A 144179-nucleotide genomic window follows, 5' to 3' on the forward strand; every position below is an offset into this window, starting at 1 on the left:
TGGGATTTTCCAGGCAAGAATACTGGAGTAGGGTGCCATTGCCTTCTCCCAGGCTTCCCTTTAAATCTTTGCAAATATGATGCCCAAAGGCCCTCCTAAAATACACTATATTTCATGTCCTTAGCAGTGTATGAGAAAGTTCATTTCATTATATGCATGCAAATGCTTAGTATTCCCTCATTGTTACAGAGCATATTTTTCTTACATTAAACACTATGAAAGTAAGGGATGTTGTATATTTTTTGAAAGATCAGTCTACACAAGTGGGCAAAAGAGCATTCACTGAGCCAAGAGGCTAACTTGAACTTTCTCACTGCTTCTCCAGCAAGAGTGGGAAGAGCTTCAATCTGTCCTGTCTAGAAATTCAGACACACACTGCTGTGTATGTCCAGCCTGCTCTATGGCGATAGCCTGGAACTGGCTTTAGACACTTAAGAGGGCATTTGTAACATACAGAGGTTTACGCTTTACGGTGTCATCAGTAGATTTACTGTGAGTCAAATACTTATCGAAAGAGGGTAGCAGAGCCATCAGGAAAACAGGTTTTGGGGTCTGACAATTATAGTTCAGGAGCAAGACCCATCATTTTACTATTAATAGCTATTTGACCTTGAGCAAAATGTTCACCCTCCCCTCTCAAGATCTCATGAACTACTACTTTATTAGGTGATGGTGAAAATAAATGAAATAACATATATAAAGCTCTCATCTTGCATGGCACACAGCAAGTGCCTCGAAATGACAGTCTCTATTCTTTTTAGATGTTTTTAGTATTTAAACTACAACCAATATAATGTGTGTAGTGCCCTTACAAAACAAGTGATCTAATGTTTCATGCCTTTTCACTTGCAAGAGTCAAGAATTCCCTCACCTCCAAATCACATTACAAACAATGAAGATAAGAAATGTTTATTTGTCTCAATGGTGTTCAGTTATTTCTTGATTGCTTTTCTTATGTAAGGGATCTTGTCGGAGTCATGACAGGAGTCTAATCAAGGCTCTTTTAGGGATTATTTTTGTTCCTGTTCTAGAACAGGACTAATAGAGACAGGCAAAATAATATTCCTAATTAAGTTAATTATGCTTAGTCAGTTAATCACAAGGAACATAAATTTATCTTCACATTGCATGAGCCTAGAAGCTGCTTACTGGAAACAACATATTTCTCATTTGAAATTAAGAAACTTGAAGGCAAAAAACATTTGAGGTTTTGTCTGGACACATTTTGCTCTGATGTGATTTTAATAGAACAAGTCTGTCAAGAATAAGGCCATAGCACTCTGTCTGTTAATGCAACAGTTTCTAACAGTGAAGAGGATCAGTTGGATATATTTCATTATCCTTACAAATTAGAAGGAACTGTTTGGGCCTGCATGGAAATGCTGATGGCATTAGGAGCCATCCATGAGGCTGATCAATTGAACTTCATACTTATAGACGTTAGGAAACTTACTCTGCCAGCAGTCCTGGCATCTTTATGCCAGATTTTCAAATTGGCACACTTGATTACAGAGACATACAGCACGCTTTCTTTAAAACTTGATGTTTATCCTTTTTGTATTCTGTTTCCATAGTACAGATGGGAGGGCAAGCTACATCACCGAATAACGCAGCAATGTTAAAGATAAATGTTTGTAGCAGTTTTCAAGAGGGTGAAAATACAGTGAAATTATATAAATAACAGTCTTCTAGTGGATGGCATACTGGAAGTGCCCCCAAATGACACCTGCTATTATTTTGAGATGTTTTGAATATTTAAATGGCACACTACATAATATATTTGTTATTTTTATAAAACAAGCAATTTAACATTTGGTTGCCAGTCACAAACAATTCAGATATAATCAATCTCAAAAATGCAGAAAGGGGGAAATTATAGGGAATTGAATTGACTATTGCCTTCTCCTTAGGTGTCTGTGATTGAGGAATATGGGTTTCTTTTATTTGTTTTGCTTCTTTTCTTCATTTCATTCAGTTCAGTTCAGTTCAGTTGCTCAGTCGTGTCCGACTTTTTGCAACCCCATGAATCCCAGCATGCCGGGCCTCCCTGTCCATCACCAACTCCCGGAGTTCACTCAAACTCATGTCCATCAAGTCAGTGATGCCATCCAGCCATCTCATCCTCTGTCATCCCCTTCTCCTCCTGCCCCCAATCCCTCCCAGCATCAGGGTTTTTTCAAATGAGTCAACTCTTCGCACGAGATGGCCAAAATACTGGAGTTTCAGCTTTAGCATCAGTCCTTCCAAAGAAATCCCAGGGCTGATCTCCTTTAGGATGGACTGGTTGGATCTCCTTGCAGTATAAGGGACTCTCAAGAGTCTTCTCCAACACCACAGTTCAGAAGCATCGATTCTTTGGTGCTCAGCTTTCTTCACAGCCCAACTCTCACATCCATACATGACCACTGGAAAAACCATAGCCTTGACTAGACGGACCTTTCTTGGCAAAGTAATGTTTCTGCTTTTTAATATGCTGTCTAGGTTGGTCATAACTTTCCTTCCAAGGAGTAAGTGTCTTTTAATTTCATGGCTGCAGTCACCATCTGCAGTGATTTTGGATCCCCCCAAAACAAAGTCTGATACTATTTCCACTGTTTCCCCATCTATTTCCCATGAAGTGATGGGACCGGATGCCATGATCTTCATTTTCTGAATGTTGAGCATTAAGCCAACTTTTTCACTCTCCTGTTTCACTTTCATCAAGAGGCTTTTTAGTTCCTCTTCACTTTCTGCCATAAGGGTGGTGTCATCTGCATATCTAAGGTTATTTGTTTCATTAGCTATAACCATATTAAGGAATTTTGTTTTTAGTGAGTCTCTCCTCCATAAAATGAGATCAATTTGGAAAGAAAAGTTTATGAACAGATGTATTATTTCCTGACTGAACTTAAAAGCTATTTTTCTGTGTAATAAAGTTTGTGAATAAATTCAATGTTTATTGAATATAAAGCACGTTTATCTGTACCTCTGGCAATATATTTAACACCAACTCAGCTATATGCTGCTGAAATTTTATGAAGCAAAAAGAAAGTGAAGTGGCTCATTTGTGTCTGACTCTTTGCGACCCCATAGACTGTAGCCTACCAGGTTCCACAGTCCATGGGATTTCCCAGGCAAGAATACTGGAGTGGGTTGCCATTTCCTTCTCCAGGAGATCTTCCCGACCCAGGGATTGAAGCCGAGTCTCCCACGTTACAGGCAGACACTTTGCTGTCTGAGCCACCAAGGAAATCCCAAAGGAAAATATAAATTTGGGCTGGAAGACACATTTTGATCTTTTTTTCCAGGATCCTTTAGACTTTTGTGGAGTGAACTGGGCAGGGCATATTTTCCGTAAGACAAATGTATTGGCTCAATTGTGGCTCAGGTTAAGGTATCATTATCTTCCTTCAGGCCACTATGTTAGACATTTCCAAAAGGAATATGTATTCCATGTGTGACTAATTCATTTCTAATTAAGATTATTAAATTACTAACATTTCAAAGAGAGTTTAATAAGTGCTTGAGCTGGCATTTTAAAATTCATTATTGTTTGATTTTAAGTTAACAGACTATACTAAGAAGCATATTGCTACTGATTTAATTTAAATTGATACTAGTAATACTCAGATTCACCTAACATTTCTCACTTGTGTGACCTTGAGCATTTTGTTTAACCACTTAAGCCTTGTATTTTTTCAACGGCAAACTGGTAAAAATAATAGTATTCCTAGAATGGCAATTTTGAGTAGTAAATAAAATCAAATAATATAACATGCTTTACATAGTGCCAGATTATGTACTCACCATGATATGTGGTGATGGGGAAAAGTATCTTTACCTTTGTGCATTTAAAACATTTTTCAAGCAATTCTCTGAGATAAAGCTTACAATATTGTGAAAATAAGAAAGAGAAGCAAAGACAAAAAGGAGCATTATAGAAACATGGCCGCTGGTTCTCTTCAAGCAACTCTGTGATCTTTATTACCACTAGGCTAAAGGATAGGACCCTGATGCTGGGAAAGATTGAGGGCAGGAGAAGAAGGGGTAACAGAGGATGAGATGGTTAATACATCACTGACACAATGGACCTGAGTTTAAGCAAACTCTGGGAGACAGTGAAGGAGAGGGAATCCTGGCATGCTGCAGTCCATGGGGTTGCAAGGAGTCGGACACGACTTAGTGACTTAATCACAACAAATGGATAAGAGGCAGGGGAGGTGGAGATAAAGTTCTGTCAGGTACCCAATCATGTTTGGAGTGAGTTCCTTCTGTACATTCTTTTTTTGTTTTTCTCCCAAAGTTCTAGGACTTTTAATTTGTCCCCAAATTGCTGAAGCAAAAATCAATAAAACATTCTGCTTTCCTTTACAATCCCCTAATGGAAAAAACAAAAAACTCCATAGGAAAAAAATGGTTTTGTACACGGGAAGAAACAATATAAGTTCAAAATTTACAGATAAGGGTTAGCTCTATCACTCACCTCTAAAAAGTTTATACGAATATCCAGTCAACACCAACAGGGTTATCTCCCTTGAAATGTTATCTATATGGATTTCCAAGTAGCCCACAGGGCTGTATACTGTCTTGGAATGTCCTCAGAAGGCTCTGTCATTGATCAGGTAATAGAGTAAAAACCCGAGTCTTTTGTTTCAAATGGAAGAGGGAGAGAGAAGAAATTATTCAAACTTCGTTTTCTTTCCTTGTGGTTTGTGGTCGCCTCCTCCTCCTCTGCCTCCTTGGAAGCCTCCTCGGACTTCAAAGCCTCCCTGGCCTCTGCCACCACCTCGGCCTCCAAAGCCACCTCTGCCTCCTCCTCGGCCACCAAAGCCATCTTCACCCTTAGGTTTGGCCCAGTCCAAAGTGACTTTGCTTCCATCAATTTCACCATCTTTCATGGTCTCCTTGGCAGCTTTGTCTATCGTCCTCACTGTTGAAGTCTACAAAACCAAACCCTTTGGAGGATCTAGTCTCCCAGTCAGTGACTATCCTTGCTCAAATAGAGCCATCAAATGACTAACGTCTCTTCTGTGGTATCCTCAGAGAGACCTTTGACAAACAGTTTTTGATGGCTGGCTTTTTACATTCGGTGATCCCCTGGGTCCTTGCAACTCCAGTCTTATGGCTCTGCCCTCAATTTCCCTTTTATTACATGAATGTAGAGCTTCTTTTACATCTTTAAGTGAACCAAATTCTATAAATGCATACCTTTTAGATTTGCTATTTTGGTTCTGTGGCATCTTGATACGAGTTGCCCTCTCAAATACTTCCTGAAGAGTTTCTTCTGTTGCACTATAGGAGAGGTTGCTTAAAACCAGGGTTTTTGATTCACCACTCCAAGTGTGATTCTTTCACCTCTATGGTCTTGACTTTGACCTTTCTCTCCGGTGTAGGACAGAGAAAATGGATCGCCCGTCCATTTCTGTTCCCTGCTTTTCTTCCAAGGTTTTTTTCTTCATCAGCTTCTGTCTTGAATTCCATATAAGCAATCCCTTTACTCTTTCCATCCTTGTTGACTAATCTGATCTCCACAGCATCTTCAAACACTTCTTTTAAATCATTCTGAGTAACTTTGCAGGGCAGATTTTCAGCCAAAAGTGTTCTCGCATCGCAATCTTTCTTACTGTCTTTTCCCTTTGGTTTTCCTAGTTTAATTTTGTTGCCAAAGACTTTTAAACTAGTGAGTTCCAAGGTTTTTTCCAGGTCTTCAGCAGATTCAAAATCCACATAGCCAAATTTCCTAGACATACCAATTCTGACATCGACAATAGCAAGATCATTTTTAGCAAAAAGGTCACTGATACCCGTTTTCAAGAGCAGATTTATTGAAGTTCAGGTTTCCAACAAAGAGATTGAAAGATGTAGTTGGTTCTGTGCCTTCTACTTTTTGTTTCTTGGCTTCAGGAGCTGCTTTTTTTTTGGCCATTTCCTTCTTTCCTTTTCAGGTGCTTCTTTGACAGGCTCTTCCTCATCTTCCTCCTCCTCATCATCATTGTCATCCTCTTCCTCCTCCTCCTCATCATCATTGTCATCCTCTTCCTCCTCCTCCTCCTCATCATCCTCTTCATCTTCAGCAGTGCTCTTGGCCTTCACAGGAACACCTTTTGCTGGAGCTTTCTTTCCTTTGGCTGATACAATCTCCATAGGTTCTTTTTCAGAGTCACCCTCCTCCTCCTCCTCATCCTCATCATCTGTGGCAAGAGCAGCACCAAAAGCAGCTGCTTTCCTCAGTGCTGGCTCATCCTCTTCTTCATCATCTTTGTCTTCCTCTTCACTGTCATCTTCATCTTCCTCATCTCTGTCTTCTTTCTTGGCATTCTTGCCATTCTTTGCTCCCTTGGCTGGAGCAGCTGCTCCCTTCTTACCAGCGGTTGCTACCAATGCTTTGCTTGGGGTGGCTTCCTCTTTTGGCAGGCATCACTACTGCTTTGGCAGGTGTAACTGTCTTCTTGGCTGGCGTAGCCACTGCCTTTTTTTTTGCCAGGGGTGACAACTGCTTTCTTTGCCGGTGAGGCAACTGCAAACTTTTTTTGTTGGGGAAGCCATCATCTTCTTTGCTGGAGTTGTGGTAGCCTTCTTGCCTTTTTTTTTTTTTTTTCTTTTTTTGAGGGATAACAACCTCTTCTCCACTTCTCTCATCCTCTTGATCTTCTGACGTTTGCTCATCTTCACTATCTTCTTAGTGAAGGAGGAGGAGGAGCCATTTTCTTGGAGTCACCTTGATTTTTACCAGCCTTTGCAAGCTTAAAGCTCAGCATTCAGAAAACTAAGATCATGGCATCCGGTCCCATCACTTCATGGCAAATACATAAGGAAACAGTGGAAACAGTGGCTGACTTTATTTTTCTGGGCTCCAAAATCACTGCAGATGGTGACTGCAGCCATGAAATTAAAAGACACTTGCTTCTTGGAAGGAAAGTTATGACCCACCTAGACAGCATATTAAAAAGCAGAGACATTACTTTGCCAACAAAGGTCCATCTAGTCAAGACTATGGTTTTTCCAGTAGTCAAGTATGGATGTGAGAGTTGGACTGTGAAGAAGGCTGAGTGCCAAAGAATTGATGCTTTTGAACTGTGGTGTTGGAGAAGACTCTTGAGAGTCCCTTGAACTGCAAGGAGATCCAACCAGTCCATCCTAAAGGAGATCGGTCCTGGGTGTTCATTGGAAGGACTGATGTTGAAGCTGAAACTCCAATGCTTTGGCCACCTGATGCGGAGAGCTGACTCATTTGAAAAGACCCTGATGCTGGGAAAGATTGAGGGCAGGAGGAGAAGGGGATGACAGAGGATGAGATGGTTGGATGGCATCACTGACACAATGGACGTGGGTTTGGGTGGACTCCAGGAGTTAATGAGGGACAGGGAGGTCTGGTGTGCTGTGGTTCAAGGGGTTGCAAAAAGTCGGACATGACTGAGTGGCTGAACTGAACTGAACTGAATTGTGAGCTTTACCATGATGGCGGCTTATGATGGCAGAGTGTGTGGTGAGAGAGTGGCGCAAACGAGCCCGGAGGACCCTAAGCACCATTGATGGCAGCCAATGATCCCTAAGTGCTTAAGCTTGGCTGCCAGCTAGCACTAGAGACTGAAGCAAAAGACAGCCTGCCCAGTAATCACCTCTGGAAAGGTGACGATGGCCCTTCTGTACATTCTTTAAACATTGAAAACAAAAGCCAGACAGAAATGGTAAAAATAGATCACAATCCAGATTCTAGCTATTATATTAAAAAAAAAAATTGCTATCACTGGCTCACAAATGAGAACTTCCATTAGTAAATCATCCTACTTTTTGCTTTTGCAAGGATTAATTTTGCAGTTTTAACTTATGCTGCCTCATTTTCTTTCTCCAATACTTCTGGGTAGAATTAAACTTTCAAGGTCCAGTGAAAGTGGCTGAAATTTCATTATCTTTTATGTCTCATCAAATTATTTACCTTGCCAGGCATTTGCCACCCACTTTTCTTCTGGAATTTCAATTCAAATTTACTTTAAAGAACAAGTGTGCTGCCTTCACTGATGAGAAACCCATGTTTGCAGTGAACAGAAGAGAGAAACATGAAAAACTCATTAGAAAAATAGAATTTGTTTTTGTAATGCCATTTAGGGTGTGATAGATTTGATGGAGAGGCGCTATGAGAATATACAAGCATGTAAATCCAATTTGTAGATGGAGTAATCACCATCTCCTCAAAGATTCTTCCTCTCATTATGAATTATGAATTCATAATGAATTATGGCTGAATTATGGCACCACATCTGTCTTGTCTCTGGTGTGAAAAGTGAAAGTGAAAGTAGCTCAGTCGTGTCCAACTCTTTGCGACCCCATAGACTGTATAGTCCATGGAATTCTCCAGGCCAGAATACTAGAGTGGGTAGCCTTTCCCTTATCCAGGGGACAACCCAGTGATCGAACCCAGGTCTCCTGCTTTGCAGGCATGAAAATCACTTGCAAATGTTTCAAGTACTTACATTGGTTTTAAGGTAGTCTACTTCTTTTGAGGATGGGAATTGTCTTCTATTATTTTATATTTATTTTCAGTCTCTCAGCCGGAAGTGAACTGAGGATGTTGTCTTGGGATATGATGAATAGGCATAAAATAAGCATGTGGTCCATATTCTCATGTTCTTTCCTTACTCTGTCCATTCCTATCACCACTACCAAGTGTGTAAAGCACACCTCAGGAAACAGTTCACAAATCGCTAACCTGGGGCTCGTTAGGATAGTGGTGCCTAGGAGGTTTAAAAATCATTAGTGTGATTTCCCACAACACTTTAATATAAACCCTCTATCAGTTGTGTATGACTCAGACCCCGTGGACTATAGCCCCTCAGGCTCCTCTGTCCATGGGATTCTCCAGGCAAGAGTACTGGAGTGGGTTGTCATTCCCTTCTCCAGGGGATCTTCCCTTCCAGGGATTGAGCCCTTGTCTTCTGCATTGCAGGCGGACTCTACCATCCAAGCCTCCTATACTTTAATATTATATGGTATTTAATATGAATATTGAATAATTTTTATACTATTTTATAAGACTGCTGCTGCTGCTAAGTCACTTCAATCGTGTCTGAGTCTGTGTGACCCCATAGACGGCAGCCCACCAGGCTCCTCCATTCCTGGGATTCTCCAGGCAAGAATACTGGAGTGGGCTACCATTTCCTTCTCCAATGCATGCATGCATGCTAAGTTGCTTCAGTCATGTCCAACTGTGTGCGACCCTATGAACAGCAGCCCACCAGGCTCCTCCATCCACAGGATTCTCCAGGCAAGAATACTGGAGTGGGTTGCCATGTCCTTCTCCAACTTTATAAGACTGTTTTATGCTAAACAAAGTGCAGGAAACTCAGGACTCAAAATTATAGTAATTATAACTTCAGGCAAATTCACTCAATTATAATGTATTTCAGACAATTTCTCCTAAGTAGGTAATGAAGGGTAGTTTGAGGTTGTCAAGGAGGATATATCGTGTGAAGAAGATGGTCTCTGGGTTTAAAGAGACCTGGGACAAATGTGTGTTTCTCCATTAGCAACCTTGTTAAATTATCCTATGTGAGGTTCAGCTGGCAATGCTGTAAAATGTCGATAATGATAATGACATTTATACACAGGATTCAGTAGGACAGGGCTATCAATCACCTTTCCTTGGAGAGAACTGCAAAATCCACAGAATTATCTTCTTGGTTTTATCTGTGGTCTCCAGAGCAGTGGCAAATGCATCATCACAGTGATATGGCCAAATGAACATTACCTCCAGGGCTCACTCACTGCCACAGGAGCCCTAAGAAGGGTATTCATATTACAATCCAGATTCTACTTGTTACCGGGCAAAGGGAATATGAAAAAAAAGGCAATGTAAACACATGCACAGATCGTTGCCTTATTCAAATATCCCATTAAAAACAATAGTACAGTTATAAAAATAAATGCACCACAAATCAAAAAGCACAGGAGAAGAGAGCATGTAAAAAAGAACAGTACGTTTTTCGAGGTTGGGAATACAGACTAGAGAGCCGACATGTGAACACGGGAGTGCAGGGTGGGGGTGTAGCGGGGAGGAGAGGGGTGGGCTGCACTGGGAGATTTGATTTGACATAAATACACTACTGATGTAAAATAGCTAGCCAGTGAGAATCTGTGGTGTAGCACAGGGAGCTCAGCTCGGTGCTCTGTGATGACTTAGAGGGGTGGGATGGTGGGTGGTGAGAGGGAGGAGATATATGTATGCGTAGAGCTGATTGACTTCGTTGTACAGCAGAAACTAACACAACCTTGTAAAGCAATTATACTCCAAGCATTTTTCTTTTAAATAAATAAAATAGAAAATAAAAATTGGGGAAGCAGATGTATTAGCAGTAAAAGGCTTCACAGAACTGAGAAAGCTGGAATCCACAGCCAGGAAAAGGCAATGTAATTTAGCAGCAAGATAATTTACAGGGCAGAGCTCATAAGGGCTAAGGAGTTAGAAACTCCATAAACCTCAGGATGTGGTAGAGGATGGGGCAAAACTAGGATGCTTATTACACATTTCCTTAAGAAATGCATAGATTTCTTCGATGAAGTTTCTTTTTTTTTTTTCCCACCTGTTCTAATAGACAATTATCACCTCTCTCATAAAGGCGGAAAGTTTCTTCTCTGCATAAATAGAACTAGAGAGAAAAAGACACAATAAAGGATAGGGACTAACCTTTCTTATTAAAAACAGGAATTACATTGAAGTGCATATACTTTAGATCTCTTTCACTATTTCTCTTCCTAAGGACCCTGAAATATACTTTCCTTTGGAAAAATCAAATGCCTAAAGAAAATATCTATATGGATTAATTTTTTGACAGAAGTCCAGCAAAACATTTGGGTCCTTACTCAGTCTCCTTTGGTTAGGTCCATCAATTGACAAGCTCTTTCTCCAGAACACAGAGATAATAATTTGTATCTTAGTACCTAAAGAAAAAAGAGAAAGATTTGAAAAAGAGAGAGAGAGAGAGCTAATTTGTGGAAAAGAAAGCATGGAAGAAATGATAATATTCTCTGGGAGAAAAAAATAAAATCTTGCACTAATAATACAACTACTAGCTGCTCTTTCTTTTTAAGCAAAAAAGTTTTTAAATATCACTCTTGTTATCCATACAAATGTAAAAAAATATAAACATGAGGAATCTTTCAGAAAGAACAGGTAGAACTGGCCAGAAAAGAAAATGTAGGAAAAAAGGCAAGAAAATTAGGAGATCATTCCAGGAGGACCCAACATCCAAATAATAAGAATTCCGAAAGGAAAACAAACAGGACTTTTCTGAGGAGGACCTCATCGAGGACCACTATACGCATCTTCACATTTGAGCAGACCCTGCCATGCAGACAGTGACATGTGGCTTCCTGAAACACTTCAATTCCATTGTCAGACCTCAAGACAGCACTGGTGTTTCAGTTTAATCTTCTAACAGGTGTCAAGAACAAACCCCAGTATAAGGGAGCTGACTTCTAATCCCATCAGCATGGATCAGTGGGGTTACATAGAGTGGGACCAGACCCATCTTCTATAGATCTCATTGCTTCTATCAATGAGTTAACAAGAACCCCAGAACTTAACTCTTCCCATTTGCTCCCAAATCCAGGGTCTCCTGCTATTATATGCCTTGAAGTCATAACGATTTATAAATATATTTATATTCTATTCCATAGTCCATACTATTGACTATACTATAGAAAGTGAAAATCACTCAGTCGTGTCTGACTCTTTTTGATCCCTTGGACTGTAGCCCACCAGGCTCCTCTGTCCGTGGGATTCTTCAGGCAAGAACACTGGAATGGGTTGCCATTCCCTTCTCCAGGGGAATCTTCCTGACCCAAGCATAGAACCTGTGTCCAGTGGGTGGGATTTGATCCTCTTTCTGTCCACATAATTCCATTATGTGTTCTCTACCCCCTGCTATTTAGTCAAGTTTTAGAATTAGCAAAAGCCCTTTTCAGCTTTTTTCCACCTGACTGCAGGGAGAAGAATTAAATAGAGTGTAATTATTCAAATCAGAAAGTATCAAGTTCATCTTGTAATCATAAAGAAACAAAGTATGACAGTGTTGATTGCCGCCCTTGATTAAGATTGCTGACAGAGAGAAGTGTCCCTCTTGAGGGCTGGTTGGGCTCATGATAATGGCATAGCGCCACCTGCTGGATGCCAGTTCTGGCTGAAGATGTCATCTATTCAAGAAGTTCCAAGCTGCCTGACTGTATTGACAATTTGGCCTCCTTAAATCATTCCTGTTTTCAAAACTACTCAAAGGTTTGCTGTGCTGTGCTTAGTCACTCAGTCTTGTTTGATCCTTTTGTAGCCTGCCAGGCTCCTCTGTCCATAGGGATTCTCCAGGCAAAAATACTGGAGTGAGTGGCCATGCCCTCCTCCAGGGGATCTTCCTAACCCAGGGATCGAACCCAGGTCTCACTCATTGCAGGTGGATTCTTTACCATCTGACCCAGCCGAGAAGCCCAAGAATACTGGAGTTGGTAGCCTATCCCTTCTCCAGGGGATCTTCCCAACCCAGGAATCAAACTGAGGCCTCCTGCATTGCAGGCAGATTCTTTACCAGCTGAAGTTACCAGGGAAGCCCCACTCAAAGGCTTAACTTTGTCCAAGTTAACAAGGAGATTCAATCTGAGACAAGAAACTCAGTATATCAAAATGAATTAGATGAATGTGAGACCATCTGAATGAAACTATTCAGCCATCTTGCAGATGACAAAACTGAAGTTCAGATACCTATAACTTTCAAAGGTATTATTATTATTATGGACATGGGATAATAATAATGTTATCAATATGGATGAGTTGAATCAGTTCAGTTAAGTTAAGTCTCTCAGTCATGTTCAACTCTTTGTGACCCCATGAACCGCAGCATGCCAGGCCTCCCTGTGCATCACCAACTCCCGGAGTTTACCCAAACTCGTGTCCATTGAGTCAGTGATGCCATCCAACCATCTCATCCTCTGACATCCCCTTCTCCTCCTACCCTCAATCTTTCCCAGCATCATAGTCTTTTCCAATGAGTCAACTCTTTGCATCAGGTGGCCAAAGTATTGGAGTTTCAGCTTCAACATCAGTCCTTCCAATGAACACCCAGGGCTGATATCCTTTAGGATGGACTGGTTGGATCTCCTTGCAGTTCAAGGGACTCTCAAGAGTCTTCTCCAACACCACAGTTCAAAAGCATCAATTCTTTGGCACTCAGCTTTCTTTATAGTCCAACTCTCACATCCATACTTGACTACTGGAAAAACCATAGCCTTGACTAGACGGACCTTTGTTGACAAAGTAATGTCTCTGCTTTTGAATATACTATTTGGGTTGGTCATAACTTTCCTTCCAAGGAGTAAGTGTCTTTTAATTTCATGGCTGCAGTCACCATCTGCAGTGATTTTGGAGCCCCCCAAGTCAGCCACTATTTCCCCTGTTTCCCCATCTATTTGCCATGAAGCAATGGGACCAGATGCCATGATCTTCGTTTTCTGAATGTTGAGCTTTAAGCCAACTTTTTCACTCTCCTCTTTCACTTTCATCAAGAGGCTCTTTAGTTCCTCTTCACTTTCTGCCGTAAGGGTGGTGTCATCTGCATATCTGAGGTTATTGATATTTCTCCCGGCAATCTTGATTCCAGCTTGTGTTTCTTCCAGCCCAGCGTTTCTCATGATGTACCCTGCATATAAGTTAAATAAGCAGGGTGACAATATACAGCCTTGACGGACTCCTTTCCCTATTTGGAACCAATCTGTTGTTCCATGTTCAGTTTTAACTGCTGTTCCTGACCTGCATACAGGTTTCTCAAGAGGCAGGTCAGGTGGTCTGGTATGCCCATCTCTTTAAGAATTTTCCAGAGTTTATTGTGATCCACACAATAAGATCCACACAAAAGGCTTTGTCATAGTCCATAAAGCAGAAATAGATATTTTTCTGGAACTCTCTTGCTTTTTTGATGATCCAGTGGATGTTGGCAATTTGATCTCTGGTTCCTCTGCCTTTTCTAAAACATGCTTGAACATCTGGAGGTTCACGGTTCATGTATTGCTGAAGCCTGGCTTGAAGAATTTTGAGCATTACTTTGCTAGCGTGTGAGATGAGTGCAATTGTGTGGTAGGTTGATTATTCTTTGGCATTGCCTTTCTTTGGTATGGGAATGAAAACTGACCTTTTCCAGTTCTGTGGCCAGTGCTGAGTCTTCCATATTTGCTGGCATATTGGGTGCAGCACTTTCACAGCATCATCTTTTAGGATTTGAAATAGCTCAGCTAGATATGCAGATGACACCACCCTTATGGCAGAAAGTGAAGAGGAACTAAAAAGCCTCTTGATTAAAGTGAAAGAGGAGAGTGAAAAAGTTGGCTTAAAGCTCAACATTCAGAAAACGAAGATCATGGCATCTGGTCCCATTGCTTCATGGCAAATAGATGGGGAAACAGGGGAAATAGTGGCTGACTTTTTTTGGGGGGGCTCCAAAATCACTGCAGATGGTGACTGCAACCATGAAATTAAAAGACACTTACTCCTTGGAAGGAAAGTTATGACCCACCTAGATAGCATATTAAAAAGCAGAGACATTACTTCGCCAACAAAGGTCCATCTAGTCAATGCTATGGTTTTTCCAGTAGTCATGTATGGATGTGAGAGTTGGACTGTGAAAAAAGCTGAGCGCTGAAGAATTGATGCTTTTGAACTGTGGTGTTGGAGAAGACTCTTGAGAGTCCCTTGGACTGCAAGGAGATCCAACCAGTCCATCCTAAAGGAGATCAGCCCTGGGTGTTCATTGGAAGGATTGATGTTGAAGCTGAAACTCCAATACTTTGGGCACCTGATGCAAAGAGTTGACTCATTGGAAAAGACCCTGATGCTGGGATGGATTAGGAGTAGAAGAAGGGGACGACAGAGGATGAGATGGCTGGATGGCATCACTGACTCGATGGACGTGAGTTTGAGTGAACTCTGGGAGTTGGTGATGGACAGAGAGGCCTGGTGTGCTGTGATTCATGGGGTCGCAAAGAGTTGGACACGACTAAGTGACTGAACTAACTAGAATTCCACTAGCTTTGTTCATAGTGATGCTTCCTAAGTCCCACTTGACTTCACATTCCAGGATGTCTGGCTCTATTTGAGTGACCACACCATTGTGATTATCTGGGTGATGAAGATCTTTTTTGTACAGTTCTTCTGTGTATTCTTGCCACCTCTTCCTAGTATCTTCTGCTTCTGTTAGGTCCATACCATTTCTGCATTATTGACTACACCAAAGACTTTGCCTGTGTGGATCATAACAAACTGTGGAAAATTCTTCAAGACATGCAATACCAGGCCACCTGACCTGCCTCTTGATAAATCTGTATGCAGGTCAAGAAGCAACAATTGTAACTGGACATGGAACAATGGACTGGTTCCAAATTGGAAAAGGAGTATGTCAAGGGTTGTCACCCTGCTTATTTAACTTATATACAGAGTACATCATGAGAAATGCTGGGCTGGATGAAGCATAAGCTAGAATCAAGATTGCTAGGAGAAATATCAATAACCTCAGATATGCAGATGACACCATCCTTATGGCAGAAAGCAAAGAACTAAAGAGCCTCTTGAAAGTGAAAGAGGAGAGTGAAAAAGTTGGCTTAAATCACAACATTCAAAAAGCAAAGTTCATGGCATCTGGTCCTATCACTTCAAGGCAAATAGATGGGGAAACAATGGAAACAGTGAGAGACTTTATTTTCTCGGGCTCCAAAATCACTGCAGATGATGACTGCAGCCATGAAATTAAAAGATGCTTGCTCTTTGGAAGAAAAGCCATGACCAACTTAGACAGCATATTAAAAGGCAGAGACATTACTTTGCCATCAAAAGTCCATACAGTCAAAGCTGTGGTTTTTCCAGTAGTCATGTATGGATGTGAGAGTTGGACTATAAAGAAAGCTAAGCGCCACATAATTGATGCCTTTGTATTGTTGTGTTGGGAAAGATTCTTGAGAGTCCCTTGGACTGCAAGAAGATGAAGCCAATGAATACTAAAGAAATCAGTCCTGAATTTTCATTGGAAGGACTGATGCTAAAGCTGAAGCTCCAATACTTTGGCCATCTGATGTGAAGAACTGACTCATTGGAAAAGACTGTGATGCTGGGAAGTGTTGAAGGGAGAAGGAAAAGGGGATGACAGAGGATGAGATGGTTGGATGGCATCACCAGCTGAATGGACATGAGTTTGAGCAAGCTCTGGGAATTGGTGATGGACAGGGAAACCTGGCGTGCTGCAGTCCATGGGATTGCAAAGAGTCAGACACGACGGAGTGACTGAACTGACTGAGTGATACAAATCTGTGTATTCCAGAATTGTTTTTTAATTCCTGCCACATGTTGGGCACCTGCCAATAATGTTAGAAGCTACCAATATAAATAAAATGCCCAAGAAACTACATAGGGAAAGGTTAATACAGTAAGCTGACCACAGGAAATCTTTTGACATTTTGAAATCACTCCCAATCCTGGGTAAGAATCGTCTTCTGGCTTTTATTTTTTATATATCTGTATTGTGTATATGTATATGTATCTGTGTTGTGTATCTGTATTATGTATATGTATTGAATGGCCAAGTCTAGACCTCCAGGCCATATTTGATATACAAAAACATATAAGGAAATGTTTCATTCCTCATTTATTTTCCTTCACATTTGCTTAACTCTAGTTATTGTTTATTTTACTATATCAATAATTTATAATGGTTGCTTTCTCTTGGTAAATCTGGATATAGGTAATCATACTAATATGCATGAATACGTTTTCTTCTCTGTCTTTCAGAGTCAGTGTGGTGCAGTAAGTTATGGTACTCATTTTCTAAATTGGAATATAATTGCTTTACAATGTTGTGTTAGTTTCCACTGTACAACAAAATAAATAGGCTAGATGCATACATATACCCCCTCTTTCCTGAGCCCCCTCACACCTCCCTATCCTACTCATCACAGAGGACAAAGCTGAGCTCCCTGTGCTATGCAGCAGGTTCCCATTAGCTATTTCACACATGGTATTGTATATATGTGAAATTCACCAACCAGAGGCTTCACAAATACTTTGTTGTGTCAATTCTGCAAATCCGTCCAACACTAGATGTGTTCCTAATCAATCTTTTGGTTAAAGTCTCTTATTAAAATTAAATAATTTTTAGAAATTGGTATTATAATGTCACCTAATTTGTCAACCACTTCACTACATACATTGTAGGCAGAAAGGAGAACTTGTTTAAAAAGATGGAATCAAAATCAAGGAGTAAGGTAAATAATCATACCTAAATACAAACAAGACCAGTTTTGAAACACCATGAAATACTGCAATATTAATTTTCTAGATAGACTTCTGTTTTTGTTTTTATTGCTAAGTCAATTTAAGATTCTAACAAACTGCTTCTTGACAGGTAGTGGAAATTAGTAGTTAACATAATACTTAAATCTCAAGCGACAAGCATCAGTGAAAAGGACAGTCATAAGTTTTGTGGGATTGTTATTTTTAAGAAGCAGACTGTTTAAAATGTCCTCTGATAGTGTTGATAATATTCAAGTGGTCTTCTGAGTTGGAAAAAATTTGTTTAAATTAAATATAAAGGATTCTTCAACATAAGAGCCATTGGAGAATAGTAGTTAAAAGAACAAAATTTAAAAGAAACTTCCTAGATTTGAGACTGAGCTCTTACAACTTCTAACTATGCAAAAGCATTCCTCGGTTTCTCAATCAGTAAAAATCTTAATAGTAATTGCGTTCATGGTGTTCTTGTGAAGATTTAATAATGAGTTAACATATGGAAATCACTTACACCAAAGGCTAACATATAGCAATCACCATTGAAGAACAAACTATTAATAGAATGGATAAAAATACCCAACACAATGATTGAATTCTACTCATCCTCAAAATTTTGCAGCCACATGAATTAAGTAACAGGAAATGATTCTATAATAAATATTATTTAAAGAAAACAGTCAAGAAAGTAAGTCAAAACAATACTGCATTCCAAAGGATATCAGATATTAGTACCATACTCAAGACTTAAAGGGGGCTTCCCAGGTGGCTCACTGGTAAAGAATCTGCCTGCCAGTGCAGGAGATGCAGGAGACACAGGTCTGATCCTTGGGTCAGGAAGATCCCCTGGAGGAGGAAATGGCAACCTACTCCAGTATTCTTACCTGGGAAATTCCATGGGCAGAGAAGCCTGGCAGGCTACAGTCCATGGGGGTCACAAAGAGTAGGACATGACTGAGAGACTGAGCAGGCATGCATACAAGACTTAAAGAATGAAGAGGTAGTGGTGCATCTTTCATCATTATTTAATTAAGGAGGGACCTTATACAAACTGTATGGATCATGGTGTTTGGAAGAAGACACTGACAACTTAACTGACCCCCATTTGTGGTGTCTTTACTAGAACAGATAAACCAGACCCCAACAGTCAGCTCTTGATCTAGGAACTCAGTCAAGGGAAAAGGGATGACAATACTATTGATAAGGAGGATCAGAAGCAGTCCATTCATGTGAGATAAACAGTGGTACATATTTATTGCTTTTCCCAGGTTTTCTGTCCTCTATCATAATATAATATCAATGGATCTGAATCATAAAAGCTCATCGACTTGTCATAACAGATGAGAAAGAAAAGACAAGTGAGTTGGTAAAACATGTGTGACCTACATATATTCAGGGGTTTACCATATCAGTAAGTTCAAAGTTATGGAAAATTTATTGACTGTTACTCCTCCCACCTAACAGAAGCAGAACATACTAAGAAGAGATGGCAAGAATACACAGAAGAACTGTACAAAAAAAGATCTTCACAACCCAGATAATCATGATGGTGTGATCACTGACCTAGAGCCAGACATCCTGGAATGTGAAGTCAAGTGGGCCTTAGAAAGCATCACTACAAACAAAGCTAGTGGAGGTGATGGAATTCCAGTGGGACTATTCCAAATCCTGAAAGATGATGCTATGAAAGTGTTGCACTCAATATGCCAGCAAATTTGGAAAACTCAGCAGTGGCCACAGGACTGGAAAAGGTCGGTTTTCATTCCCATACCAAAGAAAGGCAATGCCAAAGAATGCTCAAACTACCACACAATTGCACTCATCTCACACGCTAGTAAAGTAATGCTCAAAATTCTCCAAGCCAGGCTTCAGCAATATGTGAACCGTGAACTTCCTGATGTTCAAGCTGGTTTTAGAAAAGGCAGAGGAACCAGAGATCAAATTGCAAACATCTGCTGGATCATGGAAAAAGCAAGAGAGTTCCAGAAAAGCATCTATTTCTGCTTTATTGACTATGCCAAAGCCTTTGACTGTGTGGATCACAATAAACTGGAAAATTCTGAAAGAGATGTGAATACCAGACCATCTGATCTGCCTCTTGATAAAATTGTATGCAGGTCAGGAAGCAACAGTTAGAACTGGACATGGAACAACAGACTGGTTCCAAATAGGAAAAGGAGTTCGTCAAGGCTGTATATTGTCACCCTGTTTATTTAACTTATATGCAGAGTACATCATGAGAAACGCTGGACTGGAAGAAACACAAGCTGGAATCAAGATTGCCGGGAGAAATATTAATAACCTCAGATATGCAGATGACATCACCCTTATGGCAGAAAGTGAAGAGGAACTCAAAAGCCTTTTGATGAAAGTGAAAGTGGAGAGTGAAAAAGTTGGCTTAAAGCTCAACATTCAGAAAACGAAGATCATGGCATCCGGTCCCACCACTTCATGGGAAATAGATGGGGAAACAGTGTCAGACTTTATTTTTCTGGGCTCCAAAATCACTGCAGATGGTGACTGCAGCCATGAAATTAAAAGATGCTTACTCCTTGGAAGGAAAGTTATGACCAACCTAGATAGCATGACTTTGCCAACAAAGGTCCGTCTAGTCAAGGCTATGGTTTTTCCTGTGGTCATGTATGGATGTGAGAGTTGGACTGTGAAGAAGGCTGAGTGCCAAAGAATTGATGCTTTTGAACTGTGGTGATGGAGAAGACTCTTGAGAGTCCCTTGGACTGCAAGGAGATCCAACCAGTCCATTCTGAAGGAGATCAGCCCTGGGATTTCTTTGGAAGGAATGATGCTGAAGCTGAAACTCCAGTACTTTGGCCACCTTATGCGAAGAGTTGACTCATTGGAAAAGACTCTGATGCTGGGAGGGATTGGGGGCAAGAGGAAAAGGGGACAACAAAGGATGAGATGGCTGGATGGCATCACTGACTCGATGGACGTGAGTCTCAGTGAACTCTGGGTGTTGGTGATAGACAGGGTGGCCTGGCGTGATGTGATCATGGGGTCACAAAGAGTTAGACATGACTGAACAACTGATCTGATCTGACTCTTTCTACCATTAAGAGATATGGCACTAGGAGGGCTTCTTCAGGAGCTGGAGGCAGCATATTCCACATCTCCAAATACTGCTCCAATCCATTTGCCAAAAAAATCAGTTGAGTTTAAGCTCAGATGGTCTCTGAGTAGGTCCAGGCTACTGTGCAAGATGTCTTTCTGAATGGTCAATGAAGTAAGCCTTATGGTATTAGATGTAACAGGCAAGTTCCAATAGGAGCATCACTGTGTAGCAATGTAGATTCCTTAGTTCTCGAGGAAGAGAGGTTGCAAGGCATAGAGCTTCTGTATTAGTCATCAGTCGTGTCTGACTCTTTGCGACCCTTTAAACTGTAGCCCACAAGGCTCCTCTGTCCATGGGATTTTCCAGGCGAGGATACTGGAGTGGGTTCCCATTTCCTTCTCCAGGGAATATTCCCAAGCCAGGAATTGAACCCGTGTCCCCTGTGTCTCCTGCATTGTAGATGGATTCTGCTGAGCTATCAGGAATGCCCACAGGTATTATTAAAAAATAAGCTCATGTGGTACTGGGCTCTGGTAGAGTTTGAACTCTACCATAGAATGGCAAATTGCTGTGAGTTCAGAGGTGTTCATCATGTCCAGTCCTCTAAATCATAAGGTATGGGGCTTCCAGCAGCAATTTGTTTCAGAATAGACATGGTATGTCTGAGATTGGACACAAACACCGGATTAAATTATACAAACAGGTGGCTCAGATTCTCCTGCCATTCAATAGCCTCTCCCTCAATTCACCTAGAAGGCAGCAAAGACGACCTTTGAGAGGAGGAAAAGGGATGGATGGATCATCTCAGTTGCTTCTATGAAGATAATCTGTAAATGTCCTACCAATGTTTTTTTCTTCCAGTTTTATTGAGATATAATTGATAGACAGCACTATATAAGTTTAAGGTACACAGCATAATGATTTGACTTCACAATAATTCATCATCTCCTCTAGATGCAAAATAAAAGAAAAAATATTTTTTCCTTGTGATAAGAACTCTTAGGATTTGCTCTCTTAACACATTTCGTGTATAGCATAGAGCAGTGTTAATTAATTGTACAATATATCCTCAGAACTTCTATATCTTGTAACTAAAAATTTGTACTTTTTTTTTAAATTTGTACTTTTAAACCAATTGCATAAATCTGATCTCTTTTTCTTTGAGTTTGCTTATTTATTTATTTGTTTTTGAAGTATAATTGACCTGCAACACTACGTTAGTTCCTGATATATAACATAATGATGCTATATTTCTATAGATTTTAAAATATTCACCATGATGATTCTAGTTATCATCCGTCACCAAACAAAAATATTGCATTATTATTGAATATTTTCCCAACATTGTACATTTCATTCCTGTGACTCATTTACTTTGTAAATGGAAATTTGTACCTCTTAATCTTTCTCCTAATTCTCCCATTCCCCCACCATTCCCCTCCCCTCTGGCAACCACCTGTTTGTTCTCTGTGTCTACGAGGAGTCCCATTAATCTTTAAGCTATGGCTATTGCCTAGTAACTTCAACTTAAAGATCATCACACAGGGAAAAGAGTCACTATACTCAAGAAATAATTCACACTTACTGTCAGAAGAGAGTAGGACTTTCATTTCACAAAGAAGCAGTCAAGAATACTATTGATGCCCAGATGATGCATTGTGCTATCTTTTTGTTCTCTTATACTACATTTTAATAGAAAATAGACAAGTACAGCTTCCTGAGACAAGAATAGTGAATAGACTCAGATGTCATATAACAACAGAGATGCCAGCAAAGAGTAAGGGAAGTATAAAATGGGTAGTGAAAGAAGACGGTAATTATCACTATGACCTTAAGATTAAATGCAGTATAAGGGCTACACTTGTCCCACTAAGACATCTCTTTTAAATTCCGCAGAATACAACTCACCAGCACCCTAAAGAATCTATTCTCCAGTGCAATCACTTACCAAGAAGAGCAAATATAGTTGAGAGACACAACTTTATCCTCTCCCTTTGCCTCAGTTTGGGACAACTCTTAGCTCTATAATTCCCTATAGACTCAGCCACGGTTCCACACAGCCATTTGTCAAAGCAGTGTGAATCAGCTTCTGTCTCTACTGTTTGGCCACACTTCCTTCCTTCCAGCTGTCTCCCAAGATCATTTCCCATTAAGTCATCTGCAAGTGATTTTTCCTTTAAAGTTAAGCTGCCCTTTCCCACATGCATAGAGTTAACCATCAGCCTTCCAGTTGAGGAAGCCTAGGCGGCGATGGTGATAAAGAACCTGCCTGCCAATGCAGGAGACGTAAGAGATGTGGGTTCGATCCCTGGCTCGGAAAGATATCCTGGAGGAGGGTGTGGCAACCCAGGAGTATTCTTGCCTGGAGAATCCCATGGACAGAAGAGTCTGGTGGGGTACAGTCCATAGGGTCGCACAGAGTCGAACACGACTGAAGCAACTTAGTACAAAGGCACTGGGGAAATAGAAAGCAAGCTTATATAACAGGAACAAAACTGGCCTTACCCACCTATGCAGCAACCAAGGACTTCATTTATAAACATGATTAATAGGCATTGACTATCAGACTTTTAAAGGAGAGCCCAAGACTATCAGACTTTGACTATCAGACTTTTAAAAGAAAGGCCAAGATAAATGAACAGAGTAATTATTACTTGAGGAAAGAAAGCAAGAGAAGAGGTAGCTAAAGTTTCTAATTGGTATTATTGTTCTAACTGTGAACTGTGCTTTAATCAGTCTTTGCTGTGATTACCACTGGGACTGAGTGACTTTTTATATTCTTACAGGCCATTTGTATATTCCCTTAAGTGACTCCCTTGCACATATTGTTTGGTAATGTCTTGGCTGTGCTACACATGTTTTATTACTCCAGAGAATAAGGGTTTATGTGTTTGTTTTTCTTGTTTTTCCTTTTTTTTTTTTGCTTATTTAACTTTAGAGCTCCCTTGATTTTCCTCTCTCTCCTTCTGCTGGGTCTTGAACTAATGCTCTTTTTCTAATGGCAGTGTTCTTCTTCAGCGGTCTCTGCTCTTTATATTACATATTGGAGTCATTTTTGACTGCTTTTGATGGGAAAGGAGGCTTCCTTATTGGAGTTCCAATTAAAAACAGCTTCCCAATGGACAGAGACCATAATATAGGACTCGATGTGTTTCTGGTAAACACTCTCCCCTGGTTGTTCTATTTGAGGTTTTGTACATAATCAGTTTATAAGCAATATCAGTGCATATGCTAGGCATGCCCTAAGACATTCTTCACTAGATACCCTTGAGTCCATCAGCGGTGTTTAAAAAAGAGAATGGGAGGCTGGAGGGAAGAAAGGAAGGGGAAAGAGAGAGAGAGAAATACATTTGTGTAGAGTTTTCAGGCTCTGGATTGTTAGACAATTTAGAAGTAGTCATTTGGGTACAAAGAATGCTCAAAATAGTGGTGACTATTAGATATTGTATATCCAGCCCCAAACTAAGCAACAAAAGAAAATTTTGTGTCTCTAGAAATGACGGTCCCCTACAACTCACCTAATCTTTGTGTTTCATTCAACATCACTGGGGAAGGTCTTCACTTAATGAGATGATTAGGATGGCAGTCTCTGTAGCACACTGGTCTGCATTTGAATCTCAGGTATGTACTGTTAGGTAAATCACTTACCTTCCTTGTCTGTGAAAGGAGGAAAACATTAGTATTTTCTGGGCTGTTGCTGTTGTTTAATCACTCAGTTGTGTCTGACTCTTTGTGACTCCATAGATTGTAGCCCCCTAGGCTCCTTTGTCCAATTTCCTGGGGAAAAATACAGGAGTGGGTTATCATTTCCTTCTCCAGGGGATCTTTCTAACCCAGGAACTGAACCTGAGTCTCCTTCTTGACAGGTGGATTCTTTATTGCTTTGTGGGATACCTGTTGATTAAATTTATGAGAACAATGCTTCAGTTCAGTTCAGTCCCTCAGTCGTGTACAGCTTTTTGAGACCCCATGGACTGGAGCATGCCAGGCTTTCCTGTACCTCAGTAACACCCGGAGCTTGCTCAAACTAATGTCCATTGAGTGGGTGATGCCATCCAACCATCTCATCCTCTGTTGTCCCCTTCTCCTCCCACCTTCAATCTTTCTCAGCACTAGGATCTTTTCTAGTGAGTCAGTTCTTCAAATCAGGTGGCCAAAGTATTGGAGTTTCAGCTTCAGCATCAGTCCTTCCAATAAATATTCAGGACTGATTTCCTTCAGGATTGACTGTTTGGATCTCCTTGCAGTCCAAGGGACTCTCAAGAGTCTTCTCCAAACCACAGTGAAAAAGCATCAGTTCTACAGCACTCAGCCTTCTTTATGGTCCAACTCTCACATCCATGCTTGACTACTGAAAAAACCTTAGCTTTGACATGCGTCTTGTATGAGTATGAGAGTTAGACTTTGAATGTAATGTATATTATATATCTATTATTATATTTTATTAAATATCTATTATGATATTTGGTTTCTAAATCTCTGAAGGTGTCATATAGGAGAATGTAGTTGAACTGGTAATTTTTATTTTAATTTCATAAGGAAAACACTGCCTTTGGGGACAGCCCTTTGATTTAAGGCTGACATTCTTTTTTGCAGTATTTTATGTCAGTTGAAGCTCTGATTTCCTGTTTATTTTCAGCTTATCTGAAGCTTTTGTTTTGTGGCAGACCACCTGACCTGCCTACTGATAAATCTGTATGCAGGTCCAGTTAGAACTGGATATGGAACAACAGACTGGTTCCAAATCAGGAAAGGAGTACATCAAGGCTGTATATTGTCACCCTGCTCATTTAATTTATATGCATAGTACACCATGAGAGATGCTGGGCTGGAGGAAGCACAAGCTGGAATCAAGACTGCTGGGAGAAATATCAATAACTTCATATGTGATGTGACACCACCCTTATGGCAGAAAGTGAAGAAGAACTAAAGAGCCTCTTGATGAAAGTGAAAGAGGAGAGTGAAAAAAAGCTGGCTGAAAACTCAACATTCAGAAAACTAAGATCACGGCATCTGGTCCCATCACTTCATGGCAAGTAGATGGGGAAACAAGGAAAACAATGACAGACTTTATTTTCCTGGGCTCCAAAATCACTGCAGATAGTGACTGCAGCCATGAAATTAAAAGACGCTTATTCCTTGAAGAAAAGCTATGACCAACTTAGACAGCATAGTATGAAGCAGAGACATTACTTTGCCAACAAAGGTCTGTCTAGTCAAAGCTATGGCTTTTCCAGTGGTCATGTATGGATGTGAGAGTTGGGCTATAAAGAAAGCTGAGCACTAAAGAATTGATGCTTTTTCACTGTGGTGTTGGAGAAGACTCTTGACAGTCCCTTGAACTGCAAGGAGATCCAAGTAGTCTATCTTAAAGGAAATCAGTCCTGAATATTCATTGGAAGGGCTAATGCTGAAACTGAAACTCCAATACTTTGGCCACCTGATGCGAAGAACTGACTCACTGGAAAAGATCCTGTTTCTGGGAAAGATTGAAGGTGGGAGGAGAAGGGGAGAACAGAGGATGAGATGATTGGATGGCATCACCCACTCAATGGACATAAGTTTGAGCAAGTTCCAGAAGTTAGTGATGGACAGGGAGGCCTGGCGTGCTGCTGTCCATGGGGTTGCAAAGAGTTGGACATGACTGAGCGACTGAACTGAACTGAAGCTTTTGTTTAGGGCTTCTGGTTTTCTGTATACTATATTGGTTATTTTGTTGCTTTTTTGCTTTCTCAAATATGCTTTCTATTTGGATTTCATTTCACTTAGTTTTCTTTAGCTCTTCATATAATTTCAACACACTATAAAGTATCTGCTTGGGACATCCATCTCCACTCCCTTTTTATGAGGTTTTTCAAGCAAAATTCAGGGGTGATAAACCAACTGTTCCAGACATCTACTTTCACAAACATTTGAAAATGATCAGAGGAAAAACAATTAAAAAAAAAATCTGCCCTTATTCTCCTATTTTTCTCTCCTTTCTACTTTTCAACAAGCTCTTCCTTTTAGCTTTTGGAAATAAGACCTCCTGAACTGTTACTTACTGAATTCTTCTCCACATATCCCTGTCTCAAAGATCAGTTTGGCCACGTTTCCCTTTCCTATTCATTATTCTGTCTGAATCTGAGAGTCAGCTCACTGTTAGCTGATTAACGGAGGAGAAAACAAAACATGTTTGTTGACCTTTAGTGGGAGAAAGAGGCAAGGAATGAAAGAAATCTCTGAACACAAGTCAGAAACTTTTAATGATAAATATTTACACTCAAGAGAAAAAATAAGAAAAAAGAAAAGGTAGCAATATCAATACAAGCTTAATTACATAGATAAAGCCTTGGTTAAGAGTATCAACTGAGGAATCTTTGCAGAGATATTAGACTGAGCCTAAGGGTTAATGGAGTGGAAGAAATGGGACAAAAGGAAATAGCAGTCATTGTTTTCCTGGACAATTCTGTATTATTCAATTTTTCTATGGGATAATAGTATCTCTGCCTGCCACCAGCACCTCCTATTTTATTGCTGACCCTCCTGTTCTCTCAGTAAAAGGAATTCTAGTCTTTGACACAGAACATCAAAGGTTGCCTGTGTTCAGTTCAGTTCAGTAGCTCAGTTGTGTCCGACTATTTGTGGTCCTATGGACTGCAGCACACCAGACTTCCTTGTCCATCACCAGCTCCTGGAGCTTGTTCAAACTCATGTCCATCGAGTCAGTGATGCCATCCGACCATCTCATCCTCTGTCATCCCCTTCTCCTCCTGCCTTTAATCTTTCTCAGTATCAGGGTCTTTTCAAATGAGTAAGTTCTTCACATCAGATGGCCAAAGTATTGGAGTTTCAGCTTCAGCATCATTCCTTCCAATGAATATTCAGGACTGATTTTCTTTTGGATTGACTGGTTTGATCTCCTTGCAATCCAAGGGACTCTCAAGAGTCTTCTCCAGCACCACATCAATTCTTTGGCACATATCCTAATTCTTCAGTGCATATCCTGTGTTGCATATCCTAATGTTTAGGCTCCCTGTACATTGAAAAGCCAGTATAGAGTGTCAGTATACTAGTTCATTGGTTATCACATCTAGCTAGCATATTAGCTGAGGTGGCCTGGCTTTGTGATACCCTGGGCAATGGATCTTCTTTCTTTCCTTCTGCCTTGATTTCTTTATTTTGTGTGACCAAGCAGAGACTGCTGTAGCGCAGCAGTCAAGAATCTGCCTGCCAATATAGGAGACTCAGGTTCAATCCCTGGGTTGGGAAGATCCACTGATGAAGGAAATGGCAACCCATTCCACTATTCTTGCCTGGGAAATCCTATGGGACAGAGGAGCCTGGCAGGCTACAGTCCACAGGTTCCCAAAAATTTAGTGACTAAACAACAACAGTAAGAATTATATGTGGGTTTCAGTGGAAAACAAAGGCTCCATTTACGCTTCTGTTTGAAAATGTCCATCAAAATTGTCCTTCTGGACATTATCCCAGCTAATTTATATGTTTCTGATTTAAATTCTATTTATGTTAGTTGAATATAAATTTCTCAGAAAACTGTTAGTGATATTGAGCAGGACCATGCAGGGTTTCTGGGCACAAAAGCCTTTCTGTGTTCCCCATTTCTTGATTACAGGAAATAGACTTCATTCAACCTCCATGATTTTTCCCTGAGTTCCAATAGACAGATTCAAGCAGTTGCTAATTAGGGAAGGGAGAGGATGTAGAGAGGGTCTTCCCTGTAGCTCAAATGCTAAAGAATCTGCCTGTAATGCAGGAGACCTGGGTTTGATCCCTGGGTTGGGAAGATCCTCTGGAGAAGGGAATGGCAATCCACTCCAGTATTCTTGCCTGGGAAATCCCATGGACTGAGGAGCCTTCTGGGCTATAGTCTATGGGATCACAAAGAGTTGGACTGAACAACTAACACTCAGATCAGATCAGATCAGTTGCTCAGTAGTGTCTGGCTCTTTGCGACCCCATGAATTGCAGCACGCCAGGCCTCCCTGTCCATCACCAACATCCCGGAGTTCACTGAGACTCACGTCCATCGAGTCAGTGATGCCATCCAGCCATCTCATCCTCTGTCATCCCCTTCTCCTCCTGCCCGCAATCCCTCCCAGCATCAGAGTCTTTTCCAATGAGTCAACTCTTCGCATCAGGTGGCCAAAGTACTGGAGTTTCAGCTTTAGCATCATTCCTTCCAAAGAAATCCCAGGGCTGATCTCCTTCAGAATGGACTGGTTGAATCTCCTTGCAGTCCAAGGGACTCTCAAGAGTCTTATCCAACACCACAGTTCAAAAGCATCAATTCTTTGGTGCTCAGCCTTCTTCACAGTCCAACTCTCACATCCATACATGACCACAGGAAAAACCATAGCCTTGACTAGACCAACCTTTGTTGGCAATGTCTCTGCTTTTGAATATGCTATCTAGGTTGGTCATAACTTTCCTTCCAAGGAGTAAGCGTCTTTTAATTTCATGGCTGCAGTCACCATCTGTAGTGATTTTGGAGCCCAGAAAAATAAAGTCTGACACTGTTTCCCTATCTATTTCCCATGAAGTGGTGGGACTGAATGCCATGATCTTCGTTTTCTGAATATTGAGCTTTAAGCCAACTTTTTCACTCTCCTCTTTCACCTTCATCAAGAGGCTTTTGAGTTCCTCTTCACTTTCTGCCATAAGGGTGATGTCATCTGCATATCTGAGGTGACTGATATTTCTCCCAGCAATCTTGATTCCAGCTTGTGCTTCTTCCAGTCCAGGGTTTCTCATGATGTACTCTGGATATAAGTTAAATAAGCAGGGTGACAATATACAGCCTTGACAAACTCCTTTTCCTATTTGGAACCAGTCTGTTGTTCCATGTCCAGTTCTAACTGTTGCTTCCTGACCTGCATACAAATTTCTCAAGAGGCAGATCAGGTGGTCTGGTATTCCCATCTCTTTCAGAATTTTCCACAGTTTATTGTGATCCACACAGTCAAAGGCTTTGGCATAGTCAATAAAGCAGAAGCAACTAACACTAGGCAGATGTAAAGACAAGAATAGTCAAAGATACAATAGTGCAGCCATGGGTCAAGGCCCTGAGTCCTTATCTAGGAATATACGTAACAGTATCTTAAGCTGTTCTCCAGATACTGAACCCACCAGCAAGTGGGAGACACTAATGCTATGCTGCCCATCAGCACATAGACCCCAGTCTGACTGGACCCAGAATGTTGATGATGCTGATTTACACTTACCTCATCACCACCACTCAGTCACAAGAAGGTCCATGAACTGATCACACCTTCTTTGAACCATTACTATAAAACTCACTTCCCCTCCAGGTCAAGACACAATTTTGAGGGCATTAGCCCGCTGTGGCTCCCTTTGTCTGGCAAAGCATAAAGCCATTCTTTTCTCCTTGACTCAAAGCTCTGTCTTCCAGATTTAATTCAGTGTCAGGGTACAGAAGCTGGATTTGGCTTCTTTAGCATGGTTGTTAATAAGCAAGCCCAAATGGGAAATATCTGCATTTGTGCTTTCTTAAATAATAATGAAAAAAAAAGAAAAAAGAAAGCAAACTTCTAAGACTTTATGCAAATTTTAAGTATGAAAATATTCCTTTATAGTTGTATCGAAAAGTTTCTGTTTGTATATGCCAAATATCATTTTTTTTCTTTTATGTTTCTGTGATCTTTAAACATATGCTTGGTTGGAGATTGTGTTATTCCTTGAGTCCGGAAATGTTCATTAGCTTCTTTGCAGGGAGTAAAAGTAATTCTGTATATGCATGTATTTAGTTTCCACCAGAGAGAGAAAGAGCATTTTCAGTAGATGAAATTAAACTCTGTGTCTTTCAGAAAAACTGTAAGAATAATTATGAAAAGATACCCTAATTCTGCAAGCCACAAAATGTATTCATTAATAAAATAAACATATACAAAGTGAATGTTTACTAGCAATAACAGGGCAGTAGAGTACAGAGACAATAAGTAGTAGTTACAAGTAGAGATGACATTTTCTTTCTCAGTCTGTTCAGTCTTGTTAACCCAACATTTTTCTGGACTTGGGGGTATAAGGAATGATGATCATTGACCTCTGTTAACATGATCCCAAGAATTTTCACTGTGAAAGGAAGAAGAGGGGAGGACAAAATGATAGTCATCTAGGTTTTAAATTATTAATATTACTTTAAATAGGCAAGGTTTAGGCATTTTAAGTTCTGATTAAAAGGATTCAGATGTTGTAATGGAGGTTGTTGTTGTTCAGTTGCTCAGTCCAGCTCTTTGAGACCCCCATGGACTGTAGCACACCAGGCTTCCCTGTCCTTCACTATCTCCTTGAGTTTGCTCAAACTCATGCCCATTGAGTTGGTGACGCCATCCAACCATCTCATCCACTGTCACCTCCTTCTCTTCCTGCCTTCAGTCTTTCCCAGCAGCAGGGTCTTTTCCAATGAGTCAGCTCTTTGCATCAGGTGGCCCAAGTATTGCAACTTCAGCTTCAGCATCAGAACTTAGAAAGCATATTCAGGGTTGATTTCCTTTAGGACTGACTGGTTTGATCTCCTTGCTGTCCAAGGAACTCTCAAGAGTCTTCTCCAGCACCACAGTTCGAATGAAAGTATTGAAAGTATAATTGGTAAAGAGATACCTTAAGGTTATTTCAGTTATTTACATAGTAGCAGAATTACCTCTTGTTTTGAATAAGAAGAAAAGAAGAAATGGTTGATGACACAAAAAATTATTTTGTGTAAAAATTAAGCATGCTTCAGTTTGGTGATTTCTGCTTTATTTTCCCTATACAGAAGGAAACAGTAGTATTTCAAAGTTATGAAGGCTACAGTGATTGTTGGATTAAAACTAAATATTTGAAAGGAGCTCAGTGAGAATTTGGAAAGAGAGTTGTCTAAGGATAGCAAGAAAGTGGATATTGTTAAGGCCCATGTGATGCTGGACTCTATGGATCTCTTCTTCCATAAATTGTAAAATGCTCCACCTTTCCTTTATTTTATACCCTGGATTTAGAGAGATAATGAAGTCAAATCTGGCCTCTGTATCCTGGCACTGAATTAAATCAGAGATTTAGTTTTGGGTATAGTAAGAAAGAATAGCTTTATTCCTTTGCTAGAGAAAAGGGCCACAATAGGCTACTGCTCTCAAAACTCCTTGCATTTCAGCCTGGAGAGGATAGTGAGAAGTTTTATAGAAATGGTTCAAAGAGGGTGTGACCAGTTCATGGACATTCTTCTAATTGCTTGGTGGTGAAGTAAATGGAAGTCAGCATTATTAACCTTCTGGGTCCCATAGGCCTGGAATCTATGTGCTTGTGAGCAGTGTATAGTTAACTTCTGCCATCTTGTGGGGTTTCAATATCTGCAAAACAGCTCAAAGATATTGTTATGTGTGTCCCTTGGTAGGGAACCGGGACCTTGCCCCAGGCTGCATTATTGTTTCTCTTCACTGTTTCTTCTTGTCTCTGCACTTCCTCCCTTCCCTATTGATAGCAACTGTTTGAACCTGCCTGTTGGACTTGAGTGAAGGTCAGGAAGGTTGAATGAAGCCTATTTCTTGTAATCAAGAGAAGACCATGAAAAAGGTTTTTATGCTCAGGAGCCCCACTGTGTCCTGCTGGTAATCAATAATCTGAGCTACTAAAGAGTACATCATGCTGGGCTGGATGAAGCACAAGCTGGAGTTAAGATTGCTGGGATAAATAATTGATATTTTTTATTAACATTTTTATTATTTATCAGATATGCAGATGACACCACCCTTATGGCAGAAAGTGAAGAACTAAAGAGCCTCTTGATGAAAGTGAAAGAGGAGAGTGAAAAAGTTGGCTTAAAACTCAACATTCAGAAAACGAAGATCATGGCATCTGGTCCCATCACTTCATGGCAAATAGATGGGGAAACAGTGAAAATAGTGGCAGACTTTATTTTTTTAGGCTCCCAAATCACTGCAGATGGTGACTGCAGCCATGAAATTAAAAGACATTTGATCCTTGGAAGAAAAGTTATGACTAACTTGACAGCATATTAAAAAGCAGAGACATTACTTTGTCAACAAAGGTCCAGCTAGTCAAGGCTATGGTTTTTCCAGTAGTCATGTATGGATGTGAGAGTTGGACTATAGAGAAAGCAGAGCACCGAAGAATTGATGCTTTTTCATTGTGATGTTGTAGATTCTTGAGAGTCCCTTGGACATCAAGGAGATCCCACCAATCCATCCTAAAGGAAATCAGTCCTGAATATTCATTGGAAGGACTGACGTTGAAGCTGAAACTCCAATACTTTGGCCACCTAATGTGAAGAACTGACTCATTAGAAAAGACCCTGATGCTGGGAAAGATTGAAGGCAAGAGGAGAAGGGGATGACAGAGGATGAGATGGTTGAATGGCATCACTAACTCGATGGACATGAGTTAGAGTAAACTCCGGGAGTTGTTGATGGACAGGGAGGCCTGGCATGCTGCAGTCCATGGGGTAACAAAGAGTCAGAGCTACTGAACTACTGAACTAAACTGAATGAATTGAACTGAAAGAATGGTAATATCACCTTGGCATTATTATTCAATCATCATGCTTTATGTTATTAAGTGTTTACTATGCACTATTCATGGGCTTCCTAGGTGGCTCAGCCATAATTCGCCTGCAATGCAGGAGACATAAGAGATGCAGATTCGATCCCTGGGTTGGAAAGATCCCCTGGAGGAGGGCATGGCAACCCACTCCAGTATTCTTGCCTGGAGAATCCCATGGACAGAGGAGCCTGGCAGGCTACAGTCTACAGAGTTGCAAACAGTTGGACACAACTGAAGGGACTGAGCGTATGTAGTATTCATAGCTCTAAGCACTTGCAAGTATTAAATAATTTAATCCTTACACACAACTTTGTGAGATATGAGCTCGGTATTATCGTTAAATTCCCTTTTGTAGTATGTATTTCCTCTAAGATTTGCCTTAATGTTTGAATTAAGCTTTACAATAATTTCAAATATAATTATTTGGTTTTAGATCACTTTAATTGATTTCACTGACCACTTTTGAAAAAATGTCACACTTCATTGTTTTTCAGGTCATTATTTTTATTAATTTCTGGTTTCTCTGGAATATTTTTTGACAGATTTTAATTTATGAGAATGCATGGGAAACTTCTGCATCATTGACTATGTCTAAGAATGTCCTCACACATGAATAATAGCCCAATTTAAAATTGAATTTTTTAAGTAAATATCATCCACTTAAAATATGTTCCAGCATTGCTATTGTGGGTAAGTCATCTGGGGTCATTCTTGTTTTTTACATTTCTATTTCTATTAGTTATTTGGTATCATGTGGATAATTTTTCTTAATTTTCCATTCATTTAAAACAAAACAAAACAAACATTATATGTTGACATGGATGTCATGTCACTGATTTGTGTGGTGCTCAATTGAGTCCTTTCACCTTGGAGTTGCAAACGTTTCTTCAGGCTTTAATGTCTGTATCTCCTTCTACATTATGAAGCCCTGCATAAAATTAAAGCTTTATTATTTTACTGCTCCTTTATCCTTAGTTCTTAGTTGGTAACTGGCATATTTGTTAAAGTTACTGAATTCCTGAGTGAATGAATTGTTCCTGCAGCATGAAAGAATATTATTTAGAGCTTTCAATAGCATTCCAGGGTCTAAGGAGCCATGAAATTAAAAAAAAATAATCTATTAATATTTAAGAAGCTAACTCTTCTGTGAAATGCATGAAGGCCAGGTCAGAAATGGTTATGGCGATATGTTATAATATCAATTTTTGTTGTTCAGTTGCTAAGTTATGTCTGACTCCTTGTGATCCCATGGACTGCAGCACACCAAGCTTCCCTGACCTTCACTATCTCCCAGAGTTTGCTCAGAGTCTGTGATGCTTCTAATCATCTCATTTTCTGCCACCCTCTTCTCCTTTGGCCTTCAGTCTTTCCCAGCATCAGGGTCTTTCCTAATGAGTCGGCTCTTCACATCAGGTGACCAAAGTATTGGAGCTTCAACTTCAGCATCAGAGCTTCTAATGAATATTCAGGGTTGATTTTGTCTAGGACTAACAGGTTTGATCTTCTTGCTGTCCAAGGGGCTCTCAAAAGTCTGTTCTAGCACCAGTTTGAAGTCATCAATTCTCTAGCACTCAGCCTTCCTTATGGTCCATCTCTCACATTCATACATGACTACTGGAAAAACCATAGCTTTGACTATATCATCAATAGTCAAAACTTTATCATCATCAATAAGTTATAACATTCTCGATACATTCATTTAGGTAGCTCCAGTATTCTGACAGTCATGTTTACATTTAAAGGATTCTGGATATTTTTGTTAGAACTTCACTTAGATAAGCAATGTTAAGTTTGCAAAAATTTAAGGTACCTTTTGTTTGTGTGTGTGCTAAGTCCCTTCAGTCATGTCTGACTCTTTGCAACCCTATGGACCATAGCCCACCAGGTTCCTCTGTCCTTAGGATTCTCCAGGCAAGAATACTGGAGTCGATTGCCAAGCCCTCCTCCAGGGGATCTTCCAGACCCAGAGACTGAACCCGTGTATCCTGCATTGGCAGGTGGGTTCTTTACCACTAGCACCACCTGGAAAGCCCCTTACCTTTTGATTACCCATAGGCAAGGATTTTCCTGAATGATACAGAGATGTTGAAAATACAAATAGAAAACGATTGCAATTTTGTCAGATACTGACCCATGGGCAAGAATTTGTAGTTTCATTGAGGACTTGAGGGAATTTGTAATGCTGTCAGATGATAAAATTGACAGCTGGGTGTTTTGGTAGGAAATCGAGGTGGCTGATGCTCATCAATCTACTTGGTAGTGATCTGCTTTCAGTGGATTTATGTAATTATCTTCTGCTGTTGCCAGTGTATCATTTACCGACATTAAATAAATGTGTATTTTTGCTTGTGACGACTGACACTTTTTGTTTTATTAAGCAATCATCTTTGATTTTATGACATCTCAGATTGGAGGAGAAAAATGATAATGCACATAAATGGAAAAGAAGAAAGAGGAAACTACTCTAAAATGGAAACTGTTGGAAATGTTTTCAAGGGTGGAGGCACAAAAGTTGAGAATGTAGATAAAGATGTCTGCTCAGATACTCTGAGACCAAATATCCTTTGAAGGAGAAACAAATCTTTCAACAATTACTAAGTAAAATTGGTTCAACAAAATACTGTTCTTATTATCAAAATAAAAACCTAACTTGCTTATCCACACACAACATTTTGGGATAGGGTATATATCCTCAGATGAAAGAACTATTGATTTATCTTATTTTCCTCATGACACTCATATAGGGGAGAATAATCACACAGTAGATCCATTCAGGGCTGGCTCAATCAATCATCAGGTGTTCCCTAACCTCTGCCTAGCAATTAAAAGATAGCATTGCAAGAAAAATAGCACATGTCAGAGATGTGGCATGCAGGGATTGAGTCTGATGATATTGCTTCATTTCATTTCCTTTTAAACAAGTCAGTTTTATTTAATAGTGTGGTATGAAATTATTCCCATAGTTGACATGAGGAAGGGTGATATTCACAATCAGAACACTATTGCTATTATTAAAATTTGAATAAAAGAGAATTATAAAATCAAGTCATCTTTCAGAATCAGAAGGATTTCTAACCTTTAAAAATAATATTTGGCTTCCTGAAAATGGTCTTAAATATTCTTAAATAGTCATATATCCATATGTGTTATCATTGACAAATATTAACAGCATTAATTGCTCTTATCATAAATGGCTGAACATTTCTGAATGCCAGGTCAAAGTCCAAGAAGGAGAGTGTTTTTGTCATAAGATGTCAAAAGATTGAATAGAAAGAGAGACTATCAGTGACCTTGACAGGAACTGTTTCAGTCGTGGGGACAAAAATCTTGATTGGAGTGAATGAAATAGAGAACACAGGCCAGAGATCTGACTAACACTTTTGAGAAGGTTTGTTTTTATTTTTTCAGGTTGTGTAATGTGATTTTTTAAAGCTCTGCAGTGTAATGATATAATATATGTGCTGTGCTGCTCTGTACCTAGTTGCTCAGTCATGTCCAACTCTTTGTAATCTCATGGACTGTAGCTCTCCAGGCTCCTCTGTCCATGGGATCCTCCAGGCAAGAACACTGGACTGGGTTGCCGTGCCCTCCTCCAGGGGATCTTTCCAACCCAGGAATCAACCCAGGTCTCCTGCATTGTAGGTGGATTCTTTATAGTTTGAGCCACAAGAGAAACCTACAGCTCAGTTCAGTTCAGTTGCTCAGTCGTGTCTGATTCTTTGCAACCCCACAGACTGCAGCATGCCAGGCTTCTCTGTCCATCACCAACTCCTGGAGTTTACTCAAACTCATGTCCATTGAGTCGGTGATGCCATCCAACCATCTCATCCTCTTTCATCCCCTTCTCCTCCTGCCCTCAATCTTTCCCAGCATCAGGGCCTTTTCCAATGAGTCAGTTCTTCACATCAGGTGGCCAAAGTATTGGAGTTTCAACTTCAACATCAGTAATTCCAATGAACATTCAGAACTGATTTCCTTTAGGATGGACTGGTTTGATCTCCTTGCAGTCCAAGGAACTCTTAAGAGTCCAAGGGAAGCCCACACTGCAAAATAATGATCACAATTGAGTTAATTGACACATCTCTAACCTCAGTGTGCTATGTCACTTCAGTCATGTCCAACTCTTTGTGACCCTATGGAGTGTAGCCTCAAAGCTCCTGTCCATGCGATTCTCCATGAAAGGATAGTGGAGTCGATTGCCATTTCCTTCTTCAGGGAACTTCGTGGCCCAGGGATCAAATCTACATCTCTTATGTCTCCTTAATTGGCAGGCAGTACCTTTATCACTGGCATCACTTGGGAAGCCCTATAACCTCACTAGTTACCATTTTTGGGGGGTATGTGTAGTGAGAACATTTAAAATCTACTCAGCAAATTTCAAGGATCCAATAGAATAATTATTAGCTGAAATCACTGTGTTGTACACTGGATCTCCAGAGCTCATTTATCTTATAAACGAAAGTTTGTGCTCTATGACCAACATCTCCCCATTTCTCTCACCCCTGGAAACCTCTGGAAGCTACTAGTCAATTCTCTGTTTCCATGTCTTGACGTTTTTAGATTCCACATATAAATTTTGCTGTCAGGGATAGCAGGGAAGGAATGACTACCAAAAGGGGATTTGAAGTCTTGGAAGTTTTTCTTCAGTTACAAGAAATAATATATTGTATTAGTGAAATTATGGGAATACTACAATAAAAATGGAAAATTGATAATGTAGGGGATATGGAATATAACTGTAGGAATGATAGTTTTAAGTAGGTGAAAAGGGATAGGATCTATCATACTGAAGAAGACCAAGCTTTACAAAGGAACTTGGACAATTCATTCATTTTAACACGGAAGAAAAAATAAATGGGTACAATCCTCAACCCTGACCAGGAATCCTGTGTCTTTCTCTCCAAGTCAAATTCTTTTGTCAACTTCTCTTCTTCCTTCCTTCTTTCTTTCTTTTTCTTTTGGTGCAGCAGGTCTTAGGTGTAGCACACAGGACCTTGAATTTGTTGTGGAATGCTGAGGTATGTATTACAAGTGATCACTGCAATAAGTCTAGTTAACATCTGTCACCGTATATAGTTGCAAAAATGTTTTCCTGAGGATAAGTGCTTTTAGGATATATTCTCTTAGCCACTTTCAATAGTATTATTAATTATAGTTATTACATCCTCAGAGTTATTTCATTACTAGAAATCTATACCTTTTCATATTGTATCACTGTGACATTTATATAATTATAATTACTATCAACAATTATCATAATTATCAGGTAATTATTCATAACTAATAATAATTATTAGCAAAAGTATAAACTCTTTCAAACCACAAAACTGTATAAGTGAATAAAATAAAGTTAACCCATGAAATTAAATTTAAATAAATGTAACCAAAATCACATGTCCACTCTTCTTTACCTGTGTTTCCTTCTACTACACCCAGAGAAAACAAGTAACTCCTATAGATTCATTATTTATCTATTTCATATGAGATAAATATCTCATGTTTATCTATTTTATATGAGATAAATATTGCATATTTATCTATATCATAGTTAGGGCAAATCTATGTGTGCTCAGAAAATATATGCTTTTCTTTGCACGTTTCAAGATTTTTTACTTGTTTTATCATACTGTATGCATCCTTCAGTAACCCTTTTTGGTCTCAAATTCATTTGTGAGATTTACCAATGCAGATACATGTATCTCTAGGAATTCACTTTTACTGTTAAACAAAATTTACTTTATGAATTTATCAATAATATTCTGTGTGCATGTTAAGCTGCTTCAGTCATGTCCGACTCTTTGTGACCCTATGGACTCTGGCCCACCAGGCTCCTCTGTCCATGGGGTCCTCCAGGCGAGAATCCTGGTGGGTTGCCAGGCCTTCCTCCGGGGCATCTTCCTGACCCAGGGATGAACGTGTGTCTCTTACATCTCCTGCCTTGGCAAATGGGTTCTTTACCACTAGTGCCACCTGGGAAGCCCCAATAATAACATATTGAATTCTAAATGAATGTATATTTGTGTTGTTTCCATTTTTCTTTCATTTGAAAATATTGCAATAAGTAGCTTTGAATGACTCCTTATAAACAAGTAGGGAGTGTCTCTAGGGGGTCAATAGTTCTTAATAGTTTGGGATCTGTGAGGCCAAAGTTACTTTTACAAAATAACATTATTACTTGTGTTTTTCATGCTCATTCTTTCCCAAGTGGAGTTTCCCAGAGGTAGCTTGGCATGTCCTATTGCAACAAAGTGAATGTGGAGGTAGACAAGCAGTAAAAAGATTTGCAGAAAAGTACAAGTTTCTCTTTTTCACATTTCTTCTTCTTTAAAATGTAATTATGAAGAATGTGTTATGTATATTAATGCATAATTGATTTATTATTTTTGTTTTAAAAAGTAAACAATAAATATTGAATCTTTATTTCAATATCATATATATTAAAATTGATAAATATAATATTTATAGACAGATGTTTTATATGTCCGTTATTCTCAATAAAAAAGCTCTAAGACTGCATTTTGTCATATGCTTTTTGACATCAAAATTTCTTCTCCTGTGAACTATGAGTGTATTAGGTATCATAAAGTGTTAGATGACATACTATAAAACTAATTTTTTGACATAGTTATTAGAATGTAGAATAATTTCATCACATTTGCCACTCCCACTCCAGTACTCTTGCCTGGAAAATCACATGGACAGAGGAGCCTGGTAGGCTGCAGTCCATGGGGTCGCTAAGAATCGGACACGACTGAGCGACTTCACTTTCAATTTTCACTTTCATGCATTGGAGAAGGAAATGGCAACCCACTCCAGTGTTCTTGCCTGGAGAATCCCAGGGATGGGGGAGCCTGGTGGGCTGCTGTCTATGGGGTTGCACAGAGTCGGACACAAGTGAAGTGACTTAGCAGCAGCAGCCAGTGTAATACTGGTGTTTTCACATCACTGTACATGTGCAATCCTTTTGCTTGCTTCTTGGAATCACTCTCATAGCTTGAAGCACCATGTCCCAGGGTCCTTGAAGGATTGTTAAATCCTGTTTTCTGGGAGCATGCTCCCATATTGAAAAAAACTCTTATTTATCTGTCCACAACATGCTCAGGTTTTAAGCTGAGGAATACATTTGGGGTGACAGACACAGAGAAACACTGTAACACTACTTAATTGCGTTCTGATTGTACACTTTTTTAGTAGTCTGGGGAAATATTTATTATATCCGTGCTCAATTTTAAAATGAGAAAGCCCAAGGAATCACCCCACTAATATTTTCGAAAACAGATCCTTACCATTTCTAACTCGCCCTGATGTAATACAGTTAGTATGAGCTTTATAATTTAAAGCTTTGCCTGAAGCCTATTATGAGAAATTGCCATGTAGTTTTTAGGCCACCGTGTATCATTTTGGTCAAAAACGCAGCTTGTACACTTATAACTTCAATTCAAGTGAGCACTCTTAGCCCGTTCCCAGTGTCATCTGGCCCTCTTATCTACAGCTGACAAACTCAGCGGGGATAATTTCCCTAGGACTGTTTGTCAGGAATGAAGGAACATTTTGTTAACTACACATAGCTGGAGTTCACTGAGGAGTGAAGCTATTGGATTTCCTCTCTGAAGGGAAGGAACAAATAATGATGAAAATCATCACTCAAAAACAAAATGTTTCAAAATGTCAATACCTTTTGTTTTATAATAGAGATAATTAACTTTTGTAGTAAATTGACTAATTCACTGGTAAGGATTTCTGTGAGTAAACTGAGACCATTGGAGGTTAAATTGTGTGCCTAAGGTCAAACAGTTGCTTAGGGACAGAGGTGGGCATAGCGTGGTCCCTAGAATTGATTCCTTTCTAATAATTAAGAGATTATTTCCTGATTGTTTGCTTGTTATGTAAGGTTGGATGATTGATCACATTCCAGTCTTGGTTCTTGTATCACTCCAACCTTTTCTTGTCCTTTTTTTTTCTTGCAATGTCTGTTACACTGACCTGCCGATTTAAGTTTCCAGAAGTGTTGAAGTGAGGTACCACTAAAAAGCATAGGCTTAGGATTCAGATCACGCGACCAGATTATCACTGTGTTGTTCTAGTGTTAATAGTCATTTTGTTGTGCGTTTGTAAAGTCTCCCTCATTCTCTGTCTGTGCACAATTTTGGTTCTCTACCCTGGGACTTAGCCACTAAACAACAATTTATTTATTTTTTACAGTTGATCCTTGAACCACGTGGGGATTATCTGCATATAATTTGTAGCTGGTCTTCAGTACCCATGGTTCCTCTACATTCATGGATTCAACCAACTATGGAAGACTCCTGTAGTACTTACTGTTGAAAAATATTTATGTGTAAGTGGACCTGTGCATTTCTAATTTGTGTTGTTCAAAGGTCAACTGTACTTAAAATGTTTATTATCTCCCTATTGCCATCAGGGTAAAATGAAAACATCTTACTAAAGGTTACCAATTCAATTATTTTCTACCCCACAGCTTCTCCAACTTTAAAGAGGATAGGAATCTCCTGTGGATCTGGTTGAAATGTAGATTCAGAATCAGTAGGTTCAGAGAGAGGCTTGAGCTTCTATATTTAGTTATCTATTTTAACTTGTTTTAATTGAAGGATAAAGAATCTGCCTTCAGTTCAAAAGACCTGGGATTGATCCCTGGGTTGGGAAGATCCCCTGGAGAAGGAAATGACAACCCACTCCAATATTCTTGTCTGGAGAATTCCAAGGACAGAGGAGCCTGGCAGGCTACAGTCCACGGGGTCGAAAGGATTTAACATGGCTGAATGACTTGCACTAATACTAACTAGCAAACATATTTGTATATATGGCAAAATGGCAACTACCGTGAGTCAGTCTAGTTATCATTCACTGTGATGCATAGTTACAGAATGTCTTTTTCTTGTATTGAGAACTTTTAAGATCTACTCTTTTAGCAACTTTCAAATATACAATAGTGTATCATAGTTATAACTATTATATATTATATATAAAACTATGCTATGTATTATAACTACCACTATAACTATAGTCAAGGCTATGGTTTTTCCTGTGGTCATGTATGGATGTGAGAATTGGACTGTGAAGAAAGCTGAGCGCCGAAGAATTGATGCTTTTGACTGTGGTGTTGGAGAAGACTCTTGAGAGTCCCTTGGACTACAAGGAGATCCAACCAGTCCATTCTGAAGGAGATCAGCCCTGGGATTTCTTTGGAAGAAATGATACTAAAGCTGAAACTCCAGTACTTTGGCCACCTCATGCGAAGAGTTGACTCATTGGAAAAGACTCTGATGCTGGGAGGGATTGGGGGCAGGAGGAGAAGGGGATGACAGAGGATGAGATGGCTGGATGGCATCACTGACTCGATGGACGTGAGTCTGAGTAAACTCCGGGAGTTGATGATGGACAGGGAGGCCTGGCATGCTGCAACTCATGGGGTTGCAAAGAGTCGGACACGACTGAGAGACTGAACTGAACTGATAACTATAGTCACCATGCTATACATTACATTCCCATGACTTATTTATTTGGTACTCATTTGTATTGAGTCATAAATTTCAACTGTTTTATATCTTATTTAACAGAATTTCATTTAATAGTTCAAAAATTCCTAGTCATATTGTATAGCTTATGTTTCTTTCTTGTTTAATTTTTCATTTTAGTGTTTTAACATGTCAAACTTCGTTATTTCATATTATTTATTTGACAGTGCTAACTAAAAAGTTGTTGCAGGTTAGAATATATTGTAGGTTAGAATATACTCTTTGTTATTTTTTGACTCTCTCAAAGTGTATTATTTCCTTGTCTATTTTGTGATTTTTTTCATTATGAGCTCATGTACATTTAAATGAAATGTTCCAAATTTTCCTTTGCTTTCCCCAAATGCCTGGGCTCATATTTTTGCCCAGAGTTTTTTGTTTGTTGTTTGCTTTATTTTTAGCCACAAAGCTAGAAAGAATTGTTTCTCTTAATTTAAATAAACTTGGCCTCATGCTACAGATTATTGAGAGGAAAAAATATGTCTTACTGTCCACTTGAATCAATGTGGAAGGTGGACAGTATTCTTACAGTCCTCTGTATTTAAGTATTTTTAAATCTTCTCTAGATTCCTTTTTTCTTTCCCCTTTCTCTCCCTCTCTATCCTCCATCCCTTCCTTCCTTCTTTTTTTTTTTTTTTCAAGTTGCAGAAAGTTTCTTATACTATATAGTATACATATTAAACTAGCCTTACATTTTGGAGTGGTCAAACAAGAGATGGCAAGAGTGAATGTCGACATTCTAGGAATCAGTGAACTAAAATGGACTGGAATGGGTGAATTTAACTCAGATGACCATTATATCTACTACTGTGGACAGGAATCCCTCAGAAGAAATGGAGTAGCCATCATGGTCAACAAAAGAGTCCGAAATGCAGTACTTGGGTGCAACCTCAAAAACAACAGAATGATCTCTGTTCATTTCCAAGGCAAACCATTCAATATCACAGTAATCCAAGTCTATGCCCCAATCAGTAACGCTGAAGAAGCTGAAGTTGAATGGTTCCATGAAGACCTAGAAGACCTTTTAGAACTAATATCCAAAAAAGATGTCCTTTTCATTATAGGGGACTGGAATACAAAAGTAGGAAGTCAAGAAACACCTGGAGTAACAGGCAAATTTGGCTTTGGAATATGGAATGAAGCAGGGCAAAGATTAATAGAGTTTTGCCAAGAAAATGCACTGGTCATAGCAAACACCCTCTTCCAACAACACGAGAGAAGACTCTACACATGGACATCACCAGATGGTCAACACCGAAATCAGATTGATCATATTCTTTGCAGCCAAAGATGGAGAAGCTCTATACAGTCAACAAAAACAAGACCAGGAGCTGACTGTGTCTCAGATCATGAACTCCTTATTACAAAATTCAGACTGAAATTGAAGAAAGTAGGGAAAACCACTAGACCATTCAGGTATGACCTAAATCAAATCCCTTATGATTATACAGTGGAAGTGAGTAATAGATTTAAGGACCTAGATCTGATATATAGAGTGCCTGATGAACTATGGAATGAGGTTCGTGACATTGTACAGGAGACAGGGATCAAGACCATCCCCATGGAAAAGAAATGCAAAAAAGCAAAATGGCTGTCTGGGGAGGCCTTACAAATAGCTGTGAAAATAAGAGAAGTGAAAAGCAAAGGAGAAAAGGAAAGATATAAGCATCTGAGTGCAGAGTTCCAAACAATAGCAAGAAGAGATAAGAAAGCCTTCTTCAGTGATCAATGCAAAAAAAATAGAGGAAAACAACAGAATGGGAAAGACAAGAGATCTCTTCAAGAAAATTAGAAATACCAAGGGAACATTTCATGCAAAGATGGGCTCGATAAAGGACAGAAATGGTATGGACCTAACAGAAGCAGAAGATATCAAAAAGAGGTGGCAAGAATACACAGAAGAACTGTACAAAAAAGATCTTCACAACCCAGATAATCATGATGGTGTGATCACTGACCTAGAGCCAGACATCCTGGAATGTGAAGTCCAGTGGGCCTTAGAAAGCATCACTACGAACAAAGCTAGTGGAGGTGATGGAATTCCAGTTGAGCTATTCCAAATCCTGAAAGATGATGCTGTGAAAGTGCTGCACTCAATATGCCAGCAAATTTGGAAAACTCAGCAGTGGCCACAGGACTGGAAAAGGTCAGTTTTCATTCCAATCCCAAAGAAAGGCAATGCCAAAGAATGCTCGAACTACTGCACAATTGCCCTCATCTCACATGCTAGTAAAGTAATGCTCAAAATTCTCCAAGCCAGGCTTCAGCAATATGTGAACCATGAACTTCCTGATGTTCAAGCTGGTTTTATAAAAGGCAGAGGAACCAGAGATCAAATTGCCAACATCCGCTGGATCATGGAAAAAGCAAGAGAGTTCCAGAAAAACATCTATTTCTGCTTTATTGACTATGCCAAAGCCTTTAACTGTGTGGATCACAATAAACTGTGGGAAATTCTGAAAGAGATGGGAATACCAGACCACCTGACCTGCCTCTAGAGAAATCTGTGTGTAGTTCAGGAAGCAACAGTGAGAACTGGACATGGAACAACAGACTGGTTCCAAATAGGAAAAGGAGTACGTCAAGGCTGTATATTGTCACCCTGCTTATTTACCTTCTATGCAGGGTTCATCATGAGAAATGCTGGGCTGGAGGAAGCACAAGCTGGAATCAAGATTGCCGGGAGAAATATCAATCACCTCAGATATGCAGATGACACCACCCTTATGGCAGAAAGTGAAGAGGAACTCAAAAGCCTCTTGATATAAGTGAAAGAGGAGAGTGAAAAAGTTGGCTTAAAGCTCAACATTCAGAAAATGAAGATCATGGCATCCGGTTCCATCACTTCATGGCAAATAGATAGGGAAACAGTGGAAACAGTGTCAGACTTTATTTTTCTGGGCTCCAAAATCAGTACAGATGGTGACTGCAGCCATGAAATTAAAAGACGCTTACTCCTTGGAAAGAAAGTTATGTCCAACCTAGATAGCATATTCAAAGCAGAGACATTACTTTGCCAACAAAAGTCTGTCTAGTCAAGGCTGTGGTTTTTCCTGTGGTCATGTATGGATGTGAGAGTTGGACTGTGAAGAAGGCTGAACGCCGAAGAATTGATGCTTTTGAACTGTGGTGTTGGAGAAGACTCTTGAGAGTCCCTTGGACTACAAGGAGATCCAACCAGTCCATTCTGAAGGAGATCAGCCCTGGGATTTCTTTGGAAGGAATGATGCTAAAGCTGAAACTCCAGTACTTTGGCCACCTGATGCGAAGAGTTGACTCATTGGAAAAGACTCTGATGCTGGGAGGGATTGGGGGCAGGAGGAGAAGGGGACGACAGAGGATGAGATGGCTGGATGGCATCACTGACTCAATGGACGTGAGTCTGAGTGAACTCCGGGAGTTGATGATGGACAGGGAGGCCTGGCGTGCTGCAATTCATGGGGTCACAAAGAGTTGGGCACGATGAGCGACTGAACTGAACTGAACTGACATTTTGGAAGATTTAAAAAAATATTTTTTTAGAAGTTTAGACTATTCTATACTGGAAATCTTTCTTCAGTTAGAAATTTCAAATTACTAATGGAAGATGAACTCTTTATTTCTTTTCTTTATGTGTTATTTTACTTTTTGGTCCTTCAATAAGCTCTTTTTTTGGTGGAATCAGGAAAGTGTAAAACATATAAAACCTTATTTCCCATGGCATGAATTTTTACTTACATTTTATATTTTATCTTTTAAGAAAAATTTTAATACATAAGGAAAAACGATAGGGCAAGTATAATATTAATAACCACATTGTAAATAAGAATCCGGGAACATTAAAAAATAAGGCAAGGAGATCACAGATCCATAGAAAATCACTTTCTGGCAGCCCAGTAACAAATGCCTGCTCTTTATACACCTAATTTAGTGTCTTATTGTGATTACACTATGGTCAACTTTAAGGTCTATTCTTCCCTTGTAAATTTTGTATCTGACAGTTTTTTCCTACATCAGAATTGCAGCAAACTCTCTATGCTATTCAAAACTGTCAAAAAAAAAGGTAGGTTTTACTTTCAGGATTTCTGTTATTTTAGAGTGCTAGAATGGAAAACAGTCTTACAAGTTTTGGGGAAAAGTAAGACATTTTAATAATTGCTATTTTCATTTTTTTTTTCACTTCTCATCTTGGAAAACAAAGAGTACTCAATTATGCTCTGACTGACACTGAAATATAAAAGAGCAAATAAAAAATTCATGATGACCTTTGAGAATATGGCACACAGAACATGGTGGATATGTAGCTTTAGTTTCTAATCCAAATTAAAGGGTCACAGAGCACAGAAAATTGCTAGTGGCATGCTGCTGCTGCTGCTAAGTCGCTTCAGTCGTGTCCGACTCTACTAGTGTCATAAATGGCTACAGATCATGGCTCTTCAAAGAAATCACACATCAAAGTCAGCTTTTGAGGCTTTAAAAAAATCCTGGTCTATGAACTATTATTAACATTTAATAGCAAGTCATTTTAGGTCATAGCAAGGTACAGAACTATAGAAACTCAAGCACAAGTTTTATGTATTTTATGTTTCTATAGCATTTGAAGGAGTTACTTTATGAGCTGGTATTTCAAGCAGCTTTTATATTTATGCAGATTTAAGGAGATTATTCTTGCCTTGAGAACCCATGGACAGAGGAGCATGGCAGGCTGCAGTCCATAGGGTTACACAGAGTCAGACACGACTGAAGCGACAGCATACATGTTGGCAAAGCAATTACAGAAAGAGCTTACATGACTCTGACCTTCTAAGAGAATGTCTAACAGAAACACAGTGACTCCAAAGCTACTTCTTGTCATAGGGCAAGTAGTGAACATGAATGAAAAGGGCTTTACTTGCATCTGTGCAAAACCAAGCTAATTTGAAGTATAAGTTAAAGGCATGCTCCATGGCTAAGAGGACAGCAGAAGATATTCAGATTTTGACTTCCTATCCCACCATCCCTCTCCTTGGAAAATATTACTTCAAATTAATTTCTTACTTCCCTTTATTTGGGATGCCCTTCTTTACGTTTTGGAGTTCTCATGTCTATGTCAGTCTTAGCATGATTCCCAGCCCCATCTTTATAAAGTATGTTCTTTTCTAAATTACCAAATTTCCAACTTGGAATTAGTGGCCAAAAACTTAAAAGTTATTCATTGTCTCTCTTCTTGACATTTCTATTTATTTGAATTTAATGGTCATGTACATGAATGTTTTGAAAACAGAATGTGCTTATTTGTAAAGCAAAATATTTATTTCTTCATTTGTCAAATATGTGAAGAAAAATGTGAAAGTTTAATAGTCATTAAAAGAGATAATTTAGACACTAATAAAACAGCAACAAAAGAGTTCTATTCAAGGTCTTGTAATGAAAATGAGGAATTAAGTTTTAAACATATCTGGTTTTTGAGTGTGGAAATGACTTAGGAAATCCTTCTTTGAAAGGGAAAATATAAAATCATAAATACTAATTTTTAAGTAGAGAAACAGATTTCATTAAAAGGAGCATTTGGAATGAATCTCAAAACCTAAAATATTTTTGCTTTTTTCAAACATTATGCTGTACATTACTTATATTAAAACTAACAGACATAGCTTAAATGTTCATGTTGTTAGACAGAGTAGGTTTCTTAAATAAAAGGGTTAAAGTAAGCTGTTAAATTAAATTTAACTCTGATAGGTTAAATAATAGGCTGCTTATATTGGAAATTCAAGGTTTATAAAAAAAAAAAAAAAAAACCTCCCTAAGCATTCTCTTTCAGGATTTGAAATAGCTCAATTGGAATTCCATCACCTCCACTAGCTTTGTTCGCAGTGATGCTTTCTAAGGCCCACTGGACTTCACATTCCAGGATGTCTGGCTCTAGGTGAGTGATCACACCATTGTGATTATCTGGGTCATGAAGATCTTTTTTGTACAGTTCTTCTGTGTATTCTTGCCATCTCTTCTTAATACCTTCTGTTTCTGTTAGGTCCGTACATTTCCGTCCTTTATTGAGCCCATCTTTGCATGAAATGCTCCCTTGGTATCTTTAATTTTCTTAAAGAGATATCTAGTCTTTCCCATTCTATTGTTTTCTTTTATTTCTTTGCACTGATCACTGAGGAAGGCTTTCTTATCTCTTCTTGCTATTCTTCAGAACTCTGCATTCAAATGGGTATATCTCTTTTTCTCCTTTGCTTTTCACTTCCCGTTTTTTCACAGCTATTTGTAAGCCCTCCTTAGACAGCCATTTTACTTTTTTGCATTTCTTTTTCTTGGGGATGGTCTTGATCCTATCTCCTGTACAATGTCACGAACCTCCTTCCATAGTTCATCAGGCACTGTATCTATCGGATCTAGTCCCTTAAATCTATTTCTCACTCCCATTGTATAATCATAAGGGATTTGATTTAGGTCATACCTGAATGGTCTAGTGGTTTTCCCTGCTTTCTTCAATTTAAGTCTGAATTTGGTAATAAGGAGTTCATGATCTGAGCCACAGTCAGTTCCTGGTCTTGTTTTTGCTGACTGTATAGAGCTTCTCCATCTTTGGCTGCAAAAAATATAATCAATCTGATTTTGGTGTTGACCATCTGGTGATATCCATGTGTAGAGTCTTCTTTTGTGTTGTTGGAAGAGGGTGTTTGCTATGACCAGCGGGTGTTCATTGGAAAGACTAATGCTGAACCTGAAACTCCAGTACTTTGGCCACCTCATGCAAAGAGTTGACTCATTGGAAAAAACCCTGATTCTGGGAGGGATTGGGGGCAGGAGGAGAAGGGGACAACAGAGGATGAGATGGCTGGATGGCATCACTGACTCGATGGACATGAATTTGGGTAAACTCTGGGAGTTGATGATGGACAGGGAGGCCTGGCGTGCTGTGGTTCATGGGGTCACAAAGAGTCGGACATGACTGAGCTACTGAACTGAACTGAACTGAAGCATTCTCTTGCTGTCAAGTTTCTTTACGGCTGACATACAAGTTTAACCTTTAGAATTATATTATTTCCAAATGTGTATTTGCTTTTATTTTTTTAATGTATTGAGTCATAGCATGTGATTTTCACAAAAGTTTAAAGACAGTCTTGAAAAAGTTAAGCTAAAGTTTATTTAGCCAAACATAACCTTTGAATTTAATATTTTAACAGGTGCCTGCAGGATGGCAAGTCTAATTATCTAATACATACTTTGTACAGTGTACCTGATGCTTCAAAAGTAAGCTGTGGTTATATACAGAGATTTTGGAGTGATCTGCATAGAACTGGGCTTTCCAGATGGTGCTAGTGGTAAAGAACTTGCCTGCCAATGCAGGAGACATGAGTTCAATCCCTGGATTGGGAAGATCTCCTGGAGAAGGGCATGGAAACCCTCTCCAGTATTCTTGCTTGGAGAATCCCATGGACAGAGGTGCCTGGTGGGCTATAGTCCCTAGGGTTGAACAGAGTCAGACACAACTGAAATGAGTTAGCATCCACACACACAGAGAATTAATAACTAATTAAACATGTGTCTGAATTTGTCAAAGACAAAAGTATAAGCAGAAGAAAGTCAATGACCAAAGAGAAAACTTCCATTGTTATGATATAATTACATTGCCTTAGATATTTAAACATATTTAAGTAATCATGTAGCCATCACTCTGTTTCTTCAAATGAAGTTTGGAGCTAATGCAAACAAATTCTCTAAGATTATGTAGATTATATAATCATACAAAGGTCTACAAACAGTTCAAACTTGAAGGCAATTCCAAGTTAGACAATGATGTGGACTAAATTCATTTACTTGGTTCTGTGCTTTTACTTGGTGGAATTAAATTAAAATGCCCATTTTTATTTATTTAGAAAAATCATAACTGAGATATAATTTCAGATGAGTTTTAAAGAGACAGTCATATTTAATACATGCATTTTAAATAATAACGTGACTTTTTGTCATTGTTGTTCAGGTGTTAAGTCTTGTCCGACTCTTTGCAACCTCATGGACTATAGCCTGCTAGGCTCTTTTGTCCATGGGATTTTCCAGGCAAGAATACTGGAGTGGGTTGCCATTTCCTTCTCCAGGAGATCTTCCCCAACCAAGGGATCAAACCCAGGTCTCCTGAAATGGCAGTGGACTCTTTACCACCAAGCCAACAGGGAAGCCCTGATGTGACTGTACTTATATATATATATATATATATATATATATATATATATATATATATAAAATTGCAAGCTTAGAAAGAGTCAGAGGAGAATTTCAAATTGAGAAAGTGTTTACATGATGTGTGTGTTTAAGTTAAAAGCAAGAGTAGACTTTGATTGTGAGGACTTTGGAAAACTGCCCAAATTATCTACGCCTTCACTAAATACATAAAGTGCTTAGTTAGTTCTTACTACATAATAAAACACCCATAATTCAGTGGCTTAAATGGTAAACATACAGGAATCTATTGATTACCTGGATCCTTCTGTTTTAATTGCCCGCACTCATATGTCGGCAGTTGGCTAATAAGTTGGCTGATGCCTGGCTGGTCTTGGATGTCTTCACTCGGGGTGGCTGGAACCATTCATCTCTCCATGGGAGAGATAAATTTGCAACCTCATGGACTATATTCTCCAGCTATTCTGTAGCCTACATTTGTTCTCACGGTGGTAGTGGCAGGGTTCCAGGACAGTGAGTGAAAATGCCCAGATTCTTTTAAGACCTAGGCTTGGAACTGGCATACGGCTACCTCCATGATATTTGATTAGCAAAAGCAACTCAAATTCAAGATATGGGGAAATAGATTCGACCTCTTTTACCATGCTGAAGTCCATGGCGTCACAGAGAGTCGGACAGTAATGAATGACACAACAACAACAACAATTAATTTGAAGGGAAGGGGTATTTCTAACTGAAAAAAGAAGGAAAAAATTTAAATTGTTAACAATGTCTCAAATTCTATTTTAGAAGATAATAATATTAGCAAGCTATCATATTCAAGAAATATTATTATCACTATAGTAACTTATCTTATTAAGCTTTTGCCTAGATTTCATGGCATTAAAGTGCTTTAGTTGTTATCAATGTGTGTGTGTGCATGTGCACACTCAGTCATGTCTGATTCTTTGCGACCCCATGGACTACAGCCCACTGGACTCTGTCCATGGATTTTCCAGGCAAGAACCTGAGGAAAATTATTTAGCAGTTGTTATTTAGCAGAGACAAACAATTGAATCAAGTATTATCATGCAGAGCTAAAATTTGAGAATCATACTATGAAATATTCAGGCACATTTCACATGCTTTATTAATGAAGAGGTCACTAAAGCTACTCAGGCATTTCTTTTAGAAACAATTATAAGTGAAACTGCACAGAGAGACAAGACAAATATAATCTGAAGAATAGGTAAATTACTGAAGGAGTCATAAATTTTTCTTTTTAATATTTAAGAGTCAAAGGATAAGCTCACTTGGCAAAAGTTTAAGGACACAATAATTTAAGCTAAACATTGTTGCTAAAGGCAAACGAAAATACTAAAGAGAAGAATACTTTAGAATTTGTGAATACTAAAGAGAAGAAAAGCCTTTTTCACAATTAGTAAACCACTAGCATCAGTGAACACCCTCTTCCAACAACACAAGAGAAGACTCTACACATGGACATCACCAGATGGTCAACACCGAAATCAGATTGATTATGTTCTTTGCAGCTAAAGATGGAGAAGCTCTATACAGTCAACAAAAACATGAACTCCTTATTACCAAATTCAGACTTAAATTGAAGAAAGTACGGAAAATCACTCGACCATTCAGGTATGACCTAAATCAAATCCCTTATGATTATACAGTGGAAGTGAGAAATAGATTTAAGGGCCTAGACCTGATAGATAGAGTGCCTGATGAACTATGGAATGAGGTTCGTGACATTGTACAGGAGACAGGGATCAAGACCATCCCCATGGAAAAGAAATGCAAAAAAGCAAAATGGCTGTCTGGGGAGGCCTTACAAATAGCTGTGGAAAGAAGAGAAGTGAAAAGCAAAGGAGAAAAGGAAAGGTTTAGGCATCTGAATGCAGAGTTCCAAAGAATAGCAAGAAGGGATAAGAAAGCCTTCCTCAGCGATCAGTGCAAAGAAATAGAGGGAAACAACAGAATGGGAAAGACTAGAGATCTCCTCAAGAAAATTAGAGATACCGAGGGAACACTTCATGCAAAGATGGGCTCGATAAAGGACAGAAATGGTCGGGACCTAACAGAAGCAGAAGATATTAAGAAGAGATGGCAAGAATACACAGAAGAACTGTACAAAAAAGATCTTCATGACCCAGATAATCATGATGGTGTGATCACTGACCTAGAGCCAGACATCCTGGAATGTGAAGTCCAGTGGGCCTTAGAAAGCATCACTACGAACAAAGCTAGTGGAGGTGATGGAGTTCCAGTTGAGCTATTTCAAATCCTGAAAGATGATGCTGTGAAAGTGCTGCACTCAATATGCCAGCAAATTTGGAAAACTCAGCAGTGGCCATAGGACTGGAAAAGGTCAGTTTTCATTCCAATCCCAAAGAAAGGTAATGCCAAAGAATGCTCAAACTACTGCACAATTGCCCTCATCTCACATGCTAGTAAAGTAATGCTCAAAATTCTCCAAGCCAGGCTTCGGCAATATGTGAACCGTGAACTTCCTGATGTTCAAACTGGTTTTAGAAAAGACAGAGGAACCAGAGATCAAATTGCCAACATCTGCTGGATCATGGAAAAAGCAAGAGAGTTTCAGAAAAACATTTATTTCTGCTTTATTGACTATGCCAAAGCCTTTGACTGTGTAGATCACAATAAACTGTGGAAAATTCTTCAAGAGATGGGAATACCAGACCACCTGATCTGCCTCTGGAGAAATCTGTATGCAGGTCAGGAAGCAACAGTTAGAACTGGACATGGAACAACAGACTGGTTCCAAATAGGAAAAGGAGTGCGTCAAGGTTGTATACTGTCACCCTGCTTATTTAACTTCTATGCAGAGAACATCATGAGAAACGCTGGACTGGAAGAAACACAAGCTGGAATCAAGATTGCCGGGAGAAATATCCATAACCTCAGATATGCAGATGACACCACCCTTATGGCAGAAAGTGAAGAGGAACTAAAAAGCCTCTTGATGAAAGTGAAAGAGGAGAGTGAAAAAGTTGGCTTAAAGCTCAACATTCAGAAAACGAAGATCATGGCATCTGGTCCCATCACTTCATGGGAAATAGATGGGGAAACAGTGTCAGACTTTATTATTTCTGGGCTCCAAAATCAGTACAGATGGTGACTGCAGCCATGAAATTAAAAGACGCTTACTCCTTGGAAGGAAAGTTATGACCAACCTAGATAGCATATTCAAAAGCAGAGACATGACTTTGCCAACAAAGGTCCGTCTAGTCAAGGCTATGGTTTTTCCTGTGGTCATGTATGGAGGTGAGAGTTGGACTGGGAAGAAGGCTGAGCGCCGAAGAATTGATGCTTTTGAAGTGTGGTGTTGGAGAAGACTCTTGAGAGTCCCTTGGACTGCAAGGAGATCCAACCACTCCATTCTGAAGGAGATCAGTCCTGGAGTTTCTTTGGAGGGAATGATGCTAAAGCTGAAACTCCAGTACTTTGGCCACCTCATGCTAAGAGTTGACTCGTTGGAAAAGACTCTGATGCTGGGAGGGATTGGGGGCAGGAGGAGAAGGGGATGACAGAGGATGAGATGGCTGGATGGCATCACTGACTCGATGGACGTGAGTCTCAGTGAACTCCGGGAGTTGGTGATGGACAGGGAGGCCTGGCGTGCTGCGATTCATGGGGTGGCAAAGAGTCGGACACGACTGAGTGACTGAACTGAACTGAACTGAACTGAGCATCAGTGAATCAGGAGAAAAAACTAGCAAACATCAAAGAAGATTTTACATAAAAGCCAAAGGGTATTTGAACTGCTAAGAAAAAAAATTACAATGAAATTGATCTTCCTACTGCCATGGAGTAAGAAATTGGAAATTTAAAAAGTGATTCATACTCCTGATGATGGGGTAAGAAAGGGCAACTGGAAAATAAGACATATAATGAGGGAAATGTGTAAGGAGAGAAATCTTGTCACTAGAGGAAACGTCAGAGACAGATTGCTTTTCTTCTTGAGGGAATAACAGAGGTAGCCGAAGGACTTATTGACTACTTTCAGCTAAGACTGGGTGCTGATTTAGATATATTTTTGCTCAAGTAGCTATGAGTCTTGACAAGTTCTCTAAAACCTCTCTATCTCATTGTCTTAATGTACAAAAAGGACTCAGAAACTTCTAGTTCTAAAATTCCAAGATTGCTTTTTGGTCAGAATTTGGTGACCTATCTTCTTTAGAGAAAAGCTAATAAATAACCCAGTGATAAACTTATTAGTGGAACATGATGAATATTTCTCTGAGGCTGGTTCAGTGGTCATGTTGAACCCCCTTATTTAACTTTTCAGTCTCTTTGCTGTTTTAGCTTATTTAACTGATATATTTATTTAACTTATATGCAGAGTACATCATGCAAAATGCAGGGCTGGGTGAAGCACAAGCTGGAATCAACATGCCGGCAGAAATATCAATAACCTCAGATATGCAGATGATACCACCCTTATGGCAGAAAGTGAAGAGGAATTGAAGAGCCTCTTGATGAAAATGAAAGAGAAGAGTGAAAATGCTGGCTTAAGACTCAACATTCAAAAAACTAAGATCATGACACCTGGGCCCATTACTTCATGGCAAATAGATGGGGAAACAATGGAAACATTGACAGGCTTTATTTTCTTAGGCTCCAAAATCACTGCAGATGGTGACTGCAGCCATGAAATTAAAAGACACTTGCTTCTTGGAAGAAAAGCTATGACAAAGCTAGACAGCATGTTAAAAAGCAGGGACATTACTTTGCCAACAAGTGTCCATCTAGTCAAAGCTATGGTTTTTCCACTGGTCATGTACGGATGTGAGAGTTGAACTATAAAGAAAACTGAGCACCAAAGAATTGATGCTTTTGAACTGTGGTGTTGGAGAAGACTCTTGAGAGTCCTTTGTACTGCAAGAGGTTCAAACCAGTCCATTCTAAAGGAAATCAGTCCTGAATATTCATTGGAAGGACTGACGCTGAAGCTGAAACTCCTACACTTTGGCCACTTGATGCAAAGAGCTGACTCATTTGAAAAGACCCTGATGCTGGAAAAGGTTGAAGGCAGGAGGAGAAGGGGACATCAGAGGATGAGATGGTTTGATGGCATCACCTACTTGACGGACGTGCATTTGGGCAAGCTCTGGGAGTTGGTGTTGGACAGGGAAGCCTGGCGTGCGGCAGTCCATGGGGTCGCAAGGAGTCGGACACGACTGAGCAACTGAACTGAACTGAACTTGTTTTAATAGTGAGATCTGGTCCTGTCTCGGAAGATTGTATTAGTTTGCTAGGTCTGCCATAACAAAACACCACAATCTGGGTGCTTTAGCCAACACTTAGTTTCTCACAGTTCTGGAGGCAGGGAAGGTCAAGGTGCTGAAAGATTCAGTGTCTGAAGAGAGTTGTTTCCTGATTCATAGACAGATGTCTTTTCATGATTAAACAACTAAGAGTAAGATTTCTGGTTATATGGAAGTGTATGCTTAACTTTATAAGAGAGAAACTATTTTCTGAAGTAGTTACACCACATCACATTTCTCTCTTCTGTTATGAATATCTCAATTACCTCATATTCTTGGAAGTACATAGTAGGTCAGTCTTTTCAATTTTAGACACTCTGTTGTGTGCAGTGATATCTTGTTGCAGTTTTTATATGGATTTCCCCAATGATTAATTAGCAGCTTCCCAGGTAGCTCAGTGGTAAAGAATCTACCTGCCAATGCTGGAGACGTGGGTTTGATCTCTGGTTGGGGAAGATACCCTGGAGAAAGAAACGGCTATCCACTCCAGTGTTCTTACCTGGAAAATTCCATTATACAAAGGAGCCTGGCAGACTGGGCTACAGTCCATGGGGTCCCAAAGAGTCAGATACAACTGAGCACACACACAATGATTAATTATGTTGAACATTTTTTTTCATGTTCTGTCTGCCAAATGTACATTCTCTTTGGTCAAGAGTCTATTCAAAGTTTTGCCTATTTATAATTGGGTTGTTTGTTTTGTTGTTACAGAGTTTTGATAATTCTGTACACACAATGGATGTAAGACATTTTTTCAAATGTGTTTTGCAAATATTTCTATCATTCTGTATCTCTTAATAGTATCTTTCTAAGAGTAGATGTTTTTAATTGTGATGAAATCAAGCTTATCAACTTTCTTATTTTACAGTTCATGATTTTGGGCTTCCCTGGTGGCTCAGAGGTTAAAGCGTCTGCCTGGAATGTGGGAGACCCGGGTTCGATCCCTGGGTCAGGAAGATCCCCTGGAGAAGGAAATGACAACCCACTCCAGTACTCTTACCTGGAGAATCCCATGGAGGGAGGAGCCTGGTAGGCTACAGTCCATGGGGTCACAAAGAGTCGGACACGACTGAGTGACTTCACTTTCACTTTCATGATTTTAGGGGCTTTGCTGTGGCTCAGATGGTAAAGAATCTGCCTGCAATGCAGGAAACCTAGATTTAACCCCTGGGTCAGGAAGATCCCCTGGAGAAGAGAACGACTACCCACGCCAGTATTTTTGCCTAGAGAATTCCATGGACAGAGGAAACTGGTGGGCTACAGTCCATGGGTCAGCAAAGGGTCAGAGATAACCAAGTGACTAACACTTTCACTTTTTCATGATTTTAGGCTTTAAGAAATATTTACTTAACCAACAACCACAAAGATGGAATCTGAGTCTACTTACTCGGCTATGTGCTTTTTTTTCCACTGAGGCTCAATACGGTGACCACATTGATTAATTTTCAAATATTGAACAAGGCTTGGATCCTGGGATTAAAAAAAATGATATTCTTCTGCTAAAAAAGAGTTACTCATACGAAATATGATTAAATGTGTACATGGAACAGAAGGGTGGATCAAGTGTTGCAAATTACAAATGAGGCAGAACCATAGTTCTTTTGTTAACTTATCTGAACTTACAAAATTTGTCTCAGTGTGGAAAGAAAACAACCTGATTCAATCACACTGTTTTTAGAGACAGTCTTAGCAGAAAAAGGTAAGCTGAGCTAGTTTAGTGTGTCTACCATTAGGAAGTGTTTTTCTACGCATCTTGATTTTATTACTTTTTTCTAATGTCTGTCACTGAGTTATAAAAGAGAACTCAGCACCTCATTACCCCTGTACATAAATATATTTTTATTTCATTATGTCTCCCAGATACTGCTCTATCTACAATAGAAGTTCTTCAATTTTTATGTCATTTGATTTCTCCTTTTGAAAGACTTCATTAATTAATAGTTAATTATAATTGATTTATGCATTTAAGAAAATAGAAGTAGTTAATTGGAAGTGTTGGCATGTTGCCCAAAAAAGTTTTGGGATATAATTGTTATTATGAAATGACTTGCAAATTGTTAGCCTACACATTTAAAAATGACAATAAACTGTGATGAAGTGTGAATTTGGAAAAAGAATGAGTTTCAGAGAAAATTGATGTACATTATTTTAATAAATTATTGTTTTATTAGTAAAGTATTTTCATATACTTAAGCAGCTGAGTTCACAAAAATGGTTACTTAGCTGCAATTCATAAAATTAGGTGAGTTGAATGTGGTCTTAAATCAGTATTCAATGGGTGGAGAAGATGACTGGAATTCCTGGAATCAGACTCCTGCATCAGGAGAAGGGGTTAGCAAGAAACAGTGAAGGAACACTTTCACCAACCTGCTGCTTAGATGGCTGGAGGTGGGCAGCCTCTCTCTGCTATGCAGGCAGCCACCAGAGGGACCTGATTGAGTTCTCCTCCATGTGAATGATGAGAAATTATGCAAATTGCCTACATTTGTTAATGGCACTCAGCATTGCCTAGAAATCTTGCAATGTTACACTGTTTTTACTTTCCCAAACTTTCCTCCAGCCTTTCCCACACAGTATTGTCTGACGATCCTGCCTTATACTTTATTGAACAAAATAGGTACAATTAAACAGCAACCTCTGTGTTTTTTTTTTCACCTTTCAAATCTCTACATCCTTCTTTCCTCTCTATTCATTTTTGTTTGCTTTTCTCTGATTTACATAGAAAGGCATGATTCCTTTTCTATAAAAGATGAATCCCTTTCCTTGTTGCATCTTTATCAGTCGTGTCTGACTCTTTGAGACCCCATGGACTGTAGCCCACCAGGCTCCTCTGTCCATGGGATTCTCCAGGCAAGAAAATGGAAATGGGTAGCTATTCTCTTCTCCAGGGGATTTTCCTGACCCAGGGATTGAAACCGCATTGCGGGCAGATTCTTTACCGTCTGAAACACCAGGGAAGTCCCCCTGTATCTGTCATTCTCTTTCAGTATATATCTCTTTCATTATATATCCGTAGAGTATGTATGTAACAGGTAGTTATGCAAAGATTACCGACTTCATCAAAAGACCATGAATCATTGATGGTGAGTGATTAGAGGAATTTCTCCAACTATGGGGAAGCTCTTTCCCATGAAAGAGCTAGCAGTTAGTCACTACTAACAGCCCAGAGAGCCCAAATACCAGATTACAGCTCAGTCTTTTGTCTCTTCATTCTCACTAAGCCCAGGGGAGTCACTAGCACCAAAATTAGTAGGAGAGAAGGAATGGAATATCTGTGGAGAAAAGCAACAGCAGCATTCCTCTTCTCCACCCAAGGTTTGTTTCCAATAAACTTTGAGCTGAATGAGAGATTTGATGTAGATAGGACTGGAATTTCTAATATCTGAAGGTGGGATTGTTCATCAATATCTGCAAGTGACCTGGACACTATCAAATCTACTTGTATTAATATCTAGGTAGAGAGAAAGTAAATATATCTTCTTAGTGTGAAGATAAAATAAGACAAAAAATTACATTTATCCTACTCTATCCTGTAGAATCAAGAAACCTGAAAGTTCTCTATACCTTTCCATTATCTGTTTAAAAAACTTACTATGCCTTTTAAATAGAATATCCTAGTATTTGATAGTGTTGGTATCCTGTCATTACTGTCAGATTTTTTAAATCTCTTTTTGCTTCATTTTTGGAAAAAATATTGACTGCCTAGCAATCTCTGCTGTAGTTTGTATATTCCCATTAAAATACCAAAAAAAGCCCAAGAAGACACATTACACTATTAAGTACAGTAGTGGCATAAAAATGAAGACTCTCAACAACATGGTCCAAGTGAATATTTGCTACAAAATGTTTGCCGAATTCTAAGAGATAATGGTAGAGGAGAGAGAAGCTAAGAAATGCAACTGATAGAGCAGAAGCACTTTTCTGTCTGCAGCAGAGCAATCTTCCCAGTTTGAAAAAGGCCAGGAAACAGATGTTTTTTCTGTACTGACTTAGAGAGCTAGAGGACACAATGCCTTCCTGTGATCTTTCTGTCTGAAGCGGCCAGAATTTCCTTCTCCACTGCTCAACTTCACTTTTTTCATACAGTAAGTGATTGCAACTCCAGTAGGAAGTGAGAGAATTGGTGCACCAAATCTTGAGAACGGGTACTTCTAGGAAAGCTACTTTAAATGAGAATGATATAGAAAGAGGGCCATGGAAGTACTTAAGATAATCTATATAACTTTGGTAGATTCTCCTCCTAGAACAGCTAATCAGACATCAATGTAAACCAGATCTTTTTGCATCATCTTGCATTTAATATTCAGTATAAAATATTTTATTTGCCATTATAAAAATAGTTTTAGGAACTATCAATTTATCTTTAGTATAGCTCTTAGAACTAACAATTTTATAGGGCCCAAGACTAAAAATATTTGATATAATAGGGCATGTAGATTTAAAAATACTGTACAAATTATAAATTGCATCACATAAAAATTTTTAAACTATTAAAATTAAAGGAGGTGACTTTATATTAATATAGTTACTTTATATTGTCCCTATTAGTTCTTATATTAAAATCTCATGTATTGGCTACATGTAATATATGAATACTCATGCTATTAGGAAGCCCTTCAGATTACATAATGAAGTTTAGGGTATGTCTCAATTTCATACATGTATTTTGCAATTTATTTTATTTGTTTCAAGATCTAAACATTTTCCTTATTATTTCTGTTGCCCAAATCCAAATGTAAACTAAATACTAGAGTAGGTATAAAATATGTTCATCTGTTTAGGATAAATAAGATACTGTTTAGTGTACTCCCTTGACTCTCTCACTATCCTCAGGATATTTTACAATTTCACTTTCCAGTATCAATGCTCTCTGAAATAAAATGAAACATCTTCTTTCAGCTAATAGCTGCTTGCATTTGATGAGATCTGTTAGTGTAAGACATGAAAATAAAAAAAAGCTTATTTAAAATTGTTACTGAGATATTAACGATGACTAGGGTAATTAAGAAGAAACAGAATCACCACCAATGGCTTATTAAGATTCATTTGCAAAGCCTCTAATGTTATAATATATTTTCAGTAAGAGAGAGAGAGAGGATATTACTTCATAAAGTCTATGTCCTGTTTGAAGAATAAAACTTTTTTATACAAAATGAAAGAAAGAAAGATAGGATAGAAGTTGGTCTTTGCAAAGAGTTATCTGGAAGCCTCAACTGAAAACAGAGACTAGAGGTGAGTGGAACAACTGCAAGACTATTGTCATAGAGAGGCGAGAGTGACTGACAAGAGTAGACGCAGCATCAGTACACACAGGAGGGAAACAGTTGCCTCATATAACTGCATTTAGGAGGAATCACAGATAACTCCATAATGGTGAATCTAGATGATCTGTGGAATGACAGTGCCATTAATTGGTTTGAAAATTTAAAGGTACATTAAAAGTTTCTCTGATGTTAAGTTTAAAGGTAGGCAGATTATGTCACTTGACATGCCCAGCAGATGTTTGGAAGAGAACGTCTTCATTGGGGGCTTCCCAGTTGGTGCAGTTGTAAAGAATCTGCCTACCAATGCAGGAGACCCAAGAGACATGGGGGCAAGCCCTGGGTTGGGAAGATCTAGGAGGAGGAAATGGCAATCCTCCAGTATACTTGCCTGGAAAATTTCATGGACAGAGGAGCATGGTGGGTTACAAGTCCATGAGGTCACAAAGAGGTGAACATGACTGAGTGACTGTGCAGACACACACACACACACACACACACACACACACACATTTATCTGGAGACGTAGCTTAACTGTAGAAATATGAAGTTCATTCATGTAATAGAAATAGTTTACCATGGAGGAATAAATATCAAAAGAAGATACTGAGATTAAAAAAAAAAAATAGTTTCTTCAGTTAGCAATGTGCTGGGATTTGGGGAAGTCTAAAAAATTATTGATATATAAATATACATCCTAATGAGTTGACAAGACAAATGGTTTTAAACATATAAAATCACTGATGCCAATACTAGGCAGCACTGGATTCTGGAAACCTACCCATGCATTTGAGACTAACATGTTAATTTATTATATCAACATATGTGATTTTCTAAAACTTTCCAGGTTTCCCTTCCCCACAGTTAACCCTTTCTTGCCTCACCCTCAGTCCTCAGCTTGCCCCTAGAATTGGTGTGCCAAGGAAGACAAGAGCAAGCCATTTTCAACTGTCTTAGGAGTTTTTAAATCTAGTTCTTTTTTAATAAAAAATTCTCTGATATCTTTAAAAAATATACATATTAAAGTCATTAAGTTCCAATTCTTTGGCCACCTGATGTGAAGAGCTGACTTATTGGAAAAGACCCTGATACTTGGAAAGATTGAAGGCAAAAGGAGAAGAGGACGGCAGAGGATGAGATTATTAGATGGCATCACCAACTCAATGGACATGAATTTGAGCAAACTCTGGGAGACAGTGGAGGACAGAGGAGCCTGGCATGCTGCAGTCCATAGGTTCACAAACAGTTGGATACAACTAAGCAACTGGAAAGCAACAACAAAGTGATTAAATCATTTATATCCTATCAAGAAGGTACCTTTAATTTTGAAAATTATAATCCATGAGATAGGTCCACTGATTTTTTTCTTTAGCTAGAACTTAGGCTTCATTTTATGGCATAAACAGAAATAAAACAAAACATATGAAGCAACCTGTTTGGATGTACACTATGATATTTAGATCAAGGAAACCACATGATCACCTCTCTGGACAGGGAGACCTTTTCAGACCACAACATAGGAAGGAAATATACCAGTAGAAAGAACAATCTCATTGAACTAATGGGGAGAAATAGAATTCCTGGCTGCAAAATTGATTGGAATTTCCAAGAAACAATACAGCTGTATAGAGTCAGCATCTGGATGTCTGTGAGCCTGTCCCCCAGGTTCATTTGCCAAGTGCTATGGGCTTCCCTGGTGGCCCAGATGGTAAAGCGTCTCCCTGCAATGGGGGAGACCCAGGTTTGATCCTTGGGTTGGGAGATCCCCTGGAGGAGGAAATGGCAACCCACTCCAGAACTCTTGCCTGAAAAATTCCATGGACAGAGGAGCCTGGTGGGCTATGGTCCATGGGGTCACAAAGAGTCAGACACGACTGAGCGACTTCACACTCACACTCTCATGCTGCACACTTGCTGCGGTTGACTCTGTAAGACTTGAGTCTGAGTGGAGGTAAGGGAGAGAGGTCCTCAGGGCTCAGAAATGGTGAGGTTCTGGCTTCATTCCTCGCTTGGATGTGCCATGAAGACTGTAGAATACTCCCCCATTAGGAGTCAGAACTAAACTTTAGAATAAATGAAACTCTAGACTAAACTTAAAAAGACTAGACTTAGAAAGATCAGGTGAATTAATCTGCAATTTAGCTTATTTCCTGGGAACTTTAAAAAGAAGTAAATGTAAACTCAAATTGATATAATATAGTGTTCACAGTTTCCATCAGGCAGTCATAAAAAGTCCTAGACCTTTAAAGAATGGTGAAAATATGACCCATAATTAAGAATCCGCACTTAAGATTGTGAATTGTGTGGGTTAATAGTAGTTAATAGAAGCCACACAATTCACATAAAAAGCTCCTTCTTAATCACCTTCTTTTATTTCTTCTGCTGGATTGTCAGGTTTTTCTTTTTTCCTTTGAATTTTAAGTGTCCTTTAGATTTTCCAATTTATATGTAATTGCTGAGGGTGAGAACATTTTACAGACTAAAAACCAAATTTATGATAATTTGAGGAGTTAGAAGGTGAGGAAGTAGAGACTGAAAGTGTGTGTGTGTGTATGTCTCTTTCACACACACACACACACACACACACATACACACACATTCTGATGTGAAAAGGGAGCATAAGATGGGAGAGACCTTAAGTTCATTGGTGTTCTGCTAGAAAGTAGCTAGAAGAGAAAATGTTTGAAAGTGATAGTATATATATATATAAATGCAAATATATGGGATCTAGAAAGATGTAGCAATGGAGATGCAGATATAGAGAGCAAACTTATGGACATAGGAAGTGGGGAGGAAGCAGGGTGGGATGAATGGAGAGAGTATCATGGACACATACACCCTACCATATGTAAAGTAGATAGCCAATGGGGATGTGCTGTATTACTCAGGGTACTCAAGCTGGGGCTCTGTAACAACCTAAGGGATGGGAAGGGGTAAGAGGTGACAGGTTCAAGAGGGAGAGGGGATATGTGTACCTATGACTGATTCGTGTTGATGTATGGCAGAAACCAACACAATATTGTAAAGCAATTACCCTTCAATTAAAAATAAATAAATTAGAAAAAAGTGATAGGATATAGACTGGACAATGAAGAGAGTGCATTGCATGAGAAAACAGAAGATGAGGTAAGCCTTAAACAATAGGAAGGCACCAGGTTCTTCAGAACAGGAAAGAGGAACGGATGGATGAAATTATCAGAAGTGGGGCAGTTCCTTTTTGTTTCCTTCTCGGTTACCAGTGAAGCAGAGTTGGTCTTCTGTAATATTGTGTTTAGTGTTTAAATTAGGGCTCACTCTTTGCAACCCTTTCCCCCTAGGATAAAGATTCATGAGCCTGGGATTTTATCTGTGTTTTTCTCCGTGGCATCTTCAGTGCCAGAAAGTATATCTGGCACTAGATATTCTGAAATGAATATTTCTGAGTCCATGGACAATGATGGGTCAGAAATTTGAGAAGAGTAGAGGAGATTCTTAACAACAGAAGAATAAAGCTCCCCAAGAATACATAAATCTTTTCTGTAGTTAGAGGCAGGAGAACAAGGAACCAAATTACAGTTCTGTGATTTTTGTTATACAGTTTAAATTGCCTTGAGTGTAAATACTAATATTTTAACAGAAAATATTATTTCTCATCAAGGATTTTTGCTCCTATTATATTTTCTAAAATTAAAGGATATAACTGTAATGGAAACTTTGGATTTAATATTCTAATAAAATAATGTTCTGCTAGGTTTTAATTTAAGTAGATAAGTTCAACTTGTCCCTAGACTTTTTTTTAAAGAACTATCATATAATGAAATTCCATGAGGCTCTTCTAGCAAAGCATGAATAATGGAGATTCAAAGTAATGGTTATAGTTATTATTCATGAAGCTATCATAAATTTTCCAGCCCTGTTTGTAATTCACAAGAGTTTGGATATTTGGGTTTAAATGCATTTTAATGATATTCTCTTTTATCATAAACATTCCATTATAGACAACAAAGACGGACTCTAAATCTAAAAGTTAAAATAAAACTAGAAACTCAGAGCTTTCTTCTTCTTTTATTCCAGTGGTTCATTCAATTTTATTGTCTATGAAATATTTTCCAAAGTATTAATGATAACGAATGATGTGACAGCATTTCTTTAATACCAAAAATCTTCATTTAAACATTTAAAGTTTTCTTCTTTGCAGGTTGAATTAACATTATGCCTCTGGCAACAAAAGATGTTTAGTCTCAGGAGTATTAAGTATACTCTGATGCTATGTATTCTCATTGTAAGATACAATTGATTGCAAAACTGCCTGTCTCATAAAATTAATATGATGACTACAGAAGTAATGTTTGTTTTTTAACTAACACATATTGGATATTTTATGAGTTGTATAAAGAAAAAGTGATTTGATACTCACAAAACTCTATGGTACTAATATTATCATCATATTTAACAGATGAGAAAGATAAGACACAATGATGGAGCACTTCCAATAATTTGACAGAACACAAATGTGAATGCAGCAGTCTGCCTCCAGAGTCTGTGCTTTATATTACTGTGCTTTTCCATGGAGTCTGACTTTAGGCTTTATCATATGTGTAAAATCTCAAATTGGGAATAATATTTTTTTGCTGCTTAAATTACCTTCTGAATAGGAAATATAAGGAAAAGTACCTTAGATTTTGTAAAAACTATACTGGTAATCAAGCCATATTAGCAGATTAGAAGAACTAAGTAATCATGCATAATGTATATTTTTCTTATTAGTGTGATTCATAAATGGAACAATTTTCATAGTGAAATATAGTGGCTCAGCTGGCAGCAAAATGGCAGAGCTAACAGCCCAGTTTGTAATCACCCTAAATAGTCTCTATTTTAAAACAAGGCAATTAAACAAACAAATGAGGATTTACAAACAACAGAAAACTTACAAGCTCAACATCTGTAACGCCACAGAATTATGTACCTTAAAAATCTGGAAAGCCAAAAAAAAAAAAAAAAAAAAATCTGGAAAGCCAAAATGCCAATAGCAAAAAGAAGATGACAGCCAGATTTTTAATCCAACTCTATCTGTAATTGTTTTAAATGCAAATGTTCCAAACACACCAGTTAAAAGACAAAAGCTATCAGAAAAGGTGTAAAAGTGAGATCCAACTGCATGCTGTCTACAAGAAGCCACTTGAAAACAAAGATTCAGGTAGATTTGAAATAATGGAGAGAGATATACAATATAACAGGCTTCCCAGGTGGCGCAGCAGTAAAGAATCCACCTGCCAATGCAGGAGATGCAAGAGGCTCCAAGGCTCTTGCCTGGAAAATTCCATGGATAGAGGAGCCTGTCAGGATGCAGTCCATATGATCACAAAGAGTCAGACATGACTGAGTGACTGAGCATGCATGTACATATCATATAAACATTTACCAAAAGAAAGATGGAGTAGACAAATGAATTTTGGACAAAGACTTCAAAACATCCTTATCCAAGATAAAAAAAAAAATTCTGATCGAGATAATAATCATTCTTCCTAACTAGTGAAAGACATCTATGAAGAATCTATAGCTAATAAAATACTTAATGATAAGATATTGAAAGCTTTCCTACTAAGATGCAGACCAAGGCCAAGGTATTACTTCTCATCCGTCCTATTCAAAATTGTGTTGGAAATCCTAGCTGGTGCAATATGGCAAAAAAATTAAATAGTAAGTATGCAGATTAGAAAGCAAGAAAGAAACTATTTTATTCAGAGACACCATGTTTGTAGAAAATACAGAGGAAAGTACAAAAAGAAAGAAAGAAAGAAAATCGTAGAATTAAAAAGTGAGTTTAGCAGGGTTCCTAAAATACCTGTTATTTGCATTCTGTTTATTAGCAATGACCAATTAAAATCTAAAATTTAAAATCAGTCATATCTGCAATAACTCAAAAAAATAGTAGTTGACTATACACAAGGCTATGGTTTTTCCAGTGGTCATGTATGGATGTGAGAGTTGGACTGTGAAGAAGGCTGAATGCCGAAGAATTGATGCTTTTGAACTGTGGTGTTGGAGAAGACTCCTGAGAGTCCCTTGGACTATAAGGAGATCCAACCAGTCCATTCTGAAGGAGATCAGCCCTGGGATTTCTTTGGAAGGAATGATGCTAAAGCTGAAACTCCAGTACTTTGGCCACCTCATGCAAAGAGTTGACTCATTGGAAAAGACTCTGATGCTGGGAGGGATTGTGGGCAGGAGGAGAAGGGGACGACAGAGGATGAGATGGCTGGATGGCATCACTGACTCGATGGATGTGAGTTTGAGTGAACTCCGGGAGTTGGTGATGGACAGGGAGGCCTGGCGTGCTGCGATTCATGGGGTCGCAAAGAGTCGGACACAACTGAGTGACTGAACTGAACTGATACACTTAATAAATTATGTGCAGACCTATATGCATAATATATAGTATATTGATTAGAGAAACCAAAGAAGGTGTAAATAATTGGAGAGATATATTGGATTATATGTGTTAGTCACTCAGCTGCATCCAACTCTTTGGGACCTCATAGACTATATATAGTCCACCAGGATCATCGGTCCATAGCATCCTCCAGGTAAGAATACTGGAGTGGGTAGCCATTTTCTTCTTCAGGAGCTCTTCCTGACCTAGGGATTGAACCCAATTCTCCTGCATTGCAGGCAGATTCTCTACTGTATGAGCCACCAGAGAAGCTAGTGGAAGTGATGGAAGTCCAACTGAGCTATTTGGAATCCTAAAAGATAGTCCTGTTAAAGTGCTGCACTCAACATATCAGAAAATTTGGAAAACTCAGCAGTGGTCACAGGACTGGAAAAGGTCAGTTTTCATTACAATCCCAAAGAAGGGCAATACCAAAGAATGTTCAAACTACTGTACAATTGCACTCATTTCACATGCTGCCCAAAATCCTTCAAGCTGGGATTCAGCATTATGTGAACTGAAAACTTCCAGATGTATAAGCTGGATTGAGAAGAGGCAGAAGAACCAGAAATCAAATTGCCAGCATTCATTGGATCATAAAGAAAGCAAGGGAATTCCAGAAGAACATCTACTTCTGCTTCATGCAATATGCTAGTCTTTGACTGCATGGATCAAAACAAACCGGAACATTTTTAAGAGATGGGAATACCAGACCACCTTACCTGTCTCCTGAGAAACCTATATGCAGGAAAAGAAGCAACAATTAGAACCGGACATGGACCAACAGATGGATTCAAAATTAGGAAAGAAGTATGTCAAGGCTGTATTGTCGCCCTGCTTATTTAACTTACATGCAGAGTGAAAGTGAAAGTGATGTCGCTCGTCGTGTCCGACTCTTTGTGACCCCGTGGACTGTAGCCTACCAGGCTTCTTTGTCCTTGGTATTCTCCAGGCGAGAATACTGGAGTGGGTTACCATTTCCTTCTCCAGGGGATCTTCCCGATCCAGGGATCGAACCCAGGTCTACTGCATTGGAGGCAGACGCTTTAACCTCTGAGCCACAGGGAAGCCCTATATGCAGAGTATATCATGTGAGATGCTGAGCTGGATGAATCACAAACTGGAATCAAGATTGCCAACAGAAATATTAACAACCATAAATAAAGAGATTATACTATACTAATGGCAGAAAGCAAAGAGGAACTGAAGGCCCTATTGATGAAAGTGAAAGGGGAGGGAAAAAAAAAGTTGGCTTGAAATTAATTATTAAAAAACTAAGATCATGGCATCTGGTCCCATCACTTCATGGCAAATAGAAGGGGAAAAAGTGGAAACAGTGACAGATTTTATTTTCTTGGGCTCCAAAATCACTGTAGATGGTGACTGCCGCCATGGAATTAAAAGATGCTTGTTCCTTGGAAGGAAAGCTATGACAAATCTAGACAGCATATTAAGGAGTAGAGATATCACTTTGCCAGCATAAGTCCATATAGTCAAGGTTATGATTTTCCAGTAGTCATGTATGGATGTGAGAACTGAACTATAAAGAAGACTGAGGGCTGCAGAATTGATGCTTTCAAATTGTGGTGCTGGAGAAGGATCTTGAGGGTCCTTTGGACTGCAAGGAAATAAGAGTAGTCAATCCTAAAGGAAATCAGCTCTGAATATTCATTGGAAGGGCTAATGATGAAGCTAAATCTTCCCTGGTAGCTCAAACGGTAAAGGCTCTGCCTGCAATGCAGGAGACCTGAGTTTGATCCCTGGGTCAGGAAGATCCCCTGGAGAAGGGCATGGCAACCCACACCAGTATTCTTGCTTGGAGAATTCCATGGACAGAGGAGTTTGGTAGGCACTAGTCCATGGGGTCACATAGAGTTGGGCACAACTGAACGATTATCACTTTCATTTTTCAATATTGAAGCTGAAGCTCCAAAACTTTGGCCACCTGATGTAAAGCGTGGACTCATTGGAAAAGACTTTGATGCAGGGAAAGACTGAGGGCAGGAGGAGAAGAGAGAAAGAGGATGAATTGGTTGGATGTTATCACTGACTCAATGGACATGAGTTTGAGCAAACTCTGGGAGATAGTGATGGACAGGGAATCCTGGTGTGCTGCAGTCCATGCAGTAGCAAAGAGTCAGAAACAACTTGGCAAGTAAACAACAATAGCAATTGGGTATATGTTGAAAGACTATATATTATTAATATGCCATTCCTCACCCCCAACCCCCCATAATTTGGTCTATGAAGTCAAAGCAACCTCAATCAAAACCCAAGAAATACTTGTTGATATTGAAAAGGTAATTCTAAAGTACGTTGGAAAGGCAAAATAAATAAATAGCTAAAATAATTCTTAACTTCTATGAACTGATTTGAACACTCAAGTAGAACTCCCATTGCTTGATCTAAGTATTACAGGCCAGGTAATATTGTAGCTTACTATGCTGCTGCTGCTGCTGCTGCTAAGTCACTTCAGTCGTGTCTGACTCTGTGTGACCCCATAGACAACAGCCCACCAGGCTCCCCATCCATGGGATTTTCCAGGCAAGAGTACTGGAGTGGGTTGCCATTGCATTCTCCATAGCTTACTATAAAGCTCCTCAAATTGGGACAGTGTGGTATTGAAGAAATTGGAGTTATGTATATATAACTAGGGTTATATATATATATATATATATATATATATATATATATCAGTAGAATACAAAAAAATGGAGTGTATATATATATATATGTATAAATATATATACATATATATATGTCAGTAGAACAGAAGAGAGATATTGTAAACAGACAAAAAAATATTGTCAACTGATGTTTTGGCAAATGCACAAACATAATTCAATGGAAACAGGATGCTGTAACAGAAATCCACATGCAAAACAAAACAAAACCTTGACACATACTTCATGTCGTTTACAAAAAATAATTCAAAATGGATTCTAGATCTCAAAGTAAGTGTAGAACTATAAAATGTCTAAAAAAAAATGTGAGTAAATATTTGTGGCCTTGGGTTTCATATTTAGTTCTGTGATGCAAGATCAAATACATGATTTATTTTAGATTTTAAATTAGCAGCTTAAGCGATGACAAATCCAGACAGGATTTTAAGAAGCAGAGACATTACTTTGCCAGCAAAGTTCTGTCTAGTCAGAGCTATGGTTTTTCTAGTAGTCATGTATGGATGTGAGAGTTGGACTATAAAGAAAGCTGAGCACTGAAGAATTGATGCTTTTGAACTATGGTATTGGAGAAGACTCTTGAGAGTCCCAAGACTGCAAGGAGATCCAACCAGTGAATCCTAAATGAAATCAATAATGAATATTCTTTGGAAGGACTCATGCTGAGGCTGAAGCTCCAATCTTTGGCTACCTGATGCAAAGAACTGACTCACTGGAAAAGACTCTGATGCTGGGAAATATTGAAGGTAGGAGGAGAAGGCAACGATAGTGGATGAGATGGTTGGATGGCATCACTGACTCAATGGACATGAGTTTGAGCAAGCTCTGGGAGATGGTGAAGGACAGGGAAGCCTAGCGTGCTACAGTCCACGGTCACAAGGAGTCAGACACGACTGAATGACTGAACAACAACAAGAGATTAAAGGAGGAGTAACTAATTTTTTCTTAAATCAGGATTTAGAAATCTTTTGCCAGAGGAAGTAACGCTGTCAGTGACAAAGCCTGGCAACTCACAGTGTGACATTGAAGAAACAAGGAGGGGAACAATAATTGATAGTAACAACAATACAATTCCACTTCAACAGCCCACAGAAAACAAATGATTTTGTTCCACAGACCTTGCTGAAAAGGCATAAATTCATTATGATTTTCAATAAAATGTGGTTACAATGGATGCAAGCAAGCAGGGAACAACTTCAGCTTGCCAAAATAATTGTTGATAATTAATCATCAGCCATATGGACCCTACACATTATATGTGAGTTTCTCATTCCCTGGTTTTATGCAGATCACAAAATTATACTAACAGTAGAAATTACCATACTTTTAGAAAGCTATTTAGAGCTGATTTCCTGTTCAATTTACTCAATACAGTGAATTCCTCCTATAGGAGTTGAATTTAGTCAAAAAGCAGAAGCCATCTGATGAATTTCATTTTACTGCTCAGAAAATTTATTGCTTTCATCACAGTAAATTGAATGCTTCCTCAAAGACACATCTGCTTGTGATTTTTAAACAATATTTTTATCGCCATCTAACTTCTGATTACTGTATATAGAATCCTTAGAATTTTACATAAAGACTGGACATTTAATTTGCATAATATCAAAAAGAGTGAAAAAATATTCATCCTTGTAACTGTAGATTTTAAAAAATTAAGAGGATATATTTTATTTATTTCTAGTAGTTTCCATTGATATATTGTAATGGCTTTATTATGTTGTTGTCCCTGTAATAGAATGTTTAACTTTCCATTATTTTTGAGCTTAATTTAATTAATTTTGTAGCTTTAATCGAGAATTGACTTTGATTCAGAAGGTGAGAGTATTTCTGCTTTGATGGTGACTACCATCCAGTACATGCAAAAAGAAATCTTTGCATGTGATAGCAAACTCATAAGGAGTATGAAAGATCAATTATTAGATCTGAAAATAGCTGAAAATATATAAGAAGTAGATCAAGAGAAACTGAACAGAAGAATCTAAATTTGCAGAGAAAAACATGCAATGACCTTGAAAATGAAACTCTTAGTAAATTTCATAAATCAACTGAAACAATCACTTGTTTATTTATTTCTATGGAAATATTTGAGGATAAGTCACTGACGTTATGACTCTTGACCTGTAAGTACTGCAACATATAACTCCTCAGAACAAGAAATTTTTACACAAGTATCATATAGACAGCTATTTGGGAAAGTTTATATACATAAAATATTGTGCATAATGTATATACTTTTATAATTATAAAATCATTTCTGTTCAGTCACTCAGTTCTTTCCAACTCTTTGTGGCCCCATGGACTGCAACAAGCCAGGCTTCCCTGCCCATCACCAACTTCCCGAGCTTTCTCAAACTCATGTCCGTCGAGTCAATGATGCCATCCAACCATCTCATTTTCTGTCGTCCCCTTCTCCTCCTGCCTTCAATATTTCCCAGCATCAGAGTCTTTTCCAGTGAGTCAGTTCTTTGCATCAGGTGGCCAAAGATTGGAGCTTCAACCTCAGCATCAATCCTTCCAAAGAATATTCATTATTGATTTCATTTAGGATTCAGTGGTTGGATCTCCTTGCAGTCCTAGGGACTCTCAAGAGTCTTCTCCAACACCACAATTCAAAAGCATTAATTCTTCAGTGCTTAGCTTTCTTTATAATCCAACTCTCACATCCATACATGACTACTGGAAAAATCATAGCTTTGACTAGATGGAACTTTGTTGGCAAAGTAATGCCTGTGCTTTTTAATATGCTGTTTAGGTTGGTCATAGCTTTTCTTCCAGGGAGCAAGTATCTTTTAATTTCGCAGCTGCAGTCACCATCTGCAGTGATTTTGGAGCCCCCCAGAATAAAGTCTGTCACTGTTTTCATTGTTTCTCCATCTATTTGCCATGAAGTGATGGGACTGGATGCCATGATTTTAGTTTTCTGAATGTAGAGTTTAAAGCCAACTTTTTCATTCTCCTCTTTCACTTTCATCAAGAGGCTCTTTAGTTCTTCGCTTTCTGCCATAAGGGTGGTATCATCTGTACATCTGAGGTTATTGATATTTCTCCTGGCAATCTTGATTCCAGCTTGTGCTTCATCCAGCCCAGTGTTTCCCATGATGTACGCTGCATATGAGTTAAATAAGCAGGGTGACAATATACAACCTTGACATACTCCTTTCCCGATTTGGAACCAGTCCATTGTTCCATGTCCTGTTCTAACTGTTGCTTCTTAACCTGCATACAGGTTTCTCACGAGGCAGGCAAGGTGGTCTGGTATTCCCATCTCTAAGAATTTTCCACAGCTTGTTTTGATCCACACAGTCAAAGGTTTTGGCATAGTCAATAAAGCAGAAGCAGATGTTTTTCTGGAACGCTCTTGCTTTTTCGATGGTCTAATGGATGTTGGCAATTTGATCTCTGGTTCCTCTGCCTTTTCTAAAACCAGCTTGAACATCTGGAAGTTCATGGTTCATGTACTGTTGAAGTCTGGCTTGGAGAATTTTGAGCATTATTTTGTTAGCATGTGAGATGAGTGCAATTGTGTGGTAGTTTGAGCATTCTTTGGCATTGCCTTTCTTTGGGATTGGAATGATAACTGACCTTGTCCAGTCCTGTGGCCACTGCTGAGTTTTCCAAATTTGCTGGCATATTGAGTGCAGAACTTTCACAGCATAATCTTTTAGGATGTGAAATAGCTCAACTGGAATTTCATCACCCCCACTAGCTTTGTCCATAGTGATGTTTCCTAAGTCCCACTTGACTTCACCCTCCAGGATGTTTGGCTCTAGGTGAGTGAGTGTGTAATTATAAAATATGCAATTCATATTCAGATTTCAACAATCATCCATTTACATCCTTATGGCTATCTCTTTCTGACTTATTCAAGTACAACTATTAATAATAATGCTTTTATTTAAAAAACTTAAAACATTTGGACAAATTCTATACTAGATCAAATACTAGAAACCAGGATTGTGGTCTAAGTGAGCAAAAAGACGTCTTTACTTAATTAGTCACATCATTTGCTTAATTCACCCCTCAATTACTACCCTGTCATCTACTACATCCTTTTTACTTTTGATAATTTGCTTTATTTTATCCTCAGAACTTGAACTGACACATGTATTATCATTACAACTTGTACTCTTCTTCCTAAATACCAAGATTAGGCATTTGTACCAGTATTTAGTTCTATTTTTTTTACATCCCAGAATCTTCTATAAATTTTGATCCTCATGAGCTCCAGCTTCTTATGAAGCTCAAAGATCTATTTCTTAGTAAGAATCAATCCACTATATTGAAATGTTTATTCCCTAGCAGGGACCCATCCATCAGTATTTAAGTGGATATCAATCATAAGCTGTAGTGGCCAACACAATTAATTTGTGATGTAGTTATGTATTAAGATCTTGTTCTTGTTTCCATATTTAAATATATTGTCCAAGAAAGGGCCTTTAATTGTGACACAACTAATTTGTGTTGAAATACTGACTCTTTTTTTAATCCTAAGTACAGAAACCGCATCCCTTGATATTAGGAAAAACTCATAGCTACTACTACATTATGGGTTCAATTGATGTATTCTCTGTAATTATTTAGGAAAGTTGATTTAAACTATGTTTCATTCACTAAATCAAATATGTTTTTCATGATGCAAATCAGTTCTGCTGACACTTCATACGTCGGGGCTCTTAGTGGGTAACTTTATTTGAAAGAATTTTTAGTATAATTCTCCAATATACTTTAGTACTATTCAGCATATTACTACTATGCATACTTCTTATATTATTATGTATTACCTTACTATTTGTATTATATTATATGCTTTATTTCAGCATTTTTAACATCGGGAGTTATATTACACACAAGAAAGAATCTAAATACATATTAAATGATATACCTGCAGTGCACAGCTATTAGCTAGCAGATTTTCTGATTTCCAGTCTGGGTATGCTCCACAAACCAGGATCCTTGGGCCCCACATAATGGATGTATAGGAAAGGACTGGCTGGATCTGGGGAAAGAGTAATCCTTGCTTCTGCCTTCACATCCTCTGGAGAACTGAGGACCTTTTCGTAGTATTAAAGCACTGCAAATAAATAGGCCTTAATCATTAAAAAGACACATAAATCATGACTCTGCAGATGGTTTCAAGTATAGAGTGTGTTTTAGTCTCCTATCAGATTATCACAAAGATATCTCTGACTGATATGCAGATAATCTTCAGTTCATTATTTCAATTGTTAGATTATTTTCTCATGACTTTACTTCTTTACATGCTTCCCTGGTGGCTCAGATGGTAAAGCACCTGCCTGTCATGTGCGAGACCCAGTTTCCACCTCTGGGTTGGGAAGATCCCTTGGAGAAGGGAATGGCAGCCTACTCCAGTATTCTTGCCTGGAGGATTTCATGGAAAGAGAAGGCTGGTGGGCTACAGTCCATGGAGTCACAAAGAGTTGGACACAACTGAGCTATTAACACTTTCACGTTACTTGTTTCTAGTAAAGCTTTTCTTTTGCCATCACCTACCTTGTTGTTGTTCAGTTGCTCAGTCATGTCTGACTCTTTGTGACCCCATGGACTGCAGCACACCAGGCTTCCTTGTCCTTTACTCTCTCCTGGGGTTTGCTCAAACTCATGTCCATTGAGTCAACAATGCCATCCAACCATCTCATCCTCTGTTGCCCCCTCTTGCCCTCATCAGCATCTTTTCCAGCATCAGGGTCTTTTCCAGTGTGTTGGCTCTTCACATCAGGTGGCCAAAGTATTGGAGCTTTGGCATCAGTCCTTCCAATGGATATTCAGGGTTGATTTCTTTTAGGATTGACTGGTTGGATCTCCTTGCAGTCCAAGGGACTCTCAAGAGTCTTCTCACCTACCTTGCATTGATATAATTATCACAAACAAGGTGTTATTAAAAAATTCTTCTGACCTAGAAGCAAGAGTACAATATACTCAGAATGGGTCAACTGCCTTATACATGTTCTTATATTTGTCAAGAATATCTTTCTCATGCTTTCTCAGATGAGCAATAGGTAACATATGTGATAATTAAGATGCTTTTTAACTAACCTAAGCACAAGCTGGAATCCAGATTGCTGAGAGAAATATCAATAATCTCAGATATGCAGATGACACCACCCTTATGGCAGAAAGTGAAGAGGAACTAAAAAGCCTCCTGATGAAAGTGAAAGAGGAGAGTGAAAAAGTTGGCTTAAAGCTCAGCATTCAGAAAACGAAGATCATGGCATCTGGTCCCATCACTTCATGGGAAATAGATGGGGAAACAATGGAAACAGTGTCAGACTTTATTTTTGGGGGCTCCAAAATCACTGCAGATGGTGACTGCAGCCATGAAATTAAAAGACGCTTACTCCTTGGAAGGAAAGTTATGACCAACTTAGATAGTATATTCAAAAGCAGAGACATTACTTTGCCAACAAAGGTTCATCTAGTCAAGGCTATGGTTTTTCCAGTGGTCATGTATGGACGTGAGTGTTGGACTGTGAAGAAAGCTGAGCGCCGAAGAATTGATGCTTTTGAACTGTGGTGTTGAAGAAGACTGTTGAGAGTCCCTGGGATTTCTTTGGAAGGATTGATGCTAAAGCTGAAACTCCAGTACTTTGGCCACCTCATGTGAAGAGTTGACTCATTGGAAAAGACTCTGATGCTGGGAGGGATTGTGGGCAGGAGGAGAAGGGGAGGACAGAGGATGAGACGGCTGGATGGCATCACTGACTCGATGGATGTGAATTTGAGTGAACTCCGGGAGTTGGTGATGGACAGGGAGGCCTGGCATGCTGCAATTCATGGGGTCACAAAGAGTCAGAGACAACTGAGCGACTGAACTGAACTGAACTGACTGAATTAGGATCTAAAGCTCTACAAACTTGAATAGCAGGATTATGCTATTACAGAGTCCACATAGTACATATATGCCAAATAAAAAGTAAAAAGGCTATTAAATTTTATTAGCCTCATTCATATATCCTTTATGATAGAAATTTGCTTAGTATTCCAATTCTAGCCCAGTGTGCATTCATTCATTCATCCATTCATTCACTGGAAGAATTCATCAAAGAGGCATTTATTTTACAAACAGTAACAAATTTATCACTGTAAGTCAGAACCCATGAGAGATATGAAGAAAAGAAGACAGAATTCCATCCCTAGAGAAGAGACAGACAGGGAATTGATCCCTGAAGCAGCAGGGGTTTTAAGAATTGTCATAGTACCATAAGAACATACATAGACAAAATTGACCCCAGGGATGGAAGCAGGATTGGAGGTAAGAGACTGATGCTTGAGCAAGACTGATACTTGACAAACAAGTAAGAAAGGAGTCTTGTGAAGAAAATCAGAGACTCTTTTTTGGGAAAGCACCTTGCTTATAAGAACAGGGACACACAAGAACATACAGTGTACCTTGGGAATACAGTGAGAGGATTTTGCTAGGAGATAAGGTGGAAGAGAAAAACCAGGGTCAAATGTGAATGCTAACAATAGAAAGTCAAAATAATCTAGACTGTCATTTAAGACCAATGGATGGTCAAAATTACAGTAGGAAAAAGTGAGTGTTTACTTTTAGATTCTTTTTTATCTATCTCTTTATTTATTTATGGCTGTGCTGAGTCTTCATTGTGTGCGGGCTTTTCTCTAGTTGCGGTAAGCTGGGGCTGCTCTCTAGCTGCAGAGTCTGGCCTTCTCATTGCAATGGCTTCTCTTGCTGTGGAGCGTGGACTCCAGGGCACATGGGCTTCAGTAGTTTTGACTTGAGATCTCAGTAGTTACAGTTCCTGGACTCCAAGGCACAGGCTCAATAGTTGTGGCACATGGGCTTAGCTGCTCCACAGAGTGTGGGATCTTCCTGGATCAGTGACTGAACACATGTGTTCAATGCTATTGAATCAACAACACATACTAAATAAGGTGTATTTAAAAGAAGCACACTTAAGACAAAGAAAGCTTTTTTCAATTGGATGATGCAAATGTCACTAAAGGCTCATGAAAAACCTAATTCTTTATTTTCCTTAGAAATAATGGTTCAGTATTTGCTAATTTAGCATTCATGGAAACTTTATGGAACATAACTGCCACAGATAATAAGAATCAAATTTACATGTAAAATTGCAATTAAGATAAGTATGCCAGAGAGGCAGTTGATATTAGGTCGGACTATGTTTTTGTTGTTTGTGGAGAGGACAATACAGTGGATGATCAGAGAAGACATTCCTGAGGCTATTGTGTACTGTTAAAAGTAATGTTTAAAAGTAGAATAGGTTTCTAATTTGAAAATATACATGTACCCTAATGCTCATAGCAGCATCAGTTTTACAATGGTTAAGATCTGGTGGCAATCTAGGTGTTCATTGACAGATGAATAGATAAAAAAAGATGTGGTGTGTATATATGTACAATTGAATATTGGCCTTGAAAAGTATAAAATTTTGCCACTTTGAACAACATGAATTGACCTGAAGGATATTCTGCTTAGTGAAGTATATCAGATAGAGAAAAATAACATATGCTTTTGCTTATATGTGGAGTCTAAAGAAGTGAAACAATATGAATGTATATGAGTATATAAACAATATGAACACAATAGGAATAGACTCACAGATACGGAGAACACACTAGTGGCTACCAGTGGATAGAGGGGAGGGAGGAGGGACAAGATAGGCTAAGAGTTAAAAGGTACAAAGTACTACGTACAAAATAAAAAACCCACAAGGATATTGTACTGTGCAGGGAATATAGCCAATAATTTATAGTAGCTTTAAATGACATATAACCTATGAAAATATGGAACCACTATGTTGAACACCTGAAACTAACATTGTACATCAAAGACACTTTAATTATAAAGTATTTAGTTAAATAGAAAAATATGTTGATTAGGTTTCAATAAGATTAACAAGAGTAGATATATCATCTTGAACCTGTAGGAGCAATCCTGTGGTGAGAGAAACTGTTTACTCATGGACCTTAAGAACCCAGTATGATTGAGCTCAGCATTGAATCATAATCATCAAGTGAGGTCTACATTATGCAAAACCACATGGATCCTAACTCTAAATACTAGTTCACCACTGAAAGGGGCACATGGTGGCAATGGCATGGTGGGTTTTAAGTTTTATTTATTTATTTATGGCCATGCCACATGGCATGCAGGATCTTAGTTCTCCAACCAAGTATCAAAACCATGCCCCTTTCAGTGGAAGTGGGGAGTCTTAACCCCTAGACCATGAGGGAAGTCCCCAAGTTTTATTTAGAAAAATGTTCTTACAAAGGATAACTCAGAGATGATAGAGTTAGACACAGAGGTGGCAGAAGTGCTGGAGAGATTATTTAAAAAAAAATTATTAGTGGGCTTTATCCCAGGGATGCAAGGATTCTTCAATATCCACAAATCAATCAATGTAATACACCACATTAACAAATTGAAAAATAAAAACCATATGATTATCTCAATAGATGCAGAGAAAGCCTTTGACAAAATTCAACATCCATTTATGATAAAAACCCTCCAGAAAGCAGGAATAGAAGGAACATACCTCAACATAATAAAAGCTATATATGACAAACCCACAGCAAACATTATCCTCAATGGTGAAAAATTGAAAGCATTTCCTCTAAAGTCAGGAACAAGACAAGGGTGCCCACTTTCACCATTACCATTCAACATAGTTTTGGAAGTTTTGGCCACAGCAATCAGAGCAGAAAAAGAAATAAAAAGAATCCAAATTGGAAAAGAAGTAAAACTCTCACTATTTGCAGATGACATGATCCTCTACATAGAAAACCCTAAAGACTCCACCAGAAAATTACTAGAACTAATCAATGATTATAGTAAAGTTGCAGGATATAAAATCAACACACAGAAATCCCTTGCATTTCTATACACTAATAATGAGAACACAGAAAGAGAAATTAAGGAAACAATTCCATTCACCGTTGCAATGGAAAGAATAAAATACTTAGGAATATATCTACCTAAAGAAACTAAAGACCTGTATATAGAAAACTATAAAACACTGGTGAAAGAAATCAAAGAGGACACTAATAGATGGAGAAATACACCATGTTCATGGATTGGAAGAATCAATATAGTGAAAATGAGTATACTACCCAAAGCAATTTATAGATTCAATGCAATCCCTATCAAGCTACCAACGATATTCTTCACAGAGCTAGAACAAATAATTTCACAATTTGTATGGAAATACAAAAAACCTCGAATAGCCAAAGCGATCTTGAGAAAGACGAATGGAACTGGAGGAATCAACCTGCCTGACTTCAGGCTCTACTACAAAGCCACAGTTATCAAGACAGTATGGTACTGGCACAAAGACAGAAATATAGATCAATGGAACAAAATAGAAAGCCCAGAGATAAATCCACGCACATATGGACACCTTATCTTTGAAAAGGAGGCAAGAATATACAGTGAATTAAAGACAATATCTTTAACAAGTGGTGCTGGGAAAACTGGTCAACCACTTGTAAAAGAATGAAACTAGAACACTTTATAACACTATACACAAAAATAAACTCAAAATGGATTAAAGATCTCAATGTAAGACCAGAAACTATAAAACTCCTAGAGGAGAACATAGGCAAAACACTCTCCAACATACATCACAGCAGGATCCTCTATGATCCACCTCCCTGAATATTGGAAATAAAAGCAAAAATAAACAAATGGGACCTAATTAAACTTAAAAGCTTCTGCACATCAAAGGAAACTATTAGCAAGGTGAAAAGGCAGCTTTCAGAATGGGAGAAAATAATAGCAAATGAAGCAACTGACAAACAACTAATCTCAAAAATATACAAGCAACTCCTCCAGCTCAACTCCAGAAAAATAAATGACCCAATCAAAAAATGGGCCAAAGAACTAAATAGACATTTCTCCAAAGAAGACATACAGATGGCTAACAAACACATGAAAAGATGCTCAACATCACTCATTGTCAGAGAAATGCAAATCAAAACCACTATGAGGTACCATTTCACGCCAGTCAGAATGGCTGTGATCCAAAAGTCTATAAGCAATAAATGCTGGAGAGGGTGTGGAGAAAAGGGAACCCTCTTAGACTGTTGGTGGGAATGCAAACTAGTACAGCCACTATGGAGAACAGTGTGGAGATTCCTTAAAAAACTGGAAATAAAACTGCCTTATGATCCAGCAATCCCACTGCTGGGCATACACACTGAGGAAACCAGAAGGGAAAGAGACACGTGTACCCCAATGTTCATTGCAGCACTGTTTATAATAGCCAGGACATGGAAGCAACCTAGATGTCCATCAGCAGATGAATGGATAAGAAAGCTGTGGTACATATACACAATGGAGTATTACTCAGCCATTAAAAAGAATACATTTGAATCAGTTCTAATGAGGTGGATGAAACTGGAGCCTATTATACAGAGTGAAGTAAGCCAGAAGGAAAAACACCAATACAGTATACTAACGCATATATATGGAATTTAGAAAGATGGTAACAATAACCCTGTGTACGAGACAGCAAAAGAGACACTGATGTATAGAACAGTCTTATGGACTCTGTGGGAGAGGGAGAGGGTGGGAAGATTTGGGAGAATGGCATTGAAACATGTATAATATCATGTATGAAACGAGTCGCCAGTCCAGGTTCGATGCACGATACTGGGTGCTTGGGGCTGGTGCACTGGGACGACCCAGAGGGATGGTAAGGGGAGGGAGGAGGGAGGAGGGTTCAGGATGGGGAACACATGTATACCTGTGATGGATTCATTTCGATATATGGCAAAACTAACACAATATTGTAAAGTTTAAAAATAAAATAAAATTTAAAAAATTATTACAAAGAATAACTCAGAAATAATAGATTTAGACTCTGGAGGCAGAAGAGACAGAGAGGAGATTAAACCTATTTTAAGCCATTTAAAGTAACTCATCAGTTAGAGACATTTCCCTAAAATCACCTGGAAAGATCTGGACTTGTAGTGGATAAGGACGAAAGGCCAGTAGGTAATTTGACAGTTTGACAACACAGTGACAAAATGTCAGCCTATCTAACCAGGTGAATGAAAAGAGGAAAATAAACAAAGCTGAATGGCTTTTCTTGTTTTTACCCCTTTTGGTGAAAAATCCACTTTATATTCAGAAAGTCAGAGTCCATTTTTCTTTTTCCAGGAAAGAAATGAAAGGTAATACATAGGAGAATAAGCAATCACGGTCTCATGCTTTAAAAAATTACTTTCCTTTCATGGACAGATTCTAATTAAATGTGAGCAGTTTTGTTTTGTTTTGTTTTTTAGTCTAAAATGTTGGTAAAACTTTATTTTGTTTTCCTAATATCTGGAACTAGCAGTAACTGTTGGTTAAACCCTCTATTTAAAGATATTGTGTCCATGGTATTTCTTGCTTTATGACTTTTTCTTCATAAAAACAAATATCTTTTCCCAAACTTATTTTATTTTTTTGGAAATTCTTGAGTATGCATTCTGGCTTTTAAATAAATATTCATATGATTCATAATAGGTAAACTTTGATTCTGAGAATTATATTTTTTTAATGGTAGATTATATAGTTAGACGTTTCTTTCAAGATCACCAAAGGCAAAACTGTATTTTTGGAGAATATTAGTGAAACCCCAAGAGCTGAAGTGACTTTGAAGGTTAATTTGTAACGCCCTGAGACCAGATGTGGTACCTCCACATTCAGTTCAGTTCAGTTCAGTCCCTCAGTTGTGTCCAACTCTTTGCGACCCCATGAATTGCAGCCCACCAGGCCTCCCTGTCCATCACCAACTCCTGGAGTTCACTCAAACTCATGTCCGTCGAGTTGGTGATGCCATCCAGCCATCTCATCCTCTGTCGTCCCATTCTCCTCCTGCCCTCAATCCCTCCCAGCATCAGAGTCTTTTCCAGTGAGTCAACTCTTCACATGAGGTGGCCAAAGCATTGGAGTTTCAGCTTTAGCATCAGTCCTTCCAAAGAACACCCAGGACTGATCTCCTTTAGAATGGACTGGTTGGATCTCCTTGCAGTCCAAGGGACTCTCAACAGTCTTCTCCAACACCACAGTTCAAAAGCATCAATTCTTCAGTGCTCAGCTTTCTTCACAGTCCAACTCTCACATCCATACATGACTACTGGCAAAACCATAGCCTTGACTAGACGGACTTTTGTTGGCAAAGTAATGTCTCTGCTTTTGAATATGCTATCTAGGTTGGTCATAACTTTCCTTCCAAGGAGTAAGCATCTTTTAATTTCATGGTTGCAATCACCATCTGCAGTGATTTTGGAGCCCCCCAAAATAAAGTCTGACGCTGTTTCCACTGTTTCCCCATCTAATTCCTGTGAAGTGATGGGATCAGATGCCATGATCTTCGTTTTCTGAATGTTGAGCTTTGAGACAACTTTTTCACTCTCATCTTTCACTTTCACATTACACAACTATAGAGACTGTTTTGATAAGTGGGGCATCCTCTAAGCTACCTCACAGCAGCCCTGGCAAAACTCCAGATCCCTGCTTCAGAGACCAGTTCTCTTCTGCTGCTGCTGCTGCTGCTGCTAAGTTGCTTCAGTCATGTCTGACTCTGTGCGACCCCGGAGATGGCTCCCCTGACCCTGGGATTCTCCAGGCAAGAACACTGAATTGTGTTGCCATTTCCTTCTCCAATGCAGGAAAGTGAAAAGTGAAAGTGAAGTCGCTTAGTCGTGTCTGACTCTTAAGTGATCCCATGGACTGCAGCCTACCAGGCTCCCCCGTCCATGGGATTTTCCAGGCAAGAGTACTGGAGTGGGGTGCCATTGCCCTCTCCCAGTTCTCTTCTAGATAGGTGATATTCAGGAGCCACCCTGCTGAGTTAAATCACACAATCCAGCTATCTTCCTCACACAAATCTGGAACGTGTAATTGATTTACCCTTTATGTAATTAGGGCTTCCTTGGTGGCTCAGATGGTAAAGAGTCTGCTTGCAAGGCAGGAGATCCGGGTTCAATCCCTGGGTGTGGAAGATCCCCTGGAGAAGGAAATGGCAACCCATTCCAGTATTCTTGCCTGGAAAATTCCATGGACAGAGGGGCCTAGTCGGCTACAGTCCATGGTGTCCCAAAGAGTCCGACATGACTGAGCAACTTCACTTATGTAATTAGTGGAGACGGAAATGGCGACCCACTCCAATATTCTTGCCTGTGAAGTCCCATGGACAGAGGAGCCTGGCTGACTACAGTTCATGGGATCGCAAAGAGGCAGACATGAATCAGACGTGACAGAGTGACTAAGCACACAGAAGTGTTCAATCAGTACTTATACATACACACTGATGATTATCAGTCAGTTCAGTCGCTCAGTCATGTCTGACTCTTTGCTACTCCATGAATTGCAGCATGCCAGGCCTCCCTGTCCACCACCAACTCCCGGAGTTTACCCAAACTCATGTCCATCAAGTCGGTGATGCCATCCAGCCATCTCATCCTCTGTCGTCCCCTTCTCCTCCTGCCCCCAATCTCTCCCAGCATCAGGGTCTTTTCCAATGAGTCAACTCTTCGCATGAGGTGGCCAAAGTATTGGAGTTTCAGCTTCAGCATCAGTCCTTCCAATGAACACCCAGGACTGACTATCAGTAGGTATTTACACTTAGGGTTCTAAGTTTTTGAGACACAAAATGAGCAAATAAAGGAAGTAGATTGTTTTTGTTGTGTTGTTCAATCGCTCCGCCTTGTCAGACTCTGTGATACCCCAAGGACTGCAGCTCGCCAGGCTTCCCTGTCCTTCAGCATCCACAAAATGAGCAAGTAAAGGAAGTAGGGGTAAGGTACTAATTATCTAAATTTTAAATTTCTAATTTGAGAAATTTCTGCTTTAAATTTCATGCTTCAGCTGTGCCAGCAATAAGTAGAATCGGCTTTGCTTTTTGTCCCAGCATGATGTGTGCTGATTTCCCAGAGGGCAGAAGGTGATGTTTTTCAGAGATGAGGCAATTATTTGCATAATACTCTTTGTCAAGCGCTCTTCCCTTCTTTGAGATCAAGATTGTTTTAAATATTATGCAATTAACTGTTATCAGCTATTGTGTATGACTCATTCCCTCTGAAAGAAGATAAAGCAAGGGCCCTGGAAGAATCTCTGAAATGATTCACAGGTTTCAAGAGCAACAGGGAATTCAAATATCAATCCCAAAGTGGAAAACAGGCATTTAGGCCTTGTCAAGTGCAAAAGTAAGTGATTCATAGGAAAAATAAAAGTTGTTTTAGAAAAAAAAAATGAAAGCAAGAGAAAAGAACAAGAAAGTGCTACTTTCTTCAAGGTTACAGAAGACACTGTTGGATTGATATATATCAGGTTGCTGTTTTTGTATCCCAGAATCTTGCTATCAGCACTTTAAAGAGGTCTACAATTAAATTTCAGAGAAAGCATTCAAATAAAAATACATTGCACTGGGCGCCCAGTCGAAAAAGCATTTCAGATTTAATGTGAAGCTGATGGTAGTTCAGCTGGTAAAGAATCTGCCTGCAAAACAGGAGACCCTGGTTTGATTCCTGGGTTGGAAAATCCCCTGGAGAAGTGATAGGTTACCCACTCCAGTATTCTTGGGCTTCCCTGGTGGCTCAGCTAGTAAAGAATCCACCTGCAGGTCTCCTGGGTTCGATTTCTGGATTGGAAAGATCCCCCGGAGGAGGGCATGGCAACACACTCCAGTTTTCTTGCCTGCAGAATCCCATGGACAAAGGACGTGACTGAGCAACTGAACACAGCACAGCATAGTGAAGCAGAAGCTTCTTCTTTATTGGTTGGGTTTTTCAAATGGTAAAAAAATGCCATTTTTACCAAGGTCTAAAGACCTTGGTAAATCAGCTAATCTGCTGATTTATAGTTTCTTTTAGCTCCTTCTACTGCTTCATCCCTGAAACTCAGTTGTCTTATGTGGTTAGGATATTTGGCCATTTCTTTAGCAACTTTTTTGGAAAGAATTGGAAAATATATTAAAGTGTAACATCTGTTAAGTCTAGAGTTTTTACCTCATATTTCATTTTTAGTGATTATAGTTGTTAAAAATATTTTCCACATGTCCATAGATATACAAGGAGACAAATATATTAACTAGGGACATTCGGTAATATGTAAATATGTAATTTATGAACTACTCTTTAAGGAGGCATTCAGAAACAAAAGAAACTAAACTATTCAGAACACACTTTGCCCCTAGAAATCACCTTTTCACCTCTAATGTACTGATCTTAAGAATATTTCTACCCTGCCTTTTTATCTGTTTCTCCTAAAACATAGCTATAGATTTTTTCAAATTACTGCATTTTTGTGGGTTTTTCTACAGCTAATGTTCAAATATAGCAAATAAAAAATTGATGAAAAAATGCAAAATCCTCACATTGCTGTTCACAAGAAATAACAGGTCATCTTTTTAGCAATAAATGCGATTTAATTGAATTTCTTTTCTCAAGCTGATATAACTGGACATACAAAAATAACTTTGTATTTTATACTAACCACTTATAATTCTTATAATGATCTTTTCTACTGATGCTCCATGGTCTCTTTGGATTGAATAAAAGAGTTTTAGATCTTCTTCTTTAGGATGCAAACTTTTCATAGGCAAGGATTCTCCAGGTTATTGAATTTATACTTTTTCACTTTAATATTTAAACTTTTAATAAAAATATTAAATGCACATTGGTTAATGATTACAACTATTGATTTAAAAAAGATGCACAATGTGAGAGTTGTGAGTTAAGTTTTATCTGAGGCAAAATGAGAACTGCAGCCTAGGAGATAGAACCTCAAGTAGCTCTGAGAAACTGCTCCAAAGAGGTAGTGGGGGAAGATCAAAATATGTGATTTTGGCAAAGGGGGAGTTCATGTAATCAAGTACTTGTTTTACCAAGATTTTCTACTAGTTACATGGACCTGATGTTACCATGAAGGGATTTAATGCTTTTCTAGATATGAGGAAGTGCAAGGATTGGAATAATGAAATCAGATCCTGAAAAGGTCTAACTACCTAAAGTTAGATAGATAAAAGGTAACTTAGATAAAGTTACCTAAACCTGTCCCACCAGTTTTCCTGGAGCACAAAAGTGCCTCATTCTCCATCCTGAACTCCCTTCAGGGCTTGTCAAAGGTCAATAACTGTAGCAGCACAGGATTCAATCCTCACAGAGGCAGATGGCAAATGCCCTTGGCACGTTTGTTATTGACACAACTGTGAGCATACAAAACTCAACTGCAAGTGATTTAAACCCTGAGGATGTAGATTTTCTTCTTCCTTTTTTCCCTGAGAATCAAAAGTGCAAACACAGGGGTGGACTAACAGCTATTATACTGCTGCCATGGAGGCCCAGATTCTTTCTGATGTGATATGTTCATTTGTCATCATTGTCATTGTTTAGTTACTCAGTCATGTCCAACTCTTTGCACCCTCCCTGGACTCACGCCAACCAGGTTCATCAGTCCATGGGATTTCCCAGGCAAGAATACTGGAGTGGGTTGCCATTTCCTTCTCTAGGGGATCTTCCCAACCCAGGGATCAAACTCTCCTTTCCTGTACTGCAGATAGATTTTTTACCAGTGAGTCACCAGGGAAGTCATTGGGTTGTTTTTAAAATAAAGTGGCCTTTCTAACTCACAGCTAAAAATTCAAGGTAATTTAAGATCAGCTATTCTCACCTAAATTCAGCTTGAACATCTGAAAGTTCTCAGTTCACATACTGTTGAAGCCTCACTTGGAGAATTTTGACCATTACTTTGCTAGCATGTGAGATGAGTGCAATTGTGTGGTAGTTTGAACATTCTTTGGCATTGCCTTTCTTTGGGATTGGAGTGAAAACTGAGCAAGCTCCGGGAGTTGGTGATTGACAGGGAAGCCTGGAGCGCTACAGTTCATGGGTTCAAAAAGAGTCGTACATGAGTGAGCAACTGAACTGAACTGAACTGATTCTCACCTAGAGCCAGACATCCTGGAGTCAAGTGGCCCTTAGGAAACATTACGATGAACAAAGCTAGTGGAAGTGATAGAATTCCAGCTAAACTATTTAAAATCCTGAGAGATGAAGCTGTTAAAGTGTTGCATTCAATATGCCAGCAAATTTGGAAAACTCAGCAGTGACACAGGACTGGACAAGGTCAGTTTTCATTCCAATCCCAAAACACGGAAATGCCAAAGAATGTTCAATCTACTATACAATTGTGCTTATTTCACATGCTTGCTAGGTAATGCTCAAAATTCTTCAAGCTAGGCTTCAACAATATGTGAACTGAGAACTTCCAGATGTTCAAGCTGGATTTAGAAAAGGCAAAGGGACCAGAGATCAAATCGCCACATCCTTTGCATCATAGAAAAAGAAGACAATTCTAGAAAAACATCTACTTCTGCTTTATTGACTATGCTAAAGTCTTTGTCTGTGTGGATAATGACAAACTGGAAAATTCTTCAAGAGATGGAATACCAAACCATGTGACCTGCCTCCTGAGAAACCTGTATGCAGGTCAAGAAGCAACAGTTAGAACCAGACACAGAACAATGGACTTGTTCCAAATTGGAAAAAGAGTACGTCAAGGCTGTATATTGTCACCCTGCTTATTTAACTTATATGCAGAGTACATCATTCCAAATGTTTGGTTAGATGAAGCACAAGCTGGAATCAAGATTGCCAGGAGAAATATCACTAACCTCAGATATGCAGATGACACATGCTTATGGCAGAAAGCAAAGAGGAACTAAAGAGCCTCTTGATGAAAGTGAAAGAGAAGAATGAAAAAACTGGCTTAAATCTCAACATTCAAAAAACTAAGATCACAGCATCTTGTCCCATCATTTCATGACAAATAGATGGGAAACAATGGAAACATTGGCAGACTTTATTTTCTTGGGCTCCAAAATCACTGCAGATGGTGAAATTAAAAGATCCTTGCTCCTTGAAAGAAAAGTTATGCTAAAACTAGACAGTGTATTAAAAAGCAGACTCATCACTTTTCTGACAAAGATCCATCTAGCCAAAGCTATGGTTTTTCCAGTAGTCATGTATGGATTGGGGTTCCTCTCGAGTCATGACGTGGACCTTTGGGTCCCAATCGTATTGCCTCAGGGAAGTCAGGTCTCATTTCGAATTGTGAGGGCACCTCGGGTGATCGTGTGATAGTTGGACCATAAAAAAGGCTGAGTGCTGAAGAATTGATGTTTTTGAATTGTGGTGCTGGATAAGACTCTTGAGAGTCCCTTGGACAGTAAGGAAATCAAAACAGTAAATCCTAAGGGAAATCAATCTGGAATATTCATTGCAAGGACTGATGGTGAAGCTGAAGCTCCAATACTTTGGCCACCTGATGCGAAGAGCTGACTCATTGGAAAAGATCCTAATGCCAGAAAAGATTGAGGAGGAGAAGGTAACAGAGGTTGAGATGGTTGGATATCATCATTGACTCAATGGACATGAGCTTGAGCAAACTCCAGGAGACAGCGAAGGATGGGGAAGCCTGGTGTGCTGCAGTCCATGAGGTCACAAAGAGTGAGACATGACTTAGCAACCGAAAAACAAATTCCTCCTATGGCATAAGTAAAATGAAAATTCAAACATCTATCTCTTTTCTCCACAAAGAAAGGCAATAAAATAAGTTAGGTTTCAGAAGAGTTTGTGAAATAGGTGAAGCATAGTGTCCCCAAGCTTCCCTGAACACCTCCAGAAGGATCACCCCTGCTTCCCATTATGTAACCATGGAGGACCTTACAAGCCCTTCCCAGAATAGACCCTCACCCATGACTTTCACCTGCCTTTTGTCTGTGGAAAGCTTTAGTCAAATAAAAAATTTAATCAGAGAAGTGAGAAAATGCAGAGAAGAATGAAAAACAGTCAAGCAAGACAAAATAATACTTCACCATTAAACAATGTCAAAGACCTCCTTGAGGGCTATAGACAATGTTCTAAGCCATTTTCTTTGAACTGTTCTGCGGATAGTGAAACCCTCACCAGGGGGAAGACGTTTATGGTATGCTGCCCACAAGCACATAGACTCCAGACCAGTTGGAACCAGAAGGTTGATGATGTTGACTTCCATTGCTTCACCACTAACTAATCAGAAGAATGTCCATGAGCTGATCACACACCCGAAAACCCCCTTCCCTCATTTTGTCTTTATAAATCTTTCCCTGAAAGCCTTCAGGGAGTTTGGGTCTTTTAGGCACTAGCTGCTCTAGACTCTTTTCTTGGCATCCAGCAGTAAATCTTTTCTGTGTGTGCATGTGTGTATGCGTGTGTGAGTGTGTGTGTGTGTGTGTGTGTGTGTGCGTGCTCAGTAGTGTCTGACTCTTTGTGACCCCCTGGACTCTATTGCCTACCAGGTTCCTCTGTCCATAGAATTTTCCAGGCAACAATACTGGAGTGCATTGCCTTTTCTTACTCCACAGAGTCTTCCCTACCCAGGGATTGAACTTGCATCTCTTATGTCTCCTGCATTGGTAGGTGGATCCCTTACCAGTGTGCCCCCTGGAAAGCCCTGTTCTTTTCTACTTCACCCAAACTCTATCTGAGATTCAATTTGGTGCTATTGTATAGAAGCTGGGTTGCAGCAACAATTACAAAACAATATCCACCTGCAACCTGTTTGCCAATATCACTTTGAATTTACTTGATTCTCAATTAAGCCGTCCGAGTGATATTTTAAAAACAAATAAGATCATGCCTTAAGTATAGTCATCCTAAATTTCCCACCATGCTCCAGCTCATTCCGGTCTGGCCTGCTCACAACCGACCTCACTCTATTTGCTTTGTCTCAGCCCTACTTTGCTCCAGCCCTACTTTGCTCCAGCCACTCCTGCTCTCTCATTGGGACACACAGCTCTCATCTCACTGTCTGGCTGTTACCTCAATCTGTTCTTCTCCGCGGATGTCTTGACTGTTTTCTTGTCTTTCAGGTCATCGTTCAAATCTTGCTTCTCAGAGGAGCCTTGTTTCCCTGCCCTTTCTATGGTAGCAGCACACCCGAGACCACCTCTTCCCACCACTCTTCTTGCTTTTATTTTAATCCTTAGGATTTATACAGAATTCTCCATATTGAGATGTTTTTGTCATCTGGAACGAAACCTACATTTTCTGAGGCAGGGATTTTTGTCTCTTTGTTCAGGGTGGTAACTCTGGCAGAGAGAACAGTTCCTAATTTGGGAACTTCTCAAGCTTTGGACAAATTGGGTTTTGTTTTAGGGTCTCTCTTGGTGTGGAAGGTGAAGGCAGCATAGCAACTCAACATTGTTGCTAAGAGACAATACTGTGTACTATTTATGGTTTTCCTTTTTCAGTTAGCCCTATATATTGATGCTATTTACATTTTTCTCTCTGATGTTGAATGTTGTGTGTTTAAAAGGAATGTTTAGATTTATCTTCAGATAGAAAAAATAGTCAGGCTTATTAACTATTTGAGTCATGGTCTCAGGGACTGATTAATTAGAGGTGGGGGGAAAGGAGTGTTGACTTTGCTGCCCTTTCTCTTTCCTATCATCCTATCTATTTCTGCCACTGCCTACCCAAAAGAGGAGCCAACAAATGCAATGTCAGGGTTCCTGAAATTTATTTAATTAAATCTATGTCAGACCTCAGAAGAGGACTTTGATGCATTCTCTATATTTTCTTTCATCTTGATATAAATAATAATAAAGGTAATAGCCAGAATAAATTCAAACATAGTGTTTGCTGAATCAGATCAGACAAGTATCAGAATCAGATACTTGTCTGTTTGATGCACATTAACTCAGTTAATGTTTCAGTTCAGTTCAGTTCAGTCACTCAGTCATGTCCGACTCTTTGCGACCCCATGAATCACAGCACGCCAGGCCTCCCTGTCCATCACCAACTCCCGGAGTTCACTCAGACTCACGTCCATCAAGTCAGTGATGCCATCCAGCCATCTCATCCTCTGTTGTCCCCTTCTCCTCCTGCCCCCAATCCCTCCCAGCATCAGAGTCTTTTCCAATGAGTCAACTCTTCGCATGAGGTGGCCAAAGCATTTGGAGTTTCAGCTTTAGCATCAGTCCTTCCAAAGAAATCCCAGGGCTGATCTCCTTCAGAATGGACTGGTTGGATCTCCTTGCAATCCAAGGGACTCTCAAGAGTCTTCTCCAGCACCACAGTTCAAAAGCATCAATTCTTCGGTGCTCAGCCTTCTTCACAGTCCAACTCTCACTACCATACATGACCACAGGAAAAACCATAGCCTTGACCTTTGTTGGCAAAGTAATGTCTCTGCTTTTGAATATGCCATCTAGGTTGGTCATAGCTTTCCTTCCAAGGAGTAAGCATCTTTTAATTTCTTGGCTGCAGTCACCATCTGCAGTGATTTTGGAACCCGCAAAAATAAAGTCTGACACTGTTTCCAATGTTTCCCCATCTATTTCCCATGAAGTGATGGGACCAGATGCCATGATCTTCATTTTCTGAATCTTGAACTTTTTTTTTTTAGTTTTTTATTTTATTTTATTATTTAACTTTACAATATTGTATTGGTTTTGCCATATATCAACATGAATCCACCACAGGTATACACATGTTCCCTATCCTGAACCCTCTTCCCTCCTCCCTCCCTGTACCATCCGTCTGGGTCATCCCAGTGCACCAGCCCCAAGCATCCAGTATCGTGCATTGAACCTGGACTGGTGACTCGTTTCATACATGATATTATACATGTTTCAATGCCATTCTCCCAAATCATCCCACCCTCTCCCTCTCCCACAGAGTCCAAAAGACTGTTCTATACATCAGTGTCTCTTTTGCTGTCTTGTATACAAGGTTATTGTTACCATCTTTCTAAATTCCATATATATGCATTAGTATACTGTATTGGTGTTTTTCTTTCTGGCTTACTTCACCTGTATAATAGGCTCCAGTTTCATCCACCTCATTAGAACTGATTCAAATGTATTCTTTTTAATGGCTGAGTAATACTCCATTGTGTATATGTACCACTGCTTTCTTATCCATTCATCTGCTGATGGACATCTAGGTTGCTTCCATGTCCTGGCTATTATAAACAGTGCTGCAATGAACATTGGGGTACACGTGTCTCTTTCCCTTCTGGTTTCCTCAGTGTGTATGCCCAGCAGTGGGATTGCTGGATCATAAGGCAGTTCTATTTCCAGTTTTTAAGGAATCTCCACACTGTTCTCCATAGTGGCTGTACTAGTTTGCATTCCACCAACAGTCTAAGAGGGTTCCCTTTCTCCACACCCTCTCCAGCATTTATTGCTTGTAGACTTTTGGATCGCAGCCATTCTGACTGGCGTGAAATGGTACCTCATAGTGGTTTTGATTTGCATTTCTCTGATAATGAGTGATGTTGAGCATCTTTCCATGTGTTTGTTAGCCATCTGTATGTCTTCTTTGGAGAAATGTCTATTTAGTTCTTTGGCCCATTTTTTGATTGGGTCATTTATTTTTCTGGAATTGAGCTGTAGGAGTTGCTTATATATTTTTGAGATTAGTTGTTTGTCAGTTGCTTCATTTGCTATTATTTTCTCCCATTCTGAAGGCTGTCTTTCACCTTGCTTACAGTTTCCTTTGTTGTGCAGAAGCTTTTAATTTTGATTAGATCCCATTTGAGAAAATAGAAAGAGAAATTAAGGAAACAATTCCATTCACCATTGCAACAAAAAGAATAAAATACTTAGGAATATATCTACCTAAAGAAACTAAAGACCTAGATATAGAAAACTATAAAACACTGGTGAAAGAAATCAAAGAGGACACTAATAGCTGGAGGAATAACATATTCATGGATTGGAAGAATCAATATAGTGAAAATGAGTATACTACCCAAAGCAATCTATAGATTCAATGCAATCCCTATCAAACTACCAACGGTGTTCTTCACAGAGCTAGAACAAATAATTTCACAATTTGTATGGAAACACAAAAAACCTCGAATAGCCAAAGCAATCTTGAGAAAGAAGAATGGAACTGGAGGAATCAACCTGCCTGACTTCAGGCTCTACTACAAAGCCACAGTTATCAAGACAGTATGGTACTGGCACAAAGACAGAAATACAGATCAAAGGAACAAAATAGAATGCCCAGAGATAAATCCACACACCTATGGACACTTTATCTTTGACAAAGGAGGCAAGAATATACAATGGATTAAAGACAATCTCTTTAACAAGTGGTGCTGGGAAAACTGGTCAACCACTTGTAAAAGAATGAAACTAAAACACTTTCTAACATCATACACAAAAGTAAACTCAAAATGGATTAAAGATCTAAACATAAGACGAGAAACTATAAAACTCCTAGAGGAGAACATAGGCAAAACCCTCTCTGACATACATCACAGCAGGATCCTCTATGACCCACCTCCCAGAATATTGAATGGAGAGCTTTAAGCCAACTTTTTCACTCTCCACTTTCACTTTCATCAAGAGGTTTTTTAGTTCCTCTTAACTTTCTGCCATAAGGGTGGTGTCATCTGCATATCTGAGGTTATTGATATCTCTCCCGGCAATCTTGATTCCAGCTTAGTTTCTTCCAGCCCAGCGTTTCTCATGATGTACTCAGCATATAAGTTAAATAAGCACGGTGACAATATACAGCCTTGACGTACTCCTTTTCCTATTTGGAACCAGTCTGTTGTTCCATGTCCAGTTCTAACTGCTGCTTCCTGACCTGTATACAGATTTCTCAAGAGGCAGGCAAGGTGGTCTGGTATTCCCATCTCTTTCAGAATTTTCCACAGTTTATTGTGATCCACACAGTTAAAGGCTTTGGCATAGTCAAGAAAGCAGAAATAGATGTTTTTCTGGAACTCTCTTGCTTTTTCCATGATCCAGCGGATGTTGGCAATTTGATCTCTGGTTCCTCTGCCTTTTCTAAAACCAGCTTGAACATCAGGAAGTTCACGGTTCACGTATTGCTGAAGCCTGGCTTGGAGAATTTAGGGTTTGCATTATTTTTACTCCCACTTTATATATGTAGGCTTGACGTACAGAGTGTTAGTTAACTTGCCCAAGGTCACAATCAATCAAATTGCAAGAGTTGGGAATTGCCCCCAAGCAGTCTGTCTCCAGGGTAGTTGCTTTTAACCACTCTTAGACTATCATGTCCTTATTGCCTCTGTCTTATCTATAAGTTTTTTTAAATGTGTCTTTGTAAAATTATTTACTTCTTTCAGTTTAAATAATAGCCTCATATTCTTATTTTATTATAGCTTTTGAGTCATCAGTAATATATCTTAAATTTTAATAAGTATCATTTACGTATCTATTATCATTATGCTTGTTTTAAAATTTATTGATAAAATACTTTTACTACTTCTGGGAAGAGTCTCCTTTGATAATTTTGTGTTTTACTTTTAACAAACACTGGATTTTGCTTGCTAGTATGTTCTATGGAATTTTGCATGTATTTTCCATCAGTCTGTCAATTTTCCTTTTATGTAACTTCTTTTTTTTTTTTTGGCAGTACCATGCAGCATATGACAATCTGAGTTCCTGGATCAAGAGATCAGGGATGAACCCACGTCCCCTGCAGTGGAAGCAAAGAGGCACAGAGTCCCTTCCTGATCTGACCCAACCACTGATTCACCAGAGGATTCTCTCAAACCTTTTCAGAGATTTCAAATTCTCTGAAATCTTTTCTTAAGGGCTTATAATGTTGTGTTCAAGTTTTCTTCTGTTCTCTATGTTCTGGAGTGTAGAATAGTTGAAACCCATAGGAAATATTTTTCCTTGAAGTTTTGGAAGTTTTGCTTATGATTAAATCTCATACTGACTGCTTATATAATCACTTGCCCTAAAACCTGGTAAGATGCTTACCTCATAATTCTTGGGAAAATGCCACGTTTTCTGATTCCTCCCTTCCTATCTATATACAAATCTCTTGGTTTTGAATTTAGTTTCTGTCCCTCTTTGTTTGGTTAATTCATTTGTTTTCTTAATTTATTTGTGGTAAAACACTGTCTCTTGGCTTCTGTTCTCAGTTCTGGGTGTTAAAACTTAATGTCTTTCTTTATCAAAGAATAAGTTTAGCAGAAAAGTGAGAAAATGCATAGAAGAAAAAGAAAAACAGTTACACAAGACAAAATAATAATTTAGTCATTAAACAAAGTCAAGGACCTTTAGTTCTTCCTCAAGCTCTATAGATAACAAATCTTGAAACTGTGCTGTTTAAGGTTTTCAAGTTTGGCTTTTCTTTTTCAAGATCTTGGTTATTCTAGATACTTTGCACTCTGTATAAATTTTAGAATCATTATGTCAAATTCTACAAATGCACAATAATGTTTAAATTAGTTGTGTTCAACTTTAGAGAAACAATGAAATACCATTATGAATAAGAAAATATTTATCCTAAAATATTCCATATAATGGTTAATCTTTGATTCTTACAATAAATTGGGTTTTCAATGCCCTAATACATCTCTATCCATCTATTTTTCTGTCCATGATTTTTCTTATAAAAAGCTCAAATAAATGAGTTAGGAGTGAATTTTGTTATTGCTGTTTTTGTTTGTTTAATAACCTTAGAACTAGCTTTTTCCATGTCCATCCATTTGATTTTTTAAAACTGATTTTCCTACCACAGCTTATAATTTAAATTAAATTGACTAAATATGAATTTTTTTGCTTTGCCTTTTTAATATTTTTTTATATTAAAATTAAGCTTGCCATTAGAAATCTTTGGCAATTTTTCCTAGAAGGAATACATTAATGATACTGTCCAATATAACATCTATGATTTTTGTTCAAATTGATTTTATTCTGTGAGGGAGACAACAGATTTTATAACTGAGTAAAAATTGGAAACTAATAATTTTGAATTTATAGTATCAAATTTTTATCTTATAAAGTCAAGTAAATTGTTATCATTAGTATAAGTTTCACATAAGATAGGATTTTTGTTTGCTTTGTCTATTCCTATACCCAAGCACTTAGTTCAGCTCCTGGTATGTTGGAGGATGAATATTTGTAAAACAGATAAATGAATTCCACCCTGATTTATTTTTAATGTTCAATATTTTAGTGATCTCTTGTGTAGTTATTTCACTAAAAAGAAATTACTTAAAATTTTTTGGGATCATTTTATTCTTGATAAGAATGAAGAAAAATGTTTGATGCACATTAAATCTGTTTACCTTTCCTCCCAAATTCATGGTTAGACTACTTTTCTCAGCCTCTCTTACAGTTAAATGTGATTGGGTGTTTCACGTCTGGCCAGTGAATTGCAGGTGGAACTAAAAATTGCCACTTCCATGCCTGGTCATATAGTCTTTTCTTTGCTCTCTTCGTTTTAGGCTGAACTGAAAGGAAATACTCATTGTGACTATGGAAACCATATGCTGAAGATGGGAAAGATTGCATTATTAGCCTGAGACCCTGAATGACTTCATGAAGTAGATGGCCCCTCTCTCTCTTACCATCTCTACTTAGACTATATGTGAGTAAGAATTAAGTAGCTAATGTGCTACACTACTGAGATTTGGAAGTATTACTTATACTAGTAGTTAGGTTTATCCTGATCAATACAAACGTGTTACCTAAAAGTGAAGTGCTGCCATGATAGAAATCTAAACATATGTCATTGGCTTGATAATTTGGCTTTCTTATCTCTTCTTGCTATTCTTTGGAACTCTGCATTCAGATGTTTATATCTTTCCTTTTCTCCTTTGCTTTTCACTTCTCTTCTTTTCACAGGCAATGCCAAAGAATGCTCAAACTACCACACAATTGCACTCATCTCACACGCTAGTAAAGTAACGCTCAAAATTCTCCAAGCCAGGCTTCAACAATATGTGAACCGTGAACTTCCTGATGTTCAAGCTGGTTTTAGAAAAGGCAGAGGAACCAGAGATCAAATTGCCAACATCCACTGGATCATGGAAAAAGCAAGAGAGTTCCAGAAAAACATCTATTTCTGCTTTCTTGACTATGCCAAAGCCTTTGACTGTGTGGATCACAATAAACTGTGGAAAATTCTGAAAGAGATGGGAATACCAGACCACGTGGTCTGCCTCTTGAGAAATTTGTATGCAGGTCAGGAAGCAACAGTTAGAACTGGACATGGAACAACAGACTGATTCCAAATAGGAAAAGGAGTTCGTCAAGGCTGTATATTGTCACCCTGTTTATTTAACTTATATACAGAGTACATCATGAGAAACGCTGGACTGGAAGAAACACAAGCTGGAATCAAGATTGCTGGGAGAAATATCATGTTGAGCTTAAAGCTCAACATTCAGAAAATGAAGATCATGGCATCCGGTCCCACCACTTCATGGGAAATAGATGGGGAAACAGTGTCAGACTTTATTTTTCTGGGCTCCAAAATCACTGCAGATGGTGATTTCAGCCATGAAATTAAAAGTTGCTTACTCCTTGGAAGGAAAGTTATGACCAACCTAGATAGCATATTCAAAAGCAGAGACATTACTTTGCCAACAAAGGTTCATCTAGTCAAGGCTATGGTTTTTCCTGTGATCATGTATGGACATGAGAGTTGGACTGTGATGAAGGCTGAGCACCGAAGAATTGATGCTTTTGAACTGTGGTGCTGGAGAAGACTCTTGAATTCCCGTGGACTGCAAGGAGATCCAACCAGTCCATTCTGAAGGAGATCAGCCCTGGGATTTCTTTGGAAGGAATGATGCTGAAGCTGAAACTTCAGTACTTTGGCCACCTCATGTGAAGAGTTGACTCACTGGAAAAGACTCTGATGCTGGGAGGGATTGGGGGAAGGAGGAGAATGGGATGACAGAGGATGAGATGGTTCTATGGCATCACCGACACAATGGACGTGGGTTTGGGTGGACTCCGGGAGTTGGTGATGGAGAGGGAGGCCTGGCGTGCTGCGATTCATGGGGTCGCAAAGAGTCGGACACGACTGAGTGACTGATCTGATCTGATCTGATAATTTGGTGGCAGGAAGTAATGAAAGTGATGTAAAAAAGGTAGACCACATTGCTAGTGGAAAAACAAAATTGTACATTCACTTTGGAAGACTGGCGATTTCCTACAAAACTAAGCAGACTCTTATTTTGTGATCCACCCACTGTGTTCCTTAGTATCAAATTTAAAATTCATATCTATACAAAAACATGCACACAACTGTTTACATTTACAACAACTTAGTTTTTGAAAGCAACCAAGATGTCCTTCAGTAGGTGAATGGAGAAATACATCGTGGTACATCCAGAAAATGGAATGCTATTCAGTGCTCAAAATGAAGTGAGCTCTTAAGCTGGGAAAAGACATGGTGGAAACTTAAAGGCATTTTACTAAGTGAAAAGACCCTGATGCTGGGAAAGATTGCAAGCAAGAGGAGAAGGGGACGACAGAGGATGAGATGGTTGGATGGCATCATTGACTCAATGGATCTGAGTTTGAACAAGCTCTGGGAGTTGGTGATGGACAGGGAGGCCTGGTGTGCTGCAGTCCACGGGGCAGCCAAGAGTGGGACATGACTGAGCAACTGAATGGAGAAGGAAATGGCACCCCACTCCAGTACTCTTGCCTGGAAAATCCCATGGACGGAGGAGCCTGGTGGGCTGCAGTCCATGGGGTCGCTAAGAGTCAGGTACAACTGAGTGACTTCACTTTTACTTTTCACTTTCATGCATTGGAGAAAGAAATGGCAACCCACTCCAGTATTCTTGCCTGGAGAATCCCAGGGACAGAGGAGCCTGGTGGGCTGCTGTCTATGGGGTCGCACAGAGTCGGACACGACTGAAGTGACTTAGCAGCAGCAGCAGAAGCAGAGCGACTGAACAACAACAACTAAATGAAAGAAGCTAATATGAAAGAACTGCAAACTGTGGAGTTCCAACTCTATGACACTCCAGAAGGGGCAAAACTATGGAGTCAGTAAAAAAAAAAAAAAATCAGTGGTTTCCAGGGATTGGGGGAGAGAGGGATAAATTAATAAAGCACAGAGAATTTTTAGGGCAGTGAAACTATTCTTCATGGTCGTCTGTTGGAGGATACATATTATTATACATTGTCCAAAGCCAGAGAATGTACAATACCAAGTGTGAACCTTAATGTAAGTATTTATGGACTTTGGATGATAATAATGTGTCAATAATGTTGTAATGTTGATTACAACAAATGTACCACTTGGGGCCAGATACTGACAGAGGCTGTGCATGTTGATGGGCGTTTCGTATGTGTACACAGGCAAACAGGTACTGGTTGATACGGTATATGAATGGATTTCATTGCCGTCTGTCCATTGTTGTGATTCTTTTACCATAAAGGGAGTCATTTAAGTTGAGGCATTGTTCTGTGACATTTCATATTCATAAATCAGACACTGTGTGTTCTTGGATAGTGAGCCTGCCAAAAGCTGGAGGCTTGGGAATTATTCCATATATTCAGTATATATCAATTTCACTAAAAAATATCATTCTAGGTGTAAAATATTTCTACCATCAGGAAAATAAATGCTAAAATAGCAATGGATAGATTACATATTATAAATGTTTACTTATTTTGCCCATGAACACTTCTTTAACTAGAATCAGCTGACAGAATATCAACATAAACACCAAAATGTATGCTCAGGTTAATGAAAACGATAAAACATCTCACTGGTGAATGAATTGATGCATGAAATTATCATAATTATATCAGTATGAAATTTTAAGCTTCTTAACATACATAAGAAATGGAAAAATAATTTTTTATTTCATTAAGACTTTTGAAAGGTCATGTCACAGTAAGGAATGCATGCATATGTGATTATGAACTACAAGGTATAAGCCTATCAGAACATTTCTTAAAAAAAAGTCATTATCTAATATCCAATGTATTTATATATCTAAGATTATTTTGTAAGCAACTCTCCAGTTTTCCGAGACACAGTACATAGCGTTTTTAATAAGCACAAACAGTTTTTATATTCACTTGTTCAAACCGTTAAAAAATATGTATCACAAATGCAGGTATTTTTCTAAACACATCCTTGTTTTGACAACAGATTTTAAGGTTCTTCCATTGTATCAGTTCTTCTGAAATAAATTTATAATTCAATTCAATTCCCATAAACACTTTTTAAATTAAACTGTTTCTTTCAATCAATATGAGATGCTAAAGACATTGTTTTACTATATGTTTTTGTAGAATTAAATGTTTTTACAGCTATGTGATATTAGGCTGTGAATAGAAAAATAGATGAATGGGGTACTCAAGAGCCTAGAAATAGAAATATGAATACATGGAGGTAAGATATGTGACAGCTGGCATTGCATACCAGTGGGAAAGAATGGATCAGACAATAAGCGTTTTTGAAACATGGGAAAATAAATGCTTTTACCTCACACAATCCGGAAAAATGAATGTAAATCAGAGACTTTGATGTGTACAGCAAACCTTATCTGCAAAGCAAACATAGAAACATAGACACAGAGGACAAATATTTGGATATCAAGAGAGAAAGAGGGAGTGGGAAGAATTGGGAGATTGGGACTGGCACATACACTCTATTGATATACTATGTATGAAAGAGGTAACTAATGAGAACATATCATATAGCACAGGGAACTCTACTCAATGCACTGTGGTGACCTGAATGGGAAGGAGTCCATAAAGGAGGGGATGCATGTGTATGGATGGCTGCTTCAACAGAGGAGCCTGGCGGGCTAAAGTTCATCGGGTCACAAAGAGTCAGACATGACTGAGTGAATGAACACATGGTTGCTTAATTTTGCTGTACAGTAAAAACCAGCACAACACTGTAAAACAGCTATACTCCACTAAAAATTAATTTTTAAAAATTTAAGTAAATTTGGGAGGTGAGGGGAATTAGTGCTTTGATTTCACAGTAGTGAGAAAGTCTTCAGCTACACAGTTTTATGCAGAAGCCATCAGGGTGAAAATTAATGAATTTCTTCTAAAGGAAAAAAGTTTCCATTCATCAAAAGACAAGGTACAAAATTAAAAAGAGCAAAAGAGTGAGGAAAAGTACTTGAATGCAGTTCCTAAATATTAAAAGGAAAGACTCATCCTACTCTTCAATTAGAAAAAGACTAAATGTTATGAAAAGGTAATTCCCAGAAAGGCAGAAAAGCAGTACAGATTAAAAATTCATTTGTCAGACAGAAGTCTGACAAATCTAAAAATTGCTTAGGAAATAGAACAGTAGATGCCTTTATTGCACTGCAGAGCAAGTATAAACTGGTAGAACACTTCTGTAGAGAAATCTGACTGTTTGTAGTGAAATTAATCATGTACTTATCACATAATGTGGCTGTTGTCCTAGTCTATGACATATAACTCAGAATAAGCTATCTCACATCCCTAGAGGGACATATATGAAATTATTTATCAGAATATTATTTATCATAGTGGGGTCAGTTGTTGTTTAGTCACTGAGTCCTGTCTGACTCTTTGTGACCCCATGCACTGTAGCCTGCCAGGCTCCTCTGTCCATGGAATTTCCCAGGCAAGAATACTGAACTGGGTTGCCATTTCCTTTTAGGGGATCTTCCCAATCTAAGGACTGAACCCACGTCTTCTGCACTGCAGGATAATCTTGGTTTTGTTGTTGTTGCTGTTTGTTTTGTTTTGTTTTGTTTTAACCTCTGAGCTAGTGAGGTCAATAGATAATCTAAATGGCTAGCTGTATGAGTTTGCTAGGGCTGCTGTAACCAAGTACCACAAACTGGGTGGCTTACATAACAGAAATAAATGTATCGTCTCACAGTTCTGGAGGCTCAAAGTCCTAAGTCAGGGTGCCCACAGGGGGCTTCCTCCTGGGGATTGTGAGGGAGAATCTGGCCCTTGTCTCTCTCTAGAGTTGGCTGATCATTTGTGGCATTCTTTGGCTTTGTAGAAGCATTCCCTGAATCTCTGCTTCACTTTCACAGAAAGTTTTACCATGTGTGTATCTCTGTGTCCAAACATCCTCTTTTACAAAAATATAAAACATATTTGATTAGAGCCCACCCTCATGATCTCACCTGAACTTGGTTAAATCTGCAAGGACATATTTCTAAATGAAGTCACATTCTGAGGTACAGGACTTCAATCTATCTTCTTTTGCAGATACACAATTATACCTATAACACTACAAATAGGGATATAAGAGACTAAAACAAAGATGCTCCCAAAGGAGTGCTAATGCTGACTGAACACCTAATATTGAGCTGAAAAGGCTAGAAAATGATACCTCAATACCTCAATAACTCAATACCACTTGAAGTTAAATTTTAAAATACACAAAACCACACTACATATTTTATAAATATTTATATATTTTATAACAGCATGTACCACAGTCAATATGCCAAAATACTAGAGAAGGACAAAAAGAATATCAATAAATGTGTGTCCAGAGTAAGAACAAAGGTGATAACAAAATGAGACAAAATAATTAAATTAGACTAAAAGTAAAATATAATTAAATATAAAAGTGAAACTGATAAATAAAACAAGAACTGGGATTTGCAGAATTGACCAGACAAAATAATTAGATTAAAAGGAAAATATAATTAATTGTAAGAGTGAAACTGATAAATAAAACAAGAACTGGGGTTTGCAGAATTGACCAGAATATATGAGGTTCATGATACTCCTGTGCATTTGGGTTCAGTCAGTTCTTTTTATTTGCTGTTCAAGCCCTTTGCCTACAGTTTTTAAATCCAACCTAATACTCCAGTTCAGAATTCATAAGAGAATATCTCTTTTGTCCTTAAATGTTATTTATTTCACTTGCAAATATTTCTTACTCCCTTGTGTTGTACCTATAAGGACTGGCAACAGTAACTAGAGTTATTGGGAATAATCTTTATTTTAGAATATAATAATTCTCCTTATTGGATACAGTGCATTTTATTTATGATCAATAAAAGCTAACCAACCGTCACCTGCATGTATTTTTCAATTTTATAATGCCATATTTAAATATAAACAATTTACACATAACCTTACTATGCATTGTCAGATTTCTCTCCAGAAAGTGTTCCAGTTGAAACTAACAGTTCACCAAAATGTTTGTTTTCCTTGTCTCTTCTTCTGACCCATACTTCTATCAGTTATTACTTTTTTAAAAATATAAAATTTGTCTCAGTTCAGTTCAGTTCAGTCGCTCAGTTGTGTCCGACTCTTTGCCACCCCATGAATCACAGCACGCCAGGCCTCCCTGTCCATTACCAACTCCCGGAGTTCACTCAGACTCACGTCCGTCAAGTCAGTGACGCAATCCAGCCATCTCATCCTCTGTCATCCCCTTCTCCTGTTGCCCCCAATCCCACCCAGCATCAGAGTCTTTTCCAATGAGTCAACTCTTCGCATGAGGTGGCCAAAGTACTGAAGTTTCAGCTTCAGCATCATTCCTTCCAAAGAAATCCCAGGGCTGATCTCCTTCAGAATGGACTGATTGGATCTCCTTGCAGTCCAAGGGACTCTCAAGAGTCTTCTCCAACACCACAGTTCAAAAGCATCAATTCTTCAGCACTCAGCTTTCTTCACAGTCCAACTCTCACATCCATACGTGACCACTGGAAAAACCATAGCCTTGACTAGACGGACCTTTGTTGGCAAAGTAATGTCTCTGCTTTTGAATATGCTATCTAGGTTGTCATAACTTTTCTTCCAAGGAGTAAGCGTCTTTTAATTTCATGGCGGCAGTCACCATCCGCAGTAATTTTGGAGCCCAGAAAAATAAAGTCTGACACTGTTTCCACTGTTTCCCCATCTATTTCCCAGGAAATGATGGGACCAGATGCCATGATCTTCGTTTTCTGAGTGTTGAGCTTTAAGCCAACTTTTTCACTCTCCACTTTCACTTTCATCAAGAGGCTTTTGAGTTCCTTTTCACTTTCTGCCATAAGGGTGGTGTCATCTGCATATCTGAAGTTACTGATATTTCTCCTGGCAATCTTGATTCCAGCTTGTGCTTCTTCCAGCCCAGCGTTTCTCATGATGTACTCTGCATAGAAGTTAAATAAGCAGGGTGACAATATACAGCCTTGATGTACTCCTTTTCCTATTTGGAACCAGTCTGTTGTTCCATGTCCAGTTCTAACTGTTGCTTCCTGACCTGCATATAGGTTTCTCAAGAGGCAGGTCAGGTGGTTTGGTATTCCCATCTCTTGAAGAATTTTCCATAGTTTACTGTGATCCACACAGTCAAAGGCTTTGGCATAGTCAATAAAGCAGAAATAGATGTTTTTCTGGAGCTCTCTTGCTTTTTGAATGATCTAGTGGATGTTGGCAATTTGATCTGGTTCCTCTGCCTTTTCTAAAATCAGCTTGAAAATCTGGAAGTTCACGGTTCACATATTGCTGAAGCCTGGCTTGGAGAATTTTGAGCATGACTTTACTAGCATGTGAGATGAGTGCAATTGTGCAGTAGTTTGAGCATTCTTTGGCATTGCCTTTCTTTGGGATTGGAATGAAAACGGACCTTTTCCAGTCCTGTGGCCCCTGCTGAGTATTCCAAATTTGCTGGCATATTGAGTGCAGCACTTTCACAGCATCATCTTTCAGGATTTGAAATAGCTCAACTGGAATTCCATCACCTCCACTAGCTTTGTTCATAGAGATGCTTTCTAAGGCCCACTTGACTTCACATTCCAGGATGTCTGGCTCTAGGTCAGTGATCACACCATCATGATTATCTGGGTCGTGAAGATCTTTTTTGTATAGTTCTTCTGTGTAGTCTTGCCACCTCTTCTTAATATCTTCTGCTTCTGTTAAGTCCATACCATTTCTGTCCTTTATCGCGCCCATCTTTGCATGAAATGTTCCCTTGGTATCTCTAGTTTTCTTGAAGAGATCTCTAGTCTTTCCCATTCTGTTGTTTTCCTCTATTTCTTTGCATTGATTGCTGAAGAAGGCTTTCTTATCTCTTCTTGCTGTTCTTTGGAACTTTGCATTCAGATGCTTATAGCTTTCCTTTTCTCCTTTGCTTTTCGCTTCTCTTCTTTTCACAGCTATTTGTAAGGCCTCCCCAGAGAGCCATTTTGCTTTTTTGCATTTCTTTTCCATGGGGATGGTCTTGATCCCTGTCTCCTGTACGATGTCACGAACCTCTGTCCATAGTTCATCAGGCACTCTATCTATCAGATCTAGTCCCTTAAATATATTTCTCATTTCCACTGTATAATCATAAGGGCTTTGATTTAGGTCATACCTGAATGGTCTAGTGGTTTTCCCTACTTTCTTCAATTTCAGTCTGAATTTGGCTATAAGGAGTTCATTATCTGAGCCACAGTCAGCTCCTGGTCTTGTTTTTGTTGACTGTATAGAGCTTCTCCAGCTTTGGCTGCAAAGAATATATCAATCTGATTTTGGTGTTGACCATCTGGTGATGTCCATGTGTAAAGTCTCCTCTTGTATTGTTGGAAGAGGGTGTTTGCTATGACCAGGGCATTTTCTTGGCAAAACTCTATTAGTCTTTACCCATCCCCAATAATTATTGTAAGCGAATGCAATACACATACACACCACGTACACACCTACATGCTCACATACCATCTCACACTTGAAATCCCTCACATAGTTCTTTCCAATATTATTTTTCATTTTGTGATGCCATTGAATTTGATTTATTGGAAACACTTATAAAAGACTCATTGATTGTTACATAAATGATATTTTGCTAGCAGATCAACCCTCTTTAGAGTTTGTGAAAGCCAGAAAAGAAGGCTTTAGGCTTATTACTTTGAGACTGATTTAACCAAAATGACTGATGAATCATAGAGGTGAAATACTTCTAAACCTCACCAAAGGAAGACAGTACTTTTATATTTAGAAATAAATGAATCACTAGGAAAAGGAGAAATAATATGTTATTAGAATAAAAAAGACAATAGCACTGAAGTTTTTTCCTCTTGTTCAGTGAGGATAAAATTCAAGCTATATTCTTTGTTAATGATTTATTAGTTCAGTTCAGTCACTCAGTCGTGTCTGACTCTTTGCAACTCCATGAATCGCAGTATGCCAGGCCTCCCTGTCCATCACCAACTCCCGGAGTTCACTCAAACTCACGTCCATTGAGTTGGTGATGCCATCCAGCCATCTCATCCTCTGTCGTCCCATTCTCCTCCTGCCCCCAATCCCTCCCAGCATCAGAGTCTTTTCCAATAAGTCAACTCTTTGCATGAGGTGGCCAAAGTACTGGAGCTTCAGCTTTAGCATCATTCCCTCCAAAGAACACCCAGGGCTGATCTCCTTCAGAATGGACTTGTTGGATCTCCTTGTAGTCCAAGGGACTCTCAAGAGTCTTCTCCAACACTACAGTTCAAGAGCATCAATTCTTCGGCACTCAGCCTTTTTCACAGTCCAACTCTCACATCCATACATGACCACTGGAAAAACCATAGCCTTGACTAGAAGGACCTTTGTTGGCAAAGTAATGTCTCTGCTTTTCAGTGATTTATAGATTACATTTAATTTAGTAGTAGGATTATAAAGGAAATACATAAACAATAACTTGATAGAGTTGTTTAATGAATTCATGTATATATGAAGCATGTCTCTCATCACAGCAAAGAAAGTAGGCATTCTCTTACAGCTACTGCTAACTTTTTAAAAGCATTCCTTTTTTCAAAATCAATTAATTTATTTATTTTAATTGGAGGCTAATTACTTTACAATATTGTAGTGGTTTTTGCCATACATTGACATGAATCAGCCATGGGTGTACACGTGTCTCCCATTCTGAACTCCCCTCCCACCTCCCTCCCCACCCCATCCCTCAGAGTCATCCCAGTGCACCAGCCCTTAGCACCCTGTCTCATGCATGAAACATGGACTGGTGGTCTATTTCACATATGGCAATATATATGTTTCAATGCTATTCTCTCAAATCATCTCACCCTTGCCTTCTCCCACAGAGTCCAAAAGATTGTTCTATACATCTGTGTCTCTTTTGCTGTCTCACATACAGGGTCATTGTTAATTTTTCTAAATTCCATATATACGCGTGAGTGTACTGTATTGGTGTTTTTCTTTCTGACTTACTTCACTCTGTATAATAGGCTCCAGTTTCACCCACCTCATTAGAACTGATTCAAATGCATTCTTTTTAATGGCTGAGTAATATTCCAGTGTGTATATGTATCACAGCTGTCTTATCTGTTCATCTGCCAATGGACATCTAGGTTGCTGCCATGTCCTGGCTATTGTAAACAGTGTTGTGATGAACTTTGGGGTACACATGTCTCTTTCAATTCTGGTTTCCTCGGTGTGTATGCCCAGCAGTGATATTGCTGGGTCATAAAAGCATTCCTCATAGAATTAATTCCTTTGAGAAATAGCAGTTTGTCTTGGTTCCACTAGATAGACTTGAATTACATTCCCTTGAAGTAGCTCAGCCATGTGATTTGCTTTGGAGGATGAACTGTCGAGTGGTGGGATGCAAGCAAGGCTTTGGTGTTTCCCTGTGTGTCTGGACTTGCCCTTTGTGCCTTTGCTATTGCCATGAGAAGGGTTAACTCAGGAACTGCTGTGCTTCAGTCTGGGTCTTAGAATAGGATGTGGAGCAGACACCTGGTGGACAGTTCTGCAGCTTGACACAGAGTCATCCTGTCAAGACTCACCTCCAGCCTACCTCCCATCTGATGCTCAGACTTGTGAGTGGCCCTGGCTGAAATCACAAAGCTGCACCAATGACTCTGCTGAGGCAAAAAAAAATTTCTTATTTCTGTATACCACTGGGACTTGGGGACTGTATGTCTGGAGCAACAACAGTCAGTGGCAGTTTGCCTTGGAAATTGTGGATACTTTTGGTCTCAAAGAGTGTAGTCAGTTCTCTTATGTAGTTTCTGATTTTTCTTCATCACAGGAAAGCATTCTTCTCTTACTTCTTCAATTTTTACTGCTAAGCCATTACTCATATCATCTTAAGGAAATTCATTGTATTTATGTTGAATTTTTTATTCTTTCTTCTTATTTGTTATCTCTTTGTGGGTCATATTTTAATCTGATTTCTCAATGGTTTGAATCAATTTTCTGTAAGACAGTTTTAATAGAGCTTTAAACCTTTAGCTGTGGGTTTATTTTTATGTACTTAACTTTTCCTTTTCTCAGTGTGTTATTTCAACATTTTAGTTCTCATTTTTATTTTCCCTTAGTTTGGATTGAGAATTCAAACTTTTATTTTATGCATTCTTCTATTTTTCAAAATAAATTTCTATTGATTCATTCTAATGGTCTCATAATTGCTATTGAATTCCTCCTTTTTAGGTCATAAGCTGAGCGTGAGCTGTTAACTTACCCCTCATCAAGTGTGTGACGTTTAATCCTTTGTATGTATCTGCTATCCTAAAGAGAAAACTTCAATTTTCTATTATGTTCATCTTTCTGGTCCATAATGACCCTTCATATCCCCAAATACTGAGCAATCTGCTGGAAAACCTAGCATTTCAATACAGTAGTTCTCAATACCAGACTATTAACAAAGCATTTAATGAGTTTTGCCCTAAAGTTTGCACTTGCCCATCTTTTAGTTGTGAATGCTTTTATCTTCTTGAAACATAGTTTCGTAAAATATGTCAGTGAGTTTCCAACTTGACTTATGACATGAAGAGCTATTTTAGGGAATTCTCTGTCTGTCCAGTGGTCAGGACTTTGTGCTCCCACTGCAAAGTTCCATCCCTGGTCAGGGAACTAAAACTTAGTAAGAAAAAAAACTGACAATATTGACCAAGAAAAAAAAATGGAGATATCATTAGTTTCACCTCTATATCCATTCTTAAGTCTTTCCTATGCCCAGAAAACTGAGCTGAAACAAAGAATGGATGATTGAGGATAAGTGAGTCTAAAGGCGAAATGTGTGAATTGACCTTAAAAAATGGCCAGACCCTGAGAATATTTCTATTTCCTCAAATTAAGTAACTAGAGATGAGGAAACTAAAGGAAAATGTAATTAACTTGCTCAAAGCCATAACACAGAATGCATCATGAATTCATAATGTGGAAGAAATATTTTTGACTTAACATTGAAATGATTACAAAGCCTTTCAGGGTGAAACATACTGCAGCAGTTGGAAAATCATATTTAGAATGTATAAGGGAGAAATTATGCCTAGCGATGTAGATCTAGAAGTCAATGCAGAGTGAACTTTGAACTCATGCAGTGGAATGGACTAGTGGAAATGGAGACATTTATGTCAGCAGCATTCAAAAAAAAAAAAATGGTACAGCAACAAAGAAAGACAAAGACTGACCAAAGAAGAAAGACCTAGGGATTCACACATCAGGATTAAAGTCATGAGCAAGAGTCGCATCATGAACACACAAGAGAAAAAGAGATCACAGGACACAAGAGGCAGAGGATATGTACATGTGAGCAACCTTGTTTAATTCTGGAGAACTAAGTGTCACTCCAGTACTCTTGCCTGGAAAATCCCATGGACGGAGGAGCCTGGTGGGCTGCAGTCCATGGAGTCGCTAGGAGTCAGACACGACTGAGCAACTTCACTTTGACTTTTCACTTTCATGCATTGGAGGAGGAAATGGCAACCGACTCCAGTGTTCTTGCCTGGAGAATCCCATGGACAGAGGAGCTTGGTGGGCTGCTGTCTATGGTGTCGCACAGAGTCGGACACGACTGAAGCGACTTAGCAGCAGCTGCAGCAAGTGTTACTATTACAGAGATCCTTTGAAAGAGACATGGATGAAATTTTCCATCAATGCTACTCATTTAAGTGCTGAACCTTAGTATTGATACCTGTCAAATGCTGTAGAAAACATACAAAGGAGATGATTAAGAAGATACCACTGGATTCTATTAATTGTAAAATATTTGAGATCATTATGTGAGCTTGGTCTGCAATGGAGAGGAGTAAAATTCAGATACCAAGGGCTATGCTATGCTAAGTCACTTTAGTCGTGTCCGACTCTGTGAGACCCCATAGATGGCAGTCTACCAGGCTCCCCCATCCCTGGGATTCTCCAGGCAAGAACACTGGAGTGGGTTGCCATTTCCTTCTCCAATGCATGAAAGTGAAAAGTCAAAGTGAAGTCGCTCAGTCGTGTCTGACTCTTAGCGAGCCCATGGACTGCAGCCCACCAGGCTCCTCCGTCCATGGGATTTTCCAAGCAAGAGTACTGGAGTGGGGTGCCATTGCCTTCTCCGACCAAAGGCTAAGGGGTGAGTAATATTAATTATGAATTTAATAACCTTTATTACAATGTATTATTATTATTTGTAAAACCTGAATTTGATCTCTGGGTTGGGAAGATCCCCTGGAGAAGGGAGTGGCTACCCACTCCAGTATTCTTGCCTGGAAAAATCTCATGAACAAAGGAGCCTGGCAGGCTACAGTCCATGGGATGGCAAAGAGTCGAACACAGCTGAGTGACTCATACACATGATAAGGTAAGTAATGTATCTAATCCAACCCTGTATTTCTACAGGGTAGTTGTTCAAGGAATGGTTGTAGGAATACTGAATAGAGTGGAAATAAGGAGTATAAATTCTCTTTTCCATGTCTTTTGTGAAAAAAAGGGTGGAGTCAGAGCCAATCCCCTGGAAGAGACCATATCTTTGCACTTAAATTCTTAAAAATTGATTTTTTCAAAAAATAAAAATTGATATTTTCTAGTGAGAAAGACATGCTGTATCAGATTTTGTCTACCCATCAAAAAACAGAGAACTTCTAATAAAGCTTCAAATTCTTTTAAAATATAATAGTAATTGAAATAAAGCCTTTTTTAATTTTATTTTATTTTTAAACTTTACAATATTGTATTGGTTTTGCCAAATATCGAAATGAATCCATCACAGGTATACATGTGTTCCCCATCCTGAACCCTCCTCCCTCCTCCCTCCCCATACCATCCCTTTGGGTCGTCCCAGTGCACCAGCCCCAAGCATCCAGTATTGTGCATCGAACCTGGACTGGCGACTCGTTCCATATATGATACTATACGTATTTCAATGCCATTCTCCCAAATCATCCCACGCTCTCCCTCTCCCACAGAGTCCAAAAGACTGTTCTATACATCAGTGTCTCTTTTGCTGTCTCGTGTACAGGGTTAGCCTTTTTAAAAAATTATCTTTGAAATGTAAATGTGGAATAAAAAGATTCTGTTAAGTAAGCTCTTACCTTTCAGCAACTAATAAATTTCATAAGTTCTTATTGTGGGAATTCAGAACACAAAATAATAATTTGATTATGAATCTTATACCAAGAATAATGTTTGATAATTTTATCTGATGTACCTACTAACAACTTACTCTTTTGAACACAGGGGGCTTAATTATTAGTGTGTTGTTTAATATAATATTTAATACAAGAGCTTTATTTCCTTGACATTTGCTCTTTGGAGCATTTAATGATGAAAGGTATTTAATCATCCCAAAGGAATGCCATGTATATCCTTGGCTGTGAATTACATGAATATTTATAAGATTTGTAAATCACATTTCCTTCAAAGCCCTCACATTAACATTTTTAAATTAAAGACAAGGATAGAATAGAAATTAATACATTGAAGGATTAAGTTCTAGAAAATTTAGAAGGGACTGTAAATAGAGGTACCAATTCCATTTTAAAAACTGTGTATGCCTTAGAGATCCATGAGCAGCCTCGCAAGGCCCTCGCAGGTGTGATTACATAGAAGTAGAGCTTTTTTATCCAAGTTTTCCACTGTGGTGGATATTTCCTTCTTGGGGAAAATTGTTTCTGTTTATTCTTCTTTTATTCAAATCTCTCACTTCTCACATAATATCCTAGACATTAAATACCACATGTTTGGAAGCTGTTTACTTGGAGAGGTTTCCTTATCTTCTGAGCAGTGTGCCCAGTATATGTTGTATGATGGGCAGTTGGGCAGGATTCAGGACAGAAATGATTTCTTACAATAAGTGATCTCCATTCCTGCCTGAAATTCAATAACCAAACTGCCTGACATGGATCCACATCAGTTTATTTTTTTCTTCATGCCTTGGTGCTGAAAAACCTGGTGGATGTTCTGACTGTCCCTCCACTTGAAGAATACTGTCTTCTTCCTCTCTGTGAACCTCTTTTAATATCAATTTATGGACTAAATTACCAGAAAACACACACACAAAATCAGGAAACAGGATTAGGAAGTAATGAGTGATAGCGTATGCCTTTGCATTCTAGAAAATGTAGTCCGTAAACAAATAGATTTCCTTTGCATATAGATGTGCTGCTGTTTTGTGTGCTAAGTTGCTTCATTGTTTGCAACTCATTGTGACTCCTTGGACTGTAGCCTGCCAGGCTCCTCTGTCCATGGAATTTTCCAGACAAGAATATTGGAGCACGTTGCCATTTCCTACTTCAGGGGATCTTTCTGACCCAGAGATCGAACCTGCATTTTTTATGTCTCTTACATTGGCAGGCAAGTTCTTTACCACTAGCACTACCTGAGAAGCCCCACATACAGATAGTACATGTTGATATAAAAAGGATGTTCCTGATAAAAATTCCATTTGAAATATTATCTGCATATAATACTTAATTATTAGATTTAATAACCATCAGATATGGAAATATTTGATGAAGTTTTTAAGCATAGACATGCATTCTTTTTGACATTAGTTTTAACATTTAATAAAAGCACAATATTTGAAAATTCTGAATTGTCAGGTTTTGTGAGATTAACTATTAACCTGTTTGAGATATGTATTCTTCGCTGATATCTGGTCCACACTTAGCAAATCAGGCAACTACTTTGTTAACATGTAAGACTAATCTTACAAAAACTATCATCCAGATGATTATTTTTCTTCTATAAGCAACTATTGTTTATAAAATTACTGTTGAGAAAAGAAAGATGGTCGGGTAGAGGATGGTATGTTTATTATCTGAAAGGATTCAGAGATTGGAGCTCATTGCAAGGTTAGTGTTTACTTTAAATGACACAGATGAAATGATGGAGAAGATGCAAGACATATGGATATCTCAACATTTTCTTTCAAGATAAAGAATTTTTGTGGTAAGTCACAACAGTTGTGTCTGACTCTGTGCGACCCTATGGACCGTAGTCTGCTAGGCTCCTGTGTCCATGGGATTCTCCAAGCAAGAATAGAAGTTGTTTGCAGTGCCCTTCTCTAGGGGATCTTCCCAACCCAGGGATTGAACCCATGTCTCTTGTGTTTCCTGTATAGGCAAGTGGGTTCTCTACCACTAGGGTCACCTTTTTGGCAGAATATAATATCTTGAGAAAGCAAAGGTGTAAAGAAGGGCAGGCAACACAGTTTTATTAACCTACTGTTATTTTTCATTGCCTGTCCAGCTGCCCCAGATGGAGATGAGGTTTCACTGACATCTTCTCTCCAAGTGGAAGAGTAGGTTTTGAGGGATGTCAAATAGGCTTCAACAAAAATAGCTGAATTTTATTACTCCTGGTGGGTTTTTTTAAATAAGATTTTTAGTGAAGAAAGTTTTTCACTACTAAAATTTTTTAATAATAAAAAAATAAAATTGAGAACTTTTTCCTATTGCAATTATTTCTTTTCCTTTTATATGACAACACTATTTTGCAACATTTTAAGATATTTTTGACAGATTAAAAACTGGTATTATGTTGTATTTCCTTACAAGTTCCACTGATTTAGAATTCCACTTTTTCATTTCTTGTCTTGATATATCATTTACTCTCTTCCATTGATCCATCCATTGATTCTTGTACTGGTAACCCATCATTCTGACAATTATAATTTTAAACTATGCTTTAATATCTGGCAAAGTAAATAACAGGTAACCTTCTATCAGAGTTCAACCTGAGAGGCAGAACCTGTAGGAGACATATACTAAGAGGTTTATTACAAGGAATCGGCTAACATGATTGTGGGGCTGACTAGGCAAGTCTGAAATACAGAAAGCGTGCCATCAGGAAGGGCAGACTAGAACTTTGTGAGTTGAAGCTGCTGTCCACAAGTGAAATTTCATCTTCAAATCAGGGAAAATCAGCCTGGATCTAAAAGTCTTTCAACTAATTGGATCAGGCCCACCCAGATTATCTAAAATTGCTTATTTAGAATAAGCTCCCCTCTTAAATCGATTGATTATGGACTTTAATCTGCAAAATACCTTCCCAGCAATGCTCAGTGTTTCATTAGCCAAGCTGACATATCAAAACGCCACCACACCGCTCCTTAGTTGTCTTTTCAAAACTATTTACTAACCCCTTCTTTAGGGCATTATAAATAAAAAATTGCTGTTACTTTTGTAAATAGGAAACAGAAAATATTTATTATAATATGTGAGACATCTTAAATAGAAATTCAATAGCAATTATAGTGAAAGCAAGTGAAAATTACTTTATTACTAATCAAGGCTGAAAGTGTTTGCAGGAGTTTGTGTCAAACTGTAAGACAAAAAATTTTAATAAAATTGCCTATTCATTAACATTCTTCTGGAAATCGTCTAATTTAGAAACTCTGTCTTGAGTCCCAAACAGTGTGACAAGATAAAATACTGTATACTTAAGGTGTACTGGTTAATTAGATATTAGTAATTGCTATTAAGTACTATTTTTTAATTGTGAAAAATAGTTGATTTTCATCAATCTTTCAAAGAAAAGAAACACTGCTGCATAGCCATGTATTTAAAAATATATGCAAATCTACATGTAAAAATTGTTTAAAAAATATAGGCATATATGTGTGTATATATGTGTGTGTGTCTGTACACACACTTCATTGCTAATTTGTCTTAAATCTTAATAATGAGATTTCAAGTTATAAAATAATTTTAATGTGGATGTTTTAATGTTCAACAGAATTAAAAGTCTAATGTCTAAATGTCAGAGCTTCACTTGTCAGGCTGATGGATTTACTGTCTTAAATTGATTATATGTATATATAGATGGGAATACCAGACCACCTTACCTGCCTCCTGAGAAATCTGTATGCAGGTCAAAATGCAACAGTTAGAATCAGGGAACAATGAGCTGGTTCCAAATTGAGAAAGGAGTATGTCAAGGCTGTATATTGTCACCCTGCTTATTTAACTTCTATGCAGAGTACATCATGAGAAATGCCAGGCTGGATGAAGCACAAGCTGGAATCAAGATTATTGGGAGAAATATCAACAACCTCACATATGTAGATGACCCCATCCTTATGGCAGAAAGCAAAGAAGAACTAAAGATCCTCTTGATGAAAGTGAAAGAGGAGAATGAAAAAGCTAGCTTAAAGCTCAAAATTAAAAAATGAAGATCATATCATCCAGTCCCATCACTTCATGGTAAATGGATGGGGAAACAATGGAAAAAGTGAAAGACTTTATTTTCTTGGGATTCAAAATCACTGCAGATGGTGACTGCAGCCATGAAATTAAAAGACGCTTGCTCCTTGGAAGAAAAGCTATGACCAACCTAGACAGTGTATTAAAAAGCAGGGACATTACTTTGCCAAGAAAGGTCCATCTAGTTAAGGCTATGGTTTTTCCTGTAGTCATGGATGGATGTGAGAGTTGGACTATAAAGAAAGCTGAGCACCAAAGAATTGATGCTTTTGAACCGTGGTGTTGGAGAACACTTTTGAGTCCTTTGGACTGCAAGGAGATCAAACCAGTCCATCCTAAAGGAAATTAGTCCTGAATATTCATCGGGAGGAATGATGCTGAAGCTGAAGCTCCAATATTTTTTGCCACCTGATGTGAAAAACTGACTCATGGGAAAAGACCCTGATGCTGGGAAAAATTGATGGCAGGAGGAGAAGGGGATGACAGAGGATGAGATGGTTGAATAGCATCACCGACTCGATGGACATGAGTTTGAGTGAACTCTGGGAGTTGGTGATGGACAGGGAGACTTGGCGTGCTGCAATTCATGGGGTCGCAAAGAGTCAGACACGACTGAGCGACTGAACTGAGCTGAATGGCAATTATGATACTGAGCTATCAGGGAAGCCCAAATGAAAGTTACTTCATTGACCAGGAACCGAACCCATGTCAATTGCTTGGAAGGCAGCTATGCTCACCACTATACCACCAACGCACATTCACTGGGCTTCCCTGACAGCTCAGTTGGTAAATAATCCACGTGCAATGCAGGAGACCCCAGTTCAATTCCTGGGTCAGGAATATCAGGCTATCCGTGCTTCCCTGGTGGTTCAGCCAATAAAGAATCCACCTGCAATGCGAGAAACCTGGGTTGGGAAGATCCCCTGGAGAAGGGATAGGCTACCCACTCCAGTATTTTGGCCTGGAGAATTCCATGGACTATTTTGTCCATGGGGTTGCAAAGAGTCAGACATGACTGAGTGAATTTCACTTTCACTTTCACAGACAGTAATAACTCTTACACATATTTTGTTTTGCTATATCATTAGACCCAGCCCAGTGTTTTAGATAGCAACCAATTATAAAGGTCACAATGTCAGCATCTTCATTTTTATTGCCATACATCCACAGCAGTTCTCATGTTTATAATCACTATGCTTCCTCTACCTGTACTTAAGTTTCTGAACCCTTCTCCAAAGGCAATAGACAATATTTATTAATATCAACTATTAATAATTATTTATAGATAAAACAACCAATAAATATGTTCTTGTATGCTAAACGATGTTCCAAGTCATTTCTTGTGTTAATTAACTAACCATTAATAATTCTCTATAAAGTGAGTGCTATTGTTATTCCTGCTTTACAGAAGAGGACACTGAGGCACAGCAAGTTTAAATTACTCGATGAAGGGCACATATCTTTAAGTGGAAAAACTCAAAGTCAATACAGGCTGACAGCCTCCAGAGTTGATGTTCTTGAACACCATGCTGGATTTCTCTCAAAGGATAAATAATAATTGCATTGCAGGAGGTGGAGATCCATAGGTGGGTCAAAAAATAATTTCTAATTAAAAAAATACAATAAACTAGAAAAGAATGAAATAAATTAAACCAAACTTAATGTAGAAAGGGTGTTTATTATTATCTTTTAGTTCTATGTGTGTGTGTAAATGGATTATGATATAAACACATTTATTCTTCCCTTCCTTGCCTTTTCTTCCCCCTGAGAATAGCCAGAGTAATCTTGCTAAAAAGTAATTCACCCCATCCATTAAAACAGCAACTCAGTACAAAACAATGACAGCCAAAAAAAAAAAAAAAAAGGGAAAAAAAATCACTAAAAAACAAGCAAAAAAAAAAAAAAGAAACAAAAGTTGTTGACAATGAAGAGAAAGTGGAACTCTTGTGCACCGTTACACGAAATGCAGAATGGTGCAGCCACTATGGAAAATAGTATGATAGTTCCTCAAAAAAAATTAAAAATGGAATGCCTATGTGATCCAGATTTTCATTTTGGGGTATGTAACTAAAATAAATGAAAGCTGAATCTCAAATAAATATCTGGAAACCTATATTCATAAAATCATTATTCACACAGCTAAAAGGTAGAGGTACTCCAAATATTAATGATGCAGGAATGGATAAATAAAATGTAGAATTAACAAAATGTGAAAGAAGCCAGTCACAAATAGAGAAACACTGAATGATTCTGCCTGTAAGAGGTATCTAGAGTGGTCATATACTTGAAGAAACAGAAAGTAGAATGGGGAGTTGCCCAGATCTGGGAGAGAAGCGGGGGAGAGGGGATTATTGTTTAATAAATATAGAGTTTCAGTTTAGCAAGATGCAAAAGTCCTCACTTGGCCGTCTCATGAATAAATCCTGTATCTGCTGCAAACTTCGGCACCTATCTGGCAAATGAACCTGGCTCAGTAACAAAGGGACATGAATCTAAAGAACTAGTAACAGCATTTTTCAAAATTATTAAAGTGGTTATAATAAAATCAGCCTATTCATGAAGCAGATGTCACATAAGAAAATTTAGTAGACTGTATTGTACTATAAAATCAGTAGCTACTAAAATTATGGAGTAGATAAATCTATAAAATTATGTGCCATGTGTGAGATTGATTGCTCAACAGTGTGAATGCATCTATCACTGTACACTTAAAGGTGATAAAGATGGTCATTTTTATGTTATGTGTATTTTAACTGCAATTAAAACATTTTTTTAAATTAAAGTCTGATAACTAGAATTCTGCAGCAGTCCTCAAATGAATCCTTATTCCTCATTTTTTTTTGTTTGTTTGTTTAAAGCAGTTGAGAACAGTACATTCCTCTGCTTAGAACCCTCCAATAGCTTTCTGTCTCAGTGTGAAATCTTTTGATCTGAAAGGGCCTTTCAGTATTCTCATCTTGTGCTTTATCTCTCTTCCATAAGACCATCCTGTTCCAGTTATGTTGACTTCTGTGCTATTTCTTGAACATTTCAGACACTTTTCTGCTTCTGAGTCTGAACACTTGTTCCCCTTCCCCTAACCTCCCTGCCAACCACCTCCTCCACCCCAAAAAAAGCCTCAGATTTCTTGTAGGACTCACCAAATTGGGCAGCAGGAAAGGGGAAAGCAAGAACAACAATATGAAACTCACAATCATAAATTATAGATTATCACAGAAAACCACTTTATTAGTCTTCTGAAAAATGAGGAGTTTTGTATATTTGTTTATTTACACTATACTGGTTACATCTAGACTAAAAAAAGGATTAGAATTTGTGTTTGTTATTTTAGGAAATTGTGTGCCAAACAAAAAGCTGGGGGAAAGAAAGAAGAGATATTGGGTGATAAATAACACTCAGGGTAAATGACATTATGTTGAAGGTGACAGCTAACCTTTTGTCTTAGTATATTTTTCTACAAAAGTTCATCTTATCTGCTCAGTTATCAGCCACTACATCCAAAGTGATATATCCTATTAAAAAAATTCAGAGTTCAGGTCAGTTCAGTGGCTCAGTTGTGTCTGACTCTTTGTGACCCCATGGACTGCAGCAAGCCAGGCCTCCCTGTCCATCACCAACTCCCGGAGTTTACTCAAACTCATGTCCATTGAGTCAGTGATGCCATCCAACCATCTCATCCTCTGTCGTCCCCTTCTCCTCCTGCCCCCAATCCCTCCCAGCATCAGAGTCTTTTCCAATGAGTCAGCTCTTCACATCAGGTGGCCAAAGTATTGGAGTTTCAGCTTCAACATCAGTCCTTCCAGTGAACTCTCAGGACTGATCTTCTTTAGGATAGACTGCTAGGATCTCCTTGCAGTCCAAGGGACTCTCAAGAGTCTTCTCTAACACCATAGTTGGAAAGAATCAATTCTTCAGTGCTCAGCTTTCTTTATGGTCTAACTCTCACAACCATACATGACCACTGGAAAAACCATAGCCTTGACTAGGCGGACCTTTGTTGGCAAAGTCACGGCTCTGCTTTTTCATATGCTGTCTAGGTTGATCATAACTTTCCTGCTAAGGAGTAAGCATCTTTTAATTTCATGGCTGCAGTCACCATCTACAGTGATTTTGGAGCCCCTCAAAAAAAAGTCAGCCACTGTTTCCACTGTTTCCCCATCTATTTGCCATTAAGTGATGGGATTGGATGCCATGATCTTAGTTTTCTGAATGTTGAGCTTTAAGTCAACTTTTTCACTCTCCTCCCTCACTTTCATGAAGAGGCTCCTTAGTTCTTTGTTTTCTGTCATAAGGGTGGTGTCATCTGCATATCTGAGATTATTGATATTTCTCTGGGCAATCTTGATTCCAGTTTGTGCTTCATTCAGCCCAGCATTTCTCATGATGTACTCTGCACACGAGTTAAATAAGCAGGGTGGCAATATATAGCCTTGATGTACTCCTTTTCCAATTTGGAACCAGTCTGTTGTTCCGTGTCCAGTTCTAACTTTTGCTTCCTGATCTTCATACAGATTTCTCAAGAGGCAGGTAAGGTGGTCTGGTATTCCCATCTCTTTCAGAATTTTCCACAGTTTGTGGTGATCCACACAATCAAAGGCTTAGGCTTAGTCAATGAAACAGAAATAGATGTTTTTCTGGAACTCTCTTGCTTTTTTGATGATCCAGCCAATGTTGGCAATTTGATCTCTGGTTCTTCTGCCTTTTCTAAAACCAGTTCATGGTTCACGTATTGTTGAAGCCTGGCTTGGAAAATTTTGAGCATTACTTTACTAGCATGTGAGATGAGTGCAATTGTGTGGTAGTTTGAGCATTCTTTGGCATTGCCTTTCTTTGGGATTGGAATGAAAACTGACCTTTTCCAGGCCTGTGGCCATTGCTGAGTTTTCCAAATTTGCTGGCATATTCAGTGCAGCACTTTCACAGCATCATCTTTTAGGATTTGAAATAGCTCAACTGGAATTCCACCACCTCCACTAGCTTTGTTTTTAGTGATGCTTCCTAAGGCCCACTTGACTCACATTCCAGAATGTCTGGCTCTAGGAGAGTGATCACACCATCGTGATTATCTGGGTCATGAAGATCTTTTTTGTACAGTTCTTCTGTGTTCTTGCCATCGCTTCTTAATATCTTCTGCTTCAGTTAAGTCCCTACCATTTCTGTCCTTTATTGAGTCCATCTTTTCATGAGACATTCCCTTGGTATCTCTCATTTTCTTGAAGAGATCTTTAGTCTTTCCCATTCTGTTGTTTTCCTCTATTTCTTTGCATTGATCCCCGAGGAAGGCTTTCTTATCTCTCCTTGCTATTTTTGGAACTCTGCGTTCAAATAGGTATATCTTTCTTTTCCTCCTTCACTTTTTGCTTCTCTTTTTTTCACAGCCATTTGTCAGGCCTATTCAGACAGCCATTTTGCCTTTTTGCATTTGTTTTTCTTGGGGATGGTCTCGATCCTTGTCTCCTGTACAATGTCATGAACCTCCATCCATAGTTCATCAGGCACTCTGTCTATCAGATTTAGTCCCTTAAATCTATTTCTCACTTCCACAGTATAATCATAAGGGATTTGATTGAGGTTCTACCTGAATGGTTTAGTGGTTTTCCCTACTTTCTTCAATTTACATCAGAATTTGGCAATAAGGAGTTCATAATCTGAGCCACAGTCAGCTCCCAGTCTTGTTCGTGCTGACTGTATAGAGCGACTCCTTGTTTGGGTTCAAAGAATGTAATCAGTCTGATTTCAGTGTTAACCATCTGGTGATGTCCATGTGTAGAGTCTTCTCTTGTGTTGTTGGAAGAGGGTATTTTCTATGACCAGTGTGTTCTCTTGGCCAAACTCTATTTGCCTTTTCCATGCTTCATTCTGTACTCCCAGGCCAAATTTGCCTGTTGCTCTAGGTGTTTCTTGACTTCCTACTTTTGCATTCCAGTCCTCTATAATGAAGAGGACAAAAACTCAAAAGTGCTTGACTAATTGCTTGCTATCTAATATACCTATTTATTAGACTATTCATACTGTTGGAACTTCCCTGGTGGCTCAGACAGTGAAGAATTTGCCTACAATGCAGGAGATGTGGGTTCGATCCCTGGGTCAGGAAGATCCCTGGAGAAGGGAATGGCAACCCACTCCGCTATTCTTGCCTGGAGAATTCCATGGATAAAAAGCCTGGCGGCCTACAATCCATGGAGTAGCAAAGAGTCTATTCACTACTTGGGGAAAGGTTTCTAAATTTTATTCAGTAAGTTTATATACTATTAATAAACATAAAAGTATATCTATAACCTTTCAAAATTTTCTTTAATATCTAAGTAAAATATACATTTAGTTTTAGAAATTGTATCTATACAGTCATTGCAGAAATTCTTTAATATTGGTTTTCTAAGCTGGGTTATTACATTACTTTCACCTCTCATATTCACTTTCAATCTCAGAGTTATCAAATAAATTAATAATATTTTGAAGATTCTTTTAAATGCACTACAACTACTTAGATATCAGCAGGCCAGCAACAGATTTCTTTTTATTTAAGCACCTTGGACAAACATATTTTTCATTGTGTGCTATCTTAGCAATGATAATAATACTGTGTTCTTTCAGTTTGTAGCTTACTTTTAAAACTCTGAAGACAGAAAACAATGGATTCTTTTCAGGTGCCTCTTCCCAAAATAAGGTTTTTCAAAATATATTTAGTAAAAGTTGTCATTTTTCGTAAAGGAAGAAAATAGATCTACTCGGAGTGTGCAGAAAGTGTGAGACAACTAATAAAAGAAGAAATAGATGAAGATTTGTTTCAGTCTTCACAGATACCATCTCTGTTGGTTTATCGAGGTCAAAGAAAGATTCTGAACTTGTCTTCCTTTTCAGAAAACATGTTTTCAAAAGTGTATACTCTGGAGTCTATTTGGGGTTATATTTTAAAACTCAGTGTATCAATTTATTCATGTCTGCATACCAATTTTCTCAGTAGCAATATTTCAAAGACAAGATTTAAAGAATTTAGCTTTATGATTTCTATTCTATTGCTTTGGTGTTCAACTTGATTTTAAAATCTTGTTCAGTTTTCCATATATTTTGTACATAGAGCTAAGAGTTTGATAAGGAAATTATTGCCTTGGACTTATAAAAGTTGTGTGCATGTGTGTGTTGCTCAGTCATGTCTGACTCTTCATGACCCTTCAACTCTTTGACTCTTCGTGACTCTTCAACTGTAGCCCACAAGCCCCTCTGTCCATGGGATTTGATTTCTCAGGCAAGAATACTGGAGTAGGCTGTCACTTCCTTCTCCAGGGGAATCTTTCTGATCCAGGGATCAAACATACATCTCTTGTTTCTCCTGCATTGGCAAGCAGATTATCAACTGTGCCACCTGGGAAGGTCATGAAAGAGGTATAATATAGAAGTTTACTGAAACTGAATCATTATTGATGTAACAGAAATCTGTCTTTTCACTTAAATAATTCTGGAAAATTAAATAAATTGTTTAAACTATCCCTCACATTGCTCGTCTTTAAAATGAAGTTAATAAAAATACTTGGTGGCTCAGACAGTAAAGCGTCTGTCTACAGTGCGGGAGACCCAGGTTCGATCCCTGGGTTGGGAAGATCCTCTGGAGAAAGAAATGGCAATCCACTCCAGTACTATTACCTGGAAAATCCCGTGGACAGAGGAGCCTGGTAGGTTACAGTCCATGGGGTTGCAAAGAGTCAGACATGACTGAGCGACTTCACTTTCACTTTAGCATTTTAATTATTCAATCAAATTGTGTATGTGCTGCACTTAACATAGTGTTTTATAAATAATCAGCAGGGATATCTTTTTGTACAGCCTCAGAGATGTCATTCACATTGTATGTTACTCTTTAACATTCAACTAATGTTAACATTTATCATTTTTATTGCTTTTTTTTATTAGCTTTGTTTTCTAGGGACACACTTCTGTACAAAACAAAAACATATTTACACTTTAGCTCAGGCCATATCAAATATTTACTGACTTCCACCAATTGCTTGTACATTTTATTATTTAAATTGGCTTTTAAGATTAAAAGATTTTTTTATTCTAAAAATTCTGTTTCATCATCTAAGTTTAAGAATTTCAAGAAATGACAATATTAAGCACACAATTTTCTTTAATTTTGTGCATTATAAATCTGTTCCTGTAAACTTATATGTAAATCAAGTGCTTGAAACTAACCCTTAAAAAGCTTGCTAGTTTAAGAAGTTACAAAGTGATTATTCAGACCATCAAGCAAAACTTTTCCATAACTTACATGGATGCCCACTTAACATTTTTCTTTTTCTCTCTTATTGATATTATTAATTTCAGTCATCACAGAGAAAAACACTGATTACTTACAAAGGAAAGGCAATTAGATATATAGCAAATGTATCAACCACAGCACTGGAAGTCAGAGCACAATATAATACATGTTTAAGAAAAAAAATTAAAACCATAAAGCCAATGAGAGGAATCACTTTTGCCAAACACTGATTTCAGGTTAGAATTGACCATCGCATGTGACAATATAAAGTCATATATGAGCATCATATCTGCTACTGTGGGCAAGAATCCCTTAAAGAAATGGAGTAGCCCTCATAGTCAACAAAAAAGTGTCCAAATTCAGTACTTGGGTGCAATCTTATAAACGACAGAATGATCTTTGTTCATTTCCAAGGCAAACCATTCAACATCACAGTGATCCAAGTCTAAACCCCAACCACTAAAGCTGAAGAAACTGAAGTTGAATGATTATATGAAGATCTACAAGACCTTCTGGAACTAACACCAAAAATATATGTCATTTTCATCATAAGGGACTGGAATGCAAAAGTAGGAAGTCAAGAGATACCTGGAATAACAGGAAAGTTTGGCCTTGAAGTACAATATGAAGTGGGGCAAAGGCTAACAGAATTTTGTTGAGAGAACACACTAGTCATAGAAAATACCTTCTTCCAACAACACAAGAGATAACTCTGCACATGGACATCACCAGAGGATCAATACCCAAATCAGATTGATTACATTCTTTGCAGTCAAAGATGAAGAAACTCTATAGAGTAAGCAAAAACAAGACCTGGCGGTGACTGTGGCTCAGATTTTCGGCTTCTTATTGCAAATTCAGGCTTAAGTTGAAGAGAGGAGGGAAAACCACTAGGCCCTTCAGATATGACCTAAATCAAATCCTTTCAGTTGTGTCCGACTCTTTGCGACCCCATGGACTGTAGCCTACCAGGCTCTTCCCTCCATGGGATTCTCCAGGCAAGAGTACTGGAGTGGATTGCCATTTCCTTCTCCAGGGGATCTTCCTGACCCAGGGATCAAACCCGGGTCTCCCGCATTCCAGGCAGACGCTTTAACCTCTGAGCCAGCAGGGAAGCCCATGTGATTATATAGTAGAGGCAATTCATTGATTCAAGGGATTAGATTTGGTAGACAGAGTGCCTGAAGATCTATGGACATATGTTCATAACATTGTATAGGACGTGGTGAGCAAAACCATTCCAAATAAAAATAAATGCGAGAAGGCAAAGTGACTGTCTGAGGAGGTTTTCCAAACAGCTGAAAAAAGAAGAGAAGTGAAAAGCTAGGGAGAAAGGGAAAGATATATCCATCTGAATGCAGAGTTTCAAAGTAAAGCAATGAGAGATAAGAAAGGCTTCTAAGCGAACAATGCAGTGAAAGAGTAAACCAATAGAATGGAGAAGACTAGAGATTTCTTCAAGAAAATTAGAGATACCAAGAGAATATTTTGTGCAAGGATGGGCATGATAAAGAACAGAAATTGTAAGGACTAAACAGAAGCAGAAGAGATTAAGAAGAGGTGGCAAGAATACAGAGAAGAACTATACAAAAGTGGTCTTATCGACCCAGATAACCATGATGATGTGGTCACCCTCCTAGAGCCACACATCCTAGAATGTGAAGTCAAGTGGGTCTTAGGAAGTATCACTATCAACAAAGCTAGTGGAGGTGATAGAGTTCTAGATGAGCTATTTAAAATTCTAAAAGGTGATGCTGTCAATATGTTGCACTCAATATGTCAGCAAATTTGGAAAACTCAGCAATGGCCACAAAACTGGAAAAGTTCAGTTTTCATTCCAATTCAAAAGAAGAGTAATGCCCCAAAATGTTCAAACTTCCTTACAATTATGCTCATTTTACATGCTAGCAAGGTTATGCTGAAAATCCTTCAGCTAAGCTTCAACAGTATGTCAACCAAGAACTTTCAGAATTTCAAGCTGGATTTAGAAAAGGCAGAAGAACCAGAGATCAAATTGCCAACTTTTGTTGGATCATAAAGAAAGTGAGGAAATTCCAGAAAAATATCTACTTCTGCTTCATTGACTGCACTTAAGCCTTGACAGTGTGGATCAGAACAAACTGTGGAAAATTCTTGAAGAGATGGGAATACCAGACCACCTTACCTGCCTCCCGAGAAACCTGAATGCAGGTGGAAGCAACAGTTAGAACCAGACATGGAACAATGGACTGGTTTAAAATTGGGAAAGGAGTACACAAGGCTGTATACTGTCACCTTGCTTATTTAACTTCTATTCAGAATACAGCATGAGAAATACTGGACTGGATGAAGCACAAGTTGGAATCAAGATTGCCGGGAGAAAAATATCAGCAACCTCAGATATGCAGATGATCACTCTAATGGGAGAAGCTGAAGAGGAACTATACACTCCATGGAATTCTCCAGGCCAGAATACTAGAGTGGGTAGCCATTCCCTTTTCCAGGGGATCTTCTCAACCCAGGGAATGAACCCAGGCCTCCCACATTACAGGCAGACTCTTTACCAGCTGAGCTACTAGGGAAGCAATGGATTGGTCCCAAATTGGGAAAGGAATATATCAAGGTTATAAATTGTCACCTTGCTTATTTAACTTGTATGGAGAGTACATCATGTAAAATGCTGGGTTGGGTGAAGCACAAGCTGGAATGAAGATTGCCAGGAGAAATATCAATAACCTCAGATATGCAGATAATACCACTCTTCTGGCAGAAAGGAAAGAGGAACTGAAGAGCCTCTTGATGAAAGTGAAAGAAGAGAATGAAAAAGCTGACTTAAACCTCAACATTCAACAAACGGAGATCATGGTATCCAGTCCCATCACTTCATGGCAAATAGATGGGGAAACATTGGAAACAGTGACAGACTATTTTCTTGAGCTCCAAAATCACTGCAGATGGTGACTGCAGCCATGAAATTAAGAGATGCTTGCTCCTTGGAAGAAAAGCTGTGACCAACCTAGACAGCATTTTAAAAAGCAGAGACATTACTTTGCCAAGAAAGGTCCATCTAGTCAAAGCTATGGTTTTTTCAGTAGTCATATATGGATGTGAGAGTTGGATCATAAAGAAACCTGAGCACCGAAGAATTGATGCTTTTGAACTGTGGTGTTGGAGAAGACTCTTGAGAGTCCCTTGGACTGCAAGGAGATCAAACAAGTCATTCTTGAAGAAAATCATCAATGAATATTCATTGAAAAGACTGATGCAGAAGCCAAAGCTCCAATACTTTGGCCACTGGATGGGAAGAACTGACTCATTGGAAAAGGCCCTGATGCTAGGAAAGATTGAAGATAAGAGGATAAGGGGAAGACAGAGGATGAGATGGTTGGATGGCATTACTGACTCCATGGACATGAATTTGAGAAAACTCTGGGGGTTGGTGATGGACAGGGAAGCCTGGTGTGCTGCAGTCCATAGGGTCACAAAGAGTCGGAAGTGATTGAGCAATTGAACTGAACTGAACAGGAACTGAAGAGCCTCTTGATGAAGGTGAAGGAGAATGAAACTGGCTTAAAACTCAACATTTAAAAAATGAAGATCATCGCATCTAGTCCCATCTCTTCATGACAAATAGACAGGAAAAAGTGGAAACAGTGACAGATTTTATTTTCTTGGGCTCTAAACTCACTCTGGACTGAAGGCATCCATGAAATTAAAAGATGCTTATTCCTTGGAAGGAAATCTATGACAAACCTAGACAGTATATTTAAAAAGCACAGATACTTTGCCAACAAAGGTCTGTATAGTTAAAGCTATATTGTTTTTTTTTTTTTTTTCAGTAGTCATGTACTGATGTGAGAGTTGGACCATAAAGAAGGCTGAGTGCCAAAGAATTGATGTTTTCGAATTGTGGGGCTGGAAAAGATCCTTGAGAGTCCCTTGGACTACAAGCAGATTGAACCAGTCAATCATAAAAGAAATCAACGCTGAATATTCATTGGAAGAAATGATGCTGAAGCTGAAACTCCAATACTTTGATCACTTGATGTGAACAGCCAACTCACCAGAAAAGATCTTGCCACTGGGAATGATTTAGGGCAGGAGAAGAAGCAGACAACAGAGGAAAAGATGGTTGGATGGCATTACCAACTCAGTGAACACGTGTTTGAGCGAACTCAGGGACATAGTGAAGGACAGGGAAGCCTAGCATGCTGCAGTCCATGGGGTCCCAAAGAGTCGGACGTGACTTAGCAACTAAACAACAACAGCCATGTAATATATAGATCTATATTTACAGCACGTAGTATGGAATGAAAATTATACTTAGCAATAAATGTATACCTACAAATGTGTGTAGTAAAAGGCAAGAATTAATTACATTTCTGTACTTTCTGAAAATCTAAGTTCCTTGTTAGGTATTTTATACTTTGTGCAAAAAACTCATGTTATTCACATTCAAACGATTTTATAGAAAAGTATGAGGCTCAGAGAAACTAAGTAACTCAGTCACAAAGTTAACTAGAGGCAAAGACTGGATTTGTTTTTACATGTATCTTATATCTGCCACTCATACTGCAGGAGATATTGTAACATCATGCATAATTGACTTAACTGATACTTCATTCCACTGAATTACTATTCTTTTCCTCTGAAAATAACTTGATCTCAACCCTGAAATCCAATAAGAATGTGTCTCTCCTCCAGTATTCCGATATGATTTCTAATGGCTTATGAATATATGTATATATATGTTTAGATATAGTTAAACATATATTTTCTCTCTCCTCCATTGTTCCCTCTCAAAACTGTTCTGTGATGAGAAGTGATAAGTTCAATTTAAATGAATATTTTTGACTTGCTTAAAGTTGAAATGACTTCATCTTACTGAAAAGTTCTTCAGAGGAAATGTCAGAAATTTCTGTTTCTTATCATTTAGAGTTGCCATTGCCTGAGAGTTCAAATATCTTGGTCTCCTGTTGACTAGAATATTATAAAATCTGGATTAATTGACCACTTTCTTGCATAAAATGTATTCTTGCTGCTTCCCTGGTTGTCTTGTCCCCTGCAGTGCACTTTGGATTTCATGATGAATTTTGTTTTCAGAGAAACAATATTTTCATGGTTTAAGATCATTACTTGGTAAGGAAGAACTGAGTGCTGTTCCATTAAATGGTAAACGCATTTGGCTCAGCAAACTTAATTTTCTCTTATTTTCCATTCCCTACAGAACTCTAACTGATTAGGAAATGTGTCTCTGCCCAACCACCTTATTTTTCTCTTGCTGTAGTTGAATCCATTGATTAAGAGGTAAAAACAACAAAATCAACAACAAAATCATTTACACAAAATTTAAAAACAAATTTAGAATTTGCTTATCAAAAATTTAGAGACTTCAAAATGGGGCTGTTTCCTTCCTGGCTGTATCTTTGTTGCCATCAGCTAACCAATATCAAGTAAAATAGTACATTTGCATTATTACATTTCTATATATTTGGATAGCACAGAAACATGGCTTTCTTTTTAGAAAATTTGCATGTTTCAGAACTACAGGTGTCTATAATGAATTAAACCAAAATTAATGAAGATTGAAAATTATATAATTACTGAATATAAAACTTAGAAACTTAAACCATAATAATTAAAAAGTTTTCAGTTCCCAAATATTAATATTTAGAATGCTTCAGACCAAGTGAATTTTCTTATTCATCTCTCTCAGGATAACTTTTTTATTTTATACAAAACTTTTTCTTCCATTGATCACTTATAAAAGCTCGTAAGTGATCAGAAACTATATTTTACCATGAAAAATGACATCCAGAGATATTGAAACCCTTTTTAGTTTTATACTTTTTTGTAGTTGTTTTAAAGAATTTATAAAATATTTTATGATACTAAAAAATAGATAGTTAAATAAAAAAGTAGGGATTTACATAGAAGTTGCCCAAATACTTGTTTTGGTTGACTGTAACTATGTAATAAATTGGGCAGTGTATTAGCACTGGCTTCTAATTCGTATCATTTATTGTAGGCTTATGGTAAACTTTCTGAAATTCAGTTTATTCACATATAAGATAGGAAGTTATTTGACCCTTTCCAAGAATTATTAAGAAAATCAAATGAAGTGGGATTGTGTCAGTAGGTATAAAAGAGAAAGTTTCTATTATATTCTTTTGACTTTTTTTTTTTTTTTGGTTGATGAATAAAAAGTTGCAAAGAAAACACACAAAAATAACTTTAAGGGAACTTTAAGGGAAATAAGCTATCTGGATTTTCTACTTTATAAATTTAGGACAAAAGAAAAGGGTATGTTTGAAAGACTTTCCATATTGAGGTCGTTCAGGGAGTTTCTAATGTTACTGCACAATTGACGTTTTGTTCAATCTTACATGCTCTTCCGTGAGTAAGAAGCCCATCTATCATCTAAAGTTCTCTTCAGGCTTTATTGTTGCCTTGGGAAATTGGCACTTAATATTACAATTCTAGGACATGGCTTATAGCTTTCTTTGGCATGCTGTGAAGCATTTACTAGAAAAAGACAGATTGCATTAAGCCTGTGCATATATACAAGAGAAATGTAAGTCATGCTTATCATCATGGGGAAAATACCTCTACTGTCCCTGGAAAGATTCCATCTGTACCCTATGTGACTTTACTTAATATCAAAGATTAAACCTTGGACAGATTAAACCTTGCATTTTAGTTTCTTTGGACTTTGATTTTCTAATCTGTAACTGGGAGTGAGAAGTACATATCTCATAGATCAGTTGTGATGATCAAATGAATATACAAAGCATCCTAAAGATTACCTGGCACAGAGTTAATGCAAAAAAATTCAATATTAGGATGGTTGAATTGATAATGAAATGTCTTAGAATCAAACAGGCATGAAAGGCTAGGCAGAGTTCAATGTGACCACCAGAAACACAGAATCTATTTGCGAGTTGAAACAAAGATGAAAGAATAAATTCTGAAGGAGTATGAAAATACTTACTCAGGTATTTTAGCAAGAAGTGATGAAAATTAGGATTAGGAATATAAATAAGTCAAAATACAGTGAAATACAATTAGAAAAAATTCAATTAAGAAATACTGATCTTGAAAATGAGTGTATTTGATTGCTTGCCAAGCATCTTATGCATTCCAGTATAATATAACTCTTCATTAAGGCAATACAAAGAAGAATGGCATTCAGTTCAGTTCAGTTCAGTTGCTCATTCGTGTCTGACTCTTTGCAACCCCATGAACTGCAGCACGCCAGGCCTCCCTGTCCATCACCAACACCCAGAGTTAACCCAAACCCATGTCCATTGAGTTGGTGATGCCATCCAACCATCTCATCCTTTGTCGTCCCCTTCTCCTCTTGCCCCCAATCCCTCCCAGCATCAGGGTCTTTTCCAATGAGTCAACTCTTCGCATGTGGTGGCCAAAGTATAGGAGTTTCAGCCTCAGCATCAGTCCTTCCAGTGAACACCCAGGACTGGTCTCCTTTAGGATAGACTGGTTGGATCTCCTTGCAGTCCAAGGGACTCTCAAGAGTCTTCTCCAACACCACAGTTCAGAAGCAAAAGAATGACATAGTAATTACATTTACATATACCTGTAGACACAGTCAGTTCAGTTCAGTTCACTTGCTCAGTCTTGTCTGACTCTGCGACCCCATGAATCACAGCATGCCAGGCCTCCCCATCAATCACCAACTCCTAGAGTTCATCAAACTCACGTCCATTGAGTCGGTGATGCCATCCAGCCATCTCATCCTCTGTCGTCCCCTTTTCCTCCTGCCTCCAATCCCTCCCAGCATCAGTCTTTTCCAATGAGTCAACTCTTCTCATGAGGTGGCCAAAGTACTGGAGTTTCAGCTTTAGCATCATTCCTGCCAAAGAATACCCAGGACTGATCTCCTTTAATGGACTGGTTGAATCTCCTTGCAGTCCAAGGGACTACACACAATACATATGTATCCGTTCAGTCGCTCAGTCGTGTCCGACTCTTTGCGACCCCATGAATCAGAGCACGCCAGGCCTCCATGTCCAGCATCAACTCCCGGAGTTCACTCAAACTCATGTCCATCGAAGCAGTGATGCCATCCAGCCATCTCATCCTCTCGTTCCCTACTCTTCCTGCTTCCAATCCCTCCCAGCATCACAGTCTTTTCCAATGAGTCAAATTTTCGCATGAGGTGGCCAAAGTACTGGAGTTTCAGCTTTAGCATCACTCTTTCCAAAGAAATCCCAGGTCTGATCTCCTTCAGAGTGGACTGGTTGGATCTCCTTGCAGTCCAAGGGACTCTCAAGAGTCTTCTCCAACACCACACTTCAAAAGCATCAATTCTTCGACGCTCAGCTTTCTTCACAGTCCAACTCTCACATCCATACATGACCACTGGAAAAACCATAGCCTTGACTAGATGGACCTTTGTTGACAAAGTGATGTCTCTGCTTTTGAATATGCTGTCTAGGTTGGTCATAACTTTCCTTCCAAGGAGTAAGCGTCTTTTAATTTCATGGCTGCAGTCACCATCTGCAGTGATTTTGGAGCCCAGAAAAATAAAGTCTGACACTGTTTCCATTGTTTCCCCATCTATTTCCCAGATGCCATGATCTTCGTTTTCTGAATGTTGAGCTTTAAGCCAACTCTTTCACTCTCCAATTTCACTTTCATCAAGAGGCTTTTGAGTTCCTCTTCACTTTCTGCCATAAGGGTGGTGTCATCTGCATATCTGAGGTGACTGATATTTCTCCCGGCAATCTTGATTCTAGCTTGTGCTTCTTCTAGTCCAGTGTTTCTCATGATGTACTCTGCATATAAATTAAACAAGCAGGGTGTCAATATACAGCCTTGACGTACTCCTTTTCCTATTTGGAACCAGTCTGTTGTTCCACGTCCAGTTCTAACTGTTGCTTCCTGACCTGCATATAGGTTTCTCAAGGGGCAGGTCAAGTGGTCTGGTATTCCCATCTCTTTCAGAATTTTCCACAGTTTATTGTGATCCACACAGTCAAAGGCTTTGGCATAGTCAATAAAGCAGAAATAGATGGTTTTCTGCAACTCTATTGCTTTTTCCATGATCCAGCGGATGTTGGCAATTTGATCTCTGGTTCCTCTGCCTTTTCTAAAACCAGCTTGAACATCAGGAAGTTCACGGTTCACATATTGCTGAAGCCTGGCTTGGAGAATTTTGAGCATTACTTTACTAGCATGTGAGATGAGTGCAATTGTGTGGTAGTTTGAGCATTCTTTGGCATTGCCTTTCTTTGGGATTGGAATGAAAACTGACCTTTTCCAGTCCTGTGGCCACTGCTGAGTGTTTCCAAGTTTGCTGGCATATTGAGTGCAGCACTTTCACAGCATCATCTTTCAAGATCTGAAATAGCTCAACTGGAATTCCATCACCTCCACTAGCTTTGTTCGTAGTGATGCTTTCTAAGGCCCACTTGACTTCACATTCCAGGATGTCTGGCTCTAGGTGAGTGATCACACCATCATGAGTATCTGGGTCGTGAAGATCTTTTTTGTACAGTTCTGTGTATTTCTGCCACCTCTTCTTAATATATTCTGCTTCTGTTAAGTCCCTACCATTTCTGTCCTTTATCGAGCCCATCTTTGCATGAAATGTTCCCTTGGTATCTCTAATTTTCTTGAAGAGATCTCTAGTCTTTCCCATTCTGTTGTTTTCCTCTATTTCTTTGCATTGGTCGCTAAGGAAGGCTTTCTTATCTCTTGCTATTCTGTGGAACTCTGCATTCAGATGCTTATATCTTTCCTTTCTCCTTTGCTTTTCACTTCTCTTCTTTTCACAGCTATTTGTAAGGCCTCCCCAGACAGCCATTTTGCTTTTTTGCATTTCTTTTTCTTGGGGATGGTCTTGATCCCTGTCTCCTGTACAATGTCATGAACCTCCATCCATAGTTCATCAGGCATTCTATCTATCAGATCTAGGCCCTTAAATCTATTTCTCACTTCCACTGTATAATCATAAGGGATTTGATTTAGGTCATACCCGAATGGTCTAGTGGTTTAACCTACTTCTTCAATTTAAGTGTGAATTTGGCAATAAGGAGTTCATGGTCTGAGCCACAGTCAGCTCCTGGTTTGTTTTTGTTGACTGTATAGAGCTTCTCCATCTTTGGCTGCAAAGAACATAATCAATCTGATTTCGGTGTTGACCACCTGGTGATGTCTATGTGTAGTCTTCTCTTGTGTTGTTGGAAGTGGGTGTTTGCTATGACCAGTGCATTTTCTTGGCAAAACTCTATTAGTCTTTGCCCTGCTTCATTCTGTATTCCAAGGCCAAATTTGTCTGTTACTCCAGGTGTTTCTTGACTTCCTACTTTTGCATTCCAGTCCCCTATAAGGAAAATGACATCTTTTTTGGGTGTTAGTTCTAAAAGGTCTTGTAGGTCTTCATAGAATCGTTCAACTTCAGCTTCTTCAGCATTAACTGGTTGGAGCATAGACTTGGATTACTGTGATATTGAATGGTTTGCCTTGGAAACGAACAGAGATCATTCTGTCGTTTTTGAGATTGCATCCAAGTACTGCGTTTTGGACTCTTTTGTTGACCATGATGGCTACTCCATTTCTTCTGAGGGATTCCTGCCCACAGTAGTAGATATAATGGTCATCTGAGTTAAATTAACCCATTCCAGTCCATTTTAGTTTGCTGATTCCTAGAATGTTGACTTTCACTCTTGCCATCTCTTGTTTGACCACTTCCAATTTGCCTTGATTCATGGACCTGACATTCCAGGTTCCTATGTAATATTGCTCTTTACAGCATAGGACCTTGCTTCTATCACCAGTCACATCCACAACTGGGTATTGTTTCTGCTTTGGCTCCATCCCTTCATTCTTTTTGGAGTTATTTCTCCACTGATCTCCAGTAGCATATTGGGCCCCTACTGACGTGGGGAGTTCCTCTTTCAGTATCCTATCATTTTGCCTTTTCATACTGTTCATGGGGTTCTCAAGGCAAGACTACTGAAGTGGTTTGCCATTCCCTTCTCCAGTGGACCACATTCTGTCAGACCTCTCCACCATGACCCGCCTGTCTTGGGTGGCCCCACTGGCATGGCTTAGTTTCACTGAGTTAGACAAGGCTGTAGTCCTAGTGTGATTAGATTGACTAGTTTTCTGTGAGTATGGTTTCAGTGTGTCTGCCCTCTGATGCCTTCTTGCAACACCTACTGTCTTACTTGGGTGTTACTCATCCAAGGAGCGGTGGCTGTGCTGGCGCAGTAGGGCCTAGAGGAGCTATTCCACGTTCAAGGTCAGGAGGGGTGGCGGTGAAGAGATACCCCTCGTCCAAGGTAAGGAGCAGCGACTGCGCTTTGCTGGAGCAGCCATGAAGAGATACCCCACGTCCAAGGTAAGAGAAACCCAAGTAAGACAGTAGGTGTTGCAAGAGGGCATCAGAAGGCAGACACACTGAAACCATGTATATATATAATTTATGTCATATGATCTACTCACCCAAATGACAATATGTTTTAATATTTTCACATAAAGAATAATTATGTGTTATTATTTTATAATGTTGGATATAATCACTATTTCCAGTATAAATTACAGTATGTGCCCCCTAGTTAGTACTAGACTTCATAGTTTTTCAAGATCAGAGAAGTCATCAGTTCAGTTCAGTTCAGTTCTGTTGCTCAGTCGTGTCCAACTCTTTGCGACCCCATGGACTGCAAAATGCCAGGCCTCCCTGTCCATCACCAACTCCCAGAGTTTACTCAAACTCATGTCCATTGAGTCGGTAATGCCATCCAACCATCTCATCCTCTGTCATCTCCTTCTGCTCCTGCCTTCAATGTTTCTCAGCATCAGGGTCTTTTCAAATGAGTCAGCTCTTTGCATCAGGTGGCCAAAATATCAGTTTCAGCTTCAACATCAGTCCTCCCAATAAACTCTCAGGACTGATTTCCTTTAGGATGGACTGGCTAGATCTCCTTGCAGTCCAAGGGACTCTCAAATAGTCTTCTCCAACACCACAGTTCAAAAGCATCAATTCTTCGGTGCTCAGCTTTCTTTACAGTCCAACTCTCACAATCATACATGACTACTGGAGAATGGGTTGCCATTTCCTTCTCCAGGGGATCTTCCTGACCCAGGGATTGAATCCAGGTCTCCCGCATTGCAGGCAGATGCTTTACCATCTGAGCCACCAGGGAACAAGGTATTTATATATAAATAGCATTATTTTAACATAATTATTTTCTTCTGTGTCTGACAATTTCCCACTTTGAAATTTGTGAAAATAATGATTTGAATTCCTTTATTTATGACCATCTTTCAGATCATAATCTATTTGTTTGCTCTGCCCTTCTTGAGACTAAATTAGAAATATTTTCTCTAGAGTTGTCTGCATTTCATCTGCATTTATCTATGCTTTGAATGGTTCATTACACACACCTGAATTGGCTTTGTAACTGTGTCAGTAAGTATAAAAGATAAAGATTTTATTATATTCTTTTGACTTATTTCTTTTTTTTGGTTGGTGAATAAAAAGTTGCAAAGAAAATGCAAAAATAATTCTACATTATTTTTGAGATGAAAAAGTCAGCAATTTTGAAAATTCTTGAATAAACGCTAGAATGGATTTGCTTTGAGTTTGCCTGTGATTAGAAACTGTTTTAGATTAGCTTTAGAAAGTTTTAGAAACAAGACAAACAAGACAAAAATCATCACCAAAAAGGAAATCTCTGCTATCAACTAGCTCAAATTTATACCTGAAGGATGAAAGTAAATCATGTGTATATTTTTTCTCAAATATTTAAAAGAAATTTTTAGCAACTTGAAATCTGTTATTCATTTTATATTGTTTTGAAAGTCAATTGCTATTTCATCATTACTTCATTTTGCAAAAACATCTAAGGAAAACAAAATTTTCATATTTTGATAAAAAACCTCTAGAGATATATTTAATAAAATATCAAGGGCAGTATTTATCAAAAAGCTAATAGGTAACATGATTTCAAAACTGAAGTGATAAATGTTATTGCATAATATGAATTATTAATTTGTATTTGAAATTGAAGATCAATCTTATAATTACTATAGGTCTGTTACTACATAGTTAGCACTTTTAAATAATTAATTGCATCATTCTTATATCTGTAGCATACCAAGTGCAGCATAATCTCCTCCATAACCTTTTATAATTTTAAAGTGATCTCTGTAAATATTAATATTATGATTTCACATTCACAGCTTCTTAAAATATGCTTCAAAATGCATTTAAGAAAAAACTTTAAACCTGAAGCAAAAAATATTTTCTAAATGCAATGACAATTATTTGGAGTTAACTTTAATGCCATTTTTATTAGTGCAATAATTATATTTAAGAGATATGCATAATAAAAGCTTCCAATTATGATAATGTTTCCTGAGTTCAGAGTAAAAAAAAAATCTCCATTACCCTCAAGTAGGGATGTCATTTTCATGTGTGGGGCACTGGAAAAATATTTCTGGAGAAGGGGCTTCTCTATAGAAACAATTTGATTTAAAGATATGCTGTAAAATTCCTGGCCCCATGTAAGATGCAATGTTATATTCCTGAAGATCAGGAAAATGGGGAAAGAACAGGTACATACCTCTTTGTTCATTTTTTCTAAGTGCACATGAGATTCTTCGTAGTCTCTAAGTAACATCTCTTTCTGTTCACTTCCAGGAACCAATTCTTCCTTCTTTATTTCAAACACATCATTCTTGGCTAGTTTTACACCCTTTCCATGAATAAATGGTAATCACACTGGTATAACTGGCAATGTCATGGCTCTTTGGAACCTGTTGGTATTAAATCAGCATGGTTATTCTTGTCTCTGCAGTTCTCTAATGCTATTTATTTAATGTTGGGCACACTATTACTCAAGACACTGCATCATGCATATAAAGCCCATGAATGCTGGCCTCCAAGGACTCTGAAAAGCTGATACTATGCTTCAAAGATGTTTTAAAATGCAAGGTTCAACTAAAGCATGGAGAAAAATGTGGATCAAAATTCACTTTTTGATTATCCATAAATATATCATTCAGAGTTTTATGGTGTAAACATAGATTAAAACATCTTCCAATTCTATTTTTGTGGTCCTTACTCTTGCCCTCCACATGCCACCTCCAGCTGGGAGGGAGATAAGGGAGCCAGGGGCAGAGCAAGATCAGTGAGCCCATTTGAGCATAAGATATCTGCTCCTCCTTACACACTGCTTAAAATTGACCTGGAAAAGGACAGCATCACCATTCCAATCAAAGGCAAAAAAGGATATTTACTAGACAGGCATTATCATTGTGGAACAGAGCTTGAAAGCCCTTGGAAGAAAAAAACATGGCTTCTGGTGAGTGTGTGGAGCCTGCTGAAGAAATGGGATGACTACCTCTGGGTACCATCAAGTGGTGATATACTTGGTGGTATAAAAGATACCTGCTGGAACTCCGTTACCCTCACGTTCTGTATCCAAAGACACTATTATGGTCAAACTCAGTTGAGTAGGAGTTGATTCTTAGGTCCACTCTGGAGGTTCAAGTTCAAGGGCTGATAGTGGTTGCACATATCCCAGATGACTCCATTTATCCTACATCCAATGTGAGTGGGGCTTCCCAGGTGGCAACATGACAAAGAATCTGCCTGCCAATGAAGAAGATACAAGAAACTTGGGTTTGATCGCTGGGTTGGGAAGATATTCTGGAGTCAACAACAGTCTGGTGACCCAGTTGCTCAATTAGGAGAAAGAAATATTAAACCAGCTAGCAGAAGAGATCCACTATCCAAGCTGCACTCCTGAAACCAGAATCTGCAAAGGGATTCCCAAATGGCCTCATCCACAGAAGTCCTGAAGCTCCTTAGGATTCACTGTCAACCTTGTACATACGGGCATGAATTGAGGGAGCTCTGCAATGGGGAGAAATGACAACCTTCACCACAAGAGTCCCTGCCTGGGATGGTGCTGCAAGACCCAGAATGCACTGCCAGGATGGCTCTGTAGCCCTGGCTGATCCTTGCACTGGAATACAGGATTTAGAATATTTTGAATAAGATATCCAAAATATTGGACCTCTTGAAGCATTAGCCTAAGGCAGGAACACTACTTGTAGGAATATAAGTGGTATTGTCACTCAACAGTACAACTCAAAAAGCAAAAGGAAGGGAGGGAGGAATGAAGGGAGGAAGGAAGGGGAATAACATTTTTCTTACCACATAGATCATTTTATAAAGTTAAAATTTGGATCCCAAATCAGGAAGATAATACAAAAAAAAGAGATAGTGTACTCCCTTCATTTACAGAGGAAGATGCAAAAATGCACATAAAATAATACTTAATCAAATCCAATGAATATAAAAACTATATGTCATAATAAGAAGAAATTTATTCTCAGAAATTATTAATAAGCCGGCATTAGGTAACTTATTTTTGTTCTATACCAAATTACTAAACTGAAGGGAAAATGTGTAATAGCTATCCCTATATATACAGAAAAATAGGATTTGATAGAATTCAATGACTATGACTTAGAAAAACTTTTAGTTATCAGAAGTAAAAATGGAACTCCTTGAAGTCAGTAAGTTTTAAACAATGATATCCTCAAGCAAACATCATACTTTATCAAAATCAAAAATCTTTAAAGATTTTGCTATAAAAAAGAAGGATGTCCACTATAACTATTATTCTTTAACATAATTTCAGAATTTCTGGTTTGAGGAAAGACAAAAAGTGAGGTGTAAGTATTCAAAAGAAAAGATGAAAATGCCATTATTTAGGTATGTTATAGTACAGCTGCTGACATTCTATGTAAATTAATAATACAGTTCCACAGGGTCTTCTGATATAAAATCAACCTACAAAAAAGTTAAATGAATGCTTTGGCAACAATGCAAGGGTGCATGCTCAGCTGCTTCAGTCATGTCTGACTCTTTGTAACCCCATGGACTGTAACCTGCCAGGCTCCTCTGACCATGGGATTCTCTAGGCAAGAATAACGTAGTAGGTTGCCATGCCCTCCTCCAGGGTTTCTTCTCCACCGGGATTGAACCATGTTTCCTGCATTGCAGGTGGATTCTTTATCCACTGAGCCACCTGGGAGGCCTCTTGGCAACAATAGCCAACAATAAAATTTAAAAAATAAATAAATAAAAAGCCATATACCACATTGGCAATAGTAAAATCTTTAAATTCTACAATGATTAATTTAATCAGGAAAATATTAATACTATCTTAATAAAATTTTAAAATGTCTAATAAAGAATTTAGAATATAATCTAGTGGAATAAAACATCATTTCTGGACAAGAAGACTTACTGTTATAAAGGTATCTATTATCCTCAAATTGATTGAAGAGTTGGACTTGCTGACTGAACAACATCCTCGAATTAATATTTAATCTGCAATTCCATAAATCAAAATTCCAGTTGATTTTTTGAGGGATTCAGTAAACCTACAATTAAAGGCAAAGTGAAAGAATTAAAGGTTTACAAAATAAATTTTAACAAATGGAAACAGAGATAACTTACCTTAGAGAGACAAAGACACCTTATCTTAAGATAACTTACCTTAGAGATAAGGATTGTTGTTGTTGCTCAGTTGCCTTGTCATTTCTGACTCTTTTTGACTCCATGGACTGCAGCACTCCAGGCCTCCCTGTCCCTCACCATCTCCCAGAGTTTTCCCAAGTTCATGATCATTGCATTGGTGATGCATTCCCGGCATCTCATCCTCTGACACCCCCTATTTCTTCTGCCCTCAATGTTTCCCATCATCAGGGACTTTTCCAGTGAGTCATCTGTTTAAATCAGATGACCAAAATACTGGAGCTTCAGCATCAGTCCTTCCAGTGAATAGTCAGGGTTGATCTCCCTTGAGACTGACTGGTTTGATTTCCTTGCTGTCCAAGGGACGTTCAGGACTTTAGAGATAAGGATAACTTACCTTAATAGCAACATTCTAGAAAGTCTTGGTGATGAAAGGAAATACCATCACAGTACATACCCATACAAAGAAAACCACCTTGCACAGATACCCAATCCACAAATGTACAAAGATAGAATTAGGAATCAAAGAGAGAAGTTCAGACAAAATTGGGAAGCTGTCTCACTTTATGTATAAAAGTAAAATGATCTCAACAAAAAAGTGGACTCAAGATAGAAAAAAACATTTAATGAAAAAAAATTTATAACATAGACATAAGAAAAATATGAGACTATCTTTATCTCTTAGGCACAACAGAGGATTTAGAAATCACAAAAGACATAGGGTAAAAATTGATGAATTTCCAATACAGTATATTAATGCATATATATGGAATTTAGAAAGATGGTAACTGTGACAGCAAAAGAGACACAGATGGAAAGAACAGACTTTTGGACTCTGTGGGAGAAGGCGAGGGTGGGATGATTTGAGAGAACAGCACTGGAACATGTATATTACCATATGTAAAATAGATCGCCAGTCCAGGTTTGATGCATGAGACAGGGCACTCAGGGCTGGTGCGCTGGGATGACCCTGAGGGATGGGATGGGGAAGGAGTTCAGGATGGGGAACACATGTACACCCATGGCTGATTCATGTTAATGTATGGCAAAAACCACTACAATATTGTAAAGTAATTAGCCTCCAATTAAAATAAATTAATTTACCAAAAAAATTGATGAATTTTAGCATACAACACTAAAGATTTCTCTTTGGTGAAGGCTGCCATGAATAAAGTTAATAGAGATGTGACAGACTTGAAGAAGATGATGGCAATGTCTAGAACTAATGAGGAATTATTGTCTAGGCATATAAGGAATGCTGGCAAATCATCAAGAAAAAGTTAGCATCATCAACAGAAAATAAAGCAATTTAAGGAACAGAAAACATCCGCAGCTAACAACCCCTCAGAGAGATGCTCAAACTCATTCAAAATCAGAGATGCAAATTAAAGCAACAAGGAATTATCATTTTACATCTATTTGCAGGTGACAAAATTGTGATAACTTTTCTAATTAATATTCAGATTCAGCTTCCATGTCATTCTTTCGTATTGTCATTTTTCTTTCTCCTTTGTCACAGTAAGCATAATTACAATTGTTATGACTGGTATTTTAGCACCTCTGAATTAACACTTGTCCTTTGTCCTTTTCTGCCCTGTAATGTAGAGATATAACTTTCTCATGAAATTATTTGAAGTAACTAATGACCAATCAAGTCTTCCAGCTGATCTGGGCTGGATATACCCTTTGAAAAGAAATTGAATCACACAGGTGTATCCTACTCTGTGCAATCCCATGGACTGTATGTAGCCTGCCTGGCTTCTCTGTCCATGGGATTCTCCAGGCAAGAATACTGGAGTGGGTTGCCATTTCCTTCTCCACGGGATCTTCCCAACTCAGGGATCAAACCTGGGTCTCCTGCATTGCAGGCAGATTCTTTACCAACTGTGCCACTAGGGAAGCCCTCTGAAAACTACCCTAATTTCCTTCATTACTCTTTTTTATTTTTTTCCTGTTTCATGTATATTGATGCCTTTAGATTTTCTACTGAAAAATTAATTCAATAGGTTATTTCTAGCTTGATCACAATAGAATCAAGTAATTCTGCTCAACTCTTGGGAAGTCAATGAATTAATTTGCTATCCATAATTATTATTATATTAAAGATATTTATTCTATTTAGTAAATATCTTTGATATGTTTAATCTGTTTTCCTTTAGTAACCTGTGGGTGACAACATTATCAATTTGGAAAATCTACCAATTTACAAAAAAAAAATAGTGTAAATCAGGGCGATACTAGAGAGGTGAAATAATGAGCTGTTTATTTTTTTCTCAAAGAAAAGGAGTAATAATAAATCTCTTACTATGAGGCAGTCTTAATAACAGAAAACTATTAATGTCAACTCTGATAAATGTCTTTGCATTTATTTGACTTTAAATGACTTTAATGACTTTAAAATGGTTGTGAGATACTTCCTGCCACAGCTAAGAAAGGAGAAATTACTGAAAGGGAATGCATTTAAGTTAAATCCCTCTGAAGAAAACAAGAAACAGGTAAACAGTTAAAAATTATGAGGCTCATTTATTTCCCAGGTAAGCAAAAGCAATTAGAGAGCTCCTTCTTTCAACTAGCTATAGGATATTGAGAAAAGGAGAATTTCCTGCCATATCAGTAAACAAGGCGATGGCAGTCATCAGCGTTTGCAGCCCTCCAATGTGAGCTTCTGAGCCCTAAGGGCACTCAGAAAGGGCAAGAATACCTGAGATCCAGCAGCCATCAGATTGCAGCCTCAAGGAAACTCTGAATGTGTAAAACACAGGAAACTGGCCCCAACTTGCTGAGATGCACACGAAAGGAATGATTTAAGTGAGTCCAGACTCTTGCATCTTCCTACAGGGTTGTGTAGGAAGATGCAAGAGTCTGGAAGGAAGGAAGAGTCTGGAAGGAAGATTCAGGAAGTCAACCCTGAATATTCGTTGGAAGGACTGATGCTGAAGCGGAAGCTCCAATACTTTGGCAACCTGATGCAAGGAGCCACCTTTTCTGACTCATTGGCAAAGACCCTGATGCTGGGAAAGGTTGAAGGCAGGAGGATAAGGCAGCAACAAAGGATGAGATGAC

General features: G+C 38.6%; 1 pseudogene; it reads right to left on the minus strand.

The window, feature by feature from the left end:
• Positions 1 to 4658: 4658 nt before the first annotated feature.
• Positions 4659 to 6737, minus strand: LOC102267485 (nucleolin-like; annotated as a pseudogene).
• Positions 6738 to 144179: the final 137442 nt, after the last annotated feature.

This window comes from Bos mutus, chromosome 9 (genome assembly GCF_027580195.1).
Source record: "Bos mutus isolate GX-2022 chromosome 9, NWIPB_WYAK_1.1, whole genome shotgun sequence".
In the NCBI taxonomy this organism is placed as follows: domain Eukaryota; kingdom Metazoa; phylum Chordata; class Mammalia; order Artiodactyla; family Bovidae; genus Bos; species Bos mutus.